This window comes from Mytilus edulis, chromosome 1 (assembly GCF_963676685.1).
Source record: "Mytilus edulis chromosome 1, xbMytEdul2.2, whole genome shotgun sequence".
Classification (NCBI taxonomy): Eukaryota; Metazoa; Mollusca; class Bivalvia; order Mytilida; family Mytilidae; genus Mytilus; species Mytilus edulis.
The window spans coordinates 43,038,332-43,182,510 of record NC_092344.1 but is presented as its reverse complement, the minus strand read 5'-3'; the positions used below and the strand labels follow the sequence as shown (position 1 = coordinate 43,182,510).

General features: G+C 32.1%; 5 protein-coding genes across 5 annotated transcripts; all 5 read left to right on the top strand.

Annotated features, from left to right (window-relative positions):
• The first annotated feature begins 8,579 nt into the window (after positions 1-8,579).
• LOC139516904 (uncharacterized) lies at positions 8,580-19,127 on the top strand. Its single transcript, XM_071307366.1, has 7 exons — positions 8,580-8,943; positions 10,332-10,604; positions 11,818-12,065; positions 15,915-16,074; positions 16,660-16,815; positions 17,351-17,563; positions 18,832-19,127. Exons 2-7 carry the CDS (start codon positions 10,388-10,390, stop codon positions 19,125-19,127), a joined length of 1,290 nt encoding a protein of 429 aa, XP_071163467.1. The 5' UTR covers positions 8,580-8,943; positions 10,332-10,387.
• An 11,115-nt stretch (positions 19,128-30,242) lies between these two features.
• Positions 30,243-52,448, top strand: LOC139516847 (TPR and ankyrin repeat-containing protein 1-like). The gene is made up of 12 exons (XM_071307237.1): positions 30,243-30,252; positions 30,861-31,019; positions 31,208-31,755; positions 34,052-34,117; positions 36,526-37,396; positions 37,960-39,149; positions 39,514-39,924; positions 40,917-41,013; positions 46,881-47,078; positions 48,624-48,934; positions 50,781-50,933; positions 52,218-52,448. The coding sequence occupies exons 1-12, from the start codon at positions 30,243-30,245 to the stop codon at positions 52,446-52,448; spliced, it is 4,245 nt and encodes a 1,414-aa protein (XP_071163338.1).
• Positions 52,449-54,118: 1,670 nt separating this feature from the next.
• LOC139482979 (uncharacterized) lies at positions 54,119-58,651 on the top strand. The gene is made up of 2 exons (XM_071267012.1): positions 54,119-56,715; positions 57,882-58,651. Exon 1 carries the CDS (start codon positions 54,203-54,205, stop codon positions 56,462-56,464), a length of 2,262 nt encoding a protein of 753 aa, XP_071123113.1. The 5' UTR covers positions 54,119-54,202; the 3' UTR covers positions 56,465-56,715; positions 57,882-58,651.
• A 12,351-nt stretch (positions 58,652-71,002) lies between these two features.
• On the top strand, positions 71,003-73,027 carry LOC139516777 (uncharacterized). Its single transcript, XM_071307110.1, has 2 exons — positions 71,003-71,732; positions 72,963-73,027. Exons 1-2 carry the CDS (start codon positions 71,003-71,005, stop codon positions 73,025-73,027), a joined length of 795 nt encoding a protein of 264 aa, XP_071163211.1.
• A 4,535-nt stretch (positions 73,028-77,562) lies between these two features.
• LOC139516698 (uncharacterized) lies at positions 77,563-138,900 on the top strand. Its single transcript, XM_071306990.1, has 29 exons — positions 77,563-77,693; positions 78,909-79,156; positions 80,927-81,092; positions 89,012-89,383; positions 90,691-90,963; positions 91,628-91,875; positions 99,059-99,218; positions 100,457-100,612; positions 101,130-101,342; positions 102,613-102,879; positions 103,578-103,831; positions 104,316-104,499; positions 106,038-106,355; positions 108,929-109,213; positions 110,303-110,617; positions 111,471-111,743; positions 112,828-112,986; positions 113,174-113,721; positions 117,356-117,421; positions 119,816-120,686; positions 121,933-123,122; positions 123,514-123,924; positions 124,956-125,052; positions 126,568-126,765; positions 128,311-128,621; positions 130,477-130,629; positions 131,915-132,137; positions 133,177-136,322; positions 138,243-138,900. The coding sequence occupies exons 1-29, from the start codon at positions 77,639-77,641 to the stop codon at positions 138,372-138,374; spliced, it is 11,292 nt and encodes a 3,763-aa protein (XP_071163091.1). The 5' UTR covers positions 77,563-77,638; the 3' UTR covers positions 138,375-138,900.
• Positions 138,901-144,179: the final 5,279 nt, after the last annotated feature.

Sequence of the window (144,179 nt, the reverse complement as noted above, 5' to 3'; positions counted from 1 at the left end):
GGCAAAATCAAATAACAAAACGCATCAAAAACGAATGGACAAAAACTGTCATATTCCTGACTTGGTACAGGCATTTTCAAATGTAGAAAATGGTGGATTAAACCTGGTTCTATAGCGCTAACCCTCTCACTTTAATGACAGTCTCATCAATTTCCGATATTTTTACATTGATGCGTTAAATAAACAGACACAATAAATATAATAGTAAAAATATGGGTACATCAGTCATCATCGTTTAACAATTTTAAAAGGAACAATTTAACAGAACACAAAAACATCTACTATCTACGAACACATTTATTGAGTGTCTGACGATAGACCGAGATTTAAACTAGTCCAAAAGTTATATATAGAATTTATAAGAATCCAAAAATAGTTAATTCCACTACGCGATTGAATAATTTTGACGTTTGTGGTTCAACGTATATTGTAATTCATTATAGAAATATATCATAATGACATATAATAGAACAATATCATACTGACGGGATCTTTTAAAGTACAGAGTCACGCTATAAGAACAAAAGAAATACAAAAAGTCGCAAATACAAAACAAACCACAAAAAAAATGAAAGCCAATACAAACACATTGACGAGATGTATAAGTACCGAGCCACGTGAAACGGATATCACATGAAACCATTGAACAGTAAAAGTAATATTAATAATAGAACAAAGACAAATGAAAGAACTATAAAACACGTTGTTAAGATGATACACAACATCAGTACGAAGAATCTATACATCAAGACCATCGTGTATTATTTGAGAAGTTGATACGAAATATTTATCAATAAGGTCTTGGTACCTTCCGATGAACTTTTTTAGAAAAAGAACGAGACGTTCTTTGACATACCCCTGTTTCATCAACTTTCTACTCAGACACTGACTTAACTTTTACCTGCATTCACTTGTAGTTTCCATATAAAACAATGATCCTGTTCTGAGCCAAGTTGCTTATGGAGATCTACTTGCGATTCTGCCATCAGCACATTATCAACAGCATATAAACTTAAGAATAACTTTGAATATGTATTAAATTCGTTGGAAATTGATACCAGTCCATTTGAGTTTGAGTTTGAGTTTGAGATTGATGGTTATGATCCCATAAATATGCAAACATAAAAAGGGATACATTTTCACTTTGACATCAATTGCTACTACAGGGGAAACATTCTGAGTTCAATCATTATAATAATTACAAGACTGTGTACTGTTATATATATTTACAACTATATCATACATGTTACTATTCATATCATTTATTAGCAACTTATACAATAAACAGTCACTGTTTTATCAACTTAAAATTCATGTTCCAAAGGTAACTTACTCATCTACATTATTTCAGACACGTAGTGAAAATGACATTCACGAATAGATGAAAATTGTTAGAGAAATTCTTTAAGAGAGGAAGCAACACAACTATGGCCTACCCTCCACCACCTCCAGGGCAAGCTATTCCGGATTATGAATTTAGTATGTTTTTATAATTTCCTTTATCTTAATAGAAAGTTTGAATAATATTAGTAATTACCAATTTTTTTGCCAATGTTATTTTAATGGGAGTGCGATTTGTGACCGACCGTGCAAGGGCTGTAAAGCCAGTCAAGGTCGTTAAAAACTTCAATTTGTTGTTGTCTTCCTAGTCTTGCCAAGTGATCTCATGTTTATTCACATAAAGAAAACAAATTGCAAACAATAAGGGAAGAAATTGAAGAAATAAAATCTAGTCCAGTCCTTCTCATTAAAAATATTTAATTCTAAAGTACTATCTATTACCTTTCAGTTAAGACTACTCTGTCTGCAATACAGCAACTGAACCGTGACGCGGAGGAAGCATTGACAAATAAAAATCATGAAAAAGCCCTTGATGCTTACACTAGAGCAATATCTTTGGGGATCCAAATCTATGTTCCTGAAGAATTTGGAAAGTTACTGTCCAATAGAGCGTTTGTCTATTATAACTTGGGAGATTACAGAAGAAGTCTGTTTGATGCTAATCAAGCCTCATTACATTATCCAGAATTTTTCAAGGTAATTTTATTCACAGAGTTACAAAATGTTTTGTCCAAGTATCATTCGTTTTCGTTTCAGCAAATGTTCATTTTAATTGCTTCAGTATAAAAGTTATTCAGCATAATTATGCTAAACTGTATTTCTTGATATACATGTAATTGGTCCGCTTTCAGAAAAAAGCCCCAAACAACATCGTTTTTGTGATAAATGAATTAGGTATTGGGGAACTCAACATATACCCACGAAAGCCGGTTAGTGTCAGGGTAGAGATTTATTTTTTTAAGTCGTTATAACGACTTGTCTCACTTGTTATAACGACTAATCTTATCCAATTCTTTATAACACTTGTCTAACTTGTTTTAATGACTTAGCTACCTCGTTTAAACAACTTAGCTAACTCGTTAAAACGATTTGGCTAACTCGTTTAATCGACTTAGCTAACTTGTTTAAACGACTTAACAAACATGTTGTAACGACTTAGTTATTCTAACCTCGTTATAACAACTTAGCTAACTCGTTATAACAACTTCGCTAACTTGTTTAAACAACTTAGCTATCTCATTTAAACAACTCAGCTTACTCGTTTAAACGACTTAGCTAACTTGTTATAACGACTAAGGTAATCTAATGGTTATAATAACTTAGCTTAGTCGTTTAATCGAGTTAGCTAAGTCGTTTTAACGAGTTGGCTAAGTTGTTTAAACGAGTTACCTAAGTTGTCTTAATGAGTAAGCTTAGTCATTAAAACAAGTTAGCTAATTTGTTATAACGAGTTAGACTTAGAAATAAAACTCCACCCTGACGCTAACCGGCTCCGTATATACCCGCACGTTACTTACCAAAGAGAAAATCCTGGATAATCATAGGTCTGTTCTATGTTCCTTTTGAATTTCAACCAGAGATAAAGAACTGGATCTTCCATCAATGTATTGTAATGTCCTTTCAAACAACGGTATATTGCAGGATCTTCCAAGTGCTCCACGAAATCTCTTTCTAAATCATTTACATCTATTTTATCAGCAATCAAAGCCGGACTTCAAAGTTACTGTGAAATTGCCTATTCTAGAGGTGGCGTGAATCAGATGTGAATACAAAGGTTTTCCCCATTCCAAACTAAAAGAAAGAGTTGGTATTGCTTTGTTTCATAAAAAAAAATGGGCAACGTAGAAACAAGTACCTTGTGTTAGGGAGGGATAAACCTACTTTGTTAAGAATCACTCTGATTCAAACAAAAAATTCTCTGAAACTGACAATATCAAGATGCTTGATTTCTTTATTGACAACATATTTGTTACGTTTAGAGGACGCGTTTTTCAACAGACTGTCCGTATTACCATGGGAACCAATTGTGTCTCTTTTCTTGCCGACTTTTTCCTTTATTATGATGAGGCTGACTTCATACAGGAACTTGTCAGGAAGAAAGATAAGAAGTTAGCAATATCCTTTAACTTTACGTTCCACTATATACATGATATTCTCTAACTAAATAATTCAAAATTTGGTGACTATGTTGAACTCATCTATCCAATTGAATTAGCGATAAAGGATAAAACAGAAACAGTTAAGTCTGCCTCATATCTTGACTTAATCTAGAAATTTCTATGTAGCAACATTCCAGCAGCGCCTGTATACGGAGTATCTATCTCCCAATCAATACGACATTCCCGGGCTTGTATTTCCTTTCATGATTTCCTTGATAGAGGGTTGCTCACAAGGAAGCTATGAAATCAATACCTTCTAAATTCTATCAAACTTTTGTTTTATTGTAGGGTTATTTAAGACAAGGTTTGGCATACAAAAAACTTAACGAACCAGTCAGTGCTGTGGCATCTTTTATAAATGCAGTGAATATATGTAGACAATATTCAAATTTATGCTCACATGGTCTGGCTGCTTGTTATGTAGAATTGATAAAGGGTCTTTGTGAAGTTGAAGGTAGGTTATACATACACCATGGCAGATCTTTGTTAGTTCTTATTCAATTTATTCACAACTTTTCAGTATTAATAATGCACTTATGTTACATCTGTTAAACCAATTAAAAGCTGTCAAACGTAATTATACCTTTGCGACAATGATGATCGTACCTAATTTAGTTTACATCCGTTGTGATTTTTTGCTATTGCTGTTTCTTAACTATGAGTAATCATAAGGATTTTCTTTATCATAAGATATAATTACTAAAAATAAATGTGCTTAATTGTCTGAATAAGAAACTTTTATTTTGTAGATTTACAAGATATGAATTAAGCATTTTCCACTAATAACAATCAAAATTTGACAGAGGTAGAGAGACATATATATGTATTTTTTTTTATCTCTAGTAAAAACCCGATAGGGGCATAAAACAATGTAATTTAGGTCTGTAAGCGGTGCAACAGTGAGGGGTCTAAGTTTGTGTCCACTCTTTGTAGCCAGGGTTGTAAAGACTTAGATGTACTCAAAAAGGTATTGCTGCACTCATAACCGACCTCCGATACTTTTGCTTTAGAGAAAGATGAACTGTTTTTTTTGTAGATAAAAATATACACAGTGTGGAATTTTAACCAAATATATTTGTCATGATACTAGTACATCATATTATCTGTTCAGATCAGGATCCGAAATAATAATTGTAAAACAATTCAAACGAGAAACCGTAAAGTCAACAAGCTGTCAGCACACAAGAAAACAAAGCATCCTACAAAAAAAAACAGTCCATATTCTTATTTCTTAAAGTCGCGTGTTTGGTTTGCAACCAGGAAGAGCCAATTTAAAAGTTTTGTTTAAAAACCAAAATGAGGTGTTATTGATTAAAACATGTTTTGTTTTGTTTTAAACAATTTCGATCAATATCATATCAAATCCTTTTTAGCTCACCTGGCCCGAAGGGCCAAGTGAGCTTTTCCCATCACTTTGCGTCCGGCGTCCGGCGTCCGGCGTCCGTCGTCCGTCGTCCGTCGTCGTCCGTCGTCGTCCTGCGTTAACTTTTACAAAAATCTTCTCCTCTGAAACTACTGGGCCAAATAAAACCAAACTTGGCCACAATCATCATTGGGGTATCTAGTTTAAAAAATGTGTCCGGTGACCCAGCCAACCAACCAAAATGGCCGCCATGGCTAAAAATAGAACATAGGGGTAATATGCAGTTTTTGGCTTATAACTCAAAAACCAAAGCATTAAGAGCAAATCTGACATGGGGAAAATTGTTTATCAGGTCAAGATCTATCTGCCCTCAAATTTTCAGATGAATCGGATAACTCTTTGTTGGGTTCCTGCCCCTGAATTGGTAATTTTAAGGAAATTTTACTGTTTTTGGTTATTATCTTGAAAATTATTATAGATAGAAATAAACTGTAAACAGCAATAATGTTCAGCGAAGTAAGATTTACAAATAAGTCAACATGACCGAAATGGTCAGTTGACCCCTTTAGGAGTTATTGCCCTTTATAATCAATGTTTAACAATTTTTAGCTCACCCGGCCCAAGTGAGCTTTCCCATCACTTGCCGTCCGGCGTCCGTCGTCCGTCGTCCGTCGTCGTCGTCCGTCGTCATTAACTTTTAAAAAAATCTTCTCCTCTGAAACTACCGGGCCAAGTTAAACCAAACTTGGCCACAATCATCATTGGGATATCTAGTTTAAAAAATGAGTGGCGTGACCCAGCCAACCAACCAAGATGGCCGCCATGGCTAAAAATAGAACATAGGGGTAAAATGGAGTTTTTGGCTTATAACTCAAAAACCAAAGCATTTAGAGCAAATCTGACATGGGGTAAAATTGTTTATCAGGTCAAGATATATCTGCCCTGAAATTTTCAGATGAATCGGATAACTCGTTGTTGGGTTCCTGCCCCTGCATTGGTAATTTTAAGGAAATTTTACTGTTTTTGGTTATTATCTTGAAAATTATTATAGATAGAGATAAACTGTAAACAGCAATAATGTTCAGCAAAGTAAGATTTACAAATAAGTCAACATGACCGAAATGGGCAGTTGACCCCTTTAGGAGTTATTGCCCTTTATAGTCAATGTTTAACCATTTTTAGCTCACCTGGCCCAAGTGAGCTTTTCCCATCACTTGGCGTCCGGCGTCCGTCGTCCGTCGTCGTCGTCTGTCGTCATTAACTTTTACAAAAATCTTCTACTCTGAAAGTACCAGGCCAAATTAAACCAAACTTGGCCACAATCATCATTGGGATATCTAGTTTAAAAAATGAGTGGCGTGACCCGGCCAACCAACCAAGATGGCCGCCATGGCTAAAAATAGAACATAGGGGTAAAATGCAGTTTTTGGCTTATAACTCAAAAAACCAAAGCATTTAGAGCAAATCTGACATGGGATAAAAATGCTGCCCCTGAATTGGTAATTTTAGGGATTTTTTGCTGTTTTTGGTTATTATCTTGAATATTATTATAGATAGAGATAAACTGTAAACAGCAATAATGTTCAACAAAGTTAGATTTACAAATAAGTCAACAGGACCAAAATGGTCAGTTGACCCCTTTAGGAGTTATTGACCTTTATAGTCAATTTTTAACTATTTTTCGTAAATCTTAGAAATCTTTTACAAAAATCTTTTCCTCTGAAACTACTGGGCCAAATTAATCCAAACTTGGCCACAATCATCTTTGGATTATCTTGTTTAAAAAATGTCTGGCGTGACCCGGCCAACCAACCAAGATGGCCGCCATGGCTAAAAATAGAACATAGGGGTAAAATGCAGTTTTTGGCTTATAACTCAAAAACCAAAGCATTTAGAGCAAATCTGACATGGGGTAAAATTGTTTATCAGGTCAAGATCTATCTGCCCTGAAATTTTCAGATGAATCGGATAACTGGTTGTTGGGTTCCTGTCCCTGAATTGGTAATTTTAAGGAAATTTTACTGTTTTTGGTTATTATCTTGAAAATTATTATAGATAGAAATAAACTATAAACAGCAATAATGTTCAGCAAAGTAAGATTTACAAATAAGTCAACATGACCGAAATGGGCAGTTGACCCCTTTAGGAGTTATTGCCCTTTATAGTCAATGTTTAACCTTTTTTCGTAAATCTTAGAAATCTTTTACAAAAATCTTCTCCTCTGAAACTACTGGGCCACATTATTCCAAACTTGGCCACAATCATCTTTGGGTTTTCTTGTTTAAAAAATGTCTGGCGTGACCCGGCCAACCAACCAAGATGGCCGCCATGGCTAAAAATAGAACATAGGGGGAAAATGCAGTTTTTGGCTTATAACTCAAAAACCAAAGCATTTAGAGCAAATCTGACATGGAGTAAATTTGTTTATGAGATGAAGATCTTTCTGCCCTCAAATTTTCAGATGAATCCGACAACCCGTTGTTGGGTTGCTGCCCCTGAATTGGTAATTTTAGGGATTTTTTGCTGTTTTTGGTTATTATCTTGAATATTATTATAGATAAGAGATAAACTGTAAACAGCAATAATGTTCAGCAAAGTAAGATCTACAAATAAGTCAACATGACCAAAATGGTCAGTTGACCACTGTAGAAGTTATTGCCCTTTATAGTCAATTTTTAACCATTTTTCGTAAATCTTAGTTATCTTTTACAAAAATCTTCTTCTCTGAAACTACTGAGCCAAATTTAACCAAACTTAGCCATAATCATCATTGGGGTATCTAGTTAAAAAATGTGTCCCGTAACTCGGCCAACAAACCAAGATGGCCGCCATGGCTAAAAATAGAACATGGGGGTAAAATGCAGTTTTTGGCTTGTAACTCAAAAACCAAAGCATTAAGAGCAAATTTGATCTATCTGCCCTGGAATTTTCAGATGAATCGGATAATCGGTTGTTAGGTTGCTGCCCCTGAATTGGTAATTTTGAGAAAATTTTGCTGTTTTTTTGTTATTATCTTGAATATTATTATAGATAGAGATAAACTGTAAACAGCAATAATGTACAGCAAAGTAAGAACTAAAAATAAGTCAGTATGACCAAAATAGTCAATTGACCCCCTAAGGAGTTATTGCCCTTCATAGTCAATTTTTAACAATTTTCTTAAAATTTGAAGATTTTCAATAACATTTTCCACAGAAAGTACTGTTATAGATAGAGATAATTGTAAGCAGCAAGAATGTTTAGTAAAGTAAGATCTACAAACACATCACCATCACCAAAACACAATTTTGTCATGAATCCATCTGTGTCCATTGTTTAATATTCACATAGACCAAGATGAGCGACACAGACTCTTTAGAGCTTTTAGTTAGTTTTTTACGTGGAAATTGATAAAATTTTAGTTAACACCATCTGATAAAAGAAAGACCCATATTTTTGGAAATTTTGATTTTTTTGCCTTATTATCTAATAGAAATATTTGCTGAAGATGTAATTTGGATTCTATATAACTGTATGTAGACAATATCTTAACTTAAGACTTTTTAAAAGACGTAATAATTACATAATTATAGATGTATGCTTCATTATTATACGTATAAGTATTGAATGCTTCTTTTTGTCATTCCATATATAGGGTTATAAAAGCATTGACCTAGCGTAAACTTTTAGAAGCGCTTCTTTTTCTTCATTCATTCATATTTTTTTCAGATATATTTGACTTAGATTCAAAAATAATTGGTGCAGAATCAGGCGTAGTTGATGCAGGAAATTTCACTCTTAAGGATATAATCCTTGATCAGCTGTCATCAAAAGGTCAATGCCAATGGAAAGCCATTTCCTATTTGTTAATAGGTGCTATAACAGGCGCTGATTCAAAACTTGCAGGAAGTTGTTCAGACTGCAATTGTTCTGCATTATCAGTTTTAAAGTTGTTTACTGAGACCATAGACTCACAAAAAAAAGAATGGGGCTGCAAACTGGCAATTAAACTATTACAAAATGGTGCTTCATTTCAAGAATTTGAGAGCGGATTGGACGGGAGCGTTATTCACTTCTGTGTTAACATTACTTTGAAAACAGGTATCATTTTTTAAAAGCTTCACTTCTTGAAACCAACAATGAAAATGTGGGATCCTAAAAGTACATACTGAAGATGATGTGATTGATTAACGTCCGGTGGCAAATATTTCATGCATGTTTAGGACACTAGAAAAAGAAAAAAATTGATAAAAAAAAAAAGCATTGACGGGTCATTCTTCATTTCCTTCTAAAAGTATAACAAAAAATTATGTTTGATTGCCAAGAAGAGTCTTTACAGAAGATCAGAGGACGATGACGTAAATCAGATGACGTAAACGACTCAAGTTCATCGTATAATGAATTATATTTTTAAGGCCCTGGGATGACAAGATGTGGCAAAGAAAATCAAAGTATAATTTATGTTCAAACCAATTACGACAGACAGCAACTACCTATCGGCAATGAATTACTGATTCCTGACTTGGGACATACATATTTTGGCGTGATAAACATACTTAGTAGCGATCAGCTCTCTTCTGACAGTGGTGTAACAGTGCAGCAATGACATACATTTTTGAAATAATTCCACGACACAATATATAATACTCCATAGAAAATTACTCGTAGTTACTGAAAGCTCGTACTGAATTACCCCAATTTCTAGAATGAATTAAATCAATCTGTATAGGTATATTTTGAATGAGGTTGGGAAATAGTTTTGATACCTTTTAGTACTAACTCAAACTATGTTGAATATATATTTGATATCCTGGTGGGATAATATTGTATCAAGAATGACCAAAAGTACAGAAAAGATGACCTCACTAGATATATTCCATTTTTCGTTGAAACAATTATTTCGCCTTTTTATCAGTATAACAACGGATTGTTTACTTGCCATGAAAAATACGGCGCGTACAATATTGGAACAGTTATTACCTACTCATCTATTCTGGTGCATCTGATTTAGCACAGGGTTCCTTTTAATATTTTTTTGTTGCTTGATCTGATACGGCGCGTGCAATATTTGAACAGTAATTACCTACTCTTCTATTCTGGTGCACCTGATTTAGCACAGGGTTCCTTAAATATTTATTTTTTTTGGTTGATCTGATGTGTTTCCTTTTTATTATTATTTTAATATCCGTTTTGTTTCGATCAGTTAAAGTCTTGTCGGTAATCGATAAAAATGTACAAAAAAGACCGAGTTCTGCATAATGTACGTCAAAAGTTTGTTTTCATTACCCCTAAAAAAAGCCTAATAAAATACTAAAAAAAAAGGAAAACAAATTAAAATACTTCACATGTTGAATTCTTGTGCTCGGGAAAGGTCTTTATGTAATAAACCATGATTCAAACCTAATTACTGCTAGACTAATGGTTGGGTACAGGAAGACAAAAAAAAAAATCCAATTAATATACCAAAATAATGGTCCCTTTTTCTGCAGGTAATGTTGAGTTTTTGAAATATTTACTATCAACTCATATAAAAACAACATCAAGCATGAATTTCAAACTCAACGGAGATACAGCACTACACGTTCTTGTGACGGATTCAGAAATACGTAAAACGACTATTGGCGAAACGATCATTGGTCTTTTAGTTAATCATGGTTGTGGTTTAAATATAAAAGACAGCGCGGGAAAAACAGCCATTGAATATACGAGTAAATCTGACCAAGTATTCAGCTTATTACAGAATGCTTCAAGTAGCAGTAAAGGTAAGGAAATATTTTCATATTAGTTTCATATTCTACCCTTTACAATAAGAAAATATAGTTGTTTTTTTTTTATCTTTATCTGGGGATTGATCAGTATTCTTCTCAAGCACATATCAATTGTCATGCTTAATGCCCAGCGGCAAATTTTGGTGTAATTTTATATTAGGAGGTACTGGTAAAAAGTAAAATAACAAAAATACCGAACTCCAAGGAAAATTGAAAACGGAAAGTTCAAATCAAATGGCAAAATCAATAGTTCAAACACATGAAACGAATGGATAAAAAATCTCAAATTCCTGACTTGGAACAGACATTTTCTTATGTTAATAATAGTGGTTCAAACATGGGTTAATAGCTAGCTCACTTGTATAACATTAAATTCCATTATATTGATAACGATTCGGGAACAAAGCAAACCGACATAATAGGTAAAAATGTCTAAAATTTGGGTACGACAGACAACATCATAGTACAAAGCCACGTCATAAGTTACAAAGAAACACAAGAAAAGGCATATAATAGACAAAGCACATTAGCAAAAATGGAAAACAAGAATGCAAAAATTAACCATAGCACAATGACGGAATTTAAGTATAGAGCTACTGCATATGTAAAAAAGAAACACAAAAGGTATTTAGACAAAGCACTTACCAAAACAATACAAAAAATTACAACAGCACAATAACACAATTACTGGATGTATAAGTACAGAGCCACGTTATATTTAACAAATAAACACAAAAAGGCTTATAGACAAAGAACATTAGCAAAAATGAAAGACCAGAATACAAACATATTACCTCAGCACAATTACACAATGACCGGATGTACAAGTACAAAACCAGGTCAAATGAAATGAACAAAAAAAGACTAAACAGTAAAAATAATATTCATTAAGACAAATAAAAGAATACTATTTTTCGGCAAAGTGGAAAGGGATTAATATAAGTTGCAAAACTTGTTTCCCAATCCACTATAAATAAATATATTTATACTAAAAGAATACTATAAAAGGCTATTTAGACGATACACAACGTCAGTACCCAGAATCTATACCTCAAGACCATTGTGTATTATTTGTGAAGATTTTTTTAGGATAAAGAAAATATTTGCAATTTCATCTTATAAAATATATTCATTTTGCATGAATACGTGATATTTGATTAGATATGATCCAACAAATTAATCATAATTCTTGTCATCTAATCTGTAGGCAGTAGAATCAGTGCAAATATAACGAGAATTCGGAAGATCGGAAAAGATGCTCTTCAGGCAGGCAACTTAGATAAGGCACTTGAAATATACACAAAAGGTATAAAAGATTGTTCAGATGAGGGAGACTTCAAAAATGAAGCAATAATGTATACAAACAGGGCAACTGTATATACTAAGCTTAACCAACACGAATTGGCATTACAAGATGCAGAAAGTGCCATTCTAGCTGATTCGTCATGGCATAAGGTATGGGAATATTTGGTAATTAAGGTGACACAACATCTGTATTACTTCTGTAGCTAATGATGAATAATTAACCTATTTCTCTGACGTCAGTCTATTGTTCTAACAGTGGATTATTTTTCAAGAATCCACTGACCACCATGTTAACTTAAGATAACTTATATAATAACTTTAAACTTTTAACTTACAATATCTTATCTTCTCGAAAACGAGTGACTGATGCAAGGCTCGAACTCGCGCGTATTTTCGTCAGTAAAGTCTGAAGTCTATGCGTGATACCACCAGACCACGAGTGCAACAAATGGAAGTTTTAAACGACCTTGACTTGCACGGTCGGTCCACGAGTGCTGAAAAATATTATTATTTAAATATCACTCTTAAAGCGTATATCTGTCAATACATGCCAATAAACTGTTTTTCTGTCTTTTTGTTGTTTAATAAAATATATAAACAGTATAGAATCAAAGAATTGTAAATATTACTTATTAGTACAATTCCATGATAAAAGTAAACGTACAAGGCCTTTCCCTTTTCATCATAACAAATGCTTAATTATAATGACATCATACCATGATCACTTAGTTTGATTATAAGTGGTCCAAATATACATCAACATTTAACTGACTCTAATTTGAATAAAATGTGATATGGTACGACTGTAAAACTACTTCTTTGACGGTAAAACCAGAAACAAAATCGTAAACTTTATATGAAAAATAAAATATAGATACCTCTAAGATTAAAAACAATATTTTGGTAGAGAAAAACATTACAATAAAAGAACAAATATTCCGGGTACTAAGCTTGAACTTGGCACTGTTAATAACACAGTTACTTTTTTCGGTGCCAACGACTTGACGATCATTGCTATGAACAGCTTACATGTTTCTTTTCAAGATTGACATAATTATATATTGTACATGTGTAGCAAGAGTAATTCTGTTTGGGTTTGAGAATGCGAACCCCAAATAATACTACATTTTGTAGTTTATTGATTAACTGATTGACGATGGATGCCAAATGTAATAACATTAAAATAATCAAAACATAATGAAAGGGAACCAGTTTACACTAAAATAATATATAATTTTTGAGTTAAGAATAACCATTGTATCTATTTTATAATCAGCTGGTGTCTAGTGAAGTGGTGTTATTGTGACATTTATACTTCATTTAGATTTAAAATGTTTTTATTCATTTTATAGGTGTGATCATGGTGATGTAAACTAAATCAAATAGGAGATATTAACACCATTGAATTGCACATTTGGTTACTAAAACTATATATGTAAATATTAAAGGTTTCTGAATGTTGGTAATTAAATTTATTTAACTTTTCAAAAAAGATTAAAATAAATTCATATGTTAATTATATGTCTTTTTAAATGAATCATCAATACTAAAATCAAAACAATAGAAATTATTTGTAATGATTAAACATTGAATGAAATAATTATTTACAAATATAAAATCTTCTCAAAAAGGAAAGCTAACAACACATTTAAGTTAAATTGAAGTTATATCAAGTATAATATAACTGTGAACCGTGTGGATTTAATCATTTCTAGCTATTATAGAATAAAAAAGACAAAATACGAAATTATTTTAATGAAATTCCGTTGATTCATTGTCGGATCATGATGAAACAGATAGTCGTTTTACTAGAAATGGGTTAGGCTAGAGTTGTGGATTCTCTACTACATAATACATTACTGAGTATTTCTCGTAAATATTATGTTACAGGCATTTTCTTAATTCAAACATTTAGGAAAATGTTAGAATTTTTTACGCATTATCTAAATTACGTGTGTGACTTTGAAATTTTATCAATTGCCATTTTTCGGGCATTTACCAAATGCCTGGAAAAATTAACAGACAAAATGCCAACATTTTTTACAAAGAATGAAAATCTCATCTAAACTGATAATTACTGACTTCAACAATGTATAGCTGACTATGCGGTATGGGCTTTGCTCATTGTTGATGGCCTTATGGTGACTTATAGTTGTTAATTTCTGTGTCATTTTGGTCTCTTGTGAAGAGTTGTCTTATTGGCAATCATACCACATCTTTTTTTTTTTTAATATTGTAATGTTACAAGTATCTTGTCTTAAGGAGGAATTAATCCTTCTTTGTAAAGAATCACTTTAAAAATTCTCTGAATCTGACATTATTGTTATATGCTTGATTTATACGTTTAGAGGACGTGTTTTTCAACAAACTATCAGCATTCTCATAGGAACCAATTGTGTCCCTCTTCTTGCCGACTTGTTCATTTATTCTTATGAGGCTGACTTCATACAGGAAATTCTCAGGAAGAAAGAAAAAAAGGTTAAAAATAATCTTTAACTGTACTTTCCGCTGTATATACATGTATGATGTTCTTCAACTAAATAATTAAAAAAAAAATGGTGACTATGTAGAATGCATCTATCCTATCGAACTAGAGATAAAGGATACAACATAAACAGTTGTCTGCCTAATATCTTAAATTACATCTAAAAATTGACAATGATGGTTGGTTGACAACAAAACTTTACGATAAAAGAGACGATTTCAGCTTCCCAATTGTCAATTTTCCATTTTAATGTAGCAACATTCCAGCAGCGCCTGCATACGGAGTATATTTCTTCCAATTGATACGATATTCCCGGGCTTGTATTTCTTATCAAGATTTCCTTGATAGAGGGTTGCTGCTCACGAGGAAGCTATTTAACCAAGAGTTCCAAATGTTGAAGTTGAAATCAAACATTTCGTAAATCTTACGGACGCCAAAACGTGATGGTTGACCGTTCTTATGTCGTAACTTCAATCCCGTTCCCTTTTAACGAATGTGAACTATCGAATTAGACTGTTTACCGGGTTTGTAATAACATTAGCAACACGACGGCTGCCACATGTGAAACAGGCTCTGTTTACCCTTCCGGAGCAACTGAGACCACCCCTAGTTGTTGGCGGGGTTCGTTTTGCTTAGTCTTTAGTTTTCTATGTTGTGTCTTGTGTATTATTATTTGTCTCTTTGCCTTACTGTTTAAGCCAAGACGTTGTCGGTTTGTTTTCGATCTTTGAGTTTGGATGTCCCTCTGGTATTACAATTCTCTTCAACTTCGTACTTCAGTTGGCTTTTTTTTCTTCACTTTTTGGGATTCGAGCGTCGCTGAAGAGTCTTTTGTAGGCGAAACGCGCGTCTGTCATAGATATAAAATTTAATCCTGGTATCTATGATGAGTTTATTCGCCCCTCTTTTGTAAGAGTTTTGACAATTAATCAATTACTCATCCGAATTATTTAAAATTTCCACAAGCAAGGATAATTATTTGTTATTCATGAAAGGTTTGGATGGTAAGATAATTTACACATTCGATGATGGTTTTCTTTATTTCTATTTTTTTCTTCTTATTTTTATGAACAGAACACACAATAACTTGAAAATATTCTTCTATTGATTGTGTTCCAAAAAAGTTCAAATTAACATAAGCATGATTAGGTTAATTGATATTTTTTTACTACATGTAATACGAGCATTTAGAGAACCCTTTTTGTGCTTATTAAATTATTTTTAATGTCAGTAAAATTGCCTTTCTTTCATCCCATTCAATCCATTGCATAAATTAATTTATAGATTTATTGTTTATACATTTCATCCTAAATAAAAACGAAGTATTTGCTATAATAAGTTTACAAAAACAATCAATTGATCAAAAGCATGAGCGTACTTTTACAGATCCATTTTTTCTTCGCAGTAATTAATAAATATTTTTTTATGATTACAATCAGTCTAGTTTCTATTACTGACTGACATATGAACATATGTAATAATCAAACAACTTATTTGTAAAGTTTGTAATTCAGGCACACTGGAGGAAAGGAAAAGAACTGTATCTTTTGAAAAAATATGACGAGGCATTTGAAACATTCGTAAATGGATTTGAAGTTTTTAAGCTAGTATGTGACGATAAAGAGTTAGTTGATTTGATCATCGGTGCTGTCATTGCATTTCCAAATGTATCAGGTATGAAATAAATGACAAAAATAGAGTTAAAACCATTGACAGAGAATAACATACGACATAAGATATTTAAATAGAATAGTAAACATGTGATATTAATTTCAATGAGTAATGAAATTTATAAAAATATCGTTTTATTTTTTTTTAAATGTTTTCCCAGGAAATGCGATCAAAATGAAAATGGTATATAGGACAATAGTTTCCACATGGAAAAGTGTTTGGTTATAACTTTTGGTTTTAAAAGCGCTATATTAGTGTTAAATATGAAGAACCAAATAACTCATGAACATGTTTCGAAACAAAAGCGACATTTCAAAAATCTATGTGACGAAATGAAATATATATTCAAAATAAAAGCAATAGCTCTTTCTTCTAAAAAGGTGGAAGACCGAATTACCGGTATCAAATAATAATGATTGACAGTTTTTAACGTTCCTATTTCTGATACTGTTTGTGATATCAATCAAACAAAATCGTCATAGCTAGAAAGATAGCATTATTAATTCATTTTTCCTTCATGAATATAGAATGATAAATACTTTACAATAATTTTAAAAAGTAATGTCTAAAGCTAATGATTTTTTTTAGACAATCTTAAAGCTACTAAGTACGAAGAATTGTTAAACACATCTTTAGTCCAGTTTTGGCCTGACGTACTGAATAGATTATCCAAAGAGTCTGAATGGAAAGTGATCAGCTATTTGATTTTAGGGTTGAGTACAGAGATTCCATCAGATCGTACAGGTATATATGAAAACATGTATAAAGTATTGCCGAAGGGCATATTAATTTACCCCTGTACGTCCGTCTGTTCATTTATCCGTGCGGATATGGATACATGATATGTTCGGCTATATGCTCCTACAGTTCTTATGCTACAGGTTTCATATTTTGTATGTTATTTTCAGATAATAGTTATAAAAGGTACATGGATTACGATTTAGGGGATGCGCGTGTTCACAAGATTTTGATTTTTTTTTTGATAGTGTGTAATGAACATATGCAAACATGCAAACATTTTAACCTCAACATTTTGTGAACGATTTAAACAGAACTTTAAAAAGGCGAACACAGAAATAATTGAGAAATTCACCATAATTCCATGGAGTTTATAACATCAATGTAACAAAGCTTAATAATAGTTGCGGACCTGTGGTGTCATGGGTTTTTCCTCTCAAAGAAATTGACTTAATTTTCAATGAATATTGAAAACAGATTTAGTTTTTTGAAGTACTTGAAAGTTTAGTGTAATAATTATAATTACTTATTTTGACTTTAGGTTATGGAGCTGCATATTCCGTCGACACTAGTAAGATGCAACTGAGCAATGTGTTCAAATTTATCGAAGCAAACAAAGCTGATAAATCAGTTTCAAATTGGTTGACGCCAACAATGATTGTTCTTCTGTTCAAGCATGAACAATTTCTCAACTTTAAAAACGATGATAAGGACAACTGTATCCACGCTGCTGTGAAATATGCTCTTATTACAGGTAAAATGTAACAACTATAGAACATCAATGAATTGGATATTACAACTCCTAACATATGTTTTATCAGACATAGTAGTTTGTCTTACCAATAGTTGGTGTACTTCGCATTTTTTTCTAAATGGCAAATGATGCTATCAAGTGCACGAATCTACCAACATATTACAATATTTCGAGGACATAATAGTACAAGCATGAAGATGTTATATTGTTGATTTTGGTAAAGATTCATTTAACGATGTACATCTCTGAGGAGCCCAAAATTTCTAGAATTGAACTTTCTTTCTTAACCTGATTTTAGGTTGATATGACTGTTTAAAAATACTTGGTGAAGATTATAATCATATGGTGGTGCACTTCTGTTTTTGCTACGGCCCTTTGAAAATACCCAATTTTGATGATTTTCCCATATTTTATCAAATTGTAGCCATTTTTGTGCTATTATCGTGAACAAAATCACAATTCCACAATTAAACTTTTTTCATACTTTAAAAGTGATGAAGTGGACCAATCTGAATAAATTAATCTTGAAAAACAATAGGTAGGTGTTAATATATTAAGAAAGTTTTATCGTATTTTGATACTTTTTTATGTCAAATTTACCATGTTGTCAATTTGGTAAATGTATGATTTTTCTCTGTTTTCAGAACGAAATGCATATTATTTCAACTGCTTTATTATAAATGATTGTAAAAATGCACATCTAAAAAATTTGAAAAGAAAAAAAGGTATATTGGATGAACGTGATTTTGCTAAAATCATTTCTTGTACCTTTCAACCATTTCTCAAAATTTTGGCTAAAAAAACTGACTGGTAATAGAATTTGATTTTTTTTAACTCAAAAACTAATTATTGTAAATACACAACTTCTTAACAGAGCTAAGTATGATTAAGATATTATTAAATTCATTGCTAGTTTCCTATTGTACTACATGTTTTAGAAAAAAATATTCCAAAACGAGATTCCAACGAGACAGAAACGTCAGACGAATACATCCTTAAGAACAAGTCCGATATGGTACCAAACTGAAATAAATTAAATGTAAAGGAGTCCTACCTTTATTTTTTTCAATCTAATCGCTGTGAACAAATACATAAAAATGAATGGCATTATTATGCTGATTATGTAGTGAATGCATCCCAGGGATTCATAATATTATATTTAGTGTTTGGTCATCTATAATTGCCTGTCAATAATCTTTAATGTTTTAATTTAATACCAAATGAATTTAACCTATGACGAAATCAACTGTATAAATGATATGATACAGGTGACGTACGTCTGTTAGAACAAATGCCTGTTCAAGGAACTCCCTTCGTCAATGAATATTTGAATGGTAACAACGAGTCTCCCTACCATGTGATAACCAAGAATGGATTTACCCAAGACTGCCAGTTAATGAAACAAGTCGTGTTAATTTTGAATGATAAAAACTTCACAGCTAGTTGTAGAGACAATGCACACTGTTTACCAATATATTACTTGGAGGAAAATCAGTTTGGCGAATTATACGAAGATCTACGGAAAATATCTGGGAGTAAGTTTAAGACCTATTTGCAAAATTAGAGACAAAAGACTGTTCTAACAATTGAAACTTTTCTGATTACCTTTTGAAGCTCGCTGTCTTTATAAACTTATTTTCTATTATTTTTTTAATAAATTACATCGTTTGTATAGACATTCTTTAACACAAATATGCAAAATAACAAGCTCGGTTCCTGACAAGCACACGCAATTTATGAGTTTTAAGTTATTTTCGATAGAATTTTAAAGAACTGTCATCTTGTTCTAGCATAGGCAGTATGTAAATAGATTGTTACAGGACAAAGACAGACAATGCAAGAACTCTGTGATAAATATATAAAGTGAAGTACGAGATAAGTTTCTTTTGTCTTATGCTTTTTTCCCTTAATTTCGGGAAACCTTTCAACGGGAATTATTTTATTATTATTAGTTTCACTTATTTGTAGTTACAATTGATTAGAAAATATAGGTTGCTGTTATCGGAAAAAACACATACACACACACACAATTACATATAATATCCAAAAGTGCAGATCAATTTGATATAAATAACTAAAGGTCATCGTAAAACCTTTAATCATGGGCAAAACTAATACCGTATAGCCAGCTATAAAAGGCTACGGTATGATAAAATGTTAAACAATTCAAGCTCAAACCCAAATATATACAAGTATAAACATTGAGTCTTATTAATAGTATTAAGTAATTTTAGGCGGAGAAAGTGGTTCAAGGGATGATCTTCTTAAACAAGTTAAAAAGGAATTATCACAGAAAGACTACACTGCCGCCTTACGATTGTGTTTTATGGCGCTTATGACATTTGACCAAAATGAGATGCAAGGAATTAACAAAGAAGTATCAAGTTTGATGAGAAATATATCAGAATGTCATTTAAATCTTGGGAATGTGCAAGCTGCTTTAAATACTGCAAATGACAGTGTGAAGTTTAATCCAACTTGTGATAGAGTAAGCATTTGAATCATTAAGTATGAATAAAGAAAACTATATATGTTATGTTGAAAATGCTAAGTGAGTAATACGAAAGAGCAATATTCTCTTCATTTTCTCTTTATATTTCTCTCATGATTTTCAATTGTTTTTGCGTCTTTAAGATAGATATTATAAATTGAGAAGAGGAAATTGCTAACCATAAGTTGAAAAAAAATAGTCAAAAGAACACCCACGAACAAACAAACGACAGTCTCCAATTATTACAGATAACTGTAAAGACAAATTAACACGAATCCAACTAAAGCCGAGGAGATTATAACATTATATACTATAAACTAGAAGATAACAGATCCTGCTTAATTGTTTTTATAAGTATGGCTTTGAGACGTGAAGTACCCTTTTGACATTTAATATTGACTTGCAATCAATATTTTAACTCTTTTTTAAAACAAAGACTATGGACTTATAATACATATTGATTAATGCTCTTATATTTACAGGCGAATTGTATGCTTGGTGATGTTTTATTTTCCGGCAAAAACTATCAACCTGCCATACATACGTATACAAACGCACTCGTGCTTCATACCAACGGTCTTACTTTTCCAACAACAGATATATCAAGGATGGTCGAAATCTTAAAGAAAATTTGTCTTGTTTTTCTACGTATAAACAATAAAGAAGGTATGTATTTTTTAAAAGAACTTTTGATTCGTTAATAAAAGATTGTTTTTTAGATTAATTAAGAAGATTATGTCAATCATTTCAATAATATAAATTAATAAATATTATAGACATTCGATGATTATGCACTTCATACACGTAGCCACTTTCGTTCACTTATCCATTGTTTTAAAACGTCTGCGTACATCTCTTTTAAATGAAAAAATATATCTGTTTTACTTAAAAGTCCATAACCAACTAACAAAAAAAAATTCACGTTCAACTTTTTTTTTTACTCAGTTAGCTCAATTTATCATATGTATGTTTATAAAAATCCGAATCCGGTCAGTACTCTGTGTTCATGCAAATTAGTATGAAACAGGACTGTTCATCATTAAATTTTGTCCTTGTCATATATCATACAAGAGCTGGTCGTAATCATTTAAGTTATTTGATTATGTGGAAGGGGTATTGCATCATTGAACTTTCAATAAAGTATAACACATATACCACACATACATTTAGATCGGCTTCAAGTGATGCATCTAGAATTTAATAATGAAGCTAGATTCAATTCTTAACTATAGAACAATGAAAGTAGCTTCAATTTTACCCCACTATTGGAACATTTCAGTATCACCGAAATATAGAGTATATAAACTGTCAGGTTTTTAAGAAATTCACCCTTTTGAATTAACCTTTGAAATTGCATGCTCACCAATCCCCTTTTCATATCCTGCTGTACAGGAACTCAGTAATTGAGTAATTAGCAAGCTATAAGAAGCCCGACATATGAAAATGCTATATAATTCAAACTAAAATTCCAACGGCCTGACTTATGCTTGAAACAAACAAAAGGAACATAAATATGATATACAATAACAAACTAAAACCGTTGACATGGGACAATCACATACATGATATGACGGTGTTACATATGGTTTTTAATACAGAACATTAGAAAAGCACAAAAAAGGTCTCCAATAGAAACATGACCAGTGGACTTCTCGATTCATAACATGACAGTTTGGACTGTTTTAGTTTTTGGACGATAAACAAGCTAAATAGACAACTTTCGAGTTCGATGTATTTCTGTCAAAAACTTTGGATTTAGTAAACACCATTTGTGCGTTTAGGGGCATAGACACTTTCGTTTCGATGTTGAGATAGTGGTTGGAAAAATATGATGCTATATTGCACGAATTATTCGGCATCGCGTTATTAAATTCTTATATTTCTAGATCAGCACTGCTGTCATATGGGAATTTGACTAAGTAAATAAGGAACACAAATTATTTCTATTTTATCCTGCACAATGACGACCATTATTACGCTTGATGAACATTAATAGTTTAGGAATACAGGCGATCTCCTCTTTCTGGAAAAATTATGTCATGAAGGCGCGTATTTTCCGGTGAAGAAAAATAACTTGAAGGTTTTTGATTGGGATATTTCAATTTTACATTTGTGAGGGTAGTGATCTCAGATGAATGGTGTGACTGAAATATTTGATGCAATAGATTTGGGGTAGTAATCTCAAATGCAAATGAAGTGTATATTTGAAATAATCAGGAATTAAAGCCTAAATTGTTTTTGAATTATAATAACAATTTCAATTTTGTAGCATCGACAAGCATGCAAAAAATGATTCCGTTTCCAGTGGGATTCGACATATGGGTTTGGGTCTTGCATAGTTTTATATTGGAAAGAGAACTGGAGGCAGCGAAATACATCTCAAATTTTATGCGGACTATAAATCCTGTTTATGTAGAACTTGATTTTGACCTTGAACCGCTCTGTGGTATGGAACTGCTGGCAAAGTTTCCTGAATGTATGTTTTTCATTGCTTACTTAATAATCTGTGGCTGTAAATATACCAATTTATCGACACAAAAAGGCGACACCTTTATCAACGCAGCTGTTAGAATGACTTGTTACACTGGTAAGCTGTTTCCTAAACAATTGGTTCAGTTTTTTTAAATGCCGAATTAAATTCTGTATTATCAGTTTTACTGAAATATGTAGATACACGGATCCATGAATACTGTTTAAAACATATGAATATATTTGATGTGAATTTTAAATGTACATAAAACATTTCCCAATCGCCCATCTCGTATAGGTGTCATTATAACTTTTTCTAATTTATTTATTTATTTATCTATTAAGAAGTCCCGTACGGGATTATTTGGTTTTGCCTTTTTGTTACACTTCCAAACAAATTCGTACGCTGAAGCTTAATTGGTTTTCGTTATAGTTATTTGAACAGAAAAATAGAACGGAGTGTTTAGAGATCCTTACAAGCGAAGCGTAGATACAGACAAGGTGTATAAGAATGAGACTATAAGGCAATGATTCTGTACTTAATTTTATTATATGATTATCCAAATTTGTTTGTAATATAAGCTGCGTCTGCAATATTCAATATTTTAACACAAGGATTCAATCTTGTAACGTGGAGCGTTAAATGGACGACAATTATTGACTATTGCAATATATTGAACAATTTTCGTAAGCATTGTCCATGTAACAGAAAGAGAAGAAGGAAAAGTAAAGGAAAAGTTTTAAACGTGAGGGAACATCAATAAAACATCGAGAGACAAATTAATTTTAATATTATTTAGTATATTTTACAGTCCTTTGTATAAAACTGTTCGCATTACTGTGAAACCTTTTGTTTGTTTATCATTTTTTTTCTGTTTGTAATAAGTAAACTTCAATGGCTGCTATTTTACATTTGCGCCAGGCGCGCGTTTTGTCTACAAAAGACTCATCAGTGACGCACGAATCAAAATATGTTAAAAAGGCCAAATAAAGTACGAAGTTGAAGAACATTGAGAACCAAAAATTCCTATAACTTGAAGTTTTGTCAAATACAGATAAGGTAATCTTTTCCTTAGGGAGAAAAACCTTCGTATTTCAAATATTCAAAGTTTTGTAAGCAGTAAATTTATTATTATGAATATATCAATGATAACTCTAGTCAACACATGTACAGTTCTCGGGAAATTAACTCAACCAGCTGTAGCATCAACCCAGTGGTTGTAAATAAACTCATTATAGATCGCAGGATTGCAATTTTATATCTGCCCCTGATGCGCGTTTCGGCTACAAAAAATTTATCCGTGACCACCGTATAGAACACCACATGCGGGGTGTCGGATATGTTTGACACGGAGTGGCAGTTTCGAAGCGAAGAAAAATTATCAAAGTAAGTTGAAATATCAATATTTCTTTTTTCAGAATTCTTAGTACCATATAATGTATTGCACAGAAGGAACTGCAACACAATCTATTTCCTGCAAGCAGTCGATTTTAGTGCTATGTTTTCTCAAACAACCCCCCCTATATCATTTATATAGAATTTAATTCATATCATGAAATTTAACCAAATACCAGATTCTTACTTACAATTAATCGGTTTTAAAACTAGTTTTTTCATCAAAATATAAAGTGTCGCTCGGGGTGTCAGATTTTGCATCTCAAAGGGTAGAGGCTTTTGAAAAAAAAAGAAAATATTTGCATATAAATCGGTCTTCATCTAATACTTTTAACTCAAACACATCTACTATATAATGATTACACATTACGAACTGCAGGTACTTACTTTTTGTCTGTTTTATATAAAGTTTTATATGACATGAGCTTTTGATTTAATAAAAAAATTTAAAATCATTTAAAATATTTTGTTTTAAAGCTGGAAAAGGATTCCTTTTCCTTTTCAGTCACTATCATGGTCAGAAAAAAAGTCACGGCAGTAGATCAATGCACCGAAACATGGAGGAAAATCATAGAGTAGACCTTCATATATGGAATCCTCTCAAAAGCACTCGTGCACGCCTAGGAAAGGACTCTCTCCAGACGAATTTGATTACTCTCCCCAATGAAACACTCACCGGCATCTTTATTATCAAATGACAATACAGCTTAAAAAAATTCTCTGAAACTGACATTATCATGATGCTTGATTTCTTGACTGAAAACATATTTGTTACTTGATTTTCAACGAACTGTCAGTATTCCAATTGATACGATATTCCCGCGCTTGTATTTCCTATCATGATTTCCTTGATAGAGGGTTGCTGCTTACATGTACAAGGAAGCTATTAAACCAAGACTTCCAAATGGTGAAGTTGAAATCATAAAATTGAGAATTGAAATGAGGAATGTGTCAAAGAGACAACCCGACCATAGAACAAACAAGTTCCCTTCTTAAATTTTACGGACGCCATCACGAGTTGGTTGACCGTTATGGAATAACCGTTACACAGATGATATCGGAAATGAATCTCAACTACAATCCCCTTCCCTATTTATGAATGTGACTAACCGAATTAAACTATTTACCGAGTTTGAAATAACATGGACAACACGACGGGTGCTACTTGTGGAACAGGGTCTGCCTACCCTTCCAGAGCACCTGAGATAACCCCAAGTTTGTGGTGGGGTTCGTGTCCAGTCTTCAGTTTTCTATATATGTTGTTTCTTGTGTACTATTATGTGTCTGTTTGTCTTTTTCATTTTTTGGGCATGGCGTTGTAAGTTCAATTTCGATTAATGAGTTAAGACAACAAATTTCCTTTAGACAATATTTCTCTTCTTTTTTTCCTTGAGATGGTTAGATTTGTGTCAAAAGCATAACATCGGAAATGTGGTATCTAGAAACAACAAAGAGGTTTTGAAAAACTGACTACAGACTTTTTCACGGTCAATTTTTATAATTCATGAGTGGACACATTACAGAAAACTTGTGTGAACGTGGAATGGCCGATCCCTAAGACCCAGGAATTAATTTTGAAGGTCCATGGCGATGAAGTCTGATAGTATCTTTTGGCTTGGAACTGCAAAATTAATTCCTGCACCTTGGGGATCGGTCAAACCTCGCTCACACATGTTTTCTGTAATGTGTCCAATACTTTTTGCTCCACCCATAAATATAAAACATTACCTTGAAAAAGTCTGTAGCCAGTTTTCCAAAACTTCTTTGTTCTTACCCGAAACCACATTTCCGATGTTATTCTCCTTAACAAAAATCTGACCGTCTCTAGGTAAAGAAGATAAGAAATATCGTCTATAGGATTTTTTTTACCATTTGGAAAAAATGATACGGGGGAGTTCGTCTGAAGTTGTTTTCTTTCTTCAGAAATTTGCATATGAAGCCTCAAAATCTGCAACACGGAAAACTAGGGAGAGGTGTTTGAGAAAACAGAGCACTGAAATCGACTGCTTCTGCTTGCAGGAAATAAATTGTGTTGCAGTTCATTCCGTGCAATACATTATATGGTACTAAGAATTCAAAAAAAGAAATTTTGATACTTGAACTTACTTTGATAATTTTTCTTCGCTTCGAAACTGCCACCCCGTGTCAAATATATCCGACACCCCGCATGAGGCGTTCTACACGGTGGTGACGCTCGAATAAAAAATGTTAAAAAGGCAAAAAAAGTACGAAGTTGAAGAGCATATATAATAACATGTTTATATGTATCATACAACAAAATCACAAGTGTTGATGATGATATTGACTAATTTCTGACCTGAACCAATTAATGAATTTAAATGTTATCATTGTGTTTTGCATATATATTAATGACTTATTTTAAAGGTATTTATATTTTCATAAAAGGTATTCCAAACGTGCTGAAAGGCGTATGTCAACACTTACAAACTGGAGAAAATAGCAGTATTACAGACTGTAAAGGAAATTCTGGTCTTCATATTGCAGCTGCACGAAAAATAGAAAACTCTAAAATAGGACGACATGAGGTTATCGAAATTCTGATAACAACTAATATCAACCCGTTTCTAAATAATAATGATGGAATGCTTGCTATTGACCTTCTGCCTAAAGACGACAAAAGATCATGGAAACTCCTTGAGAAGCAAATGATTAAAATGACTGCTTTTGAAGGTTCGTAAAGTATATAGACTTTAAGTCAAGGTTCTAAATTCTAGTATATTTAGTTCTAATGGTAATAATTATTTTCCTTGCTTAAGACACTTCAATTAGAATTTAATGAAGAAAGCTCTGGAGTTTTTGTAGAATTATAATTTTTTCTAGCGGTCAGTTTAATAAAATATATTCCAGTTTCTAAGTGAATACTTTTGCACATAAACTTTAACATAGTCATACATAAAATTGAGAATGGAAATGGGGAATATGCCAAAGAGACAACAACCCGACCAAAGAAAAAAACAACAACTGCAGAAGGTCACCAACAGGTCATCAATGTAGCGAGAAATTCCCGCACCCGGAGGCGTCCTTCAGCTGGCCCCTAAACAAATATATACTAGTTCAGTGATAATGAACGCCATACTAATTTCCAAATTGTACACAAGAAACTAAAATTAAAATAATACAAGACTAACAAAGGCCAGAGGCTCCTGACTTGGGACAGGCGCAAAATTGCGGCGGGGTTAAACATGTTTGTGATACACTGACTCAGTCGTACTTATAAATATAATTATTTTCTGTGACTGTATCTTGCATTAATTTGTAGGATCCTGTACTATAGATAATTGAGCTTAACTGTAACAATAACATCTTTATGCCTTATATATCATGTACTGACTCTGTAGTACGACGCTAGATTAAAACTGACGAGGAAAGGAAACACACGGCCACTGAAAGCTTTATTATTGTGAAACCCAGGTGGTCGTGTGGTCTAGCGGGACGGCTACAGTGCAGGCGATTAGGTGTCACGATATCTCAGTTGCATGGGTTTGAATCCCGGCGAGGGAAGAACAAAAAAATTGCGAAAGCAAATTTACAGATCTAACATTGCTGGGTTGATGTTTAGACGAGTTTTATATATATATATATATATATTTGTGAATAAAACTCGATACTGGATTTATCAAATTATATTTAGAAAGCACAGAAAATATTTGACAACAGCAAAAATAAAGTTAGATAATGTTTTCAATAACAAGTGATAATTTCGTCATAACTTTGTAAAAAAAAAATACCAAAAAGGCAAAAAGGGCAATGCAAAGGCAGAGAAGTCTCTAACACGACAAAAGGACCAGATGTAAAAATGTATCAACATGTATATACAACTTTGAAATGGTAACCCAAATTTTTTTTAAAAAAAAATCAAAAGAACAAACAATAGATTTACACTATGAAGTACCAATGTATGCTTAGGTAGCTGATGAACAAGCACCCCAATAACCGAGAATACACTCGGGATCAACTCAAGTTCTCAGGAAAGGAAAACAGTTTCTGCTCCACCAGTGGAATCTGTTGTGCTACTACTTGCAAGCAAAAAAAGAATGATTTGCATAGGGGTTTGTCTCAATCATGCAAAATAGAATAGGGTTGTGTTACGAAGAGTGGAGCTATGACAAATCCCAGGTCGTCTGTTTCATAACTAACAGTGTTGTCGTATGCATATTTTGCATGTTTTTCAGTATTTACATTTGTATATATAAAATAACAAACCAGATCGCTATGGGGTAAATATGCATAAGCAGCACAATTCAAATTTTAACTTAATGCCTAACAATTAATCATTTAGAGATAGTTTTGTACACCTGGTTAAGGTTCACATGTGAACAGTCATCGTCATTCTTTGCACTTTTATCATAGAGTCAGTTTTATGTTATATTTATAGACAAACCAGACCATCATGGTAGAGCAAATTCACCAGCAACACAACTAAAGTCAGATGCAGCATTAAATCAAAAACAGCAAACAGAAAATCAAATCCATAAACTCGAAGAACAAAATAATGAGGTTGAAGATAAATGCAAACCATGTCAGGACACGTTTAATAAATGCAAAGACATAATCTTAGAAGATCCATCACTAGCATTCAAAGATCTGATAAGACTTATTAGGTCTAAACATAGATCTCCGAGGCACAAACAAATAGAAAAGGAATCAGTTTTAATGATTTCTGACTTTCTTGCTAAAACATCAGATTTCGGTAAGTAAACTTGTATCAGATTTTTTATGACAATATGCACTGGAAAGACAAAAAACGCCCATCTATAATTTTAATAGAATGTAGCAAGTTATGAACTATATTATGTGGGCATAAAGAATGAACTGAAATTAAAAATTAATTGGGATAACGATAGTACGTTTACCCAGTAAATACCATCAACAGCAAATTATTACTTTTGTCTCTCTCACTTGGGAAGTTGATATAATTTCACATTCCACGTATCGAGTCTTACTGTTCTATCGGTGTGAATGAATGAAATCTGCTGCAAAATGATCAAGGTACAGGATAACGTGATTCAATAACAAAATGAAATTCAAATCAATAACTATGTTTTATATCTTGGTAATTAAGTTACATAAAATGAAGGTTGTCGGATTGTGTATATTGATTCTTTCTCTTAATAGTGTACTTTACATCTTTTAATTAAAATATAATTGGGCAGACTTTTCTGTGCACAAATTCAATATATTATTAATAACGCAAAAGAATAAAGGTTTGCGATTGTTTATTATTTAAAAAAAAATAGAACAGGTAAAACCAACGGCCTTAGTAAAAAAGTATTTGTTTTCAAAGCTTCTCAACTTCAGAATTAGTTTTGCGAGATGAGTCTGAAGAAGACGAAACGCGCATCTCGCGGCTAATGAGTTTTTTGCAAAAGCGACATCTTCAATATTCTTAAAGCGCTGGCGTATGAAATAGATTAAAGAGGCGATTTTTTTAACATTACTTTATCGATTATTTCTGGTACATATGAAGTATTATGAATATCAATCAGATTTGAATTAAACAATCTGACCGTGTAAGCTCCAGTATCACTACAGATTAAACACAAATTCGTTTCAGAAATTCCCGAAGAATTATGCAGAATAGCTCAAAAACAATTTGAGAAGGTATTGCATCATTTAATAGAGCAAGAAAAATGGATGCAATTATACCAATTGGTAACAACACATAACAGGAAGCATGGCATACTGAGTCTTTCTGGATTTGCATCTGCAATACAAATTGAACAATTAATAGCTCACCTAGATAAAGAATTTCCAAATGAGCAATCTCCAAACTTAATTGAGAAGGTAGTAGACTGCTTTCTCCGGAATGGTGGAAGGGTAGACCGAGGTAAAGTTTACACATGTGATGTAAATATTTGTAAAATTATTTTTTATACAATGACTTTTATATAAGAAACTTTTCAAATACATAATTTATAATATATCTCAAAAACAGATATGCATAAAATCATTAAAACTAAACTAAGAAAATTGGATGCGGCATTAATTGAATAATTCATGACACTCACTTAATTTTTAAGTTAAAAAAAAACCTCTATAGTAAATTGATTCTCTCTTCCATCCTCAAATGACATTGAAACCTTCAGCGCAGAGCATTAACACATAACGTTTCAGTTGCACTTACCACTAATTTGAACGAATTTTAGTATCATGTTGATAGATCCCGGCATCAAGTATTACAATAGTGGGGTAGTAGTTACATATCAGAAAATATCATGAGTAATAAGATATGCTTAATACTATAACTATTTGTCCGCTACTAATTGTATAATGCATACGTAATACAATCATTGGCCACAAGAATGACTTACTGTATGTTTCTCTCTCCTTTAAAAAGCATAAATTTCGTAAACTAGCAAATGGATGCTTGATATCCTGTTTAATAAAGAATATTGTACAATAACGTTTAAAATATGAAAACAATGCATCCAAGTTGATAAATGCGACGCATTTAATGACCTAAATTTGTGATTTGTATAGAGAAACTTATATAAGACTATATGATTTGGAAAAAAGATAATGTCTGTGATTTTCTGAAGAACATTTCATTATTACTTTCTGCATTAATTTCCGTGCACGTTAATATCAAAAAAGATTAATAGAATAAAATAAGTGACAGAATAAGAAAATATTTATAAAAAAAAACCCAAATAAACATCATAGAAAATAAAACCTGAACATAATAAAATTAACACAACCATTAACAGGAAATTGACTACTATGATTGAGAGGGTACTTAGTGTTTCCTGTTCCTCAAGCAAATGCCAATCATGGTATTGTGTATGACACATAGTATCTAGTTATAAGACATAATCAATGACGAAAAACAGCTACAATAATTCATAGAAATCCGATTAGGAAACACAAAAATGTTTTATTATTACTTTGATATTATATTGTTAACCTTTATTTATTTGTAGGTGGCCAGATTTGTATAACAAATGCTGTTGATAGACAGTGGTATAACTTGCTCAATACACTGATCTGTCATCATCATTGTGATCCTCAATACTTAAATCTTGAATCCTGCAGTACTCCTATTCATTCTGCATTATTTCTTGGATTGCATAAAGATCCAGGTAAGTTTATTTCTTTAATATACCACCAATATATAAATTCGTTTGTTTTCTGAAATATTCAGTAAAGAGAACAGTACTTTTGTATATAATTAAAACCTTCTATACCTTCTTGATACGAAAACAGTGTCCGTACAATGTTAATGACGTTGACTTTTTTTTAAATAAATGCACGTTTTGTTCCATTGCAGGAAACTTCTCTGTTTTCAACAAATGTCTGGAATTGTATGCTAAACATCCAGATAAGTATGCAAGGTTGGATCCAAAGCAGTTAGACATAAATGAAAACACGCTTTTTCATTTAGTTGCTAAAGAAACATATAACACCAAATTGATACATGTGGCTGTACTATTACAACAGAAATGTGTTCCATGTAAAGTACAGAACAAGGACGGGAAATTGCCTCTCGATTATCTTAAAGCGAGCGATCCTCGTTACAAAATCCTCCAGAAAGCAGTTGAATACGACACAAGCCAAATGAAAACTGCTGAAAAACAAAAAAAGACAACTGATGAACCTACAATTCCTAAGCCAACCGTAGAGAAAAGACAAGACCCATCTGTTTTGAACATAGAACGTATTAAAGATAAACCGACGCAATATGATAAAAGTATTGACAGCAAACCAAAAATAACAAATGAAACATATCTTTTACAAATTCGAAAACTGATAGATTCCGTTAGTCCAAAACAATCCATATTGGATCATTCAAGTGGGGATCCGTGCAAAGAAATAAATGTAAGTTAAATTTTTCACTGGGTAAACAGACTATTTGACGTGTGAACCAACTTGATGTAATTAGAACAGTTTTACTCATTTGGCTTTTGTCTGACTTGTTTTTGTTCTCATATGAAGTAAAATTCATACAAACAATTCTTAAAGCCAAAACTAGCTTTTAGCTGACCTGGCCCAAAGGGCCAAGTGAGCTTTCCTCATCACTTCGCGTCCGTCGTCCGTCGTCGTTGTTAACTTTTACCAAAATCTTCTCCTCTGAAACTACAGGGCCAAATTTAACCAAACTTGGCCGCAATCATCATTGGTGTATCTAGTTTAAAAAATGTGTCTGGTGACCCGGCCAACCAACCAACCAAGATGGCCGCCATGGCTAAAAATAGAACATAGAGGTAAAATGTAGATTTTGGCTTATATCTCTGAAACCAAAGCATTTAGAGCAAATCTGACGGAATAAAATTGTTTGTGAAGTAAAGATCTATTTCATCTAAAATTTTCAGATGAATCAGACAACCGGTTGTTGGGTTGCTGTCCCTGAATTGGTAATTTAAAAAAAAAATGTCGTTTTTGGTTATTATTTTGAATACTATTATAGATAGAGATAAACTGTAAACAGCAATAATGTTCATCAGAGTAAGATATATTAATAAGTCAACATGACAAAAATGGTCAGTTGACCCCTTAAGGAGTTATTGCCCTTTATAGTCATTTTTTTTTTTTAAATTTTCATAAATTTTTGTAATCTTTTACAAAAATCTTCTCCTCTGAAACTACAGGGCCAAATTTAACCAAACTTGGCAACAATCATCATTGGGGCTTTCAGTTTAGAAAATGTGTGCGGTGACCTAGCCAACCAACCAAGATGGCCGCCATGGCTAAAAATAGAACATAGGGGTAAAATGTAGATTTTGGCTTATAACTCTAAAACCATAGCATTTAGAGCAACTATAACAATGTTAAATTGTTTATAAAGTCAATATATATCTGCCCTGAAATTTTCAGATGAATCGGACAACCGGTTGTTGAGTTGCTGTGCCTGAATTAGTAATTTTAAGGAAATTTTGTCGTTTTGGGTTATTATTTTGAATACTATTATAGATAGAGATAAACTGTGAACAGCAATAATGTTCAGCAAAGTAATATCTACAAATAAGTCAAATGACCATTTAGTCAACATGATCAAAATGGTCAGTGGACCCCTTAAGGAGTTATTGCCCTTTATAGTCAATTTTTAACAATTTTCATTAATTTGGTTAATTTTTGTAAATTTTTACAAAATAATTTCCTCTGTTACTAATGGGCAAAGTTCATTATAGATAGAGATAATTGTAAGTAGCAAGAACGTTCAGTAAAGTAAGAACTTCAAACACATCACCATCACCAAAACACAATTTTTTCATGAATCCATCTGTGTCCTTTGTTTAATATGCACATAGACCAAAGTGAGCGACACAGGCTCTTAAAAGCCTTTAGTTTAACTTCATTTCAAGTATTTTAATAATGTTTTGTCACGCATTAACCCTCATTTCCCAGCAGTCCAAAGTAAAATTAAAAAATGTGGAATCTGCTCATAATGAGATACATTAGCGACATAACCTCGAAGTCTTAGATTTTTTAACACAATTATAGTCGTCTGGCTTGTAAGTTACGTGATTGTAGCGTTTTCACTGAATGTGAATTGGCAAAGTTGAAGCACGCATATCAGGTGACGCTTAACCTGTTGATGCACCCTGTCTCCCTCCTTTAAATATGCATGCATACCTAAAAAGTAAGATCGCAAAAATACTGAACTTAAAGGAAAATCAATTCGGAAAGTCCATAATCACATGGCAAAATCAACTAACAAAACGCATCAAAAACGAATGTACAAGAACTGTCATCCTTACGGTATCTTCCACCTCTTTTTGTACAATACCTTAGTCTTTTCCTGCTTTATTGTGTTATCGAGTAATCATGACTTTGACATATAACCCACACCCCTTTTCAATAGTATATTAGTTTTGACTATACGCTCGATCTACAGAACATATCACAAACAAATGAAGTCTGTTAAAATGTAAGAGTCATTATTTGGATCCTGAAATGGCAAAATAAAAGTGGAAATACTCAAACCCGTCACCTTTTAGGAACTATAAATCAGAGCATAAAACAAAACTTATATATATTTTTTCGTCTGAAACTTTGATTTTCCTAAAAAATAAACCATATCATATTGAAATGTTTTAATTTTAGTATTTTTCTTTTAAGATATGCGTTAAACTGAATAAATCATCGGATGATTATCAAAGTGTTTTCCTTTTAGGTTGAAAAAATACCTGTAGACAATGAAGATGTTGATGAATCAGAAATTGATCAGATGGATTTAGGAGTAAGTTGACAAAGAAAAAAAAAGAATTACTTTTCAGTTTTGAAAACTCATATTTATATTTATATTTATCTTTTTTTTTTAAATATATGCGCTTGTATATGAAATAATCATCAGACAAGGCTACACTTATCTCTTAGATATTTCTTAAATGCAATACAATGTATCCAGAGACATTTCCAAATGCCATTGATTAATAACATGTTTTAATAGAATAGAAGATAGGTGCTTGCATTGCAATAACAAAATAAAAAAAGAAATAAAAAAAACCGAACTTAATTGTATTTAACACTTTTTTTATCTATTTGAACAAAAAGTAAAATCACAAAAATACTGAACTTAGAAGAAAATCAATTTGTAAAGTCCATAATCACATGGAAATTTCAAATAACAAAACGCATCAAAAACGAATGGACAAGAACTGTCATATTCCTGACTTGGTACAGGCATTTTCAAACGTAGAAAATGGTGGATTAAACCTGGTTTTGGTACAGGCATTTTCAAACGTAGAAAATGGTGGATTAAACCTGGTTTTATAGCGCTAACCCTCTCACTTTGATGACAGTCTCATCGAATTCCGTTATATTTACATTGATGCGTTAACTAAACAGACACAATAAATAAATAGTCAAAATATGGGTACATCAGTCATCATCGTATAACAATTTTAAAGGGGACAATTTAACAGAACACAAAAACATCTAAACAAATGATCATGCGGCTGAAATAAATATTGATACATGAAAATTAAATCAATTGTCTTATTCAATATGCTTTGACATTTCTGTGTTGATATGAATATATTTTTTTCATGGTGAAGTGTTTTTAGTGTGTTATGGTTAAGTAGCAACAGCAACGTCTTGCAACTAATATATACATTCTGTCACATATCGGGTTTTTTTATTCTAAAAATGTAATTATCTGAAGGGCATAGAACATATTATCTTATGTTTTAAGTTATTGGTGACATTTTGACTTTCGATGAAGCAAACTTTTGATCTATCATACCAATTATATTTACGGTTTTTTGCTTAATGTGACACCCGTCGTGTTGCTCATGTTATTACAAACCCGGTAAATAGTCTGCTTAACTAAACACGCAGAACATTGCTTTGAATATTGTAATATAAACATAATGAATTATACTGAGATTTGATAGTCTATTTCTCTTAAACGAGTTATTATTTAATATCACAATTGAAGGATTTAAAAAGAAATAATATGACATTGTTGCGATAAACTAACATTCAACATAATTCTACTTTCGACAAGAATATTCTTCAATCATTAAAATTCTATACTTCGGCATAGAATTTATAAACATTATTCATTGTTAGAGAAGCATTCCAAAGTAGCTGTGGTTTATCGTATGCTTTTATATGTCAATCAATAGTATATTCACGTTAGAAGAACGAGAATAGTCAATTGTATACAACATCAAAGGGCTTTATGATATGAATTCTTGAAGGGCAGTCAGAAGTTAAAAAAAAACTACCATCGTTGTGTGAGCGTATTCAAAATGCTGTATGGAATTTTTTAAGAAATTCAGACTTGATTATCGATTTTTGTTTCAGTAATAGTATGGAATATTTTGAGATTATTTAAATGCTGGTTTATTAAAATATTGACAGTTTTTAAAATAAAAAGAATAACGATGTATAAAGCATTAACTATGATAAAAAAAATAGCCTATTTTGATACAATATGTGTTACCACTAGTGTCTTAAATTTAAAGTCTTCAACCTTGTATACGACAAAATCACCTTGTGAGTTCTTGAATATCATTTTTTTTCCGAGTTAATATATGATGTATGAACATCTTTAACTCTTCCTACGTTAAACTCAAAATGTTTATGTAAAGTAAAGCAATTCTTTTAAATAATATTCCTATATCAAAACAGTATATTTTGAGTTTTCTTCAGCCAGTCAGCCGAGATCGAATAGTATAACGCAATTACTGAATTATGTGTTATATTGGTTTTCTTATAAGTATTATCGGTTGAATAGTATAGAAGATAGCCGATATAGTTTTAATGCAAACAATACAGCATGTTACTATGAAAAAAATTATCAGGTGTGCCAAAACATTGACATGAAAATCTAATTGTAAAATTTTCAGAACATAAACATTTTAGAATAAAAAAAGTAGAACATCCAACACATGTTAAGGTCAACTTTGGCACACATGAAAATACAATTATAAACCTTCCTATAAAAACTTTAAACAAGTTTATTAATAACCATAAAGATTCCAGGTTTTTATTTTAAATTTTTGTGATGTGGTAGTCATGGGATTAATTCATACTTGTTGCAGTCTAAAACATTATTTTTTTTAACATGATTGTCAAAGTTTGGACATATACAAAATGATACCTTATTTGTTTTTATCCTATTCGAAATATATTTTATAGATCTGGCATGGGAGCTTAGAGGGGAAACAATGGGAGGTTGAATGCACTTCTGGTGTTTTAAAAAGTCTACAAAGTAATCGAATTAAGAAAGTGTATAAGGAAAGAATATTGAAGATAGTCAACGCCTTGGCATCTGGGATTTACTCAAAAAGTCTTTTCAAACCGTTAGTCACGGGTTCTGGTAGAATAAAACTTTTTGAATCAAAAATATCTTCTGCAAGTAGACTGATATGGGAGATAGGTAAACAATTTTCAGATCGACTAACAATGCAATGTGAACAACAAGTGAATGTGTACACAGATATTATCAGAATCTGGGAAGTTGTAATGGAACATAAAAACATCCATCAAGCCGTGGAAAGAATTGTTAGTTCAATTGAGAAATCTCACGAAAAAGGAGCATCTTGTCTCATTCAGAAAAAACTTTGTGGTATGAAAGCACGGAATATTGATTTTAACACACGACAGAACAACCAAAACGATAATCGCGAGTTAAAAACACCAAACATTTATGTTGAATCAGATCAAGGCAAGGAGAACTTGGCTGCAGAAATATCTTTTTTCCCACCTGCAAGTTCAAAAGAGACGGAGTACAGTACTATCAAGTTCTATACATTTTCTTCCAATGTTGCATTAAACATTTTGCACCAGATGAAAGGAGAGTTCCCTTTTCGAGTCACAGATGTTGAATATCAGATAACGAACCTACCATTCGACGCACCAATAGTTTTGATTGGTCGCAGTGGAACCGGCAAAACAACATGCTGTGTTTATCGCCTTTGGTACAGGTTTCAACAGTTTTGGTGGCCGAAGATTATTGACCAGGCGACACCGGACGATATACAAATCGAACATACAGACGATTTTAAAGGTATTTGTTTAATATAAAAATATACTATCATATACTTTCTATTCTGTTTAATTCTTGTTAATTTTCCATTGAGCGATGTCTTTTATAACATGCTGAAGATCAGTAGTTCTTTCCAGGCATCCCAATAAAGACCGACCCCCACGAAATCTTTCCATTCATGATTTTATCAATGCATTCTTACAGTTTACTCGTAGTGATACCCTACTCGCTCTGATAATAGCTTGTACAATGTTTAATAGGCTGGAGTTTATATTCTTTTTTTCTTCAAGCGGGATTTATGAGTTATATATACAACTCTCTTGAATTCCTGGTAAGTAAAAGAACATACGATCAAATATAAATGGACAGTGAATATCAAACTAGACAATCGCCTCAATTTACGATATTTGCATAACAGAAAAGCAAACATCATAATATCGCATACATAAACATTTGTTAGTCGATTCATATAATAGTATAATGTTCAACTATTTTATACTTTAAAAACCAACACTGCTCAATATATAATTTAAATGTCATATTATTTACATTATCATTTTGAGGAATTGGTATTTCATTTCCAGAGATGACGGAAGATAGAAGAGAAACTTTTTTTCCTGATAAACAGGAATCAATGAATGACCACGTCGTAGATGAAAGCCTGCATGCAGAAATTCGTGAAAGGAATCTAAAGAGCAGTGAAGCTTGTTTTAACAAAAGTTCTTCTGCTTGCGATGAAGACGAAAGTAATCAATGCAGTATTGGAAAAAAAGACGCCAAAGATGATATGAGATGTGATGAAAATGATGATGAATTACGCCAAATATTCATAACAAAAAATGGTGTGCTTTGCAGGGAAGTCCAGAAAATGTTTACAAGTTTTGTCGAAGGCGATGAAATTACATCACGACTATTTCAAACGAAAGATAACGAATTACCAAATCGTTTTCAGGATATGAAAAAACTTCAGTACCCAGTGTTTATTACCGCTAAACATTTTTGGTTAATGCTTGATGCTACCTTAGGGCCTCCATACTATTTTGAAAGACATATTGACGGGAGTTTAAAGTCTGAAATACAAGGCTGGACGGACATCGATGATTTGCAAATAATTTTAGATGACGAAATTGATTACGAGTACAGTGATGACAGTGAAAGTGACGAAGAGGAAGAAGAGGTAGATCAAAATATAACTCTCGTTGAAAACAAAAGAACTCGTATGAAGAAAGTTGATCCGAGACGAGAAGTGACTTATGAGGTGTTTGAAGATGTTATTTGGCCTCGCATTATCGGAAAGTTTAAAAAGCATAAAGGGAAATATCATCCGTCATTAGTTTGGACCGAAATTATGTCTATTATCAAAGGGTCTTATGAAGCAATCTATGGCGGAAGATTTTTGGATAAGAATAGCTATTTTGAAATAGGAAAGAAGCAAGCCCCAGCTTTCGTCGATGAAAGAGAAATACTTTACTCTTTTTTCCTTGAATATGAACATATTCGACAAAACAAACAAATGTTCGATCAAACAGATCTAGTTCAAAATTTGTATCAAAGATTTCGCAAACAAAAAAATCCAAAATGGAAAGTAAATGAAATATATGTTGATGAAGCTCAGGACTTTGCCCAGGCTGAACTGTTTCTGCTTATCAAACTTTGTGAAAGTCCGCATGGAATGTTTGTGACTGGTGACACAGCTCAAAGTATCATGAAAGGAATATCATTCCGGTTTAAAGATCTAGTCAGTCTTTTTCATTACGCCAGTAAGGACTCATCAGTAAGTTTAAATTCAAATTATAAAAACAAAGTACAAAACTGTTTAATGCTGTTCTTTATGTGTAGTCCTCTGGTTCTAATGCCTTAAATAAACTACATCGATTTTATAAGCTTTGAAATAAAAAAAAAACTTATTATGATGAAGTTCAATTTTCTTTAATTTTTATTTCGTTTTACAAAAACGTCAAAGTTATGATGAAACAAGGACCTGCGATGAGGACTTATAATTAAATAGCTATATAGAACCTCGATAAAATATAGTAATGAGGTTTTGGAGAGCTTCATCAAAACTTGTAAAACGTTTACCATTAATAACATATTTGTCTTAAAAACAGACATTTTAATCTGAGAATCAACATTTGTAGGTTAAAACTGTCGGGGTTTCTGTTCAACCAGATCATATATACGAGCTTCCGCACAACTATAGGTCACATTCAGGAATTACAGCTTTGGCTACAAGCGTACTTGATATTCTAAAAGACTTGTTTCCAGATTCCTTCGACAGTCTTCCAAGTGATCAATGTCTATTTAAAGGACCGAAACCAGTTCTTCTCGAGACGATTTCCTCTAATTCGCTGAGTCTTATCTTATGTGAAAACGTCAGAGAAACCTCTAAAATTGAATTTGGTGCACATCAAGCGATTTTAGTGGTTAATGACAAAGCACGTGATAATATTCCAGAGGAAATGAAAAGTGGACTTATTCTTACATTATACGAGGCAAAAGGATTGGAATTTGATGATGTTTTGCTTTACAATATATTTACCGATTCAGAGGTAATGATGGTCTTTAAAGTAATTAATCATTGAATAGTGTTAGTCATCTGAATTTCTGATGATCAGTTTGGTTTAAAAGAAAATGGGGAAGGGAAAACACAGATATTGGTCCTTTCTTTTACAAAATGAGCAAAATAAGGCAACAGTAGTATACCACTGTTCCGATTGAGAAAAAAACAAATCCGGGTTACAAAATAAAACTGAGGGAAACACCTCAAATATAAGAGGAGAACTTCGACGACACAACATACACTTATTCATGCATATTATCAACCATGCGTAAACGTATATCAACATGATAATGTGTGATAATGAAAAATTCATTCACCAAAGACTAAAAGACACAAATGTAAACAATGATAATGCACTGTACTTTCTTCAATAATGAGCAAAACCGATGGTGTATACACTGTATAGTCATCTATAAGAAACTTCGATAAAAATGAGAAGTATTCACTTATTCAATAGTGTGTATTCATCGCGATATATAGCAATTAAATTTTTCAATCGGATCTCCAGCGCCCATATTGCTATACATTTTGTTGGAAACCAACAATCTCGAAACCAATCAGAACTGACTTTTGTTACGTAATAAAATCAAGAAGGTGGGTGAATCGTATGCAACTAATAGTTAAGTATCGTCGTGATAAGCACTTAGGTTCTTCACAAAGAAAAGCGATCTCTTTCCCACTATAACTTCCGTATAGCTGCCTACGAAAAGTATAGTGATTAACAAAAAGAAACCAAGAACAGAAAGAACGCCATCGAAACAGAGAAAAATGATAACCTTTTTCACTACATAATTTAATTAGATGACAATGCGAATACTTAACATTACGGCTAAAGTTAGACCAATGAAATTCAGTCATTTGTCAACGATGTAACGGGTTTAAAGGGTTTGTTCTATATATTATAAATAAGTTAAAGTAATTGGCTGTACAAACTTTGATGTTTATCTTGAAATCCGTCAACAAAATAACATGTATTTTCAGGCTACAAAAGAATGGAGAGTTGTTTTATCGTTTCTCGAAAAGCTTGTAAAGAAAGACTCCAAGAATGAATCAAAAATACCTTTGCAAATGTCAACAGGTAAAAACAATGGATTTAGCATACATTTAATATGAAGATAATTTTATACATGTAAACAAAATAAATCTTTTTTCACAAAATTGAAAGAGAAAGAAATTAGAATCTGTTTCAGTTAAAGCGATAGTGTGGTATATAAATTCAACTTTATGTCAAGCTTGCTGCTTGTTCCATTGTTTCACTTTTAATGTTCTGATATATTTCTTTTTAGCTCACCTGGCCCATAGGGCCAAGTGAGCTTTTCTCATCACTTGGCGTCCGTCGTCCGTCGTCCGTCGTCCGTCGTCCGTCGTTAACTTTTACAAAAATCTTCTCCTCTGAAACTACTGTTCCAATTTTAACCAAACTTTGTCACAATCACCATTTGGGCATCTAGTTTAAAAATTGTGTCCGGTGACCCGGCATACCAACCAAGATGGCCCCCACGGCTAAAAATAGAACATAGAGGTAAAATGCAGTTTTTGGCATATAACTCAAAAACCAAAGAATATCTGCCCTGAAATTTTCAGATGAATCAGACAACCCATTGCTGCCCCCAAATCGGTAATTTTAAGGAAATTTTGCTGTTTTTGGTTATTATCTTGAATATTATTATAGATAGTGATAAACTGTAAACAGCAAAAATGTTCAGCAAATTGAGATCTACAAATAAGTTAAACATTACTAAAATGGTCAATTGACCCCCCTAAGGAGTTGTTGCCCTTTATAGTCAATTTTTAATCATTTTTCGTAAATCTTAGTTATCTTTTACAAAAATCTTTTCCTCTGAAACTACTGGGCCAAATAATATCAAACTTAGCCACAATCATCATTGGGGTATTTAGTTTAAAATTGTGTCCGGTGACCCGGCCAAACAACCAAGATGGCCGACATGGCTAAAAATAGAACATCGGGGTATAATGCAGTTTTTGGCTTATAACTCAAAAACCAAAGCATTTAGAGCAAATCTGATAGGGGTTGATATTGTTCATCAAGTCAAGATCTATCTACTCTATCTACTATCAGATGAATTGGACAACTGGTTGTTAGGTTGCTGTCCCTGAATTGGTAATTTTATGGAAATTTTGCCGTTTTTTGTTATTATCTTTAATATTATTATAAATAGAGATAAACTGTTAACAGCAATAATTTACAGCAAAGTAAGACCTAAAAATAAGTCAGCATGACCAAAATGGTCAATTGACCCCCTAAGGAGTTATTGCCCTTTATAGTCAATTTTTAACAATTTTCATAAAATTTGTAAATTTTTACTAACATTTTCCACTGAACTACTGGGCCAATCATTATAGATAGGGATAATTGTACACAGCAAGAATGTTCAGTAAAGTAAGATCTACAAACACATCACCATCACCAAAACACAATTTGTCATGAATCCATCTGTGTCCTTTGTTGAATATTCACATAGACCAAGGTGAGCGACACAGGCTCTTTAGAGCCTCTAGTTAATGAATTACCTACATGATAAACACGCTAGGGCCACGTCAAGAGCCTGTATGTTGACATGCTATAAATACTTAAATATATAGGGATATCTATTCATTCAGTTGACAAATTTGAATTCTTCGTAGATATTTGAAATACAATAAATGTTCTACCTCAGGCGTATATATTACCTAACCCGGATTACGTGTTTTTAAATATTCTTCGAAGTTTTACTTGGGTCGAGCGTCACCGATGAGTCTTACGTAGACGAAACGCGTGTCTAACGTAAACAATCGATAATATGCCTGATATCTTTTAAATTGATTTGTTATTCATAATGGTTGTCGTTATAGGCTGCTTTTTATGATTTTTGCTTTTGTTTGTAGTTTTGAGCATGAATCAAGCTTTTGGGTATCTAATTAAAATTATTTTAGAACCTTTATAACTTATTATACAGTGTTGGCTATTGCTTCTTGTTTTAGGCCATACGATAAGCTATAGTTGTTTACCTCTTTAGCATTTAGTCTCTGGTATACAGAGATCATAGTGTCCTTTTAATCATACTTATCAAAGGTACCGGGCTTATAATATGATATCTTCAGGCTTCTTATTCTAAATACGGATTAACAATTAAAGAGGAATAATGTCCGAGGTCCAACGATGACCTGGCACTTCGTTGTATTCTAGACATGGAACAACTGTGTGCTGTTTACGAGTTCTATAACCAGTGGTAATTATGGTTAGCGATGCACCATGTTTATTGTGCATGTATAGTTTTTTTTATTAAATATATGAACCTTTACCAGCAGCTCATGCTCTTACATGTTCTAACAGCTCATCATCTATCATTGTTCCTAACTCTCTTTAAACGCTTTTGAAATCATCAATAGATGGCGGGTCTATCACAAATTAAACAAAATTCATATTAACACGTAGATCGGTGCTGCAAGAAAACTCTAAAGTGTCCGAAACCCAAAATAAGTATGTATAAGTCTAATCAAGACGATTTGAGCAAGCTACATATCAGACATCCAATCAAAAAGATTGCCATCGTGTCACGCCTACCACCAAGTGCATCATCATTCAAACTACATGTTCTGAAAGCTATCAAACAAAGACATGGCGTCATAACAAACAAATACGGCAGTAGGTTTTACCCAAGTATGAGTACGGATGAAAAAAGTGGTCTTAATACGTCATATACTTTCTTCAGGACTTGATAAATTTGTTCTTGTGAAGGAAAAATATGCAATAGGGAACTTGTGCATGTACTGAAATCACTGCAAGCCTCTGTTACACTGAATCATGTCAGTAACAGCGAAGTATCAGGGATTGTTCCAGTAAAGCAAAAGCTTTACAGGCTCAGTTTTAAAATATGAATTTAGATTGTAAAAAATCACAAAATTGAAAATTAAATTATTTGTAATGAATTAGATTTATTTCGTTTCATTTAAAGAAATAGATTATTCACAGATACTCCTCCAGAATGACAAAAAAACACTTATATAGGTTTACCCGAACTAAATCCCGCAAATTCATATTAGTTGATAAATATCTATATATATCTAAGTTTTGAATACTGGTAAGAAATTAATGCTTGCATTTTTTACTGCAAACATTTTGACTGCACAAATGTGAGTGAAAATAAATGCAGTCGTAATAAAAATTTTAGTTTATGGCCATCCCCTATTATATGATGTATATGCATACTTAGTTTGGAAAACCCAGGTTCAACGGTTCAAAAGATATGAACCGGACACAAACCAGACAAATACGAATCAAACAACGTTTGAAAACTTGACGGCTCAAATGCCAATGTCAATGTCAAAATGAACTGATTTAATTTACGAAAAACCACGTGCCATCCCATAATACATCTCTGAACTAAGTGTGTTTAACATCAGTTCTATAGTTCAAAGCAATGCATTTTATATTTGATATCATTGGTTTTTGGATGAACTGTATATCTGTATACATGTAAAAGTTACCTGATTTAATTCGACACGGGCCGCAAACAAGTGGGGAATGACGGACGGAAAGACTTAAAATGTGATTCGTATATCCTCCTTAATTTTGCTTGTGGTTTTATTAAACATTTAGAATAGTGATTTCCGATCTTGGTACGGTTTGTAGGCTGTTAACAAATAGGAGACTATTGTCACTGTTGATGTGACAAAGACGTCTACTTTTTACTCTCTTTATTGCGTTGTTTTCTCTCCCTTTTACTCAACCAACTTACAAATATTTCATCATATTTTTTTATTTGCATAGCACACCATCAATGATAGTAAATATTAACACATTTAAGGTCAACTATTTTTTATTATACGTCGTTTTTGTAAAAAGTGCCGTTTTAACTATAACAGAGTGAAAACGTCTAAATGACGTAAATTATCGCCAAACCATGAACAATATGCAACTAAGAATCAGAGAGACGTTATCATAGTATCGTGTAAAGTAAAATTTGAATTTACTATATTACCAGCTGCTTCAAATAAGACAATAATACTTCAAAAGTGTCATTCTTTCAATTTTTTATGAATGACCTTTGACCCCAATTTAAAAAAAAATTGCACCATATTTCTATTTTACGACCGGGAAAAATGGAATCTACACATGTTTTCCTTTCGAATGATATATAATATAGCTGTGTGTTAGATAGGTGCATTAATAATATTTTTTAGGTCTGAATATCACTCGCCTATATCGATCAAGTTAAAAGGTAACATTAAAATGAATTCAAATGAGTTAAATATTAACTTACAAGCCATTAAATACATTAGCGAAAGTTTTTTTTATGTCCCATTTATGGGCATTATGTTTTCTTGTGTGTGCGTTCGTCCGTCCGTCCGTTCGTCCGTTCGTTTGTCTGTCGCGCTTCAGATTAAAGTTTTTGGTTAAAGTTTTTGGTCGAGGTAGTTTTTGATGAAGTTAAAGTCCAATCAACTTGAAACTTAGGACACATATTCCAATGAAATGATCTTTCTAATTTTAACGCCAAATTAGATTTTTAACCCCAATTTCACGGTCAACTGAACATAGAAAATGAACATAGAAAATGATAGTTCGGATGGGGCATCCGTGCACCATGGACACATTCTTGTTGGGCTTATTTTGACGAAATTAAAACAAACAAATATGTATATAAAAATATATACCTAAGAAATGATTGAAATAAAACAAAACCCACATATTTGTTTTGGTCAAACTCGTAGCTAATGCACTATTACATTTTACAATTGAAAGGTCCAGTAACAAAGACATAATTCCTTTCGATAATATATATATATATTATTTCTAGTGACTGTATAATGAAATGAATCATGATCCCATATGATATATAAAAATTGTTGAGGTAGATTGCTGACAAATGAAAAATAAACATTGTGTATAAAAATAATAATATACCATCTACACACGCTTAAAAAACACGTGTCTCATGTCTATCTCTAGATTAGCCTTCCGTGACAAGGTAACACTACGACTACTGAAGTTATATTTTTATATAGCGGATGTGGTCGAGTGGTCTAGAGCGCTGGGCATGAGGCTAAGCGATTGGTGCTGTAGTGTATCAAAGGTGTGAGTTCGAATCCCGCTGAGGGACGAACAAAAAATTGTCAGTAGAAAATCTAACTCTAACACTGTTATGTGTAATTTTCAGACTTATATATATATATATATATATATATATATATATAGCTGGGACCGTTGGTTTTCCCGTTTGAATGGTTTTACAAATGTCTTTTTTGGGACCCTTTATAGCTTGCTGTTTGGTGTAGGTTTTGTGTTACAAATTGTGACTTGGTAGTTTTTAAAGGTACCAGAATTATAATTAAGTACGCCAGACGCGCGTTTCGTCTACATAAAACTCATCAGTGACGCTCATATCAAAATATTTATAAAGCCAAACAAGAACATGAGACAGTTGTTTCATTGGCACTCATCCTCCTATATTTATATTACGGATAACAATTGTTCCAAATTTTATGATTGGACAACAATTCTACCACAATTGGAACCTCAACAACTTCGTCATAACATATGTTACTGTGTGACGTAGTCTAAAGTATACAAAACATTAAAAAAGAGTGTCAGAGGTTCACTGAGGAAAAATTATGACGTGCATCCGTCAATAATACATTTTTAGTTTAAAACCACGCAATTCGCATTCCAAATACTTAAATGAATGTTTTAAAGTGTTATACATACATACACGTTAAAATTATCTTCACAGCAAACTACTAAATCCTACACGTATGGGGAAAATATCCGGTTTTTCACTAAATTTGTTTAAAAAATGGTCAAACAAACATACAAATTAAACAGTAATCATGAAATCAAACAGCTTTGTTGAAAAAAATATTCTTAAAGAAAATAAACATGTGTGTCAGAATTTTTTTTGTAATTTACTTTTGATGTTTCTAAATCTTTTCTAAACATTTCAGATTTACGACCATTGTCGTTCAATCCGAAACAACACAAAGTATTAAATTCGGAATTAAAGCAGCTGTACACAGCAATTACAAGAGCCAGGCAAAATGTTTGGATATATGACGAAGATAAAGAACAGAGGAAGCCAATATTCGAATACTTTCAGGCTTTACATCTCGTTGAACTTGTTGAAGAAGATAAGGAAGTGAAATGTAAAATCAATATATTTCATATTTCAGAAATAAAAATCATTGGGGGGGTTGGAGGGGCGGGTGTTGCACACATGCTTAGTATTTTGGAGTATGAATGGCTATAACGGTGGCAGGGAGAATATTGATAGTGATATTTTTTTATGTTTCATAATATAAGATGTTGCAAGTTCAACATGACATGAATGATTAGGTTAAGAGTATTGCTATTATAAAGTCATTGTGTTGCTGAATCATTTGCTTGTTTTACAATCTCCTTAAACATATATTTAATTTCAATTTAATAGCGTTTGAATGGAAACCAACCTATTCTAAAACTATAACTTTAGTTCCAATATGCCATGATAACATCAGTAGTACCCATTTGAATACACCAGTTGCACATTTCGACAAATAGTCTATTTAGGTTGCTCGAAGCCAAAGTATTGGAAAATCAAAAACTTAGAATAAATTTAAAAGATTATTAAATTAAAAGTAAAAAAAGTATAGCCAAAGCCGAGCAAGTCAATGAGCTTTGCATAAGGAAGATTTATTTTTTAATTCAAAATTCTAAATTTTGTACAGCAAATTTTAATAACACAATATTTTCATGCCAATACCAAATGTATTGAAATAGTCGCAGCAGTGTAGTAGATACGCAGCAAAATTGTCGTATGTCACCTTTTAGCTCACCTGGCCCAAAGGGCCAAGTGAGCTTTTCTAATCACTTGGCGTCCGTCGTCCGTCGTCGTCCGTCATCGTGCGTCGTCCATCGTCGTCCGTCGTCGCCGTTAATTTTTACAAAAATCTTCTCCTCTGAAACTACTGGGCCAAATTTAACCAAACTTTTCCACAATCATCATAGGGTATGTAGTTTTAAAAATGTGTCCGATGACCCCACCTGCGATCCAAGATGGCAGACATGGCTAAAAATAGTACACAGGGTAAAATGCAGTTTTTGGCTAAAATCTCATAAATCAAAGCATTTAGAGCAAATCTGACAGTAATACATTTGTTTGTTAGGTCACGGTATATCTGCCCTGAAATTTTTAGACCAATCAAGCAATCCCTTGATGGGTTGCTGCTGCGGAATTGGTAATATTAAGAAAATTTTGCAGCTTTTGGTTATTATCTTGGTTATATTATTATAGATAGAGATAAACTTTAAACAGCAATAACGTACTGCAAAGTAAGACTTACAAATAAGTCAACATGATAAAAATGGTCAATTGACTCCTTAAGGAGTTATTGTCCTTTATAGTCGATTTTTAACAATTTTCATAAATTTTGTAAATTTTGTAAATTTTTACAAAATACTCTTTCTGCTGGGATAGATTCATAGGTTCATTATAGATAGAGATAATTGTAAGCAGCAATAATGTTCAGTAATGTAAGATCTACAAACACGTCATGAACCCATCTGTGTCTTTCGTTTATGATATGCACATAGACCAAGGTGATCGACACAGGCTCTTTAGAGCCTCTAGTTTTTAATTTTAAAGTGCTTAGGTGTTTCTCAGAAATCTGTGTTAGTTTCTGCTTTATAAATTCACTGTTCTATGTTTTCAGCTTTTACAAGAAAGTCTACACCAAGAGAATGGGTTGATAAAGGAGAGGAATTTATGAAATTGAAGATGTATACTCAGGCAGTAAAATGCTTTAATACTGCAGGCGATTCAAAAATGGAAGACATAGCACATGCCTATCAACATTACAAAATTGCTAGCACTCTACCTCAAAATAGTCCACAATGGAAAGAGGAACTTCTTCAGGCAACTTTAAAATTTTTAGAGGCAAAAAAAACCAAGGAGGCTGCAAAATGTCTAGAAACAGCAAAACAATTTGATCTAGCTGCTGAACTATATGAGAAAAGAGAACAGGTTAGTATAAACGATAACTCTTTGATATCGTGTTTTATGTTATATTTTCAATAACTGAATCTGTCAATATGTACAAAGTCGTACACAAACATTTTTTCCAGTATGTAAAGTACTGTATTTGATGAATGGTGGCCAAATATATATTCAGGCGACAATAAATAAGAATTGAAATAAAAATATCCACAACCATATGTATTTCTAAACTACAAGGGCATTTATCATTTTTTTTATTATAAAATTGTTTTTAGACTTATTCCAAATAAACTTATGATATGGTCATCATCAAAATACACTTTCGGATTTGATTAGATTGTGCTTTCATACCTTACACAATGTCATATTTTGTGTTTGATAGTAGTAATTGCATCTTAATCTTTATTCTTATTCTTGAAATCAGGGATTTAGATTATTGAATTATGAAAGTCAAGATGATTTTTTTCTCTAGATTCTGACAACTACTACCCATATAAAAGTTGATAACGGTAAAGTTGTACACAGCTATCACGAAATGGCAAATATCGTCAAATTAACCGCAGCTTATATTTTTAGCTCAAATTGCCCAAATAAACCATGGATACCAAATTAAATATTGTATTTACGCCAGACGCGCGTTTCGTCTACAAAAGACTCATTAGTGACGCTCGAATCCAAAAAGGTTAAAAAGGCCAAATAAAGTACGAAGTTGAAGAGCATTGATGATCAAAATTTCTAAACGTTTTGCCAAATACAGCTAAGGTTATCTATTCCTAAATAGAAAAGCCTTAGTATTAAAAATTCAAAAATTCAAAACTGTTCATTTGGAAATAGGACCATATCAATGATAATTCATGTCACCACAGCACAGAAGTGCTGACTACTGAGCTGGTGATACTCTCGGGGAATTAAAACTCCACCAACAGTGTCATCGACCCAGTGGTTGTAAATAAACTCGTCTACAAAAGACTCTGAGACACAAAGGACTAATTGAGCTTTTTTCATCACTTGACACATCCATTGTTGTGTGTCTGTTTCTTAGCCATGCCGTTGTCAGTTTATTTTTTACTTATGAGGTCGAACATCTTTCAGATGCATAGTGAACTCTACATTTTTTTCGGTTTTTAAATACTTATGTTGCTGTCTCATTTGAATTCACCAATATGTCACAATTATGTCATTTTTCATATCGCAATTATATTTTATATCCAATCTTGAGTAGAGATTTATTGCGTATCCATCTCTTCGCATGTGCGTGTGATCAAACACATATTTTCTTCACAATTTTATGAGATCCTGTTTTACGCAATGTATTTGTAAATAGCTTGACAGTGTTGAGTTGTCACGTGTTTTCACTTTTCAGATACCTACTTCTGTTTGACCTATACCGATTTACCGTAACTGATTTTGCCGATACCGATTTAACGTTAGCGATTTGTCTTCATAGTTACGATAATTTTTAACACAAATATAACAAACATGGGACCGCTGTCCAATTCTTCTGAAGAGGGTTACTAATCATGGGTATTGACATAATTCTAAATGGTTTAACTATGTAGTACAAAAGGTTTTTTTCAGCAAATTATTTGTGTGAATTCCAGCCTGCTAAACTAGTTTGAAGCACACCTTAATTTTTATGTTCCTTTCATAATTTTTACTGCATTAGATTATTGTGTGGCAAGATAATCTTTTTTCGACCGCACTTTTTTTTCAAAAAATAGGTAGGGAGTTGTAAAGTCAAAAACAGTAGAAACCACAAATAGAAATAAACATGAGAAAGTCGTTTATATAATGAAATTTTATTTTTGTTCATAGGGAATAGTGTCACTGGGTCATGTTTTTCATGTATTAAAGATTCTTCTTTTATTTCAAGTTTGAAAAAGCAGCCGAAATGTATAGAAGAACAAAGAAACCCCTAGAAAGTTGTAAATATTACGAACGTGCTGGACGTTACGAAAAATCCATTGATGTACATCTTGAAAACAAACAGTTTGAAGAAGCTATTCATTCACTTCACAGATATCAGGTGAGAAGTAACATTTAGATAAAGGACTGTCTTAAATTATATTTTGCGCTGAAATACAAAATCACCATCTGTTTTCTTGTTCAAATAATACAAACGAACGAAATATTTAAAAAAAAAAACGCGGATGAAGAAAAACTTTTTTTTTCGACCGCCAACACGCTAATTGCCGACCTCATCTCTCTATAGTACTGTTAATGACATGTTTACGAGTTTTAGCTCACCTGGCCCGAAGGGCCAGGTGAGCTATTCTCATCCCTTGGTTTCCGTCGTCGATAATTTTTTACATTTTGAACTTCTCCTAGAGAACCAATGAATGGAATGGAACCAAACAAGGTATGAATGTTCCTTATGAGGTGCTGACCATGTGGTGTTCAATGTAGCCGATCAATCATCTAAAATGGCCGCCAGCGGGGGACTTAGTTTACATAGAACTCTATGGGAAATATAAACAAATGTCTTCTTTTAGAGAACCTCTGAATGGAATGAAACTAAACATAGCATGATTGTTTCTTATGATATGCTGACCAAGTGTTGTTACTCTGAAGCCGATGCAGCATCCAAGATGGCCACCAGCAGGGGACTTAGGACCCTATAGGACATGCATACAAATGTCTTCTCGTAGAGAACCACTGAATGGAATACAATATTTAACCAAATTTGGCCTCAATCACTATTTAAGTATCGGTCATGATTTTTATCTTTTTTATATGATTTTTAAAACCAAAAGTAGAATCAGGTGAGTGACACAGGCTCTTGAGAGCCTCTAGTTTATTACTAAAATTACCCAAAAAAAATCGTTATCCTTAGAATAGATATTGGTTTTATATAAATACATGTAGATATTGTTTTTGATGTATATACTAGAAAAATCTACATTCGTATTAAGCGCACATATTCGATTTCATGCACTTATTTCACAGTCAAAATTTGACCTACCTTTTTCATTTGTAAATTTTTTAAATGACTAGAATCAAGATATATAAAGAATGTCTTGTCATCTTTAGTTCTGTATAGTATGTATAAACATTTAAGCATGGACTACATAATTACCCAACCTTATGCTGAACTACTTCCGAAAGAAGTCCTTTAAATGATCGCAAATTTTTCCTGATATATTTTGATAGTAATGTTAAACACAGAACTCATCAACATGTTTTTCTTTTATTCTGAGCATCTTAACAAGGTAAAAAGTGTATATGACTTTTTAAATGCAAGATTGTTTAAAATTTGTACACCTGTCTATCTATATGGACACTTCTTCTAACGTCTTATTGGATGTTTCAGGAGAACCCTAATCCAGACAAAACAGAAGTACGGGATAATCAAACTGAAGACCAAATAAATAGGAATGCTGCTGAGTATTATCATACACAGAAAAATCACGACGAAATGAAAAAAGCTTTGAATAGAATTCGTGATATTTCTTGCAGAGTGATGTTCCTGGTAAAAAAATTCGATGGTGCAAATGATTATATTAAGCTTGCAGCATCTATTCTATTGAACAATGGTAAATGATCATCAAGTTCTGCTTTCTAAACCAGTTTTATTAAATAGTACATTATTGTATTCCAATTGTTTAAAATTATAATAACCAGTATCTATAATGAGATTTGAAAAGTTACATACGAAATAACTGTTTGATTAAATTACACAATAGTTCACTAACTGACAGAACAAGTATCAGAGGTTAATGAACTTCTACTTGTTTTCCGTTATGTCCTTGTGTGAATAACTACTACAGAAAGCCAACTCATTGTTTATCTGACTATGACGGCGTGCACAAAGTTGACGGCAACTGTAAAATGCGCTTTTTAAATAGTTCTATACAACCGTGTTTAAAATAGTTTTATATAAAAATAAGAATAAGAAATTTCTTATGATAAAATAATAAATGCATGCCATTAAAATGCACATTAAAAGTAAGGTAAATTAAAATTTAATCTATAAAGCATGAAACGGACATATAGAAAACGGCAAAAATACGGTGTAACTTGTAACATTAAATAAGCATAAATTAGAGTTTTTGACCTAAAACTTATACAAATGCAACATATTTTCCTGCATTTTCGTATTACAGAATTGTTCGGATTCGGACTCGGGCATCACACGAAATTCATCGCAAAAAAATCAAAAACGATCATGGTAGATAAGTTTGGAATTATCTTCGTTATGTGTAAGAAGTAGTAATTTAGAAGGACTAATAATCGAAATGGAAGAATCGGCAAGAAAAAATATGTAATTGCAATCTTTTTATTTCAAAATGACTTGGTATTCAAAATGTGCATAACCAGTTGTTTAAGATAATCTGCAAAATATGAATGATTCGATAGTCTCGACTTAACACTTGAATTTTTTTAATGTCCAGCTATTATGTTACAATCTAAAGAAATGACGTTTTAACGCTATTTTCTGAAAAAGGGTTCACGACATAGTCGCTAATCATTTCCATTGCACTGCTCTTTGCATATATTTATTTATATTTCCAGAATGTGCATTTGCTGCACTTTTTTGTTCGAAAGAAAAAAGAAATATGTTGAACGTAAATATTTAAAGTTATATGATAAACTAAGTGTCCAGTGTTTTTGTTACGCGCTTGTTTTCTGGGGGAAAATGCGGACGTCGTAAATGGTTTTAGTAATTTGAAGACGTTACGTTTGTGGACTCAGCTTTGTGCACGCCGTCTATGTTTTTAATTCATTTATAATAAATTGCAATTAACCGGACTTCAATAATAACACCACTGACTAACTTATCATATTTTATTGAACACGTGTAACGATAATCAATCGCAACAAAAAACAAATTGTGGTACTGTTATAGAGTTACCGTGTGCGGGAATTTTTCGCTACATTGAAGACCTGTTGGTGACCTTCTGCTGTTGTTTTTTTCTATGGTCGGGTTGTTGTCTCTTTGGCACATTCCCCATTTCTAAGAACCTAGACCATTGACACAAAGTGATATAAATGAATTTTCAATTTTCAATATATTGTATTGTATTCAAAACGTGTGAAAGAAAATTATTAACAATAACTTGATAAGACCCAATCATCTAGATCATTGACCTGAAGGTTTGACCACAAGTTTAATTTTTAGCTGTGATATATATGTTGATATTTCATATTTGATTTTATTTAATTTATTTATACACCTGTCTATAATTTTTTATTTATTTCCTCATAGGACAGACAAGAAAAGCGGCCAGTCTATATGTTGACTACGGTTATGCACAAGAAGCACTTCCGCTGTTTCGAAAAGACAAAGAAACATATATGATAGGCATATGTTCATATTTAGATTCTCTCACACAAATCACCATTAGATCTGATGGGAGTGCTTTATGTTCTAACAGTACGAATACGAACGAAATGTCTGCAAAATTAGAAGAAGCAATTTATAACTTTAATAAATGCCGAAACAAGTACAGGGACCGGAAATGCAATTACGGAGAAGTAACTGACGAGATCGGGAAATCAAACTTGCTTCTTGGCAGGCTAACTGGTCAGCAAAGATTTATTGGAACTGCATTCAATTGCTTTGTGAAAAGAAAACCGCATTCAAATGAAGTAGGACAATTGGAGTGTCTTAGTTGGATGGTCAATAATTCCGACCTGAAAATAGACGCAAACTTATCAAAAATTGTGATAGGGATGGAGAACTTGTTTAAAATCTTTCTCATTTTAGTCCCATTATCAAAACTATCAGCAAGATTTACGGAGCAAAAAAAGGAACAGTTTTTGAGGGATAATGGTGTAAAAATTGAAATTGGCAAACATTTTTACAATCCTATCCACAAACCTCGTATACTTGAAGTTATGGCAAAGGTTCGCGATCCAGTAACTCCAAAAACTATTAAAACAGTTGTCGATGATGTACCTGGTATTTATAAACTGATTGTTGAAGACCTTTTAACAAAAACTAAATTATGGTTATATAAAATAAGAAAATCAATTGAGGAGGAACGACAAAAATTGAAAACATTGTCTAAGCCGACTATAAAATCGCAAAATTTTAGAGATACGTCTCCGAGAGTCATTAAAACTAAAGTTTCTTTCACTCATAGTGAATGTTTGCAGCTCATTCGTTTGGACATGCACAATGTTAAGCTGGAACAATTTTTAAACGATTGTAATACAAAGCTAGGTCTAAACTTGGAGCAAAACCTTATTTTGAATCAGTCTGAACAAAGAAGTTTTCAGTTTTTCAAATGCAGAAGATTAATGGAAGATTTGATTCTTACTGTACCTCATATCAGTAATACAAAACCAGACTTGTTCGAAATCTTGATTGGTGTACGGTCCCAAATGGAAATTTACTTTGAATCGGAATTGGCATCTTCTAAAAAGATAGAAAAAAGTGTAGCTCGATTTTTCGAATTCATTTTCTTCAAAAAGATCTTAGGTCTGCAACAGAAAGTGAACGACAGTCTGACAAATCTCGAGTTTACAGTCTTACAAGAGAGAAAGAAAAATATGTTAAGTCGACAGAAAGCGTATTGCTGTGGCTTCATCTCAAAAACAAATGTACATGATCCATTTGCGTTATCCGTTGTTCGTTCTTTCAAAGAAAGTATTGATTGTTTAAAGTTATACCACAATCCATACAAAGCCTTGAAACGGTTTAGCATATTTATTGAGAGGATGAATAAACAACAAACAGAGGAAACAATACCAGAATTGACATTACTTTTAATTTGGGTTAAGTATTTCACTTCAATTGGTCTCAGTATGCAATCGAAATTTTGTGGAATGCAGAAGTCTGCAAAGAAATGTCATTTTGCTATTCCGTCGTCATATATCACAACTTCAAAATTCGTCGAGCGATGCATGTTTTATTCAAACGCATGGACAACTGATGCAATAATTTGCGCAAGCAAAGAAGCGTCAATTAGTGACGATATACCAGATTTTTTAGAAAAAAATATTGAGATATTGGCTGGAATTAGAGGAAATATTAATATCATAAGTATAATTTTTCGACGTCTTGATGAATATCTGCTTCTACAAGAGTCGTCCGAAAAATTTACGAGAGGTGATGAATCTTTGTCCTCAATTATTGATATGGCAGAAGATGTTATATTATTGAGTATGGTATACATCATAAATATGGGTGAAGGGGTGTCATACGAACTGGAACCATATCTCCTTAAGGAATTTGCGTTTTTAAGATGTGATGAAAAATATCCCAAAAACATTTTAGAAGCTATACATGGAATACAAACTTCCTCTGGCATTGCAGATGTCTGCATTTGTTTTAAAAATTTGTTAAAGCAAAAAGGGGATAGCTTGATAAAATGTGCATGGGATAATCAGAAGAAACATATTTCAAAAGAACAAATTGAGTCGGTATTTAATACAAGAGAGAGTTTTTTCCTGCCACAAACTATAAGAATTTTATCAGATCCCAATTCTGCTAAAGAAACAAATGAAGAGATCCAAATAATACAAGAAATCGAAATTGACGAGGACGAAATTAGAACCGTTCGTGAAGATCACATTACAGTTGAAAAGAAAAAAATAGAAAACCCGGTTTAGAAAAAGTTCGTCAATTTATAACAAAATACGAATTATCATCCGGCGATATAAGTGAAAGGTATGGGGTAGATGAAATCAGAATAAGCCAACTGCTATCACGTTTTGAGGATTGTAATACAGATTTAGCTGAAATGATAAAATCAAAACAATGGAAGACAACAAAAAATGTGGAGAAAAAGTTGCATCAACTTGTACAGCTTAAATCCAAATTGAGAGATAGCGTCAAAGAATTATCCAGTGTAAAGCTTAAGGTACGTTAGATAGTATTTTACATTGTATGCATTATCAGGAAATCTCCTTTATCCTTATCGGTGTTATATCTGAGGGATTTGAGCACATACGTTTACTTAATATGTGATAACGTACTTTTTAGGCTTACACTGTCCCTTGCCTATTAAACTAAATTCATTTTTAGGAAATGATATTTTTTATTGTTTTGACTGAGCTATACATTTGAATATTATTTTATACCACTTAGCATTATATTTCAATATTACTCAAACATTATACCTTCCAAGTTTAAACTTAGTTCACGTATTCTAGAATTAAATACTTAGCACTTTGTGAATACTACTTATTTGCCATCAAAAGTCCGACAGCCCTCATCATAGTTTAAAGCATTGTTTTTTAGATTATATATGTTCTTTAACTTAATTAGGCCTTATGATACCTTTTGACAATTCTTACGAGAAAATGAATGGCCTGATATTGTCCAAATCAAAAGAGACGAAAAATATTATGACAAACATCATTAACCACTGAATTGCAGGCTTCTGATTTGGAACAGGCACTTACATAATGTGACGGGCTTAAATCTCACCGTCGATGAAAAGCATTCAACATGTGCAAAATAAAAATTGTCGTCAAACAAACAAAAATACGTATCTGACAGATTCGAAAAGACTTTGCAACTCATTGTCAAGCGAATGAGAAGTAAATAGTTATAGTAGTACTTACAAAAAGTGTGATGAATAAATATTTTTGAAATATGAACTGACAATTAGAGGAACGGACGGACAAGGTGATTGCAACCTAAAACTGACTTCTGAATTTGGAGTATCAATAGTCATTTTGATGGTCCTCTTAAAAACTTGTATTTGTCAGATTACTTTATCTTTCATCAAACACAACAGCTAAAATCGTTGAAATATATTTTTCACAGAATATTTCATCATTTGACTTTTAAAATTCGTCTTCGCTGAATCAAAAAAGTCAATTGAGATCAGCTTTGACTAGGTTCGGGGTCAAATCATAGCAATATTTCCAATGTCTAAACTAGATCTGAAAAAGACTAAATGATCGTGTGACTAATACAGTTTCTTTTGACTTTCTAATTTATCTATCGCATTCCGGAATTTATATATCAGATTTTAATGTAATTCGTTTCTCATCTTCTCAATCTTTTTGAATGTTTCAGACCGATATTGCAGAACCACACAACGATTTAGATGAACTAGAATACAAACCACAGAACGAAAAGAAGAAACGCAGAAATAAAGGGAGAGGAAAGAATAATTGGCGCAAAATTGATATGAATGTTGTTGATTAGAACTCTACAAGGTCATATACAAATAGGACCGTTTGCATATTTTGTTCAAACTGTCAATTAAACTTTATTTAAAGAATAAATCATGCATACTGTTCCTGGCGACGCAACATTTTCAATATTGTAGATACTAGTTTATATCTTTACATTCCTATTACATAATTTTCAAGAAATATGATGCGAAATGAGACTTGTCGAAGGCTGTTTGGTTGCTTATTGTTACTTACATCCACTAGATTTGCACTTTGGTGGATGGTTGTATAATTGGCAATCATACCACGTCCCCTTTATTTTTATATTTATATATGTTTAGTTATTAAGTACTGTTTTATGCCCCATTTATGGGCATCTTATTTTCTGGTCTGTACGTCCGTTCGTCCGTCCGCTCGTCCGTCCGTTAATAAGCTGTACATAGCTGAATACATCGAATATTCCAGAGGATAATTAGGTTTATACCTATTTCAAAATCCTGCATTTTGCTGCTTAATTATTTTAAAAGTTTTATTTTCCTTTACCTTCAATATTTGGTTTCTTTGACACTTGATCCTGATACAAAGAAGTTCAGCTTTTTAAAGGTCTCAGTTTTAATTACACATCATTTAGAAAATAGAAAAAAAGTCCTGAAAATACTTAGCTATATAAACCAACAAAAACAGAACCATATAAAGTGCTATATTGCCATGTGGTTTTCATCAAACGGATGTAATGATCAATGTTTTTTGAGGGGGTTAAATGAACATTAATTATCAGTTGTATAAGTATTTTAAATGTTTTAGGTAAATCATTGCTATCGAAAACTAGACTGCAAAAAGACAGTTACCCACTTAATCCTTTTTAAACTATGTGCACCACATGTTCACTTTAGATTTATGCGTCCGATATATATGACAGTTTTACCCAAATTGCAGTCAGTATACACATTCTCATATAAAATTAATCTTTTCCATTTGGTTGATTCTGTTAATTGGCACACGTGTTAAATTTATACTTCAAGATCCATTTCTTGATAACACGTGCAATTTTAAATATGTAGTTACCTTCTCGTTTGGTTGATCAAACTTTGAGACCAATTAATATTCATAAAATAAATTACAAACATACATTTTTATTTTGATAATTCAAATGTTGGGAATTTTAGATTTATAATAGCCATCATAAACTGATCAATAGATACACGTTATTAAAATTAATGCTCTTTCCATAAAAGGTAATGAAATTATTACAAATCAGGATCTACCTACAATTCCAGATCACATGAGATCACTCCAGTCTTTCATGGAACTCATGTTGCTCAAACTTTTGTTTTCTAACAGTGATGACATTATCTCGTCGACTCATGATAATGTGTAATTGGTATCTTCTACCTCCTTTTCTGTGTATTGTTATCCTAATTTCTAATTATCCAATTCAGTTTTATCAAATACATTTTTAAACAATATGCACATGTAATGCGTATCCTATTATTTTTAGGGTAAAGAATAGTTGTTTCTGAGCATCAACAAATCACATACAAATTTCCGACGAAAATACGAATCTTGATAAAAAAAAAGGTCACACGAACGAAGTCAAAGGAAAACTACTCTTTAATAGACACATTGAATGGTTTTACACGTCTAGTAATTTTGGTGCCCTTTATAGATTGTTGTTCGGTGTGAGCCAAGGTTCCAGGTTGAAGGCCGTACATTGACCTATAAAGGGATACTTTTATTTATTGTTATTTGGATGGAGATTTGTCTCATTGACACTCATACCACATCTTCCTATATCTACATATTCAAGAACATTTTTAGTTTCAAAATGGAATCTATAATCGTGGCCTTAATTTGTTCCATACTGCTGTAGATTAATGGCATCGTCACTTTTTTCAATGTTTCCTGCTCCCCTTTAAAATCATTCTTAGATCCAAGGTTTTCACCTTTAATGCCTTTTTTTGTGGTATAAAACAGATGTTTGACTACTGCCATATTATGTTATTCGGTCTGAACTTGTATAACACTAAATTAATATCTTTCATCAGCTTTCACTTAAGAATGTAAAAAAATTATGGCATTGTGTGCGTTTGATGAAAACCACATGGAAACAAAGCAAAATATGCATAATTACCTGGCGTTTACATCCTATGTACTTGGACTTTCCGAAGATATTAATTCCAAAACCACGTGTTGAGTGGTTTTTTTTAATAGGTTTATATACACATTTGTAATGTTCTTCTATTGTGTTTGTTCATGTAACAATAGTCTTTTTATAATATTATAGTATTAATATGAGTTATGTTTAGAATTTCATTTAACAATTAACAAAACAAACTGATCAAAAAAGTTTTTTTTTATATGATATAGACTCTTGCTTGTCTATTTTTTAAGGTTCAGTTACTCATGTTCCTCCTATAGACTCCTAAATTTTATTGTAAAATAACGGCGTGCGTGGTACGTTTTAGATTTGAATCAGGTACAGTAGTTGTATCAACGCTATAACATGTTTTCTCTTTTTTGTCCTACTTAAACTTAAGTTTCAGAAGTTATTTAATTATTTGTTGTCTTTGTTTTATTTAGAACTGCAGTACAACGTAATATATCAAACTACAGCATGAGCTCAATCGAAACTTTCCCCAAAAATAGTAAAATCACAAAAATACTGAACACCGAGAAAAAATCAAAAAGAAAAGTTCCTAATCAAACGGCAAAATCAAAATCTCAAAAACATCAAACGAATGGATAACAACTGTCATTTGTATAGTGAATGGTGGATTAGACCTGCTGTTGAAGATAGAAATTACCTCTATTGTTCGAATCAGAATCGAAATAATTGATGCAATGTTATTTTAGCCCTCACTATTGCTCGGGAAATGTTATTTTAGCCCTCACTATTGCTTGGGTAAAAACAATCACGAATATAATGCATACCCTTGTTAAAACTACAATAAAGTATAGCTTGCAGCAATTATTTCTTAAACAGTATAAGTTTATCACACAAGCCTAATTTGTTTAAAAAACATGCTTATTGTATGATAGGAATTATTTAAACAATTCTTTTGTTTCATTCATACACACACCAATGTAATGTGCCTTCACATTACCGGTATACTGTGACATACATTTTTCAAAACAAAATAACAATATCAGGGCGCACATTTTGGTATTTAATATATTTTTTCTATATTGATTCTTCACATTTTAATATCATGATGTATAACAAACATCAATGTCATAATCATTTTAGAACAACAATACAATTGAAAAATATGTATATGTAATGTCTAATGTTTAAACATTCTATGGCGTTTAAAGATTGTGGAATCTTTAGTTTCAAATGTTGTTACAAGGGTCAAAATATTTTGTAATTCCTTTTAAAAATCACAATGTAAGCAACATATGTATATGTAATGTCTAATGTTTAAACATTCTATGGCGTTTAAAGATTGTGGAATCTTTAGTTTCAAATGTTGTTACAAGGGTCAAAATATTTTGTAATTCCTTTTAAAAATCACAATGTAAGCAACATGGTACTTTATATGACTTTGTAGTTTTACTCCGAATGCATATATAAATATACTTAGTCGATGTAGTTTGCAAATGTATTTCAATATGGTTTGCATGTGTAAAGTGTCTCCTCTTGCAATCCATTTATCGAAATTTTGTGCGAGGCTGCAGACTAATTCCAGTTTCATCGACACCTTTCGTACAGTCATCCGTTTGACAAAAACTGATATGACCACCATTTAGAATATAAAGCATTTACTAAATATCTCGATTTCTACAGCGTATTTCGTTAAGCTATTTTTTTTTTAACTTTTATTTAACATAAATACGAAATTCACTTCTCTTCAAAACCAAACAGTTCAACAAGGACGGAAATTGATTTAGAAGACATGTTCAATGTTTGCTGTCGTCACAAATCTTGCATATTATAAGTTTGAATAACTTTCGCCTCTCTTTTTTAGTCAATCTTTCACAGAAAATAGCTGAAGCCTGTACGGAAGTAATCCTGGTTTCATTTCAATACTTTGAAATAGTTGGTTGTCCCGTTATTTGACCTGGACAAAACAGCAATGTTAACCAGTGTTGAACTTCTTAAAATTTTAAAGTAGACCTTTCTAAAGACATGTTAATTTACAGAAATCTTCAATGGAAAAATTAATCCCTAATTTGCTAGATTTGTTAAAATGAATCCCAATAGCTCATTTGTTTTACATTATATGAACTTAAAAATTTAACTACATCTGAAAACAGAAGATACGAACATTGATTTGATGGAATAGTCTGCCTTAGATCATTTATAAAATGTCTGTTTAATAGTTACAAGAAGATTGTTTTCCTACAAGATGTTTTTTACCTATGGTTAGTGTTTAATAATGATGAAAACGTTGTGTACAAAATGTATATTTTTAGTTGATTTATTTAGAGCTAAATTGCTTCATTGTTATTAATATGCGTTTCGACAGAGTATCAAATAAAGACAACAGTAGTATATCATAAATCGATTGAGAAAAAAAAAATCCGTGTTACAAACCAAAATAGAAGTAAACACACAAACAAATACGTTAAAAGAGATATTATTTTTTGGTACGTTATAAAAATGGAACAGTTTTTTAAAATGAAAAAAAAACTATTTTAAGCTTTAATTTCAGACGCGGATTGAGTCATTTTATTGGAGGGGTTTAACCCTCAGAACACCATAAAATGGTCAATTAATTAAAGAAAAAAAAAGGACCAAAAAAACGACCAATCGGCTAAATCGCCACCCCAATTTTGACACACCCCCACACCCTTACTCCAAATGGATCTAACCCAACAATGAGTTGTGCTTTTAAAAATTTATGTTTTACTAAGCACAAAAGAATGGTTAAGCCAACATCACATCTGTAGCGTTCATTATAATCTGTATATGGAGACCAAAAAAAAAAAACCCACAAAAAACAGTCATCTTAGCAAAAGTATTTGAATTTCATAGTACCAATTAACGGCACATGTAAATTGCATTCGCCTATATAGTTTATTAGTGCATTCCTCACTATCCTACTACCTGTCTATACATTTATTTTTGGCATTGCACTAGTCATGTCTTCTCTAACTGTTCATGACGTTAAAATACTAAATCCCTGGGATGTGTTTTAGTTGATTTTAGTCTCTGATGCATGTTTTTTTTTTATTATTAACTGTGTTTGGCGTTTAACTAGCTGTCAGTAACTGCGAGTACTCTCAAATCGTATTTTCTTGTTAATTCGACCTGTTGATACTGTTTATAATGCTTTTTTTGTTATTTTATATTTATATGGATCTTGTCTATATACCAGTTTCGATTATTTGGAATATTTTCTAAGTTTCACTTCTTCTTACTACATTTGTATAAACTTCAAGATTTACCTGTATTTTTTAAAACCGGTTTTTTTTCTAGAGTTAATATTTCCGAAGGGTTAAATATTTCACAGTGGTGTCTTGACATGGCTTTGTTTGAACTTGTTTGTTTGCTTTTTGGCCTTGAATGTTTGTCTTTAATATTTCATTAACTGTGCATTTGCATTCAGATATCGCAGATCAAATTTATTCGTTCATAGTGTATTAATGTACGTTTTTTGATTGAGTTAAGCCTGCCAATTGATATTTTATCGTGTGTTTTTCTATGTTGTGATGTTATGCTATTGTTTCAGAAAAAGGGAGAAGGTTTGGATCCATTAAAACGTTTAATCCCGCTGCAAATGTTTGCACCTGTCCTAAGTCAGGAATCTGATGTACAGTAGTTGTCGTTTGTTTATGTAATTTATACGTGTTTCTCGTTTCTCGTTTTTTTAATTTTATATAGATTAGACTGTTGGTTTTCCCGTTCAAATGGTTTTTCACTAGTAATTTTGGGGCCCTTTATACCTTGTTGTTCGGTGTGAGCCAAGGCTCCGTGTTGAATGCCGTGCATTGACCTATAATGGTTGACTTTTTTTAAAATTGTTATTTGGATGGAGAGTTGTCTCATTGGCACTCACACCACATCTTCCTATATCTATATATACTGTATCTATATATCATCAAAGATGTTTCTTGGCTTATTTTGACAAAATTGAACAATAACTATATATCATCAAAGATGTTTCTTGGCTTATTTTGACAAAATTGAACAACACTGTCCGAAACTGGCTGTTAAAATCGAATTATTTTTTTAAACTATTCCTCATTGAAAAAAAATTTGATTTGTTTATATCTCGTAGCTTATGCTTATTAAAGGAATTATTGAAATTGAAACACCAATTTCTTCAAATTTCTATATATTTTGTTTAATTTAATTTGACCACAATGTACGTATACGAACTTCCCGAAAGACAATATTTTACACCTATTATGGCTGTCATAGCTGCATATATAATCCTTATAGTTGGTAAGTCATTTTTTGTTAAGAGATCACCACCCCGCATTACATTTTGCAAAAAAGGGATGTAATGCCATTTAAACAGTTATTCGCACGATGCCGCGGAAGTTTAATAAAAAGAGCAAATCGACAAGATGAGTCATAAGAAGCTTCCATCACGTACAAAAGAATCGAGCTGACGGAATTAGTGAATCCTGTGTCAAGTTATCGCGACTTGCATTTTAGAATTAACAAAAAAACTACTTTTTTTTATAAAACAAAACTATATTTTGCCCGTTTACTTAGAGCGAAATTTTCATTTCTTGATTAGAACATATTATCAGCTCTTTCTTATGAAATATGTTTCTGCCATTGGATGCGATATTCCAGGGCTTCCGTTTCCTATCATGATGAAGTCATACTTTCGAAAGTATCTAATCCGATCTTTTCTGAGTTTTAACAGATGCCACTATAAATTGGCTGAGCGTTAAGTATTATCGGTGTCATATATGATCATGACCGGTTTTTTTTGTGGGATTCATGTTGTTCACCTTTTATTTTTTGAGTACCTAGTCACACACTTAGTTATGAGGTTAGGTTTGTCTTCGCAACTTTAATGGTTCTCATACTTAAAGATTTTGATAGCTGTTTGATATTTTCTTTCATCCTTTGAAATCAACGGTATTTCGTCTTATACGAATGACCAAATTGTGAATGCGTAGAAAAAAATATAGTTCCTTTCATGTTTTACATTAATTTCTTTAAAAAAAAGGCCATTTGCCAATGTAATCTAGACATGTTACGAAAAGGTATATTCTCGACGATGAGGTTGACAAATAGACTTTAAATTTGGGGACGGTGTCAAAACATTGATTATAGATTTAAATAGGTAAAATTTAAGTCTTGTGCGTCTTGGTTAATTCAAATTACATTTATCTAGAAAATCATTATGTAACATCCTATACGACAATTGCTTGTGTGATATTATTGCTGGCTAAAACCTGTCATAAGACATAAAAGGTGTACGCGCGCATGAGTGGGTGGTCTAGAAAAAGGGAGGCTGAGGGTTATACCAGTTCATTCGATTCTAGATTGATAATTTTTTTCCAAGTATTTTTAAAACTGCAAGAGTTTGCCCAATTTTTAAAAGTGGCGATGCCTGTAATCCTGATAATTATAGACCAATAGCAGTTTTGCCTTGTCTCTCAAAAATCATAGAACGACATATAGCTAATAGTTTGTATATATTTTTAAATAGTAATGACCTTCTTAATACTACACAGTCAGGTTTCAGACCTAAACATTCGTGTACTACTGCACTTACTAAATTAGTAGATGAATGGTTGGCAAATATAGATAATGGAGAGATAAACGGAGTTATATTTTTAGATTTAAAGAAAGCTTTTGATCTGGTTAATCATATAATTTTATTGAAAAAACTTGAATATTATAATGTTTCAAATTGTACACTTGACTGGTTTAAGTCATACTTGTTTGAACGAAGCCAACAAGTTAATGTCAATAACGTCATGTCTAATACTAAATGCATAAAAACTGGGGTACCACAAGGTTCTATCCTGGGCCCTTTGTTATTTATTTTATATATCAATGATTTACCACTTAATATAGAACATTCATTAATAGATTTATATGCAGATGATTCTACATTACATTGTAAAGGTAATAATTTACTTCAGTTAACTTCTAACCTTCAAAATGATATTCATGTAATTGAAAACTGGTGTGCGCAAAATTGTATGAAATTAAATGCCAAAAAGTGTAAATCAATGATTATTGGTTCAAAACAAAGACTTTGTTCAACTGGAAACAGTTTAGATATCAATATTTCAAATGAACAAATAGAAAATGTAGATTGTGAAAAACTTCTTGGTTTATATATTGACAAAAACCTAAATTGGAATCAGCAGATAGATAAAATGTCATGTACTATATCAAACAGAATCAATTTATTACAAAAGATAAGAAAATATTTACCTATGCATATACGTATTATCTATTTTAATGCTTATATTCTGCCATTATTTGATTATTGTTGCAATATATGGGGAAGCTGTTGTGAAAGTGGAATAAATAAACTTAATAAGTTATTAAAGAAATCTGCTAGGGTTATAGTAGAAGCTGACATAATGACATCATCCAGTTTATTGTTTAATAGTTTACGCTGGTTAAATGTGGAAAAACGCATTCAATACCAAAAGGCAATACTTGTATTTAAATCATTAAATGGTATGGTTCCTAACTATTTACAAGAAAATTTTCATTTTACTGATAATCAAAATTATAACTTACGTTCAGCTGATGAAAAAGTATTAAATCTTCCAAAACCAAAAACAAATTTTTTAAAGAAAACATTTACATATTCAGGTTCTCAAATATGGAACAGTTTACCAAATGAAATAAAAATGAGTAATACACTTGTATCTTTTAAAACAAAATGTTACAAATTTTTCATCAATTGTGCAAATTAATATGCTTTTTCATTATTATTTAAATACAATTGTATATTGTGTATAATATAACTTTATAATACTCTATGTAATTATAAATATGTTATTATTATTTTGAGGACACTCAGGAAGATTAGTTTTAACTAATGGGATCATCCTCTTGAAATAAAGATTATTTATTTATTTATTTTTATTTATATATACATAGTAAGCCAGTTAAATTTTAGGTTTTTTCTTTGGCCAAATTGCTCATTCTGCGTTTTCTTAACTCAAAACTCTAGTCCTGCCGTTTAAAAATTTAATCCTATCCCCCCCCCCCATTCTACCTGAAACAACAACTGGTACTTCCGTAGAGTAGTAATAAGTACCCATCAAACAGATTTAATATAAAAATAAATATATTTTTTTAAAGAAACCTCTAGCACTGTTAGCTTAAATAGTGGAAAGACCCATCGGTCATCTGTGTCACTTTGTTCATATTGTCATTTTCTTATGAAACGGTTGGCGAATTTCCACAAAACGTTTCAGGAATTTATGAAATACAAAATATCTGCATAAGGTGGTGTTAAGATGTAAATGTTCAGTCATTATGCAATGCTTTTGAAACTCTTCTCGTTCTGAACATACATGAAATATTTGCCACTGAACGTTAAGCAACCAACAATCAATCAATCACAAACCCTTTATAAAGAAATTAAATACAAAATGAGCTAAAACTTTTTAAATTGAGACAAAGTTGGAAGGAAATTAAGAAAGAAAATACATGCCTTCGAAGCTATAGGACAAGGCGTAAATTTTCTAAAACTATATAATGCAACATGCCTCAAGTTTAAATTGTATAAAAATCTTGTTTAAGTTGTTTAAAAAAAAACCCGTTATGTAAAAATTTAGGTGGCAAACAACTGGATCAAAATACATACACGTTTGCTTTTTTAAACTATATAAAAATGACCGTTACATATATATTTAAGAGTAGGTATAAAACAGAATATAATACTTAAGATTATTTGCAAGATCGTCAAAGAATTCACACAAGTATGTACCCCGTGTCTCCGTTGTACCGCACATCTACTGCATTAACATGACCGTCCCCCCATTTTTTGCGGTATATTTTCTTAAAAATTAATGGAAATTATTAATATATATTTCTTATATTTCTTATGGTATAAATGTTATTGAATATTCGTTCCATACGGAATTGCCTGCGAAATGCAGTTTTTAAATAAAAATCCAATGTATACACAAGTAATCTCTTTTGCGTTTTGATACAGTCCCCATATTTAAAGTGTAATTTGTCAACCCCAGCATCGCGGATATACCTTTTCGTAACATGTATTATAACATATGTAAGACAACTAAGTGGTTTCTGACAGAAAAAACAGTGTTTGGCGTAGGTACTGTTGCAGTCACAGAGGGCATCATCAGTTCAGTAGTCAGTACTTTAGTACCTCGGTACTCAGTCTGACTCAATTTATAACAAACCTTTTTTAAATTGTCCGTTTATAAATTTTGAAATTATAAAGAAATTACAAGGTATAAAATCCCTCATGCATAGTCAATTCGAGATGGGTTTGGATGATTTCATTTTTTTAAACACGGAATTTTTATTAATACTAGAACACACCCGTGATATCGCGGGTCCGTAACTGAATTAAAGTATATAACTATGAGTTGAACCCGTCGACTTGGGACTTCTCAATTGTTGGTAATATAAATTATTTGAAAAACAAAAGGTCCTGGAAGGGAGTATTTTTTTTTATCAACAGCATTGTCCTATATTAGTTATAAATAATAAACTAATTTGATTAGCTGTTTTACGTCTTGCCCGCTAACAAATTGAAAACTACTTATACGCCTTATTTTAAGTCCAGAATTTTAGTATTCGTATTGTCATCTTAGAAAGTCTTACTGATTAAATTCTGCAATAGGGAACAATTTGTCAATGATTGAATAAATAGTACTGCAACCCTGTAATTATGACCCGTGTATATAGCAAAATCCGAAATATACCGTTTGGTAGTGCGCCTGTCAGATGCGGAACGTACAGATAATGTAATAGGTAACGGGTGAATATACTATTGGTATCGGTATCGGATTCGACCCGGAACTCGTTAATTATTGCCACTATTAATTATGCGGAAAACAAAAGGGTATGGAGTGGTGTAATTTTTAATCAACACCATTTCCTATATTGGCTATATATAAAATTGAATTCTTTGATTTGTCGTTTTGACCCGATGACGGCTGACAAAGTGGACCTCGTTATTTTAGTATTATAGATTGTTTATAAATGACATTAAGAAATATTTTATGCATGAGAAGCACAGCATTGATTTTTACACTTATAATGTGTATCAACTTTACTTGCGTATGTATGGTATAAATGCATGTTCAAGCAATTTTTATCAATAATGATTATAACTACTAGTATATATCTACACGTATTTACAATATGGCGATACTATGATATGCCCTGCGTAGTAGTTTGTGAATAGACAATGCATAAACTTCTTGGTCTTTTGCCATATATGATTATATACCTGGTAAAAATCAGTAGTTAAAAATAGTGATCTTTAAAAAGAATATTTACAGAAAATCAATGGTGGTAATACACAGGAACGCCATGACATTCTACACTTATTCAGCGTGGAAACGATGTAATTTTACAAGTAGGTGAAGTATTATACTTAAGTTAACTAATTCGTTAATAATGACATACCAATTCATGTTAATTAATTAAAAAAAACAAAAAAAAAAAACCACACAGACTATTCACTCACAGGGCCTTTGCATCGGAATAAACACATCTATTCTAAACCCAGTTATTGGCATGATACTGTTTGTGTTCCTCACTTATACTTTAGGATGGTACGATACTACACCCTAACTGGAGAGAGAGTGTTTGATGTTCATATTAATGTTCCACACAATAAATGTATTGGAGATATACAAAAATCCACTTTGTTACATCTTAATTGCGATCAATTTATTTGGCAATCGTAAATGACAGTCAGCAGGGTTTAAGAGCATCAGTTGTTCGACCTGTTAGTCAAATGCGTTTTGTTAAAATATACTATTTTTTTACATTTTTGGTCTTTTGGAAAATGTTATTTGTGCTGTATATAGACCCCTCTACAACGAAATTTGTTTTACATGCACACGTATAAAAATTGCGGTTTTTATTCAACGCAATCATAGCTTTGAACGTTATTTTCAATTTAGACTAAATATATATATATATATATATATAGAGCCCAGGTGGTCGTGTGGTCTAGCGGGACGGCTGCAGTGCAGGCGATTTGGTGTCACGTTATCACAGTAGCATGGGTTCGAATCCCGGCGAGGGAAGAACCAAAAATTTGCGAAAGCAAATTTACAGATCTAACATTGATGTTTAGACGAGTTATATATATATATATATATATATATATATATATATATATATATATATATATATATATATATATATATATTATATATATAGAGTCTATAAGAATCTACCAACCAGTAAACTTAATAGGTATTGGATCATCAAAATTGACAATACTACACAAACAGGAAAAATTATATGAGTCTGAAAGATTGTGTAACAATACCGATAAATAGATGGAAAACAAAACACTAAAAAGTGTTGAATATCATTGCACAAAGATGGAAAAACTGAACAGATGATATAAATTATACAATAATTGCAAATATTTCGGCTCAACAAATGGCCTTCTTCGGTGACAAAAGTTTTAACAATAATGAGATATAATGTATAAGGTGTAAACATAGATCACTAATAATACAGGTAAATTTTGATCGATTGATTTTAATCCAAAATCCTGAATATAATAATATAAACACTAGACTGTAAATTTAATTATTTCTTTCTATTGATTCCATCTGGATGGAGGACACCCAGTTTTTTTTTATCCAAAACCTCTCCCGATTTTCTCTTTGCCTATTTTGCCATGTACAATCCTGTTCGATCACAAGGATCTTCATGTGATCAAAATCTTTCAGATTGTGATCTGGTAACCTGAAATGTTGGCTGACAGGAATATACGGTTTTTTTGTGAGGTCACTCCTGTGGCCATTGAGGCGTTTGTGAAATGGCTGCATAGATTCACCAACATATTGGAGACCACATCTAGGACACTCAAGAACGTAAATCACGTTTGAGCTGCCAATACTACTCTTGTCACTATGGATGTCACCTCTCTCTATACGAATATTCCCCATGCGGATGGTATTGAAGCATGTAGAGAAATTTGGGACTCTCGATCTCTTAAAATTCCACCTACTGATTGCTTAGTTGAAATGCTTACTAAGGTCTTGAAAAAGAACAACTTCACATTCCAAGGAGAACACTATTTACAGACAAATGGCACTGCTATGGGTACAAAAATGGCTCCATCTTATGCCAATATATTCATGGGTAAATTTGAAAAGCAACTGCTGGAGTGCTCCATCGAAAAACCGCTTTCCTGGTATCGATTTATTGATGACGTTGACATGAAATGGGACAAGGGAGACCAAAAATTACAAACTTTTATAACAAATGCTAACAATCAACACCCTACCATCAAATTCACCCATGAAACATCTAATTCCACCATAAACTTCCTTGATACATCTACCACCCTCTCTGTAGGTATAATAAACACAGATATATACTCTAAACCTACAGATACTCATCAATACCTGTCGCCTGAAAGTTGCCATCCTCCACACTGCACGAAGAGCATTCCATACAGCCAAGCTCTCAGAATAAGGCGAATCTGCTCCTCTGAAGACACTGCAAAACAACGTCTGGGGCAGCTTAAAGGACATTTAAAAAGAAGGGGATATAAACACAAAAACATCAAAAATAGTTTTCGAAAAGCAGAATCCATCCCCAGAAGCAGTCTGCTAACTTACAAAGATAAACAGAAAAGTAAAAGAATCCCATGTGTGCTCACCTACCATCCATGCCTGAGAAATAGTTTCAAGACCATTCGTGATCATTGGACAGCAATCGAGAAACATTCGAAGTTATCCAAAATCTTTCCTGAGCCTCCCATGATTGCCTTCAAACAACCTAACAGCCTGAGAAATATACTTGTCCGTGCTGACCTTTCCAAACCTAACCATACTGTAGGTAATTGTCAGCCTTGTGGGGACAAGCGCTGCAAATGTTGCAACCAATTGCAGCATTCATCAACATTTCACAGTAAGACCACAGAAAAGACATACAAGATCTTTTGCAATGTCAACTGCAAAAGCTCAAACGTGATTTACGTTCTTGAGTGTCCTAGATGTGGTCTCCAATATGTTGGTGAATCTATGCAGCCATTTCACAAACGCCTCAATGGCCACAGGAGTGACCTCACAAAAAAACCGTATATTCCTGTCAGCCAACATTTCAGGTTACCAGATCACAATCTGAAAGATTTTGATCACATGAAGATCCTTGTGATCGAACAGGATTGTACATGGCAAAATAGGCAAAGAGAAAATCGGGAGTGGTTTTGGATAAAAACACTGGGTGTCCTCCATCCAGATGGAATCAATAGAAAGAAATAATTAAATTTACAGTCTAGTGTTTATATTATTATATTCAGGATTTTGGATTAAAATCAATCGATCAAAATTTACCTGTATTATTAGTGATCTATGTTTACACCTTATACATTATATCTCATTATTGTTAAAACTTTTGTCAACGAAGAAGGCCATTTGTTGAGCCGAAAAATTTGCAATTATTGTATAATTTATATCATCTGTTCAGTTTTTCCATCTTTGTGCAATGATATTCAACACTTTTTAGTGTTTTGTTTTCAAAAAATCCAACATTTCCGGTATGAATAGTTTTAATTCACTAGTACTTTCATGTTTAAATAACAATCTTCAGGTGAAACTATACATGATTAACGTAACTATGTAACGGTAGGTATGTAATTCAATGAAATTATTTTTAAATACGTGTCAAATTGTGCAACTGAATGTAAAATTTTATTTATTGACTTTTATGCTTCTTGAAGCATTAAATAACCTTTAGAATTTTTAATTACTACTGATGCACGAACTTATAATCTTATGAAAAGGTTGTTAACATTGTCGATGTATGAAGTGAATGGATGTAAAATTAAAATGCTAATGGAAAATAAATAAAACACAATTTCAGGTACAATAAGGACTTCTTCAGACTGGGTCACGTTTATGAGTAAGTTAGACTTTAGTGTATGTTAATTGTTTGTAACTATTTGTTTTGAAGAATATTATGAATATCACATTGAGAATATTATTAATATCACATGGATAATATTATTAATATCACATCTTATATTTGTAATTACCAATGGCTTATATCTCGAAAACAAGCAAACAGACCCTTCCGTTTTTTCTTTCGTTTTTAGTTTCATTATTTATATACTATCAATTTATAATATTCTTTTGATAAGCTGGTTATTTTGAAACAGAGCAGCGAACGTGCATCCTTTTGTTCAATTTTCGGACGTACATTTGAAAAAGTCAAAATACAATTCTCTCTGGGTACTGTCTAAAGACGTTTTCATAATTCGTATGCAGAAAATGTTTATTATTACACGTATTATTTGCTTGTGCATTGTGTCAAGCAAAACAAACACTAAACTGAAGTATTTTATCTTTATTGATTAAGTACACGATATGATACCGATTTATTACGCAGTGAGTACGGGGCGCCGAATGGGACTCTTGTAGTTTTGTACAAAGTTCAATTCTGTCATAACAAAATAATTTTTGTCTTACAAAACTATGTGATACAGACTTGTTTTATGAGAACTTCAATTTTGTGATGACAAAATTCATTTTTGTAGACAAAATTCATTTTTGTCATAACAAAAATCAATTTTGTCAAAAAGGTATGCAAATATAAACTTATTTGCATACAAAATTGACTTTTGTTACCTGATATGGAAATTAAAACACAAAAGTCAGTTGTGTGAGACAAGATTCAATTTTGTGAGACAAAATTGACTTTTGTTTGTCAATTTTGTGTCACAAAGAAAAAAAATAATCAAAAGAAGAAAACCAATAGGTCTTTCCACGGAAAAGTGGAAAGTCCTTATTATCAATATGTATCTGTGACAAATGTTCTTCATAGGGATTATTGCGTAGTTTGTTCTAAACTATCAGTCAGAAGTATAATTAATAAAAGATTTTAATAAATGGAATAAAATAGGTCACATATGGTATGGAATTTGCTCATTATGGAAGGTTGTACGGTCACCTTTGGTTGCCTACACTCACATTGTTTAAACATCCGAGTTGTCTCATAGGCAATTAATCCGCATGTCTTATACTCTGATTCATTTCCATTCTCAATTTTAAGATTTATATAATTCAAGAAATAATATGAGGAATAATATCAACAGCAGTAAAAAACAGTAAACGAGGTATGGTAAGACGATACAAACCGCCGTCGTTTGTAATATTGGCAAGTAGGTGCTCTTCTTGTAACAGAAGAAACAAAAGTTCCTCTAGTGAAATTAGAGTGAACGAGGAGCACGATCCCACACTGACGCTAGATCATAAGCTGAATAACGCTTCCCCGGTACTCGGAGGATAGAATAATTCAAAACTGGTAGCAGTAATTAACCGGCCGCTCTGGTTACGTGAAAAACATTTATAAAAAAAACCCACATCGCTGTGGTACCACAGAAAAATATTGTAGCATATGGTCTAACGTAGAATTATAGGGTCATGAACTCCCCATCATCTTGTCAGGTCCCGCCCCTGCGTGAACACTGCAACAATTGTTTGATTAAAAATAATACGAAAAACAACTATCAAAATGCATTAGAAATGTCCCTTTTTTGAAAGTATAAAACTGAAATTCAAAATATTAAAGTTTTAACAAAACGAGCACTGTCTGTTTCTAATAAACTTGTATGTATTAAATATTCAAATAAAACAATTCGTCTAAAACTTCCATCCTCCAAAGCAATCCTTCAGTAAATCATGAAATCGGAATGACTGTTAAACTTGTAAACTTGATATAACCATATACTGCAATTCTTATACATTTTTTGAAGTCGACAGTTCATGATATTATTCCTTTTATTCCGAACAATTCATTTCCTTTTGCTAAATCAGTTTTCCACGTCTGCTGAATCACCACTAACTATAAACCTGAAAAACATTTAAAAAAAACAACAGCAGAAAAATAATCCAAAAAAGGCGAATGAAGGGGTAGGTAGATGGGTTTGAGCAAGTTTTCTAATCGAACATTACATTTAGACAATTCTAAACGTGTAGTAATATAGTGACATCACACAGTAAAAAGGTCCCCGACAAGTACAAGGTTAAGAATACAGAAAAAGAGGGAAATACGGAATTTAAACTTTTATTAAACCTTTATTACCGTAACCTGATAAACATTAATATATGGATAAAGGCAACACAGTTTTTTTATCTTATCTAAAGGGGAATGTACGATTTTAATTGAAAAGTAAAAGTGAACGATAGTTTCTGTGAACCTTCCACATATAATTGGTATATAAATACAGGCCCTTCTACGTTTTATCATAACCAGAATTTATATCGGACATTTTAAAAAACGTATATCTATTCAGAGATGCGCTTACAATTCACCTATAGGACACATTCTGAATTCCTTTATCGTCAGAAGTAAGTTCATAATATTTTTTTTAACAGATTTATGGGGGTCATTTATGGTAGTCCGGATACATTTTTGATTTCAATGGGCGAATTGTAGTAGACCGTATTATCCGCTTAAATCCGCTTACTTGGATTCTGAAAGAAAGATTACCCATTTGTACTTGATCTGAGTTTTGTGGTAATAAACATTGTGTGTAAGTTTCATAACATTTGGCAAATCAAACTTATGTTAGAGAACGGAAACGAAAAATTCAGTAATTTTTCCATTTGTAAAGGGGCATAACTCTAGAATGGTTAAAGTGACACCACCAAAATTCGAACTTGATCTGGTTTTTTTGTGGTAATAAGCATTGTGTGCATGTATAAGTTTCATATCATTTGGTAATGTCAAACTTAAGTTAGAGAACGGAAACGACAAAATTCAGCAATTTTTCTATTTTTGAAGGGGCAACTCTCGAACGGTTCAGGTGACACCACCAAAATTCGAACTTGATCTATATTTTGTGGTGATAAGCATTGTGTATAAGTTTCATAACAATTGATAAAGGCAAACTTAAAGTAAGAGAACGGAAACTAAAAATCCAGCAATTTTTCAATTTGTAAAGGAGTATAACTCTAGATCGATAAAAGCGAAGCCACAAAATTCAAACTTGATCTGTGTTTTGTGATAATAAGCATTGTGTGTTAGTTTCATAACACTTGGTTGATGCAAACTAAAGTTAGAGAACGGAAACCAACTTTGGGACGTACGGACGGATGAATGGACGAACGGACGTAGGTACAGACGGACAAGGGTAAAACTTAATGCCCCTTCGCTACGGCGGGGGCATAAAATAGTTCATTAAATACAATTAGTACAAGACATTTTACCAACAACACACATAGGGATGATTCACAATAGGTAAAGCCTGGAGTGTATTGATGCAAAGTTAAATGAGCTTTGCTTCTTTTATCATACCCTCAATGCTAATTCATATCTTAAAATATTTGGTTTGCTGTAACTATTTGTTTTTGTTATTTATTCCCGACCTGTTAAAAATGACAATCTAATATAAAGTATAACTCGTCTATGAATTCAGTTTTTCAACTGTCTGTTGGTGTTATATCATCCACCAGCTTCAATATGTAATTTAGGATTTGTTGTTCTAAATCTGCTAGAATTTTGTCTGAAATAAATATACCAGCAAACTTCATAACTAAAGTTTATCTTTAAATACTCCGAATATGCAGTTTGGAAGACTCTTTCATTCAGAATATTTTTTATGTGATTTAACACTAAAATCTGTTCTCTGAAAATTTCTGACACTTTTTATGTTAATTTCTAGAGGATATCTCACAAGTTTATCTTATATTGATACGATTGGGTAGACGATTTTAAATGTAGTCAAAGTTTTAAGTGGACCTTTTCGGTTATTTCTTTTATTCAGAAACCCCTACCTCGCACCCATACAGTAAAAAAAGGTTTGATAATTTTAATTTATTAAATAATTCTAGCTATGTTTTGATTTTGAGACCATGATTTCTGCATGATTATAAGGACCCCAAAGAAAGCCTTAGTATCTTTGATGCCTATGGATTGTTTCGCTCACTTAAAAGGTCCCATTCCTTGCAAATAAGATACATAAATAATTAAAACTTTTTTCTATTTCTAGTTCTATATCTTTCAATTTCAAACTATGGTTCATTGGAAGTGTACCTATAGAAACAGCAATGACTTAACTTTTACCAGCATTCACTTTTAGTTTCCATATAGAACAATAATCCTGTTCTGAGCCAAGTTGCTTATGGAGATCTACTTGCGATTCTGCCATCAGTTCGTTAGAAATTGTTACCAGTTCATTTGAGTTACAGTTTGATAGTTATGATCCCATAAATAAGGCAAAAATAAAAAGGGATATATATTCACCTTGACATACACTGCTACTACAAGGGAAACATTCTGACTTTCAATCATTATAATGATTACAGGACTGTGTACTATTTTTGTATTTACAATCATATTATATATGTTACTGTCCATATTATTTATTAGCAACTTATACCATAAACAGTCACTGTTTTATTTACTTAAATTTCATGTTATTCAGGTTTCAAAGGTCACTTACTCATTTACATTATTTCAGATGCTTAGTGAACATGACATCCACGAATAGATGAAAATTGCAAGAGCAATTCCTTAGGAAAAGAAGCAACACAATTATGGCCTACCCTCCACCACCTCCGGGAGTGCAAGCTATTCCGGATCTAGAATTTGGTATGTTTTTATAATTTTCTTTATCTTAATAGAAAGTTTGAACAATATAATGCTGCGTTCACACGTAATTCGAATTCAATTCGCATTAACAATTCGAATTAGTTTAATTCGCATTCGAAACATTTAACGTCCAAACGTAAATTCGTATTCGAATTGCAAAGCGCGTCAAATTTGCTTTACTGTCCGAACGACATTAACTTTTAATTTGTATCAACAAAAACGGATTTCTACTGCGAATGGGTTAATGCGAATTAGCCAATTCGAATTTAAAAGGAAGAGTGTGTGACAGCGATTAGCGAATCTGAATTCAATTCGAATTAAATGTTCATGTGAACTTGGCATAAGCAATAACCATTTTTTTGACAATGAATAGTTTTTATGTCATATACGTGCAAAAGGATTTCATTATATATGGAGTGATTTACCAGATATTGAGCTTATACATGCTGGGGAGGTGGATAAGAAAGAAGACTCATTCCAATTTCGAATAAAAAGGGTGTTTCGCCTGCAGTGGTGTCGGCACAGTGCCTAGAAAATGAAAATTATAAACCAGTGTCTAAAGTTATTTATTTTCATAAATTTATATGGCTCACCTTCTAACATTATCATGATAGTAGTTTAATTCATGATGGTATGGTTCAGATTCCTGTTTCTAAGGAATGTTATCATTTCATTACATTATATATCGTTTGAAAATCTTTTATTATGTGTTTTATTATGTGTTTCTTAATGGTATTATTCTATCGTTAAGAAATATTCTGAAAACCTATATATTAATAGGAATATGAGCTATGGGACTCTTATTTATTCATAATTGCTCCTCGCACAATACTTAATGAATTCCTTCCCTTTTCTATAAACAATTAAAGCTATTTGATTGGACGAAGTGTTGTCAATATGCGCTATTTTGTAGATGTGTATATATAATCAGAATCAAACGTGACGTCACGATCATATCACAATCACGACCACCTTAATACTGTTATTTTAATGGGAGTTTGATTTTGACCGACCGTGCCAGAGCTGTATAGCCAGTCAAGGTCGTTAAAAACTTCCATTTGTTGTTGACTTCCTAGTCTTGCCAAGTGATCTTATGTTTATTCACATAAAAAAACGAATTGCGAACAATAAGGGAAGAATTTGAAGAAATAAAATCTAGTCAAATCATTCTCATTAAAAATAATAAATTCTAGAGAACTATCTATTACCTTTCAGTTAAGACTACTCTGGCAGCAATACAACAACTGAACCGTGTCGCTTTAGAAGCAATGAACAATAAAGATTATGAAAAAGCTCTTGATGCTTACACTCGATCAATTCCTTTGGGGATCCAAATCTATGTTCCTGAAGAATTTGGAAAGTTACTGTCCAATAGAGCTTTTGTCTATTATAACTTGGGAGATTACAGAAGAAGTTTGTTTGATGCTAATCAAGCCTCGTTACATTATCCAGGATATTTCAAGGTAATTACATTCACAGAGATACAAATGTTTTGTCCAATTAACATTCGTTTGCGTTTCAGCCAATATTCATTATAATTTCTTCAGTATAAAAATTATTCAGCATAATTATGCTAGACTATTCTTGATATACATGTAATTGGTCCGCTTTCAGATAAAGCCCCAAACAACATTGCTGTTGTGTGTAAATCTCATTAAATAAACTGCTTGATAAATGAATTAGGTATTGACAATTCACTTGGAAACTCAACATATACCCTCACGTCACTTACCAAAGAGGAAATCCTAGATAATCATAGGTCTGTTCTATGTTCCTTCGGATTTTCAACCAAAGATGAAGAACTGTATCTTCCATCAATGTATTGGATATCTAAGCTAAATAAGTGTAACAACGGGATATAATGCTGGGTCTTCCAAGTGCTCCACGAAACCTCTTTCTAAATACTAGTAATTAATATCTATTTTATCAGCAATCAAAGCCGGGCTTCAAAGTTACTGTGAAACTGCCTACTCTAGAGTTGGCGTGAATCGGATGTGGATACTAAAACAATTCAAAGATTTTTTAGAGTACATACAATCTAAGACTCTTTCATCTTGCAATAGTATTAAAACATTTGACTTTCTACACTTTAAAGTATTCCCCATTCTAACCTAAAATACAAATTGAAAGAGATGGAATTGCTTTTTTTTAAAGAATGCCCAACGTAGAAATAAGTATCAGGGGTTAGGGAGGGATAAACCTCCTTTGTTAAGAATTACTCTGGTTCAAACCCAATTTCTCTGAAACGTACATTATCAAGATGCTTGATTTCTTGATCGACAACATATCCCGTATTTGTTACGTCTGGAGGACGCATTTTCAACGGACTGTCGATATTCCCATGGGAACCAATTGTGCCCCTCTTCTTGCCGACTTGTTCCTTTATTATTATGAGGCTGACTTCAAACAGGAACTTCTTAGGAAGAAAGATAAGAAGTTAGCAATATCCTTTAACGTTACGTTCCGCTATAAAGATGATGTTCTCTCACTAAAGAATTAAAAATTGGTGACTATGTTGAACGCATCTATCCCATCGAACTAGAGACACATGATACAACAGAAACAGTTAAATGTGCCTCATATCTTGACTTACATCTAGAAATTTATATGTAGCAACATTCAAGCAGCGCCTGTATAGGTATAGAACCACAAATTCAGGCCCGGTCGGAAAGAACATACAAGAAAGTAGTACATATTTTAAACAAAATAGTTCCTACGCATAGCTGTATCTTTGCCAATTGCGGGTATATTTGGTTATTTGTGGTATCAAATGAAAGCTTTGGGACTTGGGATCACTGTAGAACCCTTGCTGAAAGATTTATTTAAATTATAAAGAAGTATATGAAATTTTGATAGAAGGGCACATTTGACCTGTTGTTCAGATCAGAAGTTCCTGTTTTTGTACTATCAAACTTCAGGGAACCAGTACGCTCTAATATGCAATTAAAGGTATGTTGATTTTTGCAGCACAAGCCAGGATAAGGTACAGTTTTGACATGAAATAACTGCCACTTTATTTGAACTTAAGACAAAGAAGCCATATATGCTTGAAATTGCAGAATTTAACATAGAAAGCAATGGGGCTATGAATTAGTGGTTTTATATTTCCCAATTGACAACGATATTTACGGGCTTGTATTTCCTATCATGATTTCCTTGACAGAGGGTTGCTCACAGGGAAGCTATGAAATATATACCTTCTAACTTCTATCAAACTTTTTTTTTTATTGTAGTGTTATTTAAGACAAGGTTTTGCATACAACAAGCTCAACGAACCAGTCAATGCTGTGGCATCGTTTATAAATGCAGTGAATATATGTAGACAATATTCAGATTTATGCTCACATGGTGAGGCTGCTTGTTATGTACAATTGATAAAGGTTCTTTGTGAAGTTGAAGGTAGGTTATACATACACCATGGCAGATCTTTGTTAGTTTGATAGTTCTTATTCAATTTATTCATAACTTTTTTCAGTATAAATGGCAATAGACAGACTACTAAGAGAATATAATGTCCATTCTTAAAGCCATGTATAGTATAAAGTTGTTTGAAATATTTTGGACAACATTTATAGGTACCATCAGCAAAAAATTCCTCTGACATTGTACACAGAATTATTAAATTAGTCTCGCATCCTAATAAAAGTATCACTCTTTCTGGATCGTTACACAATACAAAGTCATCATCTTTGTTTGTAACAACACCATTATCATCCAATATTCTGTGAAATTCTGCTTGATATTTAGGTTGAGCCGGGTGCAGTTTTCTTCTCTCTTTATACATTGACTGACGCACATATTTTAAATCTTTCTTTTCTGAATTTATTATTTTTGAAGGTCGCTCTGACAACATATCGGTGGTTTTTCCTTTGCACGCAGTTCTCAAAATTTGACGTTCTAATTTCTGGACATTTGTTTCATGAATATGATCTAATTCTCCATTCGAAATAACTGTACACGATTAATCTGAATAACCTAGCACAACACGACTTAACTGTACATATCCACCTTATTTCTCCAGTTTTCTTTACAAATGCCTGAAGGAATTTGTGTTCTTCAACAATGATGACCGGTTTTTCCCTATTATACTCTATTTTCTTGAATGGTATATCAGACATCTTGACTCGTGAAAAAATATTCTATTCATATTTAACTTTTATTTTGGTGAGTTTTCTTAAATTTGATGAGTGTTCAGTTAAATATTAAGTGGAAAGGTTTATTATAACTTACATGTATGATATAGGTAAAACATGTACAGGTATGATATAGGTAAAAAAAATATTTACAGGTAAATGTGGCGCAATTTCAATTCATTTATTGGCGCAATTAATACCATCAAAATAAAAGAGAGTGGCGCAATTAATACCTTTTCAAAACGTCAATTTGCGCAAATTGATTCTGCCTCTTATACATCTGTTAAAAGCTGTCAAACAAAATATCTTTGAGACAATCACGGGTGTTAAACTGATCATCGTAATTGCAGTTGTCTATTCATGCAAGATATAGATAATAAGCCAGGGCTCTCGGTCATAAAACTTACTCAGTACTCCGAGTACAAATTAAGTGCTCGAAACACAAAATCCAGTATTTTGATTGGTTGATTCTTGAGTCTGATTACAAAAATCGTGCTCGAAAGTTTTATGACCGCAAGGCCTGAACCATAAGAGAAAGAACTTTATTCTCTGAAAACGCTACGGGCGTAGCATTCCCTTATGGCACAGCTGTTTATATCAAAATCGCAGTAAGAAACCTGCTGGACAGGAGAGAAAAATCAGAAAAAATGCTATGTAATAAGAAACATTCTACTGTAAGAAATTTATATAGACAGTTAACAATGAAATCAATAGTTCATCAGCTAAACACACTATAGGTACGCGCGACCGTAAATTGCCTGCCCTGTAAGGTTAGACAGCCGCCGAGCGGAGCGAGGCGAATTATTTTTTGGAACCATTTTGTGCAAAAAATAATATTTTTTCGGGCAATTTTACTGTATGCAATGTCAGTCCCTCGAATCCACCACTTATTACATTTTTGTTACATTTCAATAAATATTAGCGCCTGAATATTTTGAATACAGTAATTAACATGGACGTCAAGTTGGTTACTTATTCCTTATTCGTTACTTATTCCTTATTCGTTACCTATTCGTTACTTATTCCTTATTCCTTATTCGTTACTTATTCCATATTCCTTATCCGTTACCTATTCGTTACTTATTCCCTATTCCTTATTCGTTACCTATTCGTTACTTATTCCATAATCCTTATTCGTTACCTATTCGTTACTTATTTCCTATTCCTTATTGGTTACCTATTCGTTACTTATTCCTTATTCGTTACGTGTTCGATTTTTAACATTTTTCTCGCTTTTTAATTCTTTATATGCTAATCTCTAGTAATAGTTCTTAATATGTTAAAGTAAAATTATCCTTTTAACTAATAAGTATCCGTGTTTGTGATTAACCGAAACCTGTTACTTTATATTTGATGCTTATTTGTTCCTTATTCGATTTAAAAACGTTCTACCTTTTAACTGCTTTATATTCGTATGTCTGGAGTTAGTTCTTGGTTCGAAGAGGTAAAATAACCCTATTAGTGCTTGTACACCGTTTGGGAGCTAAACTAATACCTTGTTTTTAATTCGTTCCTTATTCGCTTATAAAACGTGTGTTATACGTTGTAACTTTAAAAAAAAGATTTTCACTTTTTGTCGTGTCTCTGGTGGCAACTATGGGTTTCTAGAGGTAAAATAACCTTATTAGCGCGTGTGTACCTTTTTTCAGCGCTCGACTGTTATCCTGTTACTTATTCGTTCCTCATTCGCTTATAATACGCGTGTTATACGTTGCATCTTTAAAAAAAAGATTTTCAGTATTTTTCTTGTCTCTGGTGGTAGTGCTTTGTTCTTAGAGCTGAAATCACCCTATTAGCTTGTATGTACCCCTTTCAGCGCTCGACTGATACCCTGTTACTTATTCGTTTATAATACGTTTGTTATACGTTGCATCCTTTAAAAAAGAGATTTTCAGTTTTTTCATTGTCTCTAGTGGTAGTTATGGGTTCTTAGAGGTGAAATAACCCTTTTAGCGTGTATGAACCCGTTTCAGCGCTCGACTGATACCCTGTTACTTATTCGGATATGAAACGTGTGTTAAACGTTGCACTTTTTAAAAAAAGATTTTCGTGTCTAAGGTGGTAACTATGTGTTCTTAGAGGTGAAATAACCATATTAACGCGTATGTACCCGTTTCAGCGCTGGACTGATACCCTGTTACTTATTCGACTGGTATTGGGTTTATTTGTAAAAGATATACTTTAGTTATCGTTGTATTGTTCATTACTTTCCCCTGCATTTAATTGTACTAAACACACGTTATAGTATATAATCTTGTTTGCTTATAAAACGTGTGTTATACGTTGCACCTTAAAAAAACAGATTTTCCATTGCTTTCTTGTCTCTGGTGGAAACTAATAAGCAACAGGGTATCAGTCGGGCGCTGAAACGGGTATATACGCGCTAATAGGGTTATTTCACCTCTAAGAACACATAGTTACCACCAGAGACATGAACACAATTAAAAATCGATCTATTTCAAGGTTCAATGTTTCCTACGCGTATTAAAAGCGAATAAGGAACACATAGTTATGACCAGACACAATAAAAAAAATTAAAATCTCTTTTTTAAAGGGTGCAATGTATAACAAACGTATTGAGCGAATAAGGAACGAATAAGTAACAGGGTATCAATCGAGCACTGGAACGGGTACATACGCACTAATAGTGTTATTTTACCTCTTAGAACACTTGATTGATTGATTGTTGGTTGCTTTACGCCGCATTAGCACAAAAGGCTATATCGCGGCGAGAGCTAATTCGAATAATTTTTACAATTTAAAGCATATTTTAAAAATAAGACAAAAAGTCCTTCAATATACTAAAATTCTTGACTAAAGCAAATTGATTATATACAAATAAAAATAGTTACCACCAGAGACATGAACACAATTGAAAATCAATTTATTTCAAGATGCAACGTATATCACGCGTATTAAAAGCGAATAAGTAACGAAAAAGTAATAGGGTAACAGTCGAGCGCTGAAACGAGTGCATACGTGGTTAGGGACGGTGCAATATTTATCAAACAGGGGGACCGGTGCAAATAACAAAACTTGTTTGGAAAAAAGTATTGTCCCATGCTTATGTGATAGGAAAAAAAGTTATGTCCCATGACCTCTATTCATTAAAAAAGTATGTGTCCCATGGATATCATGAATTTATTGAGTGAATAAAAACACAATCTGTACCTTCAATAACATAAAGCAACAATATTTATTGTGATATAAATGTTTTTGACAATCATTTTAATATTCTCGACTAGTCTTGACCTTCAAATTTAGTTTTGACTGGTGTAAATCAGCCCAACTAACTAAATTAAATATTGTTAAGATTACTGTAATTCTTAAATTTTAGAAAAAGTTCTTAAAAAAATACAACAAAAAACTAAATGACATGGGATTCAGTAAGCTTAATATATATCTAAGATAGCTGCATAGTTTGATGAAAATCCAAGTTGTTTTGAAAAAGTTATTAAAAAAATTAAAGTATACTATCTCTATTTTGTCTGAATCGCAAATCCTAGCTTTTTTTTACCAAGATTACTGTAATTCTAAAATTTTACAGTAATACAACAAAAAACTAAATGACATGGGATTCAGTAAGCTTAATATATATTTAAGATAGCTGCATAGTTTGCTGAAAATCCAAGTTGTTTTGAAAAAAGTTATTAAAAAAATTAAAGTATACTATCTCTATTTTGTCTGAATCGCAAATCCTAGCTTTTTTTTACCAAGATTACTGTAATTCTTAAATTTTACAGTAATACAAAAAAAAACTAAATGACATTGGATTCAGTAAGCTTAATATATATCTAAGATAGCTGCATAGTTTGATGAAAATCCAAGTTAATTTGAAAAAGTTATTAAAATAATTAAAGTGTACTATCTCTATTTTGTTTGAAATGCAAATTCTAGCTTTTTTTACCTAGATTAATTTAATTCTTGAATTTGACAGCAATACAACAAAAAACAAAATGACCTGGGATTCAGTAAGCTTAATATATATCTAAGATAGCTGCATGGTTTGATGAAAATCCAAGTTGGTTTGAAAAAGTTATAAAAAAAATTAAAGATGCCTATCTGAATTTATATAATTTTTATTTTTACCTATTGTAAAATTAAATTCTTTCATTTCACAGCAATAAATCAAACTACCTAATAAGCTTGAATTTTGTAAGATCAATATTTAATTTAGTTAGATGGGCTTATTTACACCAGTCAAAACTAAATTTGTTTATCAAATTCTGTTTCTGTTTGAATGTTTCTTGTGTGTATTTTTGGGCTAATTAAAATAAAATGTTTTCTCCTTAAGCATTTGAAAAAAGTGTATGTCCCATGCATTAAGATAATGAAAAATCATCAGGTCCCACTTCTTTGCACGTTCAAAAATGTACATGTCCCCTTAACATTTGCAACGTTCCTCCCTGCTTGATAAATAATGCATCGTCCCTTATAGGGTTATATCACCTACTAGTAAGAGGGAGTTCAGTATTATCAAAATATCCAGGAATTTGGGCTTTAACAGAATGGTCGTTAAATATACCGGCAATATTTACAAAATCAAAACCTTTATTGACATACTTTATTTTAATAAAATGTTTTTTTCTGATCTTCAGGGCGATCAATTTTGGGAAACAGTTTAGAATAACAATATGCCATTATAATTTGAACGACTTCATACTTAGGACTGTAATATGAAATTGTGTTGCAATCCTCTAAAATTTTATCTAATTTATTTATAGTTAAAGAACAGAGCTTGGTTAACAGATAATGTCTGCCGTTGTTTTTTTAAATAGAAATTAGGTCCGAAATATTTGTAAGGTTGGCCGAAATTTTATTTGATTGCGATTTTTTCTACGTCCATGAGAACGATTTTTACGAACAGTTTTAGTAACTATATCCAAAATGTTAACATAATCGGTTCTTGATATATTACCAATGCCCAAGATATTATCATTAAGACCGAGAGGGTAGACTGTCTGTATTTTTTTAATCCAATTTAGTTCAATTATTTTCCGTGATCGTACAAACTTTGAATGAGATTCACCAGGCTGCTTATTTACTACTTCTAAAGGTTGAACTGTTAAATATTTAATAGGATGATTGTGCTTCTTAAGATGTTGATAAATGATACTTTTGAATTTATTGGGTCTTTTAAAACGATACAGGTGTTCTTGCGTGCGTTTAGATAAATATCGTCAAGTTTCACCTACGTACTGAATACCGCATCCCGGTTTGCTTCATGTGAGTAAATAAATAATACTGTTTGTTTTTCAAGTAATATCAGTTTCAAAATTTAAAGAAAATGTGCGACCATTAAACGTGGACCTTGCCGTATTGTTGGTGGAAAGACGGGGACATGTAAGTCATTTTTTGGCATATCACTTATCGATAGAAGGGTAACTTGTATGTTTAACGCAAGCGTCAATGTCACGTCACGTCTTGTCTGAAAGGAAGCCTGTTTGTTTTCAAGATCATAATCACTCGAAAAAAGTGGTCACACTCGAAAAAGCCCGATCAAATCACTCGAAAAACCACGATCCTAGCCGGACACTATACCTATCGTGGAAAAGTGTAATTATAAGTATTGAATGCTTCTTTTAGTAGTTTCACATAAAGGGTTATAAAAGCGTTGACCGTGCGTACATTTTTAGAATGAAGCGCGGAACATTTCATACAAAATTTACTTCGGTCAACGCTTTTAGACCCAAATGAATTTACAAAAAGAAGCATTCAATTATAAGGGATGTACTTAGGTGAGGGTTTGTGAAATTCAAAAAATCAAGAATTTAAAAATGATATTAAAGTCAGAATTAATTAAGGTCATACGATACAGTTTTGATCCTATATTGAAAATTTGATGAAAATTTGCAAATAGGCTATTGTTTACCTTCTAAAATCAAATATGTAATAAAAATACACCTCAATATGCTACTTTTTGAGTAAAATGAGGTCGAAATATGAGATAATTGCTCAAATTTCGGATTTGCGGACGTTTTTTTTCTGACAGAAATGCACAACTTTTTTGTTTTAAAAGATAAAAACATGCTGTTTTTGTTAAATTATTTATAATTTCTCTTTTATATAAGTACCCTATAAAAGAGGGACGAAAGATACCAAAGGTACAGTCAAACTCATAAATCGAAAATAAACTGACAACGCCATGGCTAAAAATGAAAAAGACAAACAGACAAACAATAGTACACATGACACAACATAGGAAACTAAAGAATAAGCAACACGAGCCCCACCAAAAACTAGGGGTGATATCAGGTGCTCCGGAAGGGTAAGCAGATCCTGCTCCACATGTGGCACCCGTCGTGTTGCTTATGTGATAACAAATCCGGTAAATAGTCTAATTCGGTAGGTCACATTCATGAAAGGGAAGGGAATTGTAGTTACGACGTAAGGAACATATCCGATATCATTTGTGAAACGGTTATTTCATAACGGTCAACCAACTCGTGATGGCGTCCGTAAAATTTACGAACTTATAAATTACGAAATCTTTTTTTTTTAAATTAACTTAAATTAATCAAATGTTCATGAATATAGAAAAAACGTCATTTTATGCCGTATATTTAACAAATCTAAAAAAAAAATGCATTATTGACTTTTTCATGAAAATTGGTACAAATAATCGTCATACGTAATCAAACCGAATGTCTTTTTGAAAAAGAGGCGTCCATGAACTCGTTTAAAAGTTAAATCAGTTTGAATGATAAAAATCAGTCGAAAAATGCATCTTTTCCCGATATGTCACAGTTTGACGTCGAGAAAATAACATATTACGTTAGCAACGTCATTACCTCCTCTGTAACTGTATCGTATGCCCTTTTAATTAAGGAACAAAATAAGCTTAAATTATTGATAGGTCATGGAGCTCCTTTTCGAGATATATAAGATTTTTTTAAATATGGCGGGAAAAAGCTGACTCGGACTTTTACGTTATATTTGCATTGGTATTATTTAGGTCTCAAATCAAAAGAGAAAAAAATCAAAAATCTGCTTAAATTTTTGGCAAATGACCCTTTATGAGCTAGATAGTCTTATATGAAAGGATAAATGGGCGTTATGTGGCAAAACATTTTACCTTCTATTGCATGGGGAAAAAAACAAGGAGTCCGAACATTTGACACAAATTCCAAATCCTCATCAATAAAAATATATGCAAAAATTTATTACATATTCATTTTTTTCCAGATATATTTGACTTAGATTCAAAAATAATTGGTGCAGAATCAGGCGTAGTTGATGCAGGAAATTTAACTCTTAAGGATATAATCCTTTATCAGCTGTCATCAGACGGTCAATGTCAATGGAAAGCCATTTCCTATTTGTTAATAGGTGCTATTACAGGCGCTGATTCTAAACTTGCAGGAAGTTGTTCAAACTGCAATTGTTCTGCCTTATCAGTTTTGAAGTTGTTTAATGAGACCATAGACTCACAGAAAAAAGAATGGGGCTGCAAACTGGCAATTAAGCTTTTACAAAATGGTGCTTCATTTCAAGAATTTGAGAGCGGATTGGACGGGAGCGTTATTCACTTCTGTGTTAACATTACTTTGAAAACAGGTATAATTTTTTAAACAGCTTCATTTCTTGAAAACAACAATGAAAAAGTGGGATCCAAAAAGTACATACTGATGATGATGTGATTGAATTACGTCCGGTGCCAAATATTTCATGCATGTTCAGGACACTAGAAAAAGAAAAGAATTGATAAGAAAAAAAGCATTGACGGGTCATTCTTCAGTTACTTCTAAAAAGTATAAAAAAAAGTATGTATGATTGCCCAATAGAGTCTTTACAGATCAGAGGACAATGACGTAAACCAGATCACGTAAACGACTCAAGGTCATCGTATAATGAATTATATTTTTAAAGCCCTGGGATGACAAAATGTGACAAAGAAAGAAAAATAAGAAAATCAAAGTTTAATTAATGCTTAAACAATTATGACAGACAACAACTACCCACCAGCAATGAATTACTGATTCATGACTCGGGACATAAATATTTTGGCGGGATAAACATACTTATGAGCGATCAGCTCTCTTCTGACGGTGGTGTAATAGTACAGCAATGACACGAATTTTTGAAATAATTCCACGACACAATATATAATATTTCATTCAAGATTAATCGCAATTACTGAGAGCTCGTTCTGACTTACCCCAATTTCAAGAATGAATTAAATCAATCGGTACAGGTATATTTTGAATGTTTGGAAATGCTTTTGATATCTTTTAGTACTAACTCAAACTATGTTAAATATACATTTGACATCCTGGTGTGATAATATTGTATCAAGTATGATCAAAGCACAGAAAAGATATAAAAAATACAGTAAAGATGAACTCGCTAGATATATTCAATTTTTCGTTGAAACAATTATGTCGCCTTTTTGCCAGTATAACAACGGATTGTTTAATTTCCATAGAAAATACAGCGCATGCAATATTGGAACAGTAATTACCTACTGTTCTATTCTGGTGCATCTGATTTAGCACATGGCCTTTAATATTTTTTTGTTGCTTTTCATTAAGTTCTATCTGATGCATTTCCTTTTTATTATTTTAATAATTGTTTTGTTTCGATCAGTAAAAGTCCTGTCGGTAATGGATAAATGTGTATAAAAAAGACCGAGTTCTGCTTAATGTACGACAAAAGTTTTAAAAACCCATGAAAAACGCGGCCTAATAAAATATTAAAAATGGAAAACAAATTAAAATACTGAACATGTTGAATTCTTGTGCTCGCGAAAAGTGTTAATGTAAAAAACGTGATTCAAAACTAATTACTGTTAGACTTATGGTTTTGGACAGGAAGACAAAAAAAAAACAATTAATATACCATAATAATGGTCCCTTTTTCTGCAGGTAATGTTGAGTTTTTGAAATATTTGCTATCAACTCATATAAAAACAACATCAAGCATGAATGTCAAACTCAACGGAGATACAGCACTACACGTTCTTGTGAAGGATTCAGAAATACGTAAAACGACTATTGGCGAAACGATCATTGGTCTTTTGGTTAATCATGGCTGTGGTTTAAATATAAAAGACAGCGCGGGAAAAACAGCCATTGAATATACCAGTAAATCTGACCAAGTATTCAGCTTATTACAGAATGCCTCAAGTAGCAGTAAAGGTAAGGAAATATTTTTACCCCATGTTATGCTCACACTCTTTTTGCATCAATGCATCAATATAAAAGTTTCATATTTTATCCTTTACAGTAAGAAAATATAGTTTTTGTTTTATCTTAATCAGTATTCTTCAAGCACATATCAGTTGTCATGCTTAATGTCCAGCGTCAGATATTAGTGTAATGTTATATAAGTAGGTACAGGTAAAAAGTAAATTAACAAAAATACCGAACTCCGAGGAAAATTCAAAACGGAAAGTTCGAATCAAATGGCAAAAGCAATAACTCAAACACATCAAACGAATGAGTAACAATTCTGACATTCCTGACTTGGAACAGACATTTTCTTATGTTGAAAATGGTGGTTCAAACATGGTTCAATAGCATAGCACAATAACACAACGACGAGGTATAAGCACAGAGCCACATCAAATTGAAATGAACAAAAACAGTAAAAATAATATTCATTAAGACAAATAAAAGAATAATATAACAGGCTATAAAGACGATGCACAACGTTAGTACACAGAATCTATACCTCAAGACCATTGCGGATTATTTGTGAAGTTTTCCATTTCCTCTTATATATTCATTTTGCATGGATAAGAGATATTTGATTAGAAATGATCCAACAAATTAATCAGAATTCAATTCATCGAATCTGTAGGTAGTGGAATCAGTGCAAATACAACGAGAATTCGGAAGATCGGAAAAGATGCTCTTCAGGCAGGCAACTTAAATAAGGCACTTGAAATATACACAAAAGGAATAAAAGATTGTTCAGATGAAGGAGACTTAAAAAATGAAGCAATAATGTATACAAACAGGGCAACTGTATATACTAAGCTCAATCAACACGAATTGGCATTACAAGATGCAGAAAGTGCTATTCAAGCGGATTCATTATGGCATAAGGTATAGAAATAGTTTTTACTCAATGTGACACAAAACATCTCTATTACTTCTGGAGTTCTAATGAAGACCAAACTGCATCTAACGAAGAATAATTTAATTTTGGATGTAACGTGTCGTCTGATTGGCTGACGTCGTTTTGTTTATCAGCATATAGAAATATTTTTGAAGTCATCAACGTTCTTTCATGATTTACCCCGGGTTAAAATGGAATTAAGAATTAAATTATAAGAAATGACTGTAATATTTTTTTCTGTCTATTCGAAATAACATAAAATATGTGGTGCACACTTTAAATAACCCGCTACGCGCGTTATTCAGTGTGCACCTCATTTTATTATGTTATTTCCTCATAGACAGAAAAAATATTAAAATCATTCCTTAAGTAAATAATACATTACTGAGTATTCCTCGTAAATATATATGTTACAGGCATTTTCTTAATTCATTTAGAAAATTTTTAGAAATTTAACGCATTCTCTAAAGTATGTGTGTGACTTAGAAATGCTATAAATTGACTATTTATTTTCGGGCATTTACCAAATGCCTGGAAAAATTGATAGACAAAATGCCTAAAATTGTTACATAGAATGAAAAACTAATCTTAACTGAGCCGCTGAAAACGAAGAACAGACAGTATGTTTTTGATGATAATTACTGATTTCAAAAACATGAATTGTAATGTTACAAGTATATTATCTAAAGGAGGGATTAATCCTACTTTGTAAAGAATCACTTTGAAACAAAAAAAAATAACTGAAACTGACGTTATTGTCATATGCTTGATTTATACGTTTGGAGGACGTGTTTTTTTTAACAAACTATCGGCATTCCAATAGGAACCAATTGTGTCCCTCTTCTTGACGACTTGTTCATTTATTCTTATGAGGCTGACTTCATACAGGAACTTTTAGGAAGAAAGTTTATTTTAGCAATAATCGTTAACTTTACTTTCCGCTGTATACTAGTATATGGTGTTCTCTAACTAAATAATTCAAAATTTGGTGACTATGTTAAACACATCTATCCAATCAAACTAGAAATAAAGGATACAACAGAAACAGTTAAGTCTGCCTGATATCTTAACTTACATCTAGAAATTGACAATGATGGTCGGTTGACAACAAAACTTTACGACAAAAGAGATTTCAGCTTCCCAATTGTGAACTATCCATTTTAATGTGGCAAAGTTCAAGCAGCGCCTGCATGCGGAGTATATATCTCCCAATTGATATTTCTTTTCTTTTCACGCTTTCCTTGATAGAGGGTTGCTGCTCACAAGGAAGCTATTTAACCAAGAGTTCCCAATTTTGCAGTTGAAATCAAACCCTTCGTAATTTTTACGGACGCCAAAACGAGATTGAATATCCGTTTCACAGATGATATCGGATATGTTCCTTATGTCGTAACTGAAATCCCGTTCCCTTTTCACGAATGTGACCTACCGAATTAGACTGTTTATCGGGTTTGTAATAAATGAGCAACACGACGGATGCCACATGTGGAGCAGGCTCTGTTCACCCTTCCGGAGCAACTGAGATCACCCCCAGTTGTTGGTGGTGTTCGTTTTGCTTAGTCGTTAGTTTTCTATGTTGTGTCTTGTGTACTATTATTTGTCTGTTTGCCTTTTTCTGTTTTAGCCATGACGTTGTCGGTTTGTTTTCGATCTTTAAGTTTGAATATCCCTATGGTATCTTTCGCCCCTCTTTTTTTAAAAGTTTTTACAATTAATCAATAACTTATCCGAATTATTTAAAATTTCCACAAGCAAGAATAATTATTTGTTATTCATGAAATTTTGTGATGGTAAGAACATTTAAACATTCGTTGATGGTCTTCTTTTTTTTCTTTTTTTTTTCTTATTTGTTTGAAAAATTGAATCTTTTCTTACCAATTAGTGCTATAACCTTATTTAGTGTAATCCTTAATAGAACACACAATAACTTGAATATATTCTTCAAATTAGCTGTGTTCCAAAAAATTTCAAATTTACATAAGCATGGTTAGGTTAATTGATATTTTTTTTTTACTAATAAGAGCATTTAGAGAATCCTTTTTGTGCTTATTATATTGTTTAAAGTGTCGGTCTAAGTGCCTGTCTTTCACCCCAGTCAATCAATTGCATAAATTAATTTAATGGATTTATCATTGATACATTCCATCCAGAATAACAACGAAATATTTGCTATTAGAAGTAAACCAAACCATCAATCAATCAATCCAAAAGATAAGCGTAATTTTACTGAACCATTTTTTTTCTTCTTCGCAGTAGTAAATAAATATGTTTTTCTGATTACAATCAGTCTAGTTTCAATAACTGACTGACATATGAACATATGCATGAGTGGCCGTTCGTGTCATTGGCGGTATGAACATACCGTATGAAATTTTCAACGCGTTGGTTTTTATTATCAACGTGTTGGTTTTTGCTTTCAACGCGTTGGTTTTTATTATCAACGCGTTGGTTTTTACTTTCAACGCGTTGGTTTTTCTTTCAACGCGTTGGTTTTTACTTTCAACGCGTTGGTTTCAATTTCAACGCGTTGGTCTTCACTTGCAACGCGTTGATTCGTAATTCATACGGTATGAAAAACCAACGCGTTGGTTTTCAATTCCATACCGTAAGTTTTTCATTCCATACCGTAAGTTTTACAAATCTATACCGTAAGTTTTGTACTTTTGTCAACCAATCGAAATGTTTGTTACCAAGTATTTTCTAAAAATATCTAGTCGTCATCTCACTATTCGGAGAGCCTCCGGAGTTTTCTTAAGATTGGTGGTAAAGTATAAATATGGCTGAATTGTCCGCAGCCCGTCTGCAAATGTTTACAAGTTGCTTTCTTTAAAAAAAAGAAATGCAATCGTAAACCCAAATGTTTGTTTGGCATTCAATATTAACAATTGTTTTAATAAAGATGCATTGTTTTAGATTATTTTTGTTGTATAAGAATTAGAAACTGACATTGATTGTTTACTTAAAGAATTTATATACTGTTCAATGTGGGGTGAAATATTCTTGTTGAAGGAATCATTGTTAAAGGAATATTTTTTGTTTCTCTCCTCTCTCCCGAAAGACAGCATGTTAAGTCACCACTATTGGATGTTCCATTCTAAGGTTCTGGTTTATGTTTTAGATAAGAGTTAGTTTTTACGCTAAAGTTCAAATGCAAATGTAAAGAAATTTAATCAATTAATGATTTTTGTTTTGTTTAAAAATGCAATACGTGAACCTGTAAAAATGCTGTTTTTATTGAAATTAGAGATTTGTTCATGGTTATTTGAAAAATGGCTTGGTATTGGTCATTATTAAGATCTTTACACCTGCTCTGCAAGGTTTTTGTGATGCTTAGGGTATAGAGCATTGGCAGTTTGAAGTTGTGTGCTATGTGCTCTTACAAGTTTTAGATGACAAACCTCTTTTATTAAAAACAAATACTTTTTAAAACCTTTCACTCACTTTGAAGATATTTTCCGAATTTCCATTTATATTTTGATGTTTTCTTTTATTTTAAATTGTGAGTCATAAAAAGGCCTGCAAGTTTGATTGTAAATATATACAATTTGAATTGCACTGTATCCTCTTCACCTTGATGACCGAAACCAATTCATTAAGAAACCTATTTATAGCCTAGACTAAACAGCTTACACCTTGTACTTACAAATAAACAAACAAAATTGAAAACAACAAAAAATTTAATATGGTCAAACCTGAAATAGCCACTGAATACCCATCACCTACATATTAGTTAAAGGCCACATTTATGAACTGTTGTAAGGTGTTCCTTTTTTTTTTTATTATCTGAACACGATTTGTTCATTAACTTTTAAAGAGTTATTCACTTCTGTGTTATGGTATGTATGTAAATTCTTTTAAACCAGGTGTATTAATAAGCACATGTCCCAAGTCAGAAGCATGTTGTTAAATGAATGTCTTTTTTGGTGCAGTTCATATTTCCTTTATGTTTCTGGTTTGAAGTGATATTGGATTTGTATTTTCCTGTTTAAATTGTTTTATAACAGTGTTTTGGTGCCCTTAGTAGGATGCAGTCTGATGTGAGCCAAGCCTTTGTGTTGAAGGCTGTATCATAACCTATAATTGCTTACGTTGACCACACTGTGTCTGGATAGAGAGTTATCTCCTTTGTATTCCTACCACATATAAATAAATTGGAGAACACAAAAAGAAGTGATTAGAAGTCAGTTGAAAGTGTATATTTACATCTACTATTTGAATATACATTTAAAGCAAAACTATTTTATTTAGTACTTGGGAATGTACATAATTTTCCCGGTGATAACCTTTAGCAAATCCTAATTTCTACAAACTTGATGACTTATGCAAATTGCACAAACCAATCGCAATATCAATTTATGCACACAGTTTGCTTTATAATCTGAAATTCTGCATGCATTTACCGTTTATCTATCATATCTTTATATTTTGTTTCCTGCATGGACCTTCATGTTCTCAACTCGTTATTAAAATTGTCTGTACTCATGGTTGTTGTTAATTGTATAGATAAATCTAAAAGTCCAATTTCCATGTGCAAAGAAACGCAAGTCTACTAAAACACATCAGTGACACTCGAATGAAAAAAGTTAAAAGGCCAAATAAATTACAAATTTAAGGAATCTATAATTATTCCTTGGGTAGACAATCCTTAGCTTTTCGAAAAGGTCAAAGTTTATTATAGGACAATGACTCAACAAAGGAAACAAAAGAAAAACAGCTTGGGGTCAGCATACTGTAAGTAATGATGACCGTACATGAAAGTCACATGTCAATCTCTTACAGCCGTGTCCTAAATTTAGATAAGAAAAACGAAAGTGCGCATTCACGAGTTAAATTAAAATAATTTGAATTTTTGAGAACGCAAACCGATAGTATTTGTTTGAAATGTGATCTATAATGTGAACGAATCAAGACGTTAAGGATAGTTGGGCACACAGTATGTGCATACGATTTTCAAAACCGTACCATAGTACAAATATGTAGATGTTATAAAGTTAAACTATTAAAACAAACAAACAAAAGTAGGGTTGCAATTTTTATAATAAACATACGTTCCTGTCAGTTTTTTTTCCCGAAAATTTTGACTATATATACATGCAGTATCAATAAACACAAACGTCAAGTATTCAAAGACGGACATTTTATTAATCAGATGAATCTGTTTTTAAATTCTACCATTCCACTATATGAAAAAAGTAAAAACACAAAAATACTGAACTCCGAGGAAAATTCAAAAAGGAAAGTCAAAAATCAAAAGGCAAAATCAAAAGTCCAAACACATCAAACGAATGGATAACAACTGTCATATTCCTGACTTGGTACAGGCATTTTCTAATGTAGAAAATGGTGGATTGAACCTGGTTTTATAGCTAGCTAAACCTCTCACTTGTATGACAGTCGCATCAAATTCCATTACATTGTCAAAGATGCGTGAAGAAAACAAACATACTCAAAGAGTAAAAATGTCAAAAATAGGGGTACAGCAGTCAACATTGTGTTATCATCTTAATCACTGTTAAAACAACAAATGTAACGAAGAAGCACAATAAGGCATACATCAAATTTAACATCCTCATTTTGCTTATCTTATACGATTTTATTTATTTATGTAAAGTATACCCGTAAAGGATGGAAGGTTTTCAGTACTGATGTAAAATTGCGCGCTTGAAATTCGGACAGGTAGACAAAAAATAATTTTGTCGTTCAGAGTATGACGGCATACATAAATGCAGAGTCACGTAAAGTGAATAGATAACTATACAAAATATAAGCAAAGACTTATAAATCTATACCTAAACAATACAAAATAATAGCAATCGGAGAACAGACGGAGATCAGCGGAATATAAAGACTGACATTATTCGGTTTAGTACTTAATTGAATTTTGTTATGATTATTATAAATTATTACTGGGACTATTATACTATTATTACGTTTTTTTGTGAGCAGCAAGGATTTAAAATTTTGTGAATTGAACACACACAAGCAATTTTATTCACGACTGTTTAAAATTAAAAATTTAATAAATTTATCTTACCATCCGTTTTATATTATGGTTATATTACAAAACAAAACAAACATAACAATTATTTATAAAACCTTACTAAAACGATAGTAAATTATAATTAACGTAGAAGTATAATTATTATTGCTCATCAACATTTTTTTTGTATGATGCAAGGATTTATTAAGATTTAATTACTATGCATGTTTCATTTACAAATGAATATTAATACATTTGTAAGTACTACAGCAGAGTTTCTTGTCATATAAATACGTATTTCTTCATTACTACTCTGAAAATATTCTGGCTTCAATTAAATATTTAGATTCTACAGAAACATAGATACAGTATATATTTTGTAAATATTTCTTTGATTTCTAATTAAATTGAATGCTTTTGATAATTATAACTTTATCTTTCTGTTTTCCGATCAAACATACACATTTAAACCATCCGAATGTTTTCTCCTTAATCTATGATGAAAATACACACGTGGTTAAATCTTCAAATATAAACTATAAGTTTTGAAGGAGTTTTCCAACTAAATAATTTTCTTTGTAGTGGGTAATGTTTGAATGTAAGCTCTGACGAGAACTCAGACTGTCAAGAAGTATAATGTGGGTTTTATTAACCCTAAAAAGATATCAAACATGTGTACATTCCTCGAACATTTTCTGATTTATCATCGCCCATTGCATCTGAGGTGATAATTCGGCTGCAATAATTCACCATTTCCTTGAATCGATCTAAAAATTGCTCCGGTCTCCCCTACATGTAGCCATGTAGCAAGTCAGTAAGTATCTTCAACAACGGAGAATATATTTTTCCACCAAACTTAACAACAATCTAGAGTCCGTCCGAACGGTTGATAAGATTGTACTTTGTTACAAAGATGTTGATTGGTAGACAGAAGTTAAAAACTTACTGTATGGAATTGAAAACCAACGCGTTGGTTTTTCATACCGTATGAATTACGGACCAACGCGTTGAAATTGAAACCATCGCGTTGAAAGAAAAAACCAACGCGTTGATAATAAAAACCAACGCGTTGAAAGTAAAAACCAACGCGTTGAAAATTTCATACGGTATGTACATACCGCCAATGACACGAACGGCCACTCATACATATGTAATAATCAAACAACTTATTTGTAAAGTTTGTTATTCAGGCACACTGGAGGAAAGGAAAAGAACTGTATCTTCTGAAAAAATATGACGAGGCATTTGAAACATTCCTAAATGGATTTGAAGTTTTTAGACTAGTATGTGGCAATAAAGATTTAGTTGATTTGATCATCGGTGCTGTCATTGCTTTTCCAAATATACCAGGTATGAAATAAATGACACACATAGAATTAAAACCATTGACAGAAAACAACATAAGACATTAGATATTTTTAATAGTAGACGTGTGATATTAATTTCAATTAGCATAAAATCAGGGACAAATGATATTTATAAAAATATCGTTTTATTTTTTTTATTTTTATGCCCCACCTACGATAGTAGAGGGCAATTATGTTTTCTGGTCTGTGCGTCCGTTCGTCCGTCCGTCTGTCTGTTCGTCCGTCTGTCCGTTCGTCCGTCTGTCCCGCTTCAGGTTAAAGTTTTTGTCAAGGTAGTTTTTGATGAAGTTGAAGTCCAATCAACTTGAAACTTAGATGTGTACCTTATGATATGATCTTTCTAATTTTTAAACCAAATTAAACTTTTGACCCCAATATACGGTCCACTGAACATAGAAAATGAAAGTGCATGTTTCAGGTTAAAGTTTTTGTTCAAGGTAGTTTTTGATGAAGTTGAAGTCCAATCAACTTGAAACTTAGTACACATGTTCCTTTTGATATGATCTTTCTAATTTTTAAACTAAATTAAACTTTGACCCCAATTTCACGGTCACTGAACATAGAAAATGAAAGTGCATGTTTCAGGTTAAAGTTTTTGGTCAAGGTAGTTTTTGATGAAGTTGAAGTCCAATCAACTTGAAACTTAGTACTCATGTTCCTTATGATATTATCTTTCTAATTTTAATGCCTAATTATATCTTTTATCCAATTTCATGGTCCATTGAACATGGAAAATTATAGTGCGAGTGGGGCATTCGTGTACTTTGGACACATTCTTGTTTTTCTCAGGAAATACGATCAAAACCAAAAGGGTATAAAGGAAGACAATTTCCACATGGAAAATGATTGGTTATAACACTTAGTTTCAAACGCGATATATTTGTGTTAGATATTAAGAACCAAATATCTCATCGACATGTTGCGAAACAAAAGACACATTTGAAAAACCTATGTGACGAAATGAAATATATAATCAAAATAAAATCAAAAGTTTTTTCTTCGCAAAAGGTGAAAGACCGAATTACCTGTATCAAATACTAACTGATTGGCAATTTATTTTAAACGTTCCTGTTTCTTATTTTGTTTGTGGATCCATCACTCAAAATCTTCATAGCTAGAAAGATAGCATTATAAATTCATTTTTCCTTCATGAATATAGAATGATTGATACTTTTCAATGTTTTAAAAAGTAATGTCTAAAGTCAATGAATTTTTTTTTAGACAATCTTAAAGCGACGAGGTACGAAAAATTGTTAAACACATCTTTAGTCCAGTTTTGGCCTGACGTACTGAATAGATTATCCAAAGAGTCTGAATGGAAAGTGATCAGCTACTTGATTTCAGGGTTGATTACAGAGGTTCCATCACATCTTACAGGTATATATGCAAACATATAAAAAGTTTTTTTTATGCCCGATCGAAGTAATGTCGAAGGGCATATTAATTTACCCCTGTTCGTCCGTCTGTCCATTTATCCGTGCGGATATAGATACATGATATGTTCGGCTATCTTCTCCTACAGTTCTTATGCTACAACTTTCATATTTTGTGTGTTGTTTGTAGATAAAATAGAGGTGTGCGTGTTCACAAGATTCTGATTTTTTTGTTAGTGTGTAATTAACATATGCAATATTTTTACCCTCATCATTTTGTGTACTATGTAAACAGAACTTCCAAAAGGCAAACACAGAAATAATTGACAAATTCACTATATTGCCATGAAATTTATAACATCAATGAACAAAGCTTAATAACAGTTGTGAGCCTGTGGTGTCATGGTTTTTTCCTCTCAAAGAAATTGACTTAATTTCCAAGGAATATTGCAAACAGATATAGCTTTTTGAAGTTCTTGAAAGTTTATCGTAATAATTATTATAACTATTTTTGACTTTAGGTTATGGGGCTGCATATTCCGTTGACACCAGTAAGATGCAACTGAGCACCGTGTTTAAATTTATAGAAGACAACAAAACTGATAAATCAGTTTCAAATTGGTTGACGCCAACAATGATTGTTCTTCTGTTCAAGCATGAACAATTTCTCAACTTTAAAAACGATGATAAGGACAACTGTATCCACGCTGCTGTGAAATATGCTCTTATTACAGGTAAAATGTAACAACTATAGAACATCAATGAATTGGATATTACAACTCCTAACATATGTTTTATCAGACATAGTAGTTTGTCTTACCAATAGTTGGTGTACTTCGCATTTTTTTCTAAATGGCACATGATGCTATCAAGTGCACGAATCTAACAACATATTACAATATTTCGAGGACATAATAGTACAAGCATGAAGATGTTATATTGTTGATTTTGGTAAAGATTCATTTAACGATGTACATCTCTGAGGAGCCCAAAATTTCTAGAATTGAACTTTCTTTCTTAACCTGATTTTAGGTTGATATGACTGTTTAAAAATACTTGGTGAAGATTATAATCATATGGTGGTGCACTTCTGTTTTTGCTACGGCCCTTTGAAAATACCCAATTTTGATGATTTTCCCATATTTTATCAAATTGTAGCCATTTTTGTGCTATTATCGTGAACAAAAGCACAATTCCACAATTAAACTTTTTTTCATACTTTAAAAGTGATGAAGTTGACCAATCTGAATAAATTAATCTTGAAAAACAATAGGTAGGTGTTAATATATTAAGAAAGTTTTATCGTATTTTGATACTTTTTTATGTCAAATTTACCATGTTGTCAATTTTGTAAATGTATGATTTTTCTCTGTTTTCAGAACGAAATGCATATTATTTCAACTGCTTTATTATAAATGATTGTAAAAATGCACATCTAAAAAATTTGAAAAGAAAAAAAGGTATATTGGATGAACGTGATTTTGCTAAAATCATTTCTTGTACCTTTCAACCATTTCTCAAAATTTTGGCTAAAAAAACTGACTGGTAATAGAATTTGATTTTTTTTTAACTCAAAAACTAATTATTGTAAATACACAATTTCTTAACAGAGCTAAGTATGATTAAGATATTATTAAATTCATTGCTAGTTTCCTATTGTACTACATGTTTTAGAAAAAAATATTCCAAAACGAGATTCCAACGAGACAGAAACGTCAGACGAATACATCCTTAAGAACAAGTCCGATATGGTACCAAACTGAAATAAATTAAATGTAAAGGAGTCCTACCTTTATTTTTTTCAATCTAATCGCTGTGAACAAATACATAAAAATGAATGGCATTATTATGCTGATTATGTAGTGAATGCATCCCAGGGATTCATAATATTATATTTAGTGTTTGGTCATCTATAATTGCCTGTCAATAATCTTTAATGTTTTAATTTAATACCAAATGAATTTAACCTATGACGAAATCAACTGTATAAATGATATGATACAGGTGACGTACGTCTGTTAGAACAAATGCCTGTTCAAGGAACTCCCTTCGTCAATGAATATTTGAATGGTAACAACGAGTCTCCCTACCATGTGATAACCAAGAATGGATTTACCCAAGACTGCCAGTTAATGAAACAAGTCGTGTTAATTTTGAATGATAAAAACTTCACAGCTAGTTGTAGAGACAATGCACACTGTTTACCAATATATTACTTGGAGGAAAATCAGTTTGGCGAATTATACGAAGATCTACGGAAAATATCTGGGAGTAAGTTTAAGACCTATTTGCAAAATTAGAGACAAAAGACTGTTCTAACAATTGAAACTTTTCTGATTACCCTTTGAAGCTCGCTGTCTTTATAAACTTATTTTCTATTATTTTTTTAATAAATTACATCGTGTGTATAGACATTCTTTAACACAAATATGCAAAATAACAAGCTCGGTTCCTGACAAGCACACGCAATTTATGAGTTTTAAGATATTTTCGATAGAATTTTAAAGAACTGTCATCTTGTTCTAGCATAGGCAGTATGTAAATAGATTGTTACAGGACAAAGACAGACAATGCAAGAACTCTGTGATAAATATATAAAGTGAAGTACGAGATAAGTTTCTTTTGTCTTATGCTTTTTTCCCTTAATTTCGGGAAAATTTTCAACGGGAATTATTTTATTATTATTAGTTTCACTTATTTGTAGTTACAATTGATTAGAAAATATAGGTTGCTGTTATCGGAAAAACACAAACACACACACACAATTACATATAATATCCAAAAGTGCAGATCAATTTGATATAAATAACTAAAGGTCATCGTAAAACCTTTAACCATGGGCAAAACTAATACCGTATAGCCAGCTATAAAAGGCTACGGTATGATAAAATGTTAAACAATTCAAGCTCAAACCCAAATATATACAAGTATAAACATTGAGTCTTATTAATAGTATTAAGTAATTTTAGGCGGAGAAAGTGGTTCAAGGGATGATCTTCTTAAACAAGTTAAAAAGGAATTATCACAGAAAGACTACACTGCCGCCTTACGATTGTGTTGTAGGGCGCTTATGACATTTGACCAAAATGAGATGCAAGGAATTAACAAAGAAGTATCAAGTTTGATGAGAAATATATCAGAATGTCATTTAAATCTTGGGAATGTGCAAGCTGCTTTAAATACTGCAAATGGCAGTGTGAAGTTTAATCCAACTTGTGATAGAGTAAGCATTTGGATCATTAAGTATGAATAAAGAAAACTATATATGTTATGTTGAAAATGCTAAGTGAGTAATACGAAAGAGCAATATTCTCTTCATTTTCTCTTTATATTTCTCTCATGATTTTCAATTGTTATTGCGTCTTTAAGATAGATATTATAAATTGAGAAGAGGAAATTGCTAACCATAAGTTGAAAAAAATAGTCAAAAGAACACCCACGAACAAACAAACGACAGTCTCCAATTATTACAGATAACTGTAAAGACAAATTAACACGAATCCAACTGAAGCCGAGGAGATTATAACATTATATACTATAAACTAGAAGATAACAGATCCTGCTTAATTGCTTTTATAAGTATGGCTTTGAGACGTGAAGTACCCTTTTGACATTTAATATTGACTTGCAATCAATATTTTAACTCTTTTTTAAAACAAAGACTATGGACTTATAATACATATTGATTAATGCTCTTATATTTACAGGCGAATTGTATGCTTGGTGATGTTTTATTTTCCGGCAAAAACTATCAACCTGCCATACATACGTATACAAACGCACTCGTGCTTCATACCAACGGTCTTACTTTTCCAACTGCAGATATATCAAGGATGGTCGAAATCTTAAAGAAAATTTGTCTTGTTTTTCTACGTTTAAACAATAAAGAAGGTATGTATTTTTTAGAAGAACTTTTGATTCGTTAATAAAAGATTGTTTTTTAGATTAATTAAGAAGATTATGTAAATTATTTCAATAAATTTAATTAATAAATATTATAGACATTTGCTAATTATGCACTTCATTCACGTAGCCACTTTCGTTCACTTATCCATTGTTTTAAAACGTCTGCTAACATCTCTTTTAAATGGAAAAATATATCTGTTTTACTTAAAAGTCCCTAACAAATTAAAAAAAAAAAAATTCACGTTCAACTTTTTTGTTTGTTCCTCAGTTAGCTCAATTTATCATATGTATGTTTATAAAAATCCGAATCCAGTCAGTACTCCGTGTTTATGCAAATTTGTATGAAACAGGGCTGTTTATCATTTGTCCTTGTCAAATATCATACAAGAGCTAGTCTTAATCCTTTAAGTTATTTAACTATGTGGAAGGGGTATTACACCATTGAACTTGCAATAAAGTATAACACGTCACATATACCACATATTCATTTAGATCGTCTTTAAGTGTTGCGTCTAGGAATAAATAACGAGCTAGATTCAATTCTTTACTATAGAACAATGAAAATAACTTGTTTATTAATAAATATTGTTTAAACTAAGAAATTCACCCTCTTTAATTAACCTTGGAAATTGCATGCTCACCAGTCCCCTTTTCATATCCTGCTGTACAGGAACTCAGTAATAGAGTAATAAGCAGGCTATAGAAGCCCGACATATGAAAATGTTATATAATTCAAACTAGAAATCCAACGGCCTGACTTATGCTTGAAACAAACAAACGGAACACAAATATGATGTTCGATAACAAACTAAAACCGTTGACATTTGACAGTCACATAAAGAATATGACAGGGTTAGACATGGTTGTTGGTGCCTTACCCAATACAATACATGGGCCAGTAAAATACAGAATATTACGGTGTTACACAGGGTTGTTAATGCACAACATTAGAAAAGCACAAAAAGAGGTCTCCAATAAAAACTTCTCGATTCATAACATGACAATTTGGACTATATTAGTTTTTGGACGATGAACAAGCGCAATAGACAACTTTCGAGTTCGATGTATTTCCGCCAAAAACTTTGGACTTAGTTAACATTATACGTGCGTTTAGAGGCATGTACACTTCCGTTTCCATGTTGAGCTGGTGGTTGGAAAAATATGATATATTGCACGAATTATTCGCCATTTTAAATTCTATATTTCAAGATCAGCACTGCTGTCATAAAGGAATGTGACTAAGTAGATAAGGAATACAAATTATTTTTATTTTATCCTGCACAATGACGACCACTAATACGCTTGATGAACATAAATAGTTCAGGGATACATGCGATCCCTTCTATCTGGTAAATGACGTCATAAAGGCGCGAATGACTGGTAGTGGTCTCAGATTTATTTTTATGACTAAAATCTTTGATACAATAGATTTGGGGAAGAAATATCAAACGACAGGCGAAGTGTATACTTGAAATAATTAGGAATTTTGTTTTTAAGTTATAATAAAAATTTCAATTTTGCAGCGTCCACAAACATACAAACATTGATTCCGTTTCCAGTGGAATTCGACATATGGGTTTGTGTTTTGCATAGTTTTATATTGGAGAGAGAACTTGAGGCAGCGAAATACATCGCATATTTCATGCGGACTATAAAACCTGTTTTTGTAGAGCTGGATTATGACCTTGAACCGCTCTGTGGTATGGAACTGCTGGCAAAGTTTCCTGAATGTATGTTTTTCATTGCTTACTTAATAATCTGTGGCTGTAAATATACCAATTTAACGACACAAAAAGACGACACTTTTATCAACGCAGCTGTTAGAATGACTTGTTATACTGGTAAGCTGTTTCCGAAACAATTGGTTAAATTTTTTTTAATGCCAAATTAAATTCTGTATTATCAGTTTTACTGAAATATGTCGATAAACTGATCCATGAATGCTGTTTTAAAACATATGTATATATTTTAAATGTAAATAAAATATTTCCCAATCGCCCATCTCGTATAGGTGTCATTATTAACTTTTCTAACTTATTTGTTATAAAATATCAATCGCACAGTTAAATCGGATGAAAATAAAGGTTATGTGTTCACGTCTCGATTATATGGATCTGATACGATCCTTTTTATTTTTGAAGTTCTGTACGGGATTATTTTGTTTTGCCGATTTAAGACACTTCCAAACAAATTCGTTTGAAGATCCTTACAAGCGAAGCGTAGATACAGACAAGTTGTATACGAATGAGAGTATTAAGCAATGGTTCTGTAATTAATTTTATTATATGATTATCCAAATTTGTTTGTATTATATGCTGCTTCTGCCGTTTTCGATATTTTAACACAAGGATTTAATCTCGTGAAGTAGAGCGTTAAATGTTCGATACAAACCCTATCGACAATTATGGACTATTGCAATATATTGGACAATTTTTAATGCATTGTCCTTGAAAAAAAAGGGAAGAAGAAAAAATAAAGGAAACGTTTTAAACGTGAGGGAACATCAATAAAACATCGAGAGACAAATTAATTTTAATATGGACTAGAGGCTTACATGTCTTTAAATGTTCAAATATTTTCCAGTGATTGATGTTGTCTACATTCCAAATAACTGTTCTTAGTATTTTGCTATCGACTTTGATAAGTTTACCTTTTATTTTTTAACAAAATTGGTTTTAATCAGAGCCATTTATAGCATAGCATATTTTACAGTCTTTGTATAAAACTGTTTGCAATACTGTGAGAACTTTCGTTTGTTTATAAAAAAACATCTGTTTGTAATAAGTAAACTCATTTTTACAATACAATACAATGATTGCTATTTTATATTTGCGCCAGGCGCGCGTTTTGTGTACAAAAGACTCATCAGTGACGCACGAATCAAAATATGTTAAAAAGGCCAAATAAAGTACGAAGTTGAAAAACATTGAGGACCAAAAATTCCTATAAGTTTTGCCAAATACAGCTAAGGTTATTAATTCCTAAGGTAGAAAAGCCTTCTTATTTCAAACATTCAAAGTTTTGTAAACAGTTAATTTATAATAATGAATATATCAGTGATAACTCAAGTCAACACATAGGTGTTGACTACTAAGCTGGTTATGCCCTCGGGGAATTAACTCCACCAGCTGTGGCATCAAGCCAGTAGTTGTAAATAAACTCATTATAGATAGCAGGATTGCAATTTTATATTTGTGCAAGACACGCGTTTCGTCTACAAAAAACTCATCAGTGACGCTCGAAGTTGAAGAGCATATACAATAATCATGTTCATGGTCATGATGTATAGATTCTGCGTTCTAATGTTGTTTATCATCTTAAAAACGTGTTATATTGTTCTTTCTATTGTCTTTGTTCTATTATTAATATTACTTTTACTGTTGGATTGTTTTATGTGATATCAATTTAACGTGGCGCGGTACTTAAACGTCCCGTCAATGTGTTTTTATTTATTATCTTTCATTTTTGCTGGTGTGTTTTGTATATGCGACCTTTTGTGTTTCTTTGGTTCTTATAACGTGACTCTGCATGTACTTTAAAAGATCCCGTCAGTATGATATTGTTCTATTATGTCATTTTTATGATATATTTCTATTATGAATTAAAAAATGTCAGTATGATATTTTTCTAATATATGTCATTATGATATATTTCTATTATGAATTAGAAAATACAATGAACCACAAACGCCAAAATTATTCAATCGCGTAGTGGAATGAACTATTTGTGGATTCTTATAAGTTCTATATAACTTTTAGACTATTTTAAATCTCGGTTTGTTTCTGAAATTGATTCTTACATCCTTTTGATTTTTTAACTCTATATGCTAACATTGCCCATGTAAAATTTAAAAAATTGGTCGTGTAAACATTGAACAACAAAAATATGTGACGTATAAATTTTTCTGACGTTAGACACGCGAATCAATGTATGTGTTTATAGATAGATGTTAATGTGTTCTGTTAAATTGTTCTCTTTAAAATTGTTACACGATGATGACTACTGTACCCATATTTTGACCATTGTATTTATTATGTCTGTTTAGTTCACGCATCATTGTTAATATAACGGAATTTGATTAGACTGTCATCAAAGTGAGAGGTTTAGCGCTATAAAACCAGGTTTAATCCACCATTTTCTACATTTAAAAATATGACAGTTCTTGTCCATTCGTTTTTGATGCGTTTTGTCATTTGATTTTGCCATGTGACTATGGACTTTCCGATTAGATTTTCCTCTGAGTTCAGTATGTTTGTTATATTTTTTTCCTATGTATTATACAACAAAATCACAAGTGTTGATGATAATATTGACTAATTTCTTGCCTGAACCAATTAAAGAACTTAAATGATATCATTGTGTTTTGCATATATATTAATGACTTATCTTAAAGGTATTTATATTTTCATAAAAGGTATTCCAAACGTGCTAAAAGGCGTATGCCATCACTTACAAACTGGAGAAAATAGCAGTATTACAGACTGTAAAGGAAATTCTGGTCTTCATGTTGCAGCTGCACAAACAATAGAAAAAACTAAAATAGGACGACATGAGGTTATCGAAATTCTGATAACAGCTAATATCAACCCGTTTCTTAAAAATAATGATGGAAAGCTTGCTATTGACCTTCTTCCTAAAGACGACAAAAGATCAAGGAAAGTCCTTGAGAAGCATATGATTAAAATGACTGCTTTTGAAGGTTTGTAAAGTATATAAACATTAAGTCAAGGTTCTAAATTGAAGTATTTAGTTCTAATGGTAATAATCCTTTTCCGTGCTTAATACACTTAGATTAGAATTTAATGATGAAAGCTCTTGATTTTTTGTAGAATTATCATTTTTTTCTAGCGTTCAGGTTAAAAATATGCCAGTTTCTAAATAAATACTTTTGGGTGAAGTGCATATAAACTTTAACATACATATAATGTTTTTGTGAATAAAACTCGATACTGTATTTATTAAATTATATCCAGAAAGCATAGAAAATATTGTTGTTTTTTATTTGGTCGGGTTGTTGTCTCTTTGACACATTCCCCATTTCCATTCTCAATTTTATTGACAACAACAAAAATAAAGTCAGATAATGTAATGTTTTCAATAACAAATGATAATTTCGTCATAACTTTGTAAAAAAATTACCAAAAAGGCAAAAAGGGCAATGCTAAGGCAGAGAAGTCTCTAACACGACAAAAGGACCAGATGTAAAAATATATCAACATGTATATACAACTTTGAAATGATAACCAAAAAAAAATTTAAAAAAAAATCAAACGAACAAACAATAAAAAAATAAATTTACACTATAAAGTACAAATGTATGCTTAGGTAGTTGAACAGGCACCCCAATAACCGAGACTACACTGGGGATCAACTCAAATTCTCAGGAAAGGAAAACAGTTTCTGCTCCACCAGTGGTATCTGTTGTGCTACTACTTGCAAGCAAAAAAAGAATGATTTGCATAGGGGTTTGTCTCAATCATGCAAAATAGAATAGGATTGTGTTACGAAGAGTGGAGCTATGACAAATCCCAGGTCTGTTTCATAACTAACAGTTTTGTCATATGCATATTTTGCGTGTTTTTCAGTATTTACATTTATATATATAAAATAACAAACCAGATCGCTATGGGGTAAATATGCATAAGCAGCACACATCAAGTTTTAACTTAATGCCTAACAATTAATCATTTAGAGATAGTTTTGTACACCTGGTTAAGGTTCAAATGTGAACAGTCATCGTCATTCTTTGCACTTTTATCATAGAGTCAGTTTTATGTTATATTTATAGACAAACCAGACCATCATGGTAGAGCAAATTCACCAGCAACACAACTAAAGTCAGATGCAGCATTAAATCAAAAACAGCAAACAGAAAATCAAATCCATAAACGCGAAGAACAAAATAATGAGGTTGAAGATAAATGCAAACCATGTCAGGACACGTTTAATAAATGCAAAGCCATAATCTTAGAAGATCCATCACTAGCATTCAAAGATCTGATAAGACTTATTAGGTCTAAACATAGATCTCCGAGGCACAAACAAATAGAAAAGGAATCAGTTTTAATGATTTCTGACTTTCTTGCTAAAACATCAGATTTCGGTAAGTAAACTTGTATCAGATTTTTTATGACAATATGCACTGGAAAGACAAAAAACGCCCATCTATAATTTTAATAGAATGTAGCAAGTTATGAACTATATTATGTGGGCATAAAGAATGAACTGAAATTAAAAATTAATTGGGATAACGATAGTACGTTTACCCATCAACAGCAAATTATTACTTTCGTCTCTCTCACTTGGGAAGTTGATATAATTTCACATTCCACGTATCGAGTCTTACTGCTCTATCGGTGTGAATGAATGAAATCTGCTGCAAAATGATCAAGGTACAGGATAACGTGATTCAATAACAAAATGGAATTCAAATCAATAACTATGTTTTATATCTTGGTAATTAAGTTACATACAATGAAGGTTGTCGGATTGTGTATATTGATTCTTTCTCTTAATAGTGTACTTTACATCTTTTAATTAATATATAATTGGGCAGACTTTTCTATGCACAAATTCAATATATTATTAATAACGCAAAAGAATAAAGGTTTGCGATTGTTTATTATTTAAAAAAAATAGAACAGGTAAAACCAACGGCCTTAGTAAAAAAGTATTTGTTTTCAAAGCTTCTCAACTTCAGAATTAGTTTTGCGAGATGAATCTGGAGAAGACGAAACGCGCATCTCGCGGCTAATGAGTTTTTTGCAAAAGCGACATCTTCAATATTCTTAAAGCGCTGGCGTATGAAATAGATTAAAGAGTCGATTTTTTTAACATTACTTTATCGATTATTTCTGGTACATATGAAGTATAATGAATATCAATCAGATTTGAATTAAACAATCTGACCGTGTAAGCTCCAGTATCACTACAGATTAAACACAAATTCGTTTCAGAAATTCCCGACGAATTATGCAGAATAGCTCAAAAACAATTTGAGAAGGTATTGCATCATTTATTAGAGCAAGAAAAATGGATGCAATTATACCAATTGGTAACAACACATAACAGGAAGCATGGCATACTGAGTCTTTCTGGATTTGCATCTGCAATACAAATTGAACAATTAATAGCTCACCTAGATAAAGAATTTCCAAATGAGCAATCTCCAAACTTAATTGAGAAGGTAGTAGACTGCTTTCTCCGGAATGGTGGAAGGGTAGACCGAGGTAAAGTTTACACATGTGATGTAAATATTTGTAAAATTATTTTTTATACAATGACTTTTATATAAGAAACTTTTCAAATACATAATTTATAATATATCTCAAAAAAAGATATGCATAAAATCATTAAAACTAAACTAAGAAAATTGGATGCGGCATTAATTGAATAATTCATGACACTCACTCAATTTTCAAGTTTAAAAAAAACCTCTATAGTAAATTGATTCTCTCTTCCATCTTCAAATGACATTGAAACCTTCAGCACAGAGCATTAACAAATAACGTTTCAGTTGCACTTACCACTAATTTGAACGAATTTTAGTTTCATGTTGATAGATCCCGGCATCAAGTGTTACAATAGTGGGGTAGTAGTTACATATCAGAAAATATCATGAGTAATAAGATATGCTTAATACTATAACTATTTGTCCGCTACTAATTGTATAATGCATACGTAATACAATCATTGGCCACAAGAATGACTTACTGTATGTGTCTCTCCTTCAAAAAGCATAAATTTCGTAAACTAGCAAATGGATGCTTGATATATAAAGAATATTGTACAATAACGTTTAAAATATGAAAACAATGCATCCAAGTTGATAAATGCGACGCATTTAATGACCTTAATTTGTGATTTGTATAGAGAAATTTATATAAGACTATATGATTTGGAAAAAAGATAATTTCTGTGATTTTCTAAAGAACATTTCATTATTACTTTCTGCATTAATTTCCGTGTACGTTAATATCAAGAAAGATTAATAGAATAAAATAAGTGACAAAATAAGAAAATATTTTTAAAAAAAAAACCTAAATAAACATCATAGAAAATAAAACCTGAACATAATAAAATTAACACAACCATTAACAGGAAATTGACTACTATGATTGAGAGGGTACTTAGTGTTTCCTGTTCCACAAGCAAATGCCAATCATGGTATTGTGTATGACACATAGTATCTAGTTATAATACATAATCAATGACGAAAAACAGCTACAATAATTCATAGAAATCAGATTAGGAAACACAAAAATGTTTTATTATTACTTTGATATTATATTGTTAACCTTTATTTATTTGTAGGTGGCCAGATTTGTATAACAAATGCTGTTGATAGACAGTGGTATAACTTGCTCAATACACTGATCTGTCATTATCATTGTGATCCTCAATACTTAAATCTTGAACCCTGCAGTACTCCTATTCATTCTGCATTATTTCTTGGATTGCATAAAGATCCAGGTAAGTTTATTTCTTTAATATACCACCAATATATAAATTCGTTTGTTTTCTGAAATATTCAGTAAAGAGAACAGTACATTTGTATATAATTAAAACCCTTTATACCTTCTTGATACGAAAACAGTGTCCGTACATTGTTAATGACGTTGACTTTTTTTAAATAAATGCACGTTTTGTTCCATTGCAGGAAACTTCTCTGTTTTCAACAAATGTCTGGAATTATATGCTAAAAATCCAGATAAGTATGCAAGGTTGGATCCAAAGCAGTTAGACATAAATGAAAACACGCTTTTTCATTTAGTTGCTAAAGAAACATATAACACCAAATTGATACAAGTGGCTGTACTATTACAACAGAAACGTGTTCCATGTAAAGTACAGAACAAGGACGGGAAATTGCCTCTCGATTATCTTAAAGCGAGCGATCCTCGTTACAAAATCCTCCAGAAAGCAGTTGAATACGACACAAGCCAAATGAAAACTGCTGAAAAACAAAAAAAGACAACTGATGAACCTACAATTCCTAAGCCAACCGTAGAGAAAAGGCAAGACACATCTGTTTTGAACATGGAACGTATTAAAGATAAACCGACGCAATATGATAAAAGTATTGACAGCAAACCAAAACTAACAAATGAATCATATCTTTTACAAATTCGAAAACTGATAGATTCCGTTAGTCCAAAACAATCCATATTGGATCATTCAAGTGGAGATCCGTGCAAAGAAATAAATGTAAGTTAAATTTTTCACTAGGTAAACAGACTATTTGGCGTGTGAACCAACTTGATGCAATTAGAACAGTTTTACTCATTTGGCTTTTGTCTGACTTGTTTTTGTTCTCATATGAAGTAAAATTCATACAAACAATTCTAAAAGCCAAAACTAGTTTTTAGCTCACCTGGCCCATAGGGCCAAGTGAGCTTTTCTCATCACTTCGCGTCCGTCGTCCGTCGTCGTTGTTAACTTTTACTAAAATCTTCTACTCTGAAACTACAGGGCCAAATTTAACCAAACTTGGCCACAATCATCATTGGTGTATCTAGTTTAAAAAATGTGTCCGGTGACCAGGCCAAATAACCAACCAAGATGGCCGCCATGGCTAATAAAGGGCTCCGCTTTAGCGCATGATACGCCCGTTGCTCTTTTAACTTGTCTTTTATACTTTAAATGAATTTATATGATCAACTAGAAATATATATATAAATCAAAAGGGATGTTACATTAATATATTCACCAAAGTTTCATAAAATCCCCCTTTTTTAAGTATAAAAATTCATTACTTAAGAAAACGTAAAATCTAAAATTTATAAAAATGGAAAGGGAGCTTATGTCAATAGATATAAATAATTTATCAAAGTTGCATAAAATTTTGTGAAAGTGTAAGTTATTGTCCCAAAATTGGAAAATCCCCCCTTTTTTTAAACATAAAAATTCATAACACGGAAATGTAAAATCTGAAATTTATAAAAATTGAAAAGGAGCTTACATCAATAGATATAAACAATTCACCAAAGTTTCATGGACATTGGTGAAAGCCTTTTTGAGTTATTGTCCGAAGTGTTGAAAATCCCCCTTTTTTTTATGAATAAAGCCCCATAAATCCAAAACTTAAAATCTGAAATTTATAAAAATTGAAAGGGAGCTTACATCAATAGATATAAACAATTCACCAAAGTTTCATGGACATTGGTGAAAGCCTTTTTGAGTTATTGTCCGAAGTGTTGAAAATCCCCCTTTTTTTTATGAATAAAGCCCCATAAATCCAAAACTTAAAATCTGTTTATAAAAATTGAAAGGGAGCTTACATCAATAGATATAAACAATTCACTTAAGTTTGATGGAAATTGGTGAAAGTGTTTTTGAGTTATTGTCCGAAGTGTGGACGACGGACGGACGGACGGACGGACGGACAGACGGACGGACGGACAACGGTATACCATAATACGTCCCGTCTAAAAGACGGGCGTATAAAAATAGAACATAGAGGTAAAATGTAGATTTTGGCTTATATCTCTGAAACCAAAGCATTTAGAGGAAATCTGACGGGATAAAATTGTTTATCAAGTGAAGATCTATCTGATCTAAAATTTTCAGATGAATCAGACAATCGGTTGTTGGGTTGTTGTCCCTGAATTGGTAATTTAAAAAAAAATTGTCGTTTTTGGTTATTATTTTGAATACTATTATAGATAGAGATAAACTGTAAATAGCAAAAATGTTCATCAGAGTAAGATCTATAATTAAGTAGTCAACATGACCAAAATGGTCAGTTGATTCCCTAAGGAGTTATTGCCCTTTATAGTCATTATTTTTTTAATTTTCATAAATTTGTGTAATCTTTTACAAAAATCTTCTCTGAAACTACAGGGCCAAATTTAACCAAACTTGGCCACAATCATCATTGGGGCTTTCAGTTTAAAAAATGTGTGCGGTGACCTAGCCAACCAACCAAGATAGCCGCCATGGCTAAAAATTGAACATAGGGGTAAAATGTAGATTTTGGCTTATAACTCTGAAACCAAAGCATTTAGAGCAAATCTGACAAGGGTTAAATTGTTTATAAAGTCAATATATATCTGCCCTGAAATTTTCAGATGAATCGGACAACCGGTTGTTGAGTTGCTGTGCCTGAATTAGTAATTTTAAAGAAATTTTGTCGTTTTTGGTTATTTTTTTTTGAATACTATTATAGATAGAGATAAACTGTGAACAGCAATAATGTTCAGCAAAGTAAGATCTACAAATAAGTCAAATGACAAACATGGTCAGTTGATCCCTTAAGGAGTTATTGCCCTTTATAGTCATTTTTTTTTTAATTTTCATACATTTTTGTAATCTTTTACAAAAATCTTCTTCTCTGAAACTACAGGACCAAATTTAACCAAACTTGGCCACAATCATTATTGTGGTGTCTAGTTTAAAAATGTGTGCGGTGACCAAGCCAGCCAACCGAGATGGCCGCCATGGCTAAAAATAGAACAGGGGTAAAATGTACATTTTGGCTTATAACTCTGAAACCATAGCATTTAGAGCAAATCTTACAGGGTTAAATTGTTTATCAAGTCAATATCTATCTGCCCTGGAATTCAGATGAATTGGATAACTGGTTGTTGGGTTGCTGCCCCCAATTGGTAATTTTTTAGGAAATTTGACGTTTTTTTGTTATCATCTTGAATACTATTATAGATAGAGATAAACTGTAAACACCAATAATGTTCAGCATAGTAAGATCTACAAATAAGTCAACATGATCAAAATGGTCAGTTGACCCCTTAAGGAGTTATTGCCCTTTATAGTCAATTTTCAACAATTTTCATTAATTTAGTTAATTTTTGTAAATTTTTACAAAATAATTTCCTCTTTTACTAATGGGCAAAGTTCATTATAGATAGAGATAATTGTAAGTAACAAGAACGTTCAGTAAAGTAAGAACTTCAAACACATCACCATCACCAAAACACATTGTTTTCATGAATCCATCTGTGTCCTTTGTTTAATATGCACATAGACCAAGGTGAGCGACACAGGCTCTTAAAAGCCTCTAGTTTAACTTCATTTCAAGTATTCTAATAATGTTTTGTCACGCATTAACCCTCATTTCCCAGCAGTCCAAAGTAAAATTAAAAAATGTGGAATCTGCTCATAATGAGATACATTAGCGACATAACCTCGAAGTCTTAGATTTTTGAACACCATTATAGTCGTCTGGCTTGTAAGTTACGTGATTGTAGCGTTTTCACTGAATGTGAATTGGCGAAGTTGAAGCACGCATATCAGGTGACGCTTAACCTGTTGATGCACCCTGTTTCCCTCCTTTAAAAATGCTTGCATACATAAAAAGTAAGATCACAAAAATACTGAACTTATAGGAAAATCAATTCGGAAAGTCAAATTATCACATGGCAAAATCAACTAACAAAACGCATCAAAAACGAATGGACAAGAACTGTCATCCTTACGGTATCTTCCACCTCTTTTTGTACAATACCTTAGTCTTTTCCTGCTTTATTGTGTTATCGAGTAATCATGACTTTGACATATAACCCACACCCCTTTTCAATAGTATATTAGTTTTGACTATACGCTCGATCTAAAGAACATATCACAAACAAATGAAGTCTGTTAAGAGCCATTATTTGGATCCTGAAATGGCAAAAAAAGCGGAAATACTCAAACCCGTCACCTTTTAGGAACTATAAATCAGAGCATAAAACAAAACTTATATATATTTTTTCGTCTGAAACTTTGATTTTCCTAAGAAATAAACCATATCATATTGAAATGTTTTAATTTTAGTATTTTTCTTTTAAGATATGCGTTAAACTGAATAAATCATCGGATGATTATCAAAGTGTTTTCCTTTTAGGTTGAAAAAATACCTGTAGACAATGAAGATGTTGATGAATCAGAAATTGATCAGATGGATTTAGGAGTAAGTTGACAAAGAAAAAAAGAATTAATTTTCAGTTTTGAAAACTCATATTTATATTTATATTTATCTTCTTTTAAATATATGCGCTTGTATATGGAATAATCATCAGACAAGGCTACACTTATCTCTTAGATATTTCTTAAATGCAATACAATGTATCCAGAGACATTTCCAAATGCCATTGATTAATAACATGTTTTAATAGAATAGAAGATAGGTGCTTGCATTGCCATAACAAAATAAAAAAGAAATAAAAAAAAAACGAACTTAATTGTATTTAACACTTTTTTTTTATCTATTTGAACAAAAAGTAAAATCACAAAAATACTGAACTTAGAAGAAAATCAATTTGTAAGTCCATAATCACATGGAAATTTCAAATAACAAAACGCATCAAAAACGAATGGACAAGAACTGTCATATTCCTGACTTGGTTCAGGCATTTTCAAACGTAGAAAATGGTGGATTAAACCTGGTTTTGGTACAGGCATTTTCAAACGTAGAAAATGGTGGATTAAACCTGGTTTTATAGCGCTAATCCTCTCACTTTGATGACAGTCTCATCGAATTCCGTTATATTTACATTGATGCGTTAACTAAACAGACACAATAAATAAAAAGTCAAAATATGGGTAGATCGGTCATCATCGTATAACAATTTTAAAGGGGACAATTAAACAGAATACAAAAACATCTAAACAAATGATCATGCGGCTGAAATAAATATTGATACATGAAAATTAAATCAATTGTCTTATTCAATATGCTTTGACATTTCTGTGTTTATATGAATATATTTTTACATGGTGAAGTGTTTTTAGTGTGTTATGGTTTAGTAGCAACAGCAACGTCTTGCAACTAATATATACATTCTGTCATATATCGGGTTTTTTATTCTAAAAATGTAATTATCTAAAGGGCATAGAGCATATTATCTTATGTTTTAAGTTATTGGTGACATTTTGACTTTTGATGAAGCAAACTGTTGATCTATCATACCAATTATATTTACGGTTTTTTGCTTAATGTGACACCCGTCGTGTTGCTCATGTTATTACAAACCCGGTAAATAGTCTGCTTAACTAAACACGCAGAACATTGTTTTGAATATTGTAATATAAACATAATGAATTATACTGAGATTTTTCTTAAACGAGTTATTATTTAATATCACAATTGAAGGATTTAAAAAAATAATAATATGACATTGTTGCGATAAACTAACATTCAACATAATTCTACTTTCGACAAGAATATTCTTCAATCATTAAAATTCTATACTTTGGCATAGAACTTATAAACATTATTCATTGTTAGGGAAGCATTCCAAAGTCTAATAGTCTATACAGCTGTGGTTTATAGTATGCTTTTATATGTCAATCAATAGTATATTCACTTTAGAAGAACGAGTTCAGGCAATTGTATACAACATCAAAGGGCTTTATGATATGAAGGGCAGTCAGAAGTTAAACAAAAACTACCATCGTTGTGTGAGCGTAGTCAAAATGCTGTATGGAATCTTTTAAGAAATTCAGATTATCGGTTTTTGTTTCAGTAACAGTATGGAATATTTTGAGATTATTTAAATGCTGGTTTATTAAAATATTGACAGTTTTTAAAATAAAAAGAATAACGATGTATAAAGCATTATCTATGATAAAAAAAATTAGCCTTTTTAGATACAGTATGTGTTACCACTAGTGTCTTAAATTTAATGTCTTCAACCTTGTATACGACAAAATCACCTTGTGAGTTCTTGAATATCATTTTTGTATCGAGTTAATATATGATGTATGAACATCTTTAACTCTTCCTACCTTAAACTCAAAATGTTTATGTAAAGTAAAGCAATTCTTTTAAATAATATTCCTATATCAAAACAGTATATTTTGAGTTTTCTTCAGCCAGCCAGCCGAGATGGAATAGTATCACACAATTACTGAATTATGTGTTATATTGGTTTTCTTATGAGTATTATCGGTTGGATAGTATAGAAGATAGCCGATATAGTTCTAATGCGAACAATACAGCATGTTACTATGCAAAAAATTATCAGGTGTGCCAAAACATTGACATGAAAATCTAATTGTAAAATTTTCAGAACATAAACATTTTAGAATTAAAAAAAGGTAGAACATCCAACACATGTAAAGGTCAACTTTGGTACACATGAAAATACAATTATAAGCCTTCCTATAAAACTTTAAACAAGTTTATTAATAACCATAAAGATTCCAGGTTTTTATTTTAAATTTTTGTGATGTGGTAGTCATGGGATTAATTCATACTTGTTGCAGCCTAAAACATTAATTTTTTTAACATGATTGTTAAAGTTTGGACATATACAAAATTATACCTTATTTGTTTTTATCCTATTTGAAATATATTTTATAGATCTGGCATGGGAGCTTAGAGGGGAAACAATGGGAAGTTGAATGCACTTCTGGTGTTTTAAAAAGTCTACAAAGTAATCGAATTAAGAAAGTGTATAAGGAAAGAATAGTGAAGATCGTCAACGCCTTGGCTTCTGGGATTTACTCAAAAAATCTTTTCAAACCGTTAGTGACGGGTTCTGGTAGAATAAAACTTTTTGAATCAAAAATATCATCTGCAAGTAGACTTATATGGGAAGTAGGTAAACAATTTTCAGATCGACTAACAATGCGATGTGAACAACAAGTGAATGTGTACACAGATATTATCAGAATCTGGGAAGTTGTAATGGAACATAAAAACATCCATCAAGCCGTGGAAAGAATTGTAAGTTCAATTGAGAAATCTCACGAAAAAGGAGCATCTTGTCTCATTCAGAAAAAACTTTGTGGTATGAAAGCACGGAATATTGATTTTAACACACGACAGAACAACCAAAACGATAATCGCGAGTTAAAAACACCAAACATTTATGTTGAATCAGATCAAGGCAAGGAGAAATTGGCTGAAGAAATATCTTTTTTTCCACCTGCAAGTTCAAAAGAGACGGAGTACAGTACTATCAAGTTCTATACATTTTCTTCCAATGTTGCATTAAACATTTTGCACCAGATGAAAGGAGAGTTCCCTTTTCGAGTCACAGATGTTGAATATCAGATAACGAACCTACCATTCGACGCACCAATAGTTTTGATTGGTCGCAGTGGAACCGGCAAAACAACATGCTGTGTTTATCGCCTTTGGTACAGGTTTCAACAGTTTTGGTGGCCGAAGATTATTGACCAAGCGACACCGGACGATATACAAATCGAACATACAGACGATTTTAAAGGTATTTGTTTATTATAAAATATACTATCATATACTTTGTATTCTGTTTAATTCTTGTTAAATTTCCAATGCTCATGAGCGATTTCTTTTATAACATGCTGAATATCGGTGGTTCTTTCCGGGCATCCCAATAAAGACCGACCCTCACGAAATCTTTCCATTCATGATTTTATCAATGCATTTACAGTTTACTCGTAGTGATACCCTACTCGCTCTGATAATAGCTTGTACAATGTTTAATAGGCTGGAGTTTATATTCTTTTTTTCTTCAAGCGGGATTTATGAGTTATATATACAACTCTCTTGCATGCCTGGTAAGTAAAAGAACATACGATCAAATATTATATGGACAGTGAATATCAAACTAGACAATCGCCTCTATTTACGATATTTGCATTACAGAAAAGCAAACATTATAATATCGCATACATAAACATTTGTTAGTCGATTCATATCATAGTTTATCATATGTTTAGTAGTAAATACAGTAGTTTTGCATATTTGATAAAAAGCCTGCTGTTTAATCCATATCGCGCAACTTTGATGCGCACCCTTTATCGCATACCCTTTATCACACCCCTACCCTTTATCACACCCCTACTTTTTTGTTTTTGTTTTTTTTACATAAAGTCAGTTTTGGTTTCCCCAAAATAGGTCAGTTTTTTGAATGACGTCATTGTTTAGTATGTGACGTCACGACCGTCAAGTTTTCATATTGTATGTGACGTCACGAACGTCAAGTTTTCATATTTTTTGGCACCCTAAATGCAACTATAAAAAATACAAAACACACAAATAAATACAATAATAAACAAAGTATTTTTAAAACAACAGCACGCAAATTGTAAGGTAACCCAGGTGCTTCGGATAAGTAATTGAGCAGTTCTTTTAAGGCCTTTTAAACAAGACAAAAGTAGAACTGAAGGTAATCCCGTGCTATGGATCAGAAAACAGTTCATATAATATAATACTCTTCTGTTGAAATATATGATAAAGCGTATAATACATGGCAAAATCCGTATCACATGCCGTATCACCCTCGACCAATATCATCCCTCGGGCCTAAAGGCCCTTGGGCTGATATTGATGTCTCGGGATGATACGACATATGATACGGATTTCGCCATGTATTATTCTCTATATAATGTTCAACTATTTTATACTTTAAAAACCAACACTGCTCAATATAGAATTTAAATGTCATATTATTTACATTATCATTTTGAGGATTGGTATTTCATTTCCAGAGAAGACGGAAGATAGTAGAGAAACTTTTCTTCCTGATAAACAGGAATCAATGAATGACCACGTCGTAGATGAGAGCTTGCATGCAGAAATTCGTGAAACGAATGTAAAGAGCAGTGAAGCTTGTTTTAACAAAAGTTTTTCTGCTTGCGATGAAGACGAAAGTAATCAATGCAGTATTGGAAAAAAAGACGCCAAAGATGAGATGAGATGTGATGAAAATAATGATGAATTACGTCAAATATTCATAACAAAAAATGGTGTGCTTTGCAGGGAAGTCCAGAAAATGTTTACAAGTTTTGTCGAAGGCGATGAAATTACATCACGACTATTTCAAACGAAAGATAACGAATTGCCAAATCGTTTTCAGGATATGAAAAAACTTCAGTACCCAGTGTTTATTACCGCTAAACATTTTTGGTTAATGATTGATGCTACCTTAGGGCCTCCATACTATTTTGAAAGACATATTGACGGGAGATTAAAGTCTGAAATACAAGGATGGACGGACATCGATGATTTGCAAATAATTTTAGATGACGAATTTGATTACGAGTACAGTGATGACAGTGAAAGTGACGAAGAGGAAGAAGAGGTAGATCAAAATATAACTCTCGTTGAAAACAAAAAAACTCGTATGAAGAAAGTTGATCCGAGACGGGAAGTGACTTACGAGGTGTTTGAAGATGTTATTTGGCCTCGCATTATCGGAAAGTTTAAAAAGCATAAAGGGAAATATCACCCGTCATTAGTTTGGACCGAAATTATGTCTATTATCAAAGGGTCTTATGAAGCAATCTATGGCGGAAGATTTTTGGATAAGAATAGCTATTTTGAAATAGGAAAGAAGCAAGCCCCAACTTTCGTCGATGAAAGAGAAATACTTTACTCTTTTTTCCTTGAATATGAACATATTCGACAAAACAAACATATGTTCGATCAAACAGATCTAGTTCAAAATTTGTATCAAAGATTTCGCAAACAGAAAAATCCAAAATGGAAAGTAAATGAAATATATGTTGATGAAGCTCAGGACTTTGCCCAGGCTGAACTGTTTCTGCTTATCAAACTTTGTGAAAGTCCGCATGGAATGTTTGTGACTGGTGACACAGCTCAAAGTATCATGAAAGGAATAGCATTCCGGTTTAAAGATCTAGTCAGTCTTTTTCATTACGCCAGTAAGGACTCATCAGTAAGTTTAAATTCAAATTATAAAATCAAAGTACAAAACTGTTTGATGCTGTTCTTTATGTGTAGTCTTTTAACTCTGGTTCTAATGCCTTAAATAAACTACATCGATTTTATAAGCTTTGAAATAAAAAAAAAACTTATTATAATGAAGTTCAATTTTCTTTAATTTTTATTTCGTTTTACAAAAACGTCAAAGTTATGATGAAACAAGGACCTGCGATGAGGACTTATAATTAAATAGCTATATAGGAACGTCGATAAAATATAGGAATGAGGTTTTGAAGAGTTTCATCAAAACTTGTAAAACGTTTACCATTAATGACATTGTGTTTGGTTTAATAACATATTTGTCTTAAATACAGACATTTTAATCTGAGCTTCAACATTTGTAGGTTAAAACTGTCGGGGTTTCTGTTCAACCAGATCATATATACGAGCTTCCGCACAACTATAGGTCACATTCAGGAATTACAGCTTTGGCTACAAGCGTACTTGATATTCTAAAAGACTTGTTTCCTGATTCCTTCGACAGTCTTCCAAGTGATCAATGTCTATTTAAAGGACCGAAACCAGTTCTTCTCGAGACGATTTCCTCTAATTCGCTGAGTCTTATCTTATGTGAAAACGTCAGAGAAACCTCTAAAATTGAATTTGGTGCACATCAAGCGATTTTAGTGGTTAATGACAAAGCACGTGACAATATTCCAGAGGAAATGAAAAGTGGACTTATTCTTACATTATACGAGGCAAAAGGATTGGAATTTGATGATGTTTTGCTTTACAATATATTTACCGATTCAGAGGTAACGATGGTCTTTAAAGTAATTAATCATTGAATAGTGTTAGTCATCTGAATTTCTGATGATCAATTTAGTTTTAAAAAAATGGGAAAGGGAAAACACAGATATTGGTCCTTTCTTTTACAAAATGAGCAAATAAAGGCAACAGTAGTATACCACTGTTCGGATTGAGAAAAAAACAAATCCGGGTTACAAAATAAAACTGAGGGAAACACCTCAAATATAAGAGGAGAACTACGACGATACAACATACACTTATTCATGCATATTTTCAACCATGCGTAAACGTATATCAACATGATAAGGTGTGATAATGAAAAATTTATTCACCAGAGACTAAAAGACACAAATGTAAACAACGATAATGCACTGTACTTTCTTCAATAATGAGAAAAACCGATGGTGTGTCATCTATAAGAAACTTCGATAAAAATGAGAAGTTTTCACTTATTCAATAGTGTGTATTCACCGCGATATATAGCAATTAAATTAAATCCAGCGCCCATATTGCTATACATTTTTGTTGGATCTATTCATTTTCATACGGTATTCTCAATTCTATAATCGATTTATGCCAATAGAATATAACCAAACTAATCTCGAAACCAATCAGAACTGACTTTTGTTACGTAATAAAATCAAGATGGTGGGTGAATCGTATGCAACTAATAGTTAAGTATCGTCGTGATTAGCACTTAGGTTCTTCACAAAGAAAAGCGATCTCTTTCCCACTTTAACTTCCGTATAGCTGCCTACGAAAAGTATAGTGATTAAAAAAAAGAAACCAAGAACAGAAAGAACGCCATCGAAACAGGAGAAAAATGATAACCTTTTTCATTACATAATTTAATTAGATGACAATGCGAATACTTAACATTACGGCTAAAGTTAGACCAATGAAATTCAGTCATTTGTCAGCGATGTAACGGGTTTAAATGGTTTGTTCTATATTATATAAATAAGTTAAAGTAATTGACTGTACAAACTTTGATGTTTATTTTGAAATCCGTCAACAAAATAACATGTATTTTCAGGCTACAAAAGAATGGAGAGTTGTTTTATCGTTTCTCGAAAAGCTTGTAAAGAAAGACTCCAAGAATGAATCAAAAATACCTTTGCAAATGTCAACAGGTAAAAACAATGGATTTAGCATACATTTTATATGAAGATAATTTTATACATGTAAACAAAATAAATCTTTTTTCACAAAATTGAAAGAGAAAAAAAAATAGAATCTGTTTCAGTTATAGTTATAGTGTGGTATATAAATTCAACTTTATGTCAAGCTTGCTGCTTGTTCCATTGTTTCACTTTAAATGTTCTAATATATTTCTTTTTAATGAATTACCTACATGATAAACACGCGTTCATCCTTCTCCACTAACGATCAAGTTAACAGGTAACATTAAAATGAATTCAAATGAGTAAAATATTAACTTTCAAGCCATTAAATACATTAGCGAAGGTTTTTTTATGTCCCATTTATGAGCATTATGTTTTCTGGTGTGTGCGTTCGTTCGTCCGCCCGTTGTACCGTTCGTTTGTCTGTCGTGCTTCAGATTAAAGTTTTTGTTTAAAGTTTTTGGTCGAGCTAGTTTTTGATGAAGTAAAAGTCCAATCAACTTGAAACTTAGAACACATATTCCAATGATATAACCTTTCTAATTTTAACGCCAAATTAGATTTTTAACCCCAATTTCACGGTCAACTGAACATAGAAAATGATAGTGCGGATCGGGCATCCGTGCACCATGGACACATTCTTGTTGGGCTTATTTTGACGAAATTAAACCAAACAAATATGTATATAAAAATATATACCTTAGAAATGATTGAAATAAAACAAAAACCCACATATTTATTTTGGTCAAACTCGTAGCTAATACACTATTACATTTTAAAATTGAAAGGTCCAGTAACAAAGACATAATTCCTTTCGATAATATATATGTATATATAGCTGGGACCGTTGGTTTTCCCGTTTGAATGGTTTTACAAATGTCATTTTTGGGACCCTTTAAAGCTTGCTGTTCGGTGTAGGTTTTGTGTTACAAATTGTGACTTGGTAGTTATTAAAGGTACCAGGATTATAATTAGGTACGCCAGACGCGCGTTTCGTCTACATAAAACTCATCAGTGACGCTCATATCAAAATATTTATAAAGCCAAACAAGAACATGAGACAGTTGTTTCATTGGCACTCATCCTCCTATATTTATATTACGGATTACAATTGTTCCAAATTTTATGATTGGACAACAATTCTACCACAATTGGAACCTCAACAACTTCGTCATAACATATGTTACTGTGTGACGTAGTCTAAAGTATACAAAACATTAAAAGAGTGTCAGAGGTTCACTGAGGAAAAATTATGACGTGCATCCGTCAATAATACATTTTTAGTTAAAATTATCTTCACAGCAAACTACTAAATCCTACACGTATGGGGAAAATATCCGGTTGTGTTTTTCACTAAATTTGTTTTAAAAAATGCTGGTCAAACAAACATACAAATTAAACAGTAATCATGAAATCAAACAGCTTTGTTGAAAAAAAAACATTCTTTAAGAAAATAAACATGTGTGTCAGAATTGTTTTTGTAATTTACTTTTGATGTTTCTAAATCTTTTCTAAACATTTCAGATTTACGACCTTTGCCGTTCAATCCGAAACAACACAAAGTATTAAATTCGGAATTAAAGCAGCTGTACACAGCAATTACAAGAGCCAGGCAAAATGTTTGGATATATGACGAAGATAAAGAACAGAGGAAGCCAATATTCGAATACTTTCAGGCTTTACATCTCGTTGAACTTGTTGAAGAAGATAAGGAAGTGAAATGTAAAATCAATATATTGCATATTTCAGAAATAAAAATCATTGGGGGTTGGAGGGGCGGGTGTTGCACACATGCTTAGTATTTTGGAGTATGAATGACTAAAACGGTGGCAGAGAGAATATTGATAGTGATATTTTTTTTTATGTTTCATAATATAAGATAGTGTTGCAAGTTCAACATGACATGAATGATTAGGTTAAGAGTACTAACCTTATAAAGTCAGTGTGTTGCTGAATCAGTTGCTTGTTTTACAATCTTCTTAGACATATATTTAATTTCAATTTAATAGCGTTTGAATGGAAACCAACCTATTCTAAAACTATAACTTTAGTTCCAATATGCCATGATAACATCAGTAGTACCCATTTAAATGCACCAGTTGCACATTTCGACAAATAGTCCATTTAGGTTGCTCGAAGCCAAAGTATTGGAAAATCCAAAACTTAGAATAAATTTAAAATATTATTAAATTAAAAGTAAAAAAAGTATAGCCAAAGCCGGGCAAGTCAATGAGCTTTGCATATGGAAGATTTATTTTTTAATTCAAAATTCTAAATTTTGTACAGCAAATTTTAATAACAATATTTTCATGCCAATACCAAATGTATTGAAGTAGTCGCAGCAATGTAGTAGATACGAAGCAAAATTGTCGTATGTCACCTTTTAGCTCACCTGGCCCAAAGGGCCCAGTGAGCTTTTCTAATCACTTGGCGTCCGTCATCCGTCGTCGTCCGTCTTCGTCCGTCGTCCATCGTCGTCCGTCGTCGTCGTACTTTTACAAAAATCTTCTCCTCTGAAACTACTGGGCCAAATTTAACCAAACTTTCCCACAATCATCATTAGGGTATGTAGTTTTAAAAATGTGTCCGATGACCCCACCTGCGAACCAAGATGGCAGACATGGCTAAAAATAGTACACAGGGTAAAATGCAGTTTTTGGCCAAAATCTCATAAATCAAAGCATTAAGAGCAAATCTGACAGTAATACATTTGTTCGTTAGGTCACGGTATATCTGCCCTGAAATTTTTAGACCAATCAAGCAATCCCTTGATGGGTTGCTGCTGCGGAGTTGGTAATATTAAGAAAATTTTGCAGCTTTTGGTTATTATCTTGATTATATTATTATAGATAGAGATAAACTTTAAACAGCAATAACGTACTGCAAAGTAAGACTTACAAATAAGTCAACATGATAAAAATGGTCAATTGACTCCTTAAGGAGTTATTGTCCTTTATAGTCGATTTTTAACAATTTTCATAAATTTTGTAAATTTTGTAAATTTTTACAAAATATTCTATCTGCTGGGATAGATTCATAGGTTTATTATAGATAGAGATAATTGTAAGCAGCAATAATGTTCAGTAATGTAAGATCTACAAACACGTCATGAACCAATCTGTGTCTTTCGTTTATGATATGCACATAGACCAAGGTGAGCGACACAGGCTCTTTAGAGCCTCTAGTTTTTAATTTTAAAGTGCTTAGGTGTTTCTCATAAATCTGTGTTAGTTTCTGCTTGATAAATTCACTGTTCTAATTTTTCAGCTTTTACAAGAAAGTCTACACCAAGAGAATGGGTTGATAAAGGAGAGGAATTTATGAAATTGAAGATGTATACTCAGGCAGTAAAATGCTTTAATACTGCAGGCGATTCAAAAATGGAAGACATAGCACATGCCTATCAACATTACAAAATTGCTAGCACTCTACCTCAAAATAGTCCACAATGGAAAGAGGAACTTCTTCAGGCAACTTTAAAATTTTTAGAGGCAAAAAAAACCAAGGAGGCTGCAAAATGTCTAGAAACAGCAAAACAATTTGATCTAGCTGCTGAACTATATGAGAAAAGAGAACAGGTTAGTATAAACGATAACTCTTTGATATCGTTATTTAGGTTATATTTTCAATAACTGAATCTACAAAGTCGTTAACACAAACATTTTTTCCAGTATGTAAAGTACTGTATTTGATGAATGGTGGCCAAATATATATTCAGGCGACAATAAATAAGAATTGAAATAAAAATATCCACAACCATATGTATTTCTAAACTACAAGGGAATTTATCATTTTTTTATTATAAAATTGTTTTTAGACTTATTCCAAATAAACTTATGATATGGTCATCATCAAACATACACTTTCGGATTTGATTAGATTGTGCTTTCATACCTTACACAATGTCATATTTTGTGTTTGATAGTAGTAATTGCATCTTAATCTTTATTCTTATTCTTGAAATCAGGGATTTAGATTATTGAATTATGAAAGTCAAGATGGTTTTTTTCTCTAGATTCTGACAACTACTACCCATATAAAAGAGGATAACGGTAAAGTTGTACACAGCTATCACGAAATGGCAAATATCGTCAAATTAACCGCAGCTTATATTTTTAGCTCAAATGGCCCAAATAAACCATGGATACCAAATTAAATATTGTATTTACGCCAGACGCGCGTTTCGTCTACAAAAGACTCATTAGTGACGCTCGAATCCAAAAAGGTTAAAAAGGCCAAATAAAGTACGAAGTTGAAGAGCATTGATGATCAAAATTTCTAAACTTTTGCCAAATACAGCTAAGGTTATCTATTCCTAAATAGAAAAGCCTTAGTATTAAAAATTCAAAAATTCAAAACTGTTCATTTGGAAATAGGACCATATCAATGATAATTCATGTCAGCACAGCACAGAAGTGCTGACTACTGAGCTGGTGATACTCTCGGGGAATTAAAACTCCACCAACAGTGTCATCGACCTAGTGGTTGTAAATAAACTCGTCTACAAAGGACTCTAAGACACATAGGATCAATTGAGCTTTTCTCATCACTTGGCACATCCATTGGTGTGTGTCTGTTTCTTAGCCATGTCAGTTTATTTTTTACTTATGAGATCGAACGCCACTTTGGTATCTTTCGTCTCTCTTTCAGATGCATGAAGAACTCTACATTTTTTTCGGTTTTTAAATACTTATGTTGCTGTCTCATTTGAATTAACAAATATGTCACCATTATGTCCTTTTTCATATCGCAATTATATTTTACATCCAATCTTAGAGTAGAGATTTATTGCGTATCCATTTCTTCGCATGTGCGTGTGATCAAACACATATTTTCTTCACAATTTTATGAGATCCTGTTTTACGCAATGTATTTGTAAATAGCTTGACAGTGTTGAGTCGTCACGTGTTTTTACTTTTCAGATACCTACTTCTGTTTGACCGATACCGATTTACCTTAACTGATTTTGCCGATACCGATTTAACGTTAGCGATTTGTCTTCGTAGTTACGATAATTTTTAACACAAATATAACACACATGGGACCGCTGTCCAATTCTTCTGAAGAGGGTTACTAATCATGGGTATTGACATAATTCTAAATGGTTTAACTATGTAATACAAAAGGTTTTTTTCAGCAAATCATTTGAGGGAATTCCAGCCTGCTAAACTAGTTTGAAGTACACCTTAATTTTTATGTTTCTTTCATACTTTTTACTGCATTAGATTATTGTGTGGCAAGATAATCTTTTTTCGACCGCACTTTTTTTCAAAAAATAGGTAGGGAGTTGTAAAGTCGAAAACAGTAGAAACCACAAATAGAAATAAACATGAGAAAGTCGTTTATATAATGACCTTTTATTTTTGTTCATAAGGAATAGTGTCACTGGGTCATGTTTTTCATGAATTTAAGATTCTTCTTTTATTTCAAAAGTTTGAAAAAGCAGCTGAAATGTATAGAAGAACAAAGAAACCCCTAGAAAGTTGTAAATATTACGAACGTGCTGGACGTTACGAAAAATCCATTGATGTACATCTTGAAAACAAACAGTTTGAAGAAGCTATTCATTCACTACACAGATATCAGGTGAGAAGTAAAGTTTAGATAAAGGACTGTCTTAAATTATATTTTGCGCTTAAATACAAAATCACTATCTGCTTTCTTGTGCAAATTATACAAACAAATGAAATATTTAAAAAAAAAAAAACGCGGATGAAGAAAAACTTTTTTTTTTACCGCCAAAACGCCAATTGCCGACCACATCCCTCTATAGTACTATTAATGACATGTTTACGAGTTTTAGCTCACCTGGCCCGAAGGGCCAAGTGAGCTATTCTCATCCCTTGGTGTCCGTCGTCGATAATGTTTTACATTTTGAACTTCTCCTAGAGAACCAATGAATGGAATGGAACCAAACAAGGTATGAATGTTCCTTATGAGGTGCTGACCATGTGGTGTTACAATGTAGCCGATCAATCATCTAACATGGCCGCCAGCGGGGGACTTAGTTTACATAGAACCCTATGGGAAATATAAACAAATGTCTTCTTTTAGAGAACCACTGAATGGAATGAATCTAACAATAGCATGATTGTTTCTTATGATATGCTGACCAAGTGTTGTTACTTTGAAGCCGATCCAGCATCCAAGATGGCCACCAGCAGGGTACTTAGTACCCTATAGGAAATGCATACAAATGTCTTCTCGTAGAGAACCACTGAATGGAATGCAATATTTAACCAAATTTGGCCTCAATTATTATTTAAGTATCGGTTATGATTTTTATCTTTTTTATATGATTTCAAAAACCAAAAGTAGAGTCAGATGAGTGACACAGGCTCTTGAGAGCCTCTAGTTTATTACTAAAATTACCAAAAAAAATCGTTATCATTAGAATAGATATTGGTTTTATATAAATACATGTAGATATTGTTTTTGATGTATATACTAGAAAAATCTACATTCGTATTAAGCGCACATATTCGATTTCATGCACTTAGTTCACAGTCAAAATTTGACCTACCTTTTTCATTTGTACATTTTTTAAAGGACTAGAATCAAGATATATAAAGAATGTCTTGTCATCTTTAATTCTGTATAGTATGTAAAAACATTTAAGCATGGACTATATAATTACCCAACCTTATGCTGAACTACTTCCGAAAGAAGTCCTTTAAATGATCGCAAATTTTTCCTGATATATTTTGATAGTAATGTTTAACACAGAACTCATCAACATGTTCTTCTTTTAATCTGAGCATCTTAACAAGGTATAAAGTGTATATGACTTTTTAAATGCAAGATTGTTTAAAATTTGTACACCTGTCTATCTATATGGACACTTCTTCTAACGTCTTATTGGATGTTTCAGGAGAACCCTAATCCAGACAAAACAGAAGTACGGGATAATCAAACTGAAGACCAAATAAATAGGAATGCTGCTGAGTATTATCATACACAGGAAAATCGCGACGAAATGAAAAAAGCTCTGAATAGAATTCGTGATATTTCTTGCAGAGTGATGTTCCTGGTAAAAAAATTCGATGGTGCAAATGATTATATTAAGCTTGCAGCATCTATTCTATTGGACAATGGTAAATGATCATCAAGTTCTGCTTTCTAAACCAGTTTTATTAAAAAGTACATTATTGTATTCCAATCGTTTAAAATTATAATAACCAGTATCTATAATGAGATTTGAAAAGTTACATACGAAATAACTGTTTGATTAAATTACACACTAGTTCACTACATGACAGAACAAGTATCAGAGGTTAATGAACTTCTACTTGTTTTTCGTTATGTCCTTGTGTGAATAACTACTACAGAAAGCCAACTCATTGTTTATCTGACTATGTTTTTAATTCATTTATAATAAATTGCAATTGACCGGACTTCAATAATAACACCAATGACTAACTTATCATATTTTATTGAACACGTGTAACGATAATCAATCGCAACAAAAAACAAATTTTGGTACTATTATAGAGTTAATCTTGAACAAAAAGAAACTAATAAAATTGAGAATGGAAATGGAGAATGTGCCAAAGAGACAACAACCCGACCATAGAAAAAAACCAGCAGAAGGTCACCAATAGGTCTTCAATGTAGCGATAAATTCCCGCACCCGGAGGCGTCCTTCAGCTGGCCCCTAAACAAATATATACTAGTTCAGTGATAATGAACGCCATACTAATTTCCAAATAGTACACAAGAAACTTAAATTAAAATAATACAAGACTAACAAAGGCCAGAGGCTCCTGACTTGGGACAGGCGCAAAAATGCGGCGGGGTTAAACATGTTTGTGAGATCTCAACCCACCCCCCCCCTATACCTCTACCCAAAGTAGAAAAGTAAACGCATAACAAAACGTTATTGACACGTTATAGACCATTGACACAAAGTGATATAAATGAATGTTCAATTTTCAATATATTGCATTGTATTCAAAACATGTGAAAGAAAATTATTAACAATAACTTGATAAGACCCAATCATCTAGATCATTGACCTGAAGGTTTGACCACAAGTTCAATTTTTAGCTGTGATATATATGTTGATATTTCATATTTGATTTTATTTATTTTATTTATACACCTGTCTATAATTTTTTATTTATTTACTCATAGGACAGACAAGTAAAGCGGCCAGTCTATATGTTGACTACGGTTATGCACAAGAAGCACTTCCGTTGTTTCGAAAAGACAAAGAAACATATATGATAGGCAGATGTTTATATTTAGATTCTCTCACACAAATCACCATTAGACCTGATGGGAGTTCTTTATGTTCTTACAGTACGAATACGAAGGAGATGTCTACACAATTAGAAGAAGCAATTTTTTATTTTAATAAATGCCGAAACAAGTACAGGGACCGGAAATGCAATTACGGAGAAGTAACTGACGAGATCGGGAAATCAAACTTGCTTCTTGGAAGGCTAACTGGTCAGCAAAGATTTATTGGAACTGCATTCAATTGCTTTGTGAAAAGAAAACCGCTTTCAAATGAAGTAGGACAATTGGAGTGTCTTAGTTGGATGGTCAATAATTCCAACCTGAAAATAGACGCAAACTTATCAAAAATTGTGATAGGGATGGAGAACTTGTTTAAAATCTTTCTCATTTTAGTCCCATTATCAAAACTATCAGCAAGATTTACGGAGCAAAAAAAGGAACAGTTTTTGAGGGATAATGGTGTAAAAATTGAAATTGGCAAACATTTTTACAATCCTATCCACAAACCTCGTATACTTGAAGTTATGGCAAAGGTTCGCGATCCAGTAACTCCCAAAACTGTTAAAACAGTTGTCGATGATGTACCTGGTATTTATAAACTGATTGTTGAAGACCTTTTAACAAAAACTAAATTATGGTTATATAAAATAAGAAAATCAATTGAGGAGGAACGACAAAAATTGAAAACATTGTCTAAGTCGACTATAAAATCGCAAAACTTTAGAGATACGTCTCCGAGAGTCATTAAAACTAAAGTTTCTTTCACTCATAGTGAATTTTTGCAGCTCATTCGTTTGGACATGCATAATGTTAAGCTGGAACAAATTTTAAACGAGTGTAATACAAAGCTAGGTCTAAACTGTGAGCAAAACCTTATTTTGAATCAGTCTGAACAAAGAAGTTTTCAGTTTTTCAAATGCAGAAGATTAATGGAAGATTTGATTCTTACTGTACCGCATATCAGTAATACAAAACCAGACTTGTTCGAAATCTTGATTGGTGTACGGTCCCAAATGGAAATTTACTTTGAATCGGAATTGGCATCTTCTAAAAAGATAGAAAAAAGTGTAGCTCGATTTTTCGAATTCATTTTCTTCAAAAAGATCTTAGGTCTGCAACAGAAAGTGAACGACAGTCTGACAAATCTCGAGTTTACAGTCTTACAAGAGAGAAAGAAAAATATGTTAAGTCGGCAGAAAGCGTATTGCTGTGGCTTCATCTCAAAAACAAATGTACAAGATCCATTTGCGTTATCCGTTGTTCGTTCTTTCAAAGAAAGTATTGATTGTTTAAAGTTATACCACAATCCATACAAAGCCTTGAAACGGTTTAGCATATTTATTGAGAGGATGAATAAACAACAAACAGAGGAAACAATACCAGAATTGACATTACTTTTAATTTGGGTTAAGTATTTCACTTTAATTGGTCTCAGTATGCAATCGAAATTTTGTGGAATGCAGAAGTCTGCAAAGAAATGTCATTTTGCTATTCCATCGTCATATATCACAACTTCAAAATTCGTCGAGCGATGCATGTTTTATTCAAACGCATGGACAACTGATGCAATAATTTGCGCAAGCAAAGAAGCGTCAATTAGTGACGATATACCAGATTTTTTAGAAAAAAATATTGAGATATTGGCTGGAATTAGAGGAAATATCAATATCATAAGTATAATTTTGCGGCGTCTTGATGAATATCTGCACTTACAGGAGTCGTCAGAACAAATAACGAGAGACGATGAAGCTCTGTCCTCAATTATTGACCTGGCAGAAGATGTTATATTATTGAGTATGGTATACATAATAAATATGGGCGAAGGCATGTCATACAAACTGGAGCCATTTCTTCTTAAGAACTTTGCGCTTTTAGAAAATAGTGAAAGATATCCCAGAAATATTTATGAAGCTATACATGGAATACAGACTTCCTCTGGCATAGCAGATATCTGCGTTTGTGTAAACAATTTGTTAAAGCAAAAAGGGGATAGCTTGATAAAATGTGCATGGGATAATCAGAAGAAACATATTTCAAAAGAACAAATTGAGTCGGTGTTTAATACTATAGATAGTTTTTTCCTTCCACAAACTATAGGAATACTATCAGATCCCACCTCTTATGCCCAAGAGACAAACGAAGAGATCCAAATAATACAACAAGAAATTGAAATCGACGATGAAGAAATAAGAACCGTTCGTGAAGATCATGTGACAGTTGAAAAGAAAAAAATAGAAAATTTCATATTGCAAACTTTGAAGGTTAAGGAAAACCTACAATCCAAAGTATCTACTGGAAACGAAGAATATTTAGATGATCCCTTGTTTTCTGGCCTGTTTGTAAATGAAGGAGGCTGTGACGTGTGTGGCTGTTCTTTTGGAGGAATTGATGACGACAAGGAACAAGACGGTGCTGGAATAACCACAAATCATCAGCATGACCATGAAAGTCCTTCACCATCAACAGTTTCAATGAACTTGAAATCTATAGCAAGGTCTCTGCCGTCTACAACGACGGAAAATTTACCAGTAACAACATCAGCAAAAACTCAATCTAACATACCAAATGAACAACATTCCGTTCGATATTTGTCACAGAGATCGCTTTCGTTAGAATCAAAGGATAATCGAGATTTTGTAAGGTCTTTGTCATCGACCTCTGATGATCAAGCACGATTGACAATGCAAGCATTCGACGAACACTTATCATCCATTTCTCATCAGACAAGAATGAAAGAGGTTCAGATATTTTATGAAGATTATAAGAAGCATATTAAACCCGATTTAGAAAAGGTTCGTCAATTCATAACTAAATACGAATTATCATCCGGTGATATAAGTGAAAGGTATGGGGAAGATGAAATCAGAATAAGCAAACTACTCACATGTTTTGAAGATTGTAATACAGATTTAGCTGTAATGATAAAATCAAAACAATGGAAGACAACAAAAAATGTGGAGAAAAAGTTGCATCAACTTGTACAGCTTAAATCTAAATTGAGAGATAGCGTTAAAGAATTATCCAGTGTAAAGCTTAAGGTAGGTAACGTAGTATATTCCATTGTATGCATCAACATGACCTTTCCTTTTATTCAAATCTGTGTAACTTTATAATCTAATGGATTTCGAGCATATACGTTTACTTTATATCTGCTGATTTTCTTTTTATACATAAACTGTCAATTGAGTGCTACTAGTATACTTTTAAAATTTATTTTTAGGAAAATATTGTTTTTGTATTGTCTTGACTGAGCTATACATTTCAATATTCATTTCATATCACTTAGCATTATATTTCATTATTACTCGAGTATTGCTTCTTACATTGCATACAGGAGTACATATACCTGACCCAACGATTCAATTTTTACTATTGACGATGAAATGGGATGGTAAAACGTTGTGACATGACAATTTGTATGCGAAATTTACATCTAAACCTCCAACTTAAAGAGTTGCGATTGTCCCACGTTTGAAGACATTTTAACAGTCCATAAAACGCTTTATACTGTTGTGTTTGGTCAATAAATGGCAATCAAAAGAAGTTACTATTTGAATGAAAATGATAATTGAAAAATTGTAAAATAGTTTTGAAATGTCTAAAAATTAACGAATTTATTTTTTCTTGTATACGATGAAGTAAGACATTTTAACTGATTATTATTTTATATAGAATTATTTTCCCTTATTAAAATTTTTCAACAAACATTTACACGAATTGATAGTTGAAAATAAACACACCAATCTGCTCTAAATCTTATTTGCAGAAAAATAAGAAGATTTCGCATAATAATAATTACATGTGAGGGTCTATGTTTAACACTCTAAAACTGGTATAGAGTTACAACTCATTATTGTCAAGAAAATGGGAAGTCATTTATTATAGTAAAATCTCACAAGTGATGAAATGCATACAACGTGTCGTCAAACAAGAAATGCATATCTGATAGATCCGAAAAGTCTTTGTACGTTACAACTTATTATTGTCAGGCAAATGGGAAGTAATTAATTACAGTAGAATATGTTTAAGAAAAGTATGATGAACACATATTTTGGACGAACGAACAGACAGTCAGAGGAACTGACGGGCAATGTGATTGTAATCTATAACTCACTTTAAAGTTGGAGTACTAATAGTTATATTTGTGATCCTCTTTCAAATATGAATTTGATTACTTCATCTTACATCAAACATTTCTGCTAAAATCGTTAGTCCACAGAAAACTTCATATTTTGACTTTTGAAATTCAGCTCCGCTGTATCCACAGGGCCTAATGGGACATAACGTCATCTAGATTACCCTTCGGGTTCAAATCATAACAATATCTATTTCCAATGACTTAACTAGATCTAAATAGAAAAACACGACAAGTACAGTCTCTTTTGAGTTTCTAATTGATCTATCGCTTTCCGCAATGTATATGTTGTGTACAAGATGTAAGTTTGTACAAATTATAATTTGTACAGGGTTTTTGTACAAGTTATAAGTTTTTTGACACCTACCTTCTTGCAACAGGTGATACAGGTTTAACTTATAAAATGTACCAGTGTAATGTTTTAAATTCAAACAAATATACGTCAACCTAACATTAAGTGCTATTCTCCTTGCCTTCAAACTGGAAATGAGGATACATGAATGGTTTAAATTCTAATTTTAATTTTTTCCTTATACCATATTCATATCTATACAAAATCCTTGTGAGGTCTTATAATGTTTTTGTATCAAAGCAAAGTATGAGACTGTATCATGAAGTTGTGAAAAATTGACAGAAATATGCGGAGCAAAAGACTGGGTGCTTGCATCATCCATTTTTGTTCAGCAGGTCATAAAACACTGATAACTTGTACAAAAATTCTGTACAAATTATAATTTGTACAACATTACAATTTGTACACAACATATATACTATATTTGAATGTAATGCGTTTCCCATCTTCTCAATATTTTTAATGTTTCAGACCGATATTGCAGAACCACACAACGATATAGATGAATTAGAATACAAACCACAGAACGAAAAGAAGAAACGCAGAAATAAAGGGAGAGGAAAGACTAATTGGCGCAAAATTGATGTGAATGTTGTTTATTAGAACTCTACAAAGTCATATACAATTAAGAGCGTTTAAATATTCTGTCAAACCGTCAAATGAACTTTATTTAAAGAATACATCATGCATACAAATTCTGGCGACGCGACATTTTCAATTTTGTAAATACTAGTTTATATCTTTTAATTCCCATTACAGAATTTTCAAGAAATGTGATGTGAGATGAGACTTGTTGAATGCCGTATGGCTGCTTATTGTTGCTTACATCCACTAGATTTGCACCTTGGTGAAGGGTTGTCTCATTGGCAATTATATCACGTCCCCTTATATTTATGTTTATATATGTTCAGACATTAGTATTGTTTTCCCACTGTAACCTAATGACACTAAACTGGAAGTAAACAAACTGTACATAGCTGAATACATCGAATATTTCATAGGATAATTTAGGATTCTACCTATTTAAAACTCATGGATTTTGCTGCTTAATTCTGTTTAAAAGTTTTACCTTCAATATTTGGTTTAGCATTCCAAAGGTCTCTTTTTTGATAATATATCATTTAGAAAATAGATAAAGTCTTGCTGGTACTTCAAGAGCTGCTCAAACCTACAAAAACTGCACCATATTAAGTATTTTGTATAACTGGACGTTATGAACCAAGTTTTGTTTTGTAAGATAAACACTATTTATCAGTTATATAAGTATTCCAAATGTTATAAGTAATCTTGGCAACCGAAAACTAAACAGCAAAAACGAAGTTACGCACTTAACCCTTTTTAAACTATGTGCACCACATATTCACTTCAAATTTATGTGTCCAATATGTTTTACAATTGTTGAATTTAGTTTAATCAGTCTATGGAAGAAACGAATCGATAAAAACTTTTCTTTTATCACAAAGCGATATTGTCTAATATCAATTGTAAATATGCAAACATTCCATACGGAAAATGTTGTTTTCGGCAACGAAAAATTAAGAAGATACTAACTTTAAAACTTATTGTTCAAATATAAACAACATTTGAGTCTTAATATACATTCAGAAGTTAGTTAGAAGCAAACGTTTATGTCCGTGTAAAATTTGAAGTGCTGTGTTTTTCTTAAATACATAAATATACAAATGCTATTATTTCTAATATCAATGCGATATACTTTTAAATATAATCACGGTATTTTTCTTATATCAATATTAGTACTTTCGAATTAGTATTAATATTTGACTGCTGGACCCATATTTTGACAATTTTACCTAATATGAGGAAGGCGCTACCTTTAATGCCAGCTTTATACTAAGACTACACTATATCCTATATATTGATTGGTTGTTGGTTGTTTAATGTCCAGTGGCAAATATTTCATGCATGTTCAGGACGAATGTCCTAGGCTACATAAACATATAATTTTTGTCTAAAATAAAATTATAAGTTCAGATAGAAAACGTTAGGGAATGATTATTGAACTTCAAAAGGCAGGAGGGGGTTATGGTATTTTTCCTAAAAAATATATTCTTATTCACAAATTGATGAAAAAAAATCTGTTCAAGCAGAGGACAAAAAAAATATTTTGAATCCAGATCTTCACCAAAAATGATTTTATCTTTCAGATATGCAAAATAAATTTAACTTTTATGTATCTAAAAATATTTAAAACTTCCCAAACCGCACAGGTAAGTCTTTACACAGTATTTTTTGGGGTGCTGTATTTGCCAATTTGTTATGATAAACCTTAATACTAGACTAAGTGTTAGATTTTTACTAAATAATTTTAATTGATAGTGATGAAGGGGTTCAGTGTAAAAAATCTGACTCGAACGAAAAACCACTCATATTCCTGATCATCTTCAGTTTGTTAGTTCTACATCAATTTCATGTCCTAATTCAGAGTCAGTTTTATGACATTTCTTGCATATTTTTTTTTGTTAGCTCACTTTTCAAGTTTTTATATGACAGCAAAATAAAATTGAGAATGGAAATGGGAAATACAAGCATGTCAAAAATTTGCTTTCGAGTAAGGCTTAATACTGTCATAGTTGTTTTCAAGAAGACACATAACTTTAGTATAAGTAAATGTACTAGAAGGTTCAATACACAAAAGGAAGATTAGAATTGATTTTGGGGTTATGGTACACCATTTTTAGGAGTGTTTTAACTTTTTTATCAAAATTTTTGGTTTTTCTTTAAAAATTTACCATATTTACATTGATTATACCTATCTAGTATATATATAGATGCAACAAATACTGATTTGGCAGGAGATGCACACAAAATAGGATGTTTTAATTATTTTATCTGTAATTTGTGCTTTTTTCCTATGATGTGTACTTCTTCATAATGTCGACATGAGTATCATGATAAAGAAAATATATTTGGTAAGTATATTCACAATTGACATGCGCCAGGATCTTCTTTCCCTTTAATTCCTAAAATTGCACATGATTTTTTTTCTCACAGAAACACATGAGTTATTTGGTAAATAAAACACTTGTCATTGTTTAAAACTTTCAGTAATAAAAATTAAGTTTAGCCTTGTTGAATGTTTCACTGATTGTGTGAAAATTTTAACAGAAAATGTACAAAACATTTGATGAAACTGCAGCAGCATTATCTGCTGAATTATTGATAACTTTCCTCACTATATATTCACTAGGATATAACTAACATATTGTCCATGCTATTCTGATCTGAGTTTTTATTCATACATATACTGGCATGGCTGGTGCTGTTCCAAGTTGTCTTCTTTTTCTGTTTCTTGAAGTATTTGTCTAACCTGTTCAGTCACTATAAAGTGTTACAATTCTTATTTAGACGCAACACATAAATAGTGACCAAAAAGTTACTGCTTTCACATGAGAGAAGCTAGGAAAAAAATAAATGTACACATTTTCAATATTTTTGTAGGACTAAATACTATCAATATCATATGAAATTAAGGAGAAATGTACATTTGTAGTTAGAGACTTCTGCTGAATAGAAATGTTTGGGTTCACCTGATACCTGTTTTCAAATTAGTCCATATTGAAGTTTGAAAGGTCCCAAATTAAAACATGTTTGATTTCAACTGACATAAAAAAAAAATGTGGTGTTTTTAATATGAAATTTACATCTGTGGTCGTATCAGGCTGTGCATGGCGAAGCATTTTATTGCCTTTAGGTTTGTACTTGTTTTATTTTGGTCATGAAAATAAATTTGTAGTTCTGTTGTGAAGTTGCTAACATGAGAGTACCCAAATTCCACCCATATTGTCAGTTGTTTTCACCAACTTTTTTTTATGAACCAGAAAAAAGTTTATTCTGTGCTTATTTTTTAGACTATCCTTGTTTACAATATAGTAACACCAATTTAATTTTGAGTCCATGCAGAGTCAAAGAAAAATGGGTTTCAATTGACCTCCAAACAATCCGTGATTCTGTAATGAGGTCAGTACCCAAATTTCATACATCATTACATGTTATGTCAAATCCTTAAAACTGAAATATAAACAGATATTTTGTTTTAGAATCAAATTCATAACAGTGTGGTCGACGGTAAAACATTTGTTATTAATTGAACTGAAAACTTTACCTATAACTTGTTTGTCATCGGCGATGATTTTATGCTCACTCAGTCTATCAGAGGCCTTCCAGTGGGGATTCAAATGATCACTTCTTACACATTTCGATACATAAAATTAAACTTTCTTTTCACAAAGCTTTTAAGGAATTAGTTTTAAATAATTTTCATACCATCACATACAATAGTTTCATTTTTAAGTAAATTATGTTTATAGCTGATATCATTGAATAATAAAAAAAAAGGTGTTTTCTTTTCATATATATATTCTTGTCATTCATTCTTTTGTTGAAGACTGAATGTTGCTCCATTTTATTTGCGATCATAAAATGTACGAAGGAAGTCATCCATAACTATGTAAATTGGGTCGAGTTAAAAAAAATAAGTTGATATAAAAAAGAAGAAGTGATATGATTGCCAATGAGACAACCCTCCACAAGATTTCTTTTGCCAAGGTTTTTCACAAGTATAGTAGTGAACAGAACAGTTCAAGTTTCCTATATACACCAAATTATACATTTTGCGTAAATATGAAATAATGTAAATGCAAATTTCACAAGACTTGATCCAAATATATTTTTTACTGTCCAATAACTTTCAAGTACGAAAAAGACAGTCCTGGCAGAAGTATATGGTCTATATATAAAAAAAGAAGAGCATGATTGCCAATGAGATAACTCTCCACTAGAGACCCAAATGACACAGAAATTAACAATCATAGGTAGATGTACGGCCTTCAACAATGAGCAAAGCCTAGACCGCAAAGTCAGCTATAAAAGGCCCCGATATGACAATGCTTTAGCAATTCAAACGAGAAAACTCACGACCTCATTTATATATATATATAAAAAATGAACGTAAATACAAATATGTAACACATAAACAAACGACAACCACTGAATTACATGCTCCTGACTTGAGACAGGTACATACATACATAATGTGGCTGGGTTAAACATGTTAGCGGGATCCCGACCCTGCCCCTAACCTGGGACAGTGGTATAACAGTACAGCATAAGAACGAACTATAAAAATCAGTTGAAAAAGGCTCAACTCATCAGATGTTTTGATTTAGCACAACTTTTGAAAGTTGATCATGCATTCGTTCTAAAATAAATTTTCAGACCAGATAAAAGTTTTCAGTTCAATGACATAATTCGACAACTGCAAAACTTGAATAATCCCCCTAACGTCCGAAAAAAGATAATTATCCGGCAACACATGGATTATAACTTTTAAAGCCAGTTAAATCATTTTTTTCTAAAAGTACGCGCAATATCATAAAAATTGATTATCAAAACATAACGAGCACAAAAGTAAAGTTTTTTTTTAGTTTTCAATATTATAAATCAAAAGGTAGATGTTATTCAAGTGATTAACAAACTTTTCTAAAATTCTCTGTTTATAAATTTTGAAATTGTTAAGAAAAAAAACTAAAACCTCTGGCAAAGTTGACTTTAGATGAATTTGGCTATTTATTTTTAGGTATTTTTGTCATATAGCTCTTCAACGGTTTCGGTACCTATACATCCTCGGATTTCAAATGTTTGGCTTTGAGCGTTCCTTATGAAGATAAATCCAGAAAAATGTTACGGACGCAAAAAGTTATTAAATGTGTTGTTTTCCATGATTAGTTGTTCGATTTATTTAATTTAGGCGTGGAGGACCTTTGGTGACCCCACAGTTTAAATGTCTATCGTAGGTACGTCCTGAACAGTGGTCGTTACAGACAAACGTTCACCTAATCTGTCCCAGTCAGTGAATGAATTTAATGCGTCAATCAATGGCCACAGCTACACTGTTATTAATTTCTATTTCTTCAAATATTTCGAACAATTTAACATTATTCCATGCTTCAACTTTTATTTTTTGAAGAAAAGGATGCTGGTAACAAATTTAATTTGGTCATTTTAAAAAGATGATAATAAGATAACTTCACATGGTGAAAGAAAACTTGTAAGATTTCCAGAGTTTTTTTTTGTTGAATAGGTGCAATTTTGGTTACTAAGTGCAGTTTTGGTACTGTGATGTTATATGACCATAAGTGTGTATTGCTAAATAGGTTGAAATGTGAACCTGATATAGTGATAAACAGATAAAGTAGAGTGAAAATGTTTTTTGATCAAGTTTAAACTGATGCATAAAATATCCAGGTGACTGTTGCAGCTTGAATATTTAAGGATGTAGCCCACATACATGACATACTCCCAAAGAACATGCCCTGTACATGAATATATCTATCAAAGTCATGGTATTATCATGGGTTATCATATTGACTCCATCTTCCCAAAAAATCC

Coding starts and splice junctions, on each gene's coding strand:
- LOC139516904 (XM_071307366.1), top strand. CDS start 10,388: ATGAATTTCAAACTCAACGGAGATACAGCACTACACGTTCTTGTGACG. Junction 12,066..15,914: donor CTGATTCGTCATGGCATAAG/GTATGGGAATAT, acceptor TTTGTAATTCAG/GCACACTGGAGGAAAGGAAA. Junction 16,816..17,350: donor GATTCCATCAGATCGTACAG/GTATATATGAAA, acceptor TTTTGACTTTAG/GTTATGGAGCTGCATATTCC.
- LOC139516847 (XM_071307237.1), top strand. Junction 48,935..50,780: donor TATATGAGAAAAGAGAACAG/GTTAGTATAAAC, acceptor TTTTATTTCAAG/TTTGAAAAAGCAGCCGAAAT. Junction 50,934..52,217: donor ATTCACTTCACAGATATCAG/GTGAGAAGTAAC, acceptor TGGATGTTTCAG/GAGAACCCTAATCCAGACAA.
- LOC139482979 (XM_071267012.1), top strand. CDS start 54,203: ATGATAGGCATATGTTCATATTTAGATTCTCTCACACAAATCACCATT.
- LOC139516777 (XM_071307110.1), top strand. CDS start 71,003: ATGGATGTCACCTCTCTCTATACGAATATTCCCCATGCGGATGGTATT. Junction 71,733..72,962: donor TTACAAAGATAAACAGAAAA/GTAAAAGAATCC, acceptor ACACAATTTCAG/GTACAATAAGGACTTCTTCA.
- LOC139516698 (XM_071306990.1), top strand. CDS start 77,639: ATGGCCTACCCTCCACCACCTCCGGGAGTGCAAGCTATTCCGGATCTA. Junction 101,343..102,612: donor GAAATATGCTCTTATTACAG/GTAAAATGTAAC, acceptor GATATGATACAG/GTGACGTACGTCTGTTAGAA. Junction 125,053..126,567: donor ACCTTTGCAAATGTCAACAG/GTAAAAACAATG, acceptor TAAACATTTCAG/ATTTACGACCTTTGCCGTTC.